This window comes from Papaver somniferum, unplaced genomic scaffold, assembly GCF_003573695.1.
Source record: "Papaver somniferum cultivar HN1 unplaced genomic scaffold, ASM357369v1 unplaced-scaffold_150, whole genome shotgun sequence".
NCBI classification, from domain to species: domain Eukaryota; kingdom Viridiplantae; phylum Streptophyta; class Magnoliopsida; order Ranunculales; family Papaveraceae; genus Papaver; species Papaver somniferum.
In genome coordinates this window covers 5,793,036-5,920,509 of record NW_020624377.1, presented here as the reverse complement: position 1 = coordinate 5,920,509, position 127,474 = coordinate 5,793,036, and the positions used below count along the sequence as shown (strand labels likewise).

The window sequence follows — 127,474 nt, the reverse complement described above, 5'->3', positions numbered from 1 at the left end:
ATGATATTTTTGGACCCTATCTCAGGAAGTTCATTTTAGTTTTTTTCGATGACATCCTAGTGTATAGTCCTTATATGGATTCACATTGTGAACATCTCCATCTAGCCCTCTTTATTCTGCACCCACCAAGTGTTCTTTTGGCCAACCCCAGATAGAATATTTAGGTCATATAATTATCAAGCATGGTGTCGCAGCTGACCCTGCCAAGATAGATTGTATGATAAAATGGTCTCGACCTACTACTTTTAAGGGTTTACGTGGCTTCCTTGCGCTGACAAGATATTGTCGCAAGTTTGTTTATGGCCATGGATTTATTTGTCAACCACTCACTCAACTACTCAAGAAAGGAAGTTTTTCTTAGAATGCTGCTGCTGAATCATCTTTTGAGCAACTCAAAAAGGTGGTTACATCTACTCTTATTCTTGTTTTTAAAGACTTCACTAAGACCTTTGAGGTAGAAATAGATACTAGTGATTGTGTTATTGGCTTAGTCTGGATGAAGGATGGTAGACCTATTGCCTTCTTTAGCAAAGGGTTTGACATCCAATACAAAGCTATGTCTACATATGAGAAAGAGTTGTTAGGCATTGTGGCTGTCAACAAGTGGAGATCTTACTTACCCGGGTCTCATTTCAAGATTTTGACGGACCATCAATGTCTTAAATACTTTATGAAACAGAAACTCCACACCATTCTTCAACAGAAATGACTAACCAAGTTGCTAGGTTATGATTATACCATGTATTATAAGAAAGGATCTGAGAACCGTGTGGATGATGCTTTGTCTCGTGTTACCTTCTCATCATTGTCAGCAGCTCAACCCAAATGGCTTGAAGAAGTGATAGTCAGCTATGAAGCTGACCCAATTGCCTCAACTTGGATTCCTAAACTTATTGTTTCCCCTACAAATCCTGATGGTTATACTTACGCTAATTGACTTCTCAATTTGCGGGGAAGAATCTATATTGGCAAGACTGGTACTGCTCGACAGAACATTCTTACAGCTGTTCGTTCTTCCTCCATTGGTGACCACTCAGGGATGCAGGCTAGTTACCAGAGGGCCAAATCCTATTTCCAGTGGCCAGGCCTCAAGAAAGATTTAGTTCAGTTTACTCAGCACTGACATATGTCAATAACACAAAGTGGACCACCAACTGCCTGCTGGGCTGTTCCAGCCTTTACCTGTACCTGCCCAGGCTTGGAAACATCTGAGTATGGACTTTATAACATGGCTACCAAAGTCCGAAGGCAGGGAGGTGGTATTAGTTATAGTTGATCGCTTTACGAAAGATTCTCATTTTATGACACTGAATCATCCTTATTCTGCTCAGTTAGTGGTCAAAGTCTTCATCAACATTATTCTCAAGTTACATGGTCTGCGTGCAACCATTATGTCTGGCCGAGGTGATGTTTTCTTGAGTGGGTTTTGGCAAGCATTATTCAAGGTTGTGGGTACTTCACTACATCTGAGCACGACATATCACCCCACAGACGGATGGTCAGACGGAACGTGTGAATGCTTGTTTGGAGTCTTATCTACGTTGTATGTGTAGCTACATGCCTGTTAAGTGGGTTTCTTGGTTGTCCCTTGCTAAATGGTGGTTTAATATCTTTTACCACACCAGCCTTAAGCTTACCCCTTTTCAAGCTCTCTACGGCTACTCCCAACCACAGTTTGGATTACACCCTGCAGGTACAATGATACATTAAGATTCCAGCAGCCTGGGTTCATTGAGGCTGGTGTTTGTTGCAGTACAACTCGCAGCATATGCATGGAACTTGGCCATGTGACTCCGGGACGCTCAAGCATTTTTTTCTTCCGATTATAACATACAAAACAAATTTTTATTAAATGGATTTAACTTCCGAGTCTATGGAAAAGATAAGACCCAAAATATAAGTTTGGACCATCACCTAAATTGAAACGATTCAGGATCACATGTCCTTTATTTTCCCCGTCTCTTCCTGTCCTAACCAATCGGATTACGCGAAATCATACCCAAATGTTAATGTCAAAGTTTAAATCATAAATGAAATTTGAATAAAATACCAGAAATTAAGTCATGAGTACAATAAGTACTAACCTTTTGATGAAAATAATAAATTCAAACAGATAATTAAAATTAACTTAATAATTAACTTGATAAATTAAAATTTAGGTTTTGCAAATTTAGTTGGAACAAAAAACCACTAATATTATTTTAAAAAGGTTAATGAAAATCAAAGTTTAATTTAAAAACATTATATTGTACATAAATAATTCTTGTTTCTTTGAATCGTTAGAATGGGAAATCGTGAATAACTATGTGTATTTCACTGCCGCATCATATGGTTGTTAAAGTACCGGAATTTATTGTCTTCAAAGATAAGATCCAAAACGTAAGTTATCATAACTAATCAGAAACTAATGTGAAATCTTATTATCCCGTTAGTTTCTAGTTCAAATGAATGTAATAAATGAAATTTACCGATACTACCAGTGAATTAATTGGGAATCTAATATCCTATATGTCATGAAAATAATAATATTTTCCTTCTCCATCAGAGATACTCTAATGAATACGAAGATAGCATGACCAATTCTTGCTGGTGAGGTGAAAATAAATTCATGAGAAAAATAAACTTATACATTGCTATGTCTTGAGCCAAGAAGAGAAGGTAATTCCGATATCAAGGATCCGGAGCCAAGACAATAATGCATTGAAATTTAAGCAGCCAAGGCTCATTTAGATTGGCGTTTGTCGCAGTACAACTCATACCATATGCAAAGAACCTAATAGACGGAGCGGCCTCCATGTCACTTTTCAGATGCTCAAGCATTTTTCTTACGATTATAAAAACGAAATAAATTTTCATTAGATGGTCTTAACCTCTGAGTTCTATGGAAAAGATAAGTTTAAATCATTGATATGGACCATCACCTATTTCGAAATTGCCAAATCATGCCCTAACGTCAATGTTAAAGATTAAATCATTAATTGAAATTTGCCTAAAATACCAATTAGTAAATGAGTATGATAAACACTAAGTTACTAACCTTTTGACGAAAATATTGCCAAATCATTCCCTAACGTTAATGTTAAAGTTTAAATCATTAATTGAAATTTGCCTAAAATACTAATTAGTAAATGTAATGAGTATGATAAACACTAAGTTACTAACCTTTTGACGAAAATAATAAATTCAAAGAGGTAATATTCATGAAACCCCATCAGGCGAACAAAAAATGGCAAAATTTATCTAGAATATATAAAGATTGTTTTGTGAAATATACAAAAAATGTGATGTATTGTGCCATGTTTTTAGTGTTTTATTCATGTTTTCTTAACATGTTGTGTTGTGCTACATGTTTATCTATTATGTGTGTTGTGTTGCGGCATTGTACCGATTAGTCCGGTCCAGCACAACACATGAAGAACATGCAATGTGTCGTGCTGGGTTAAGTCACGTGCTGGACCGAACTATGCTCAAATTTTAGTTTGCAGTGTTGGGTTGTGCTCGTGGTAGCATGATCCACTTGGCAGAACTAAAAATTTAACTTGGGAAGGGCTTTAGGGCTTGATCATCTGTGGACACCTCATACGCTTATAATTTAAGTTTTTTTTGGTGTGGCTCAAGCTAGGTCAGGCCAGGCTATAGCTCCAACCCTTCCATTTTCCACCTCTTGAATGGAAAATTAGGAAAAATGTGATATTTGGATAGTCAAGAAGAACTCCCGGTTAAGAATTACTTTTCAGGTAGCTCCTTTTATCTCATGAAGACTTTTGAGTTCAGTGAAGCAGATTATTCAACAAAATAATCACCCTATCCACCAAGAAAATAAGTTGGGAAAAAGGTAATAACAAAGGATTAGATCATTTTACGTTTTGATCTAACAATTGTTAATGGTCTTTTCTTCTCTTCTCAACCGTTTTGGTTTTACCTAACACTTGTATAATTAAGATAAGTTATTAATTGTAGGTAGGATAGATTTCTTAATTTCCATTATATAGTATGCATGATGACTGAGTGATGACTCTTGTTTTGTACTACTACACGAATGCAGGGCTTTTAAAGTCCGCAATGACTGACCATTGATAATCAGTCTTCTCCCTGCTTCACTATTGTACCAACTTTCCTTCTTCTTATTTTAACACGCACGGCATGATTAAGAGAGTTGGTGGGACTTTTAGATGGTGGGTGGCGGCTCCAACTCGATCCTCCTCCTCCTTCTTACACCTTTCTCATTTTGTTTTTCAATCCTTTTCTAGTTTACTTTCATAAAATTATCATATTCGTTCATCTTTAGTGAATATGCATACAGATACAATATGTTTGTTACTTTTACTGTTTATAATTTCGCACCGGAAGAGTTGTTATGGTCATTTTTGGTGGTTGTTGTAACACAAAACCAAATCAAAATACGAAATGGAGGAACCAATGCCAGATTGGTATGAACTCAGCTTTGCATGATGCACAAGTACAAAGAAGGCTACGCACGGCTACTAGCTAACTTGCAAGTCCAAATTAATTAGTGCACATATTAGAAAAAGAAATTCCAGAGCGCACGAGGTATATCACATTATTATTTACACGAGATGCAAACGTCCATTTGAGAGAGGAACATTTTCTCATATTTTACGATGTGACAAACACATAGTATTTGTAAGGCGGGGAGTGGGAAAAGAAGAGGAAATTATAGACATCGTTTTCAGATTATTTTCTTTTTGTAAAAAGATAATAAACCTGGCTAAATTGCGCCTATGCCCATTAATTTGGGACTATGACTACAGGACAAAAAGAATATAAAACTACCAATTTATCCTTTATCAAATATTACTACTACTAATTTGTCCCCATCAAATATTAATACTACTAATTTGTCCCCATAAAATTAAAAACTAAAATCAAAATCATAAAACTAAAATTATAAAACTAAAAACTAAAATCAAAATCAAAATTGTAAAATTAAAAACTAAAATTAAAATCAAAATCAAATTCATTTCCATCTCCACTTCAACTGATTCTTCTTCCTTATTCTCAACCCAATCCTATAAACTAGGTTTTAGTAACATAAAATCGCTCAAAAATTGAAAATTTTGAAATCAAAATTTTCCTGGTTTATCAGAATCGGTTAACGTTAATGTATATGTGATCCGATTGCACATAGAAACGGTTTATGTTCATGCTCACAAACACCGATTGTCCTTGATATGTTTTCTGGTTCGAGAAATTTGAAACAGAATCGGATTACATTAGCACTTATAAAAACCGATTGTTGATGTATAATGCTAGAATCGGATTTAGATGTGTGTCGAGTAAACCGATTGTTGTAAGAAAAAATTCTCAATTTTTCTGTATCTTATTTTTTTGTTATAATCGGATTACATGAGCACTTTTATAAACTGATTCTGCTTATACACGAATTAAAAATGAGTATTAGCATGATTTTACACAATTTCAAAACGAGTATGATTTCATACTCGATCTCAAAATGAGTATGAAATTTATACTCGACTGAAATCGAGTATGAAATCATACTCATTTTCAGATCGAGTATGATTTAAATTATGTTTGATTTTTTTTCTTTCTCATAATCGGTTTTTTGTGTATATTTGTAAAAACCGATTCTGGTTTTTTTTGTGAATTGAAAAAATCAACCCAGAATCAGTCTATGAGAGCACGAACGTATACCGATTCTGGTTTGATTTTCTTCAAAAGAAAAAAAAAACAAAAAATCACGTTTTGATGAAGAATCAAGACTAGTTATTTTTAGTTTAATTTGATTAAACATCAATTAATCACTCGATTAATACTAATTAATCAAGGATAAATTAGCCATTTTTTAAAATAATTGGATAAGGGGTGGGTTTTTTTACTTTTCAATGACCTTTTTTTGTCATGTAGGCGTACGCCCAAATTAGTTGGTATAGGCCCAATTTAGCCAGGATAATAAAACTAGTATATAGAAGTCCAAACTCACATAAACGTGCTAATTGTGTAACATTTAACTATTGAGCTGCCAATGTTGTTTGGAGGTCTACATAATTGAGTTCAAAACCAAATTCGCATAAACTTTCTTTTGATACCAACCAACAAACAATAATTCATCTCGCTGTTATTATTTTGGTCAACAAAATACTATGGGTACACGAGTTTGAGTGGGTTCTTCTTGTCTACGAGCTATAATTTTTATTTGTTTTTAAGCAAGTTGCTGTTTCTTCATCTTCATCTTCTTCAGCCTTTTTAAGGATATCCACATTCACAAGAATAACGAGGGGCACAGTATATGTCACTGAACGAATCATGCCCCCCATATAATTGAACGTTATTCTTCTCCACCTTTTTGACCTATAAAAGATGCCAATTCTTCTGTCTCCTTTGTTTTTTTATTTAGTTCAACCATCCGAAAGTGATTCGATGTTACTACCCTTGGATCAGAGTAGAACTCATCAATAGACCTGTTTAGATGCCACTCTAATAGTTAGTTTTATTTCTGGAAGCAGAAAAGTTAGAAATTAATTTTAGATATATAATTTCGGAATGATTCTAAAAATAATTTGTTTCCGACTTCTACTTATAGAAAAGCATAAGCTTCTGTTTCTGGTTTCCAAACATGTTATAAATGTCCATTTGTTAGTATTAATAATACGATACATTTGATAACATTGCCAGTTACAGTATCATTGCATTTGCATAAACAATACGTGCCTTGGTTATTGGTAAGGCATTAAAGTACGTGTTATGTCGTGATGTGTTGTGCTAGCACACTTATTTTATGTTTTTCAAAATGAATATTTTTGAGATATTTTAATTAGTACATGTATTATTACAGAAATAAATTAGCATAACGAAAACAAAATGTCGGCTAAAACAATGATTCTTTTGTGAAATATACATCAAATGTGATGTACTGTGTAGTATTTTACGCATGACGTGGCGTGCTTTCCTCGCTTGTCGTGCTGTGTTGTGTCGCGTGCTAACACGTGTTGCATGATGTGCCGTGTTGATGTGTCGTTTTGTCTGGCACATCACAACACATTAAACAAACGTGTTGTATCCGTGCTGGGTCGGCCACATGTTGTATCGTGCTATGCTCGAATATTAACGTGATGTGCCATAAACGTGCTGGCCCGTCCCAATTTACACCTCTACCTGCCTGCACCACCATTCCGTGCCTAAAATTTTAATAGGAAATCCTAATATTCAAATAAAGAGTATTCAATTAACTAGTTGGAAGTCTAACAAGCTAAGCTCCAACAACATACTACTACATTAGTTGAATAGGTTGCCGTGCTAGCCTACCAACTAGCCTCATGGGTAACCTAGCCAAGGGAGCCGAAGCGGATGGGGATGAGATTGTGTCACAAGGGGGGCAAGCTAACTCTACTTTCCATGTTAATTCCTGCAATATTACGCCATTGGGGACTCGAACCTAGGGTTGCACATGGGACGGGAGGGTATTGGTTTTTGCCTAGCTCAGTACCTGTACCTCACTATGGCCGGTACATGTACCTGTGCAGTACGGGACGTGACAGTACTTGTACCTGTTTAACTCGGTATGGGACGGGACGATGCCGGTTCTTTACCCGTAGCGTATGTAAAATTATAAAAAATAAAATAAAGCAAAAAATCTTCTAAGTTCTAAGTTCAAATGAAGTTATGAACCACACCAAAAATTCCAAAACCCTAAAATCAAAAACCAAAAAATAACAATCAGTTTCAAATCTAAAGAAATCAACAAAAACTAAATAGAAATGAACAAAAGCTAATTAATTTTCAAAAACCCTAACTATTATTAGACGTTATTACTTGTTGCTCGGTACTGCGGGACGGGACGGGAATAGCCTAAAACCGTTACTTGTACCTATTCTAGGCACGGTACCAATTTTCGGTACTTGTACCTGTCCCATCCGACCGCGGTTCCGGGACGGTACCGGTACGGTTCCTGTGCAGCCCTACTCAAACCTAAGACCTCCTGGAACGCATGAAACTTTGGAAAACGATCCCATTTTTAATTTAAATTAATTTAATTTAATTTATTTTGTTTTCTCAAGTAAAGAAAAAAGTCTTCCAAGAAACATGAAAACGTGCAGTCTCTCAATAATCAAGATATTTTATATTTTTCGTGTAAGTCTCCCAATTAAAATCATTTTTCATGCCGCCATCAATATTTTAATGCTTAGTGACGAGTGACTGTGTCTAAACTTAAAATGGGTTGTCATGTGCTGCTGCACCATATAAAATTAGAAGAAAAAAAAGGCCCGAACACATGTTAGAGTCAGATGGCTTGGCAGCAGCCCCTAATTTGTTGTTACAGATACAGGTTGCCGCACCCATTATTTTCTGGTTCCAAACCCACAAATTAAGTTTTCTATTTATGCTGAGATTTCTCTAAGCAGAAAAAATCATAGATATACTCATCAATCAATCATCTATTGTAATATTTTGATTACATGATTTGATTTGCTTAGCATAATTGCACTTTGCACATGCTCAGTTTTCCCTTTTAAATGGGATTATGACAAAAAAACAAACTGCTGGAAACATCTGCTCGCCGCTTCTGTTTCCGAGATCTTGTCGATGAAAGAAATATCATATCTTAATATCTTTTTTTAAATAAAAATTGTTTTTTCTTTTGTAATTCCAATCCTAATAAGATTTCATACGAAAGAATCACGTTGATGCACAAGTATATTCCTGTTCTTCTCTTGTTACCTTTGTAGAATACACGAAGAGATGAAGATGCTTGATCTATAGCAAATGGAACTGTAACACGGTGCATTTAGATAGTACCTGTACCAATTTAATTATCAACAAGATCGCAGTATCCACCAATCCATGGTACGAAATCTACTACCATTAATCACGTACCTATCCATAAAATGGTACGTTTTGACTTTGAGATTCGACTACTCGTTTATCACGCACTTCTTCTTAAAGCATCCTGGGCTACATTGGATTGAACATGGAAGCAATAATGCAAACTCTGGTTGCACCATAAATACATGCATGATACCAGGGATACACTGTTAATTGGGAAAGTCATAGGACCCTGAAAGTAGCAAGAAGAAATTGTCCGTGAGCTTCTTTCAAGGTCTAATGACCTTTCCTATTCCGTAGTGCTTTTCACAGTTATAATCTGTGTTGTCCCTGTAATGAATATTCATTTTTTTTAGCTAGTTTTGCAGCAAGCAATCTCTGCCATTGTCCCTATGTTTAATATTGGGCCTCATATTAAATCACAATACTATTAGTAGGCCCATTTCTTTACCTGCTATCCGCCTTATGAAAAACTATCACCATTCATCACTGAGCTGAGCTGAGAAGATGGATCAACAACCGAGCCGAGAAAATAGATGTAATATAAATGTAATATAGAGAGTGCTGTACAACAGGTGATGAACGACAACAATACTAGTTTTAGGCTCGGAGAATGGCTCATTTATCCAAATATTTTTAAAACATGGTTCAAATGGACGAGTAAAAATAATTATTGGTGAAATGGACACCAAAAAAATAGTAAGGATGAAACTGAATTCATCTTGACTTAAACTTAGAAAATAGCAAGGATGAAACTGGATGCTTCCTGATGTAAATTAAAAATAAGAAAAAATATTTGAAAATGGGGAGGGGAAAACTGTTTACACCCTAGCTATTTTTACATTTTTGCCTATTTAAACAGTATCAAATTCTAAATGTCATTTTCACCCAGAAATTGTTGATTTTGATCTTTTTAACCAATTTTGTATTTTAGGCTTGAGTTCAAGTATAGAGGGTTGAGTCCATTATATAGCAACTAGGTTGCAAGACTATCAACATTAAAATTCGCTCCCTCAACTACCACTTTTACAATCTATCAAATGAACGAATGTACGTAGTACTAGGGCCGTGCAAAAAAACCGGAACCGCGGATTTCACCCGTATTCGTCCGTAAAATTACGGGTGAAACCCAATCTGCAAGAGCTACGGATCGGACACGGGTGGAATTTTCAAATCCGCACGTTTACACGGTTTGGTTGCGGTTAGGCTTTGCAATCCGCGAATTTATCTGCACCGTAGCTCTTTTGTTGTTTTGATAAACCCTACTCTAAGGCCAAACAACACAGTTGCACGCTATCGTCTGTAGTCAGTAATTAAACCCAGACCAGAAAATCTCCTTAATTTGGTTATATGAAAGAAAGAGATAGTTAGAATTTGTTCAAAATTAGAAAAGTTCTGTAATTAAACGAAAGGAAATGGAGAGGTCAAGGGATTGATCTGTTTAATGTACCGTTTTTTTTTTTTTTTTTTTTTGCAGTAAGCCCATAAATCATCTGTAGTCATTAGTTCATGAATCATTGTCTATTTTGTCAAAACGTGTATGCTAATTGTAATTTGCTATGGACTCTTATACCTTTACGCACTTGAACTTGTACACCACAACTTATCTGTATCTTCCATGGGTACCATTCACATATGAACTGACTCTTGCCATTCAACATAGCTTTACAAATTACAACTTCTTGTGTTTTTACCCTTCGTAGTTTAAGCTGTATACATTACCTATGGTACTCAATTGTTTGAACTTTTCATCAAAGGAGATGGAAAAATAACAATGGAGGCAATGAAAATGGACCGAGCGCCCATGGTTCCTGATAATTGGGGAAGAGAAGGAAAGGCTGGTTCTGAAGGCAATACCCCCGTTTTCATGAATTTTTTTTATATATATATATGTCTAGATCCACGGTTAATCCGTATCCGGACCGTATTATCCGTTGATCCGCGGGTGATTGGGCCGGACACGGTTGGATTTTTCAAATCCGCAATTTTGACGGCTTGGATGCGGGTCACCCCTAATCCGCATCCGTCCGTCCGTTGATCCCTAATCCGCATCCGTCCGTCCGTTGCACACTCTTACGTAGTAGGTAGTTCATGCCTTCATGGAGGTAATGTTTTGGGCCTTTTGGTACTAGACCAGACCTTCGGGAAAGGCCCAAAATGGTACATTAATTAAACGAAAAAATCCAGATGCTTGATCTAAACTGTTTCGCCAATGGAACAAGAACACCTTGCATTTAGGTTAGTACTTATACTAACAACCAGTTCTCAGTATCCACCAATCATCCATGATATGAATCTACCTATTAAGATTTCAGACAGCGGGGAAAGTATCGTATAGCATGCAGTTTTTACTAAAGAATAATCTTGGCCCAGCTACATTGAAGAAATAACATAATAACAAGACCGAAATGTTGCTCCCATTTGATACACTTTTCGGAATCAATTATAAATATCCCAAGAATTATTACTCTCTCGGTCCCTAAACAGATGACCAATTTATTTTTTAGTTAATTACTGTTTGGGTTGGATTTGGTACCCTTTAGTGTTTGGGGTCGTTGATCCCGTTAATCAATTAAGTCAACTAATGTTTTTTGGTCAAAGTCTACGTTTTTCATCAAAAATCAACGATCAATTACCTGTCATCACCTGTATGGATATAAGGAGGTTCATATTATAACGGTTTCTGACACAAGTCTGGAAGTATCCGGTAAAAGAAAAATGGTAATAATAAGTGATATAAATCTCCAGTCTGAAATATTACAAAAAAAATAATCTATAGTGATTAGAGTATTTGGCCTACAAAAGAAAATTATATCAGTGGAAGAATGTAAATCAGAATGCAGAAAATCTATGTTTATGCAAGAGTGCCATACATCTAGGAAAATGGTGAACCATTTTAAGCTAATATTACCATCAGTAGATTTCACTGCCACATCATACTACTAACAAAGTACTTGTATTTACCGTTTTAAAAGATAAGATCTAAAACTTAATTTACCATTACTAATCTGAAACTGTTAAATCTTACCCTGACTTTAGTATTGAGTTCAAATGAATGTATTAAACGAAATTTTCCAAAAATATTAGTGAATTAATTGGGGATTTAAAATTCTACATATCATGAAAAAGTAATATTTTCATCCAATATTGGAGATGCTCTAATGAATATGAAAATACCACGAAAACTTTTCACGGGTGAGGTGAAAATAAATTCTTGAAAAATGGTGGTTTATTTTAATTGGTTGGATCAAGAAGAGACATGCAATTTTGGTATGAGGATACGGAGCCAAGACAATAATGCATGAGCTTCCCGGAGTCACATGGAGGCCGCTCCATCTATTTTTGGTCGAGTTCCTTGCATATGGTGCGAGTCGTATTGCCAAAAACACCAGTCTGATTGAGCCGTGGCTGCTTAAATTTCAATACATTTTTTCTTCCGATTATAAAAATGGAATACATTTAATGAAAATGGTTTTAACCTCTGAGTTCCAAGGAAAAGATAAGATCCAAAACATAAGTTTGGACCACCACCTAATTTGAAATTGCCAAATCATGCCGTGACGTTAATGTCAAAGTTTAAATCATTAAGTGAAATTTTCCTAAAATACCAGTGAGTAAATGAGTACAATAAATACTAACCTTTTGACAAAAATAATATATATAAAAGGATAATCAACTTAATGAGTTAAAATTTAACTTATGCAAGTTCAGTCGGACAAATTTTTATATTTTGTAGAGAGATTGATGACGAATCGAATATTAATTCAAAAAAATCATATGGTTTATAGATAGTTCATGCTGCTCTAAATTATAATGAGGTGTAAAACGTGTCAGATCAGTATATATAGTTATGCCCACGAAATCACGTGCTTCACATGTTATTAGTCGTGAAACGACAAGGTAGAGAATGATCGAAGTTTTCTTATTATTGAAAAGATTGAGATACAAAGCGTGAATCCCGTTGACTAAATAGGAGATTACCAAAAACATATTTGATTAGCTAATTACATTAAATAGTATCTTTCCTAACTAACCTAAAACATAACCATAAATACAAAATATACAAATATATGCATACCCCCACCCCATCCCATCCCACCCACCCTCAAGTTGGAGCATGGAGATCACGAATGCGCAACTTGCGAAGAAGCAACTCAAACTAAGGACGTCCAATAGCTTTGGTGAAAATGTCTGCAAGCTGAGAAGTTATGCGAACATGAGAAGTAATAACAGCACCAGACTAAATGACAATCAGTCTCAATATGTTTGATGCGCTCATAAAATATAGGACTAGCATCAATATGAAGAACGGATTGACTATCACAGAAAAGACGCATAAGTTGATAATGAAACACACCTAGAGATTTCGATAACGCTTTTAGCCACGTGAGCTCATTACATGTATGAGTCGTGGAACGGTACTCGGCCTCCGCAGAAGAACGAGATACTGTGTGTTGCTTCTTTGTTTTCCAAGATATAGGTGAGCTTCCCAAAAAAAAAAAGTAACTGGTAAGCGAACGACGACTAAGTGGAAAGGATGCCCAATTAGAGTCACAATAAGCAGTAATTTGGAGAGCACTATCCTTTCGTAAAATAATCCCTTGACCCGGATGACCCTTTAGATAACGAAGAACTCAAATAGCAGCTTCCCAATGAGACACCCGAGGAGACCGCATAAATTGAGCTAACACATGCACCGAATAACATAATTCAAGACGCGTGATAGTCAAATAAATAAAACGTCCAACAAGATGATGATATTGGGATGAATCAGAATACATAGCTCCATCATCTAGAGCTTAACGATGATGTTGATCAATGGATGAAGAAGCTGGTTTGGCTCCAAGAAGTCCAGTCTCAGACAAAATGTCCAAAGTGTATTTCCCTTGGATAAAAAAAGACCATCAGCTCCTCAAGACATTTCAATCCCAAGAAAATACTTGACATTTCCCAAATCTTTCATATGAAAACAACGGCTTAGATATGCTTTCAAAGCAATATTAGCAGTGAATTATTCCCAGCAATAATTAAATCATCCACATAGACAAGTACATTAATGGAATTCTCACATCATCGTAGGGTAAAAAAAGAATAATCAACATAAGACTGCACAAATCCAAAAGTCTTAAGAGAACCTCCAAGCTTAACAAACCAATTACGAGGAGCTTGACGAAGACTTTACGTAATATAAGAGTATATAAGTTTACAAAGTTCGGTTCTTTCGCAAACTTGAACCTAACAGTTAACCAACCGAACTCTGAGTTCGGTTTCTGCGATAAAATTGTGAAGTTACCGAACTTAACAAACAAAAAAAATGTGAAGTTTCAGCGTCTATTGGCTAAGTTCGGTTACTTTGTAGTTTTAAAAGTTTTTGCGAACAAAACGAACTCTATTGTCTAAGTTCGGTTATTTTGGAACTCAACATAGTGGCCACAACAACATAGTTCGGTTAGACTGGATTTGTTTTTTTCGGTTCTAAGGGTGGAGTTCGGTTACTTTGTAGTTTTAAAATTTTTTGCGAAACAACCGAACAGAGAGTTCGGTGACTTAGTTTTAAATCCAATAGAACCGAACTGTTCTTCGTGTTCTTCATTTTCAAGAAGTTCGGTTAGTAAACTAGGGTTTTTTGGAAAATCGGCCTAACCGAACATGGCTCTCTAACTCCTATTAAAACCTTATTTTGATGATTTCTATTCGATTGAAGCAATCAAAATCAAATTAAAGTGAAGGGTTTGTTGGAAAATACCTCCGGAGTGGTCCCATGGCAGAATCAGGTTACGGCTGGCGTCTTTTATACTCGATAAAATTATTATGTAACCGAACTTAATTGTGATTGCATTGATGTTGTTACATTTCTTAAATAGGCGGTGGCGGTGGTGGTGGGAGGAGGTGGTGGTGGTAATCGGTGGTTGGTGGTGGTGATAGTCGGAGGTGGTGGTGGTGGTAATCGACGGTGGTGGTGGTAATCGGTGGTTGGTGGTGGTGATAGTCGGAGGTGGTGGTGGTGGTAATCGACGGTGGTGGGCGGTGGTGGTGGTGGTGGTAATCGGTGGTTAGTGGTGGTGGTAATCGGCGGTGGTGGTTATATATAGATGGTTATTAGGTTGGTTTTAAATTAAATTAGATTAAAGATAGGTTAGTCATTTCAACGTTTTAGGACACCTCTTATCACTATAGGGAAGGTGACCTAATAAAATCATGATCTCCTCAAAAAAAAAAATCATCGACCCTAAAAAAATCATTCCTCTTCGGAAAGGTCGAAAAATTGTTCGAAATGAAGCCCACACTAATCCCAGCAGTGGCGGACCGCTGGGGTCCCTTTTTACAAACAGTCGAACACCACAACTAAAAGCCGCACTCATAGAGCATAATACTAGCCACACGTAATCCTACCACCATAGCAGCACAAGAATGAGAGCCATCCTCAGGATGTAAAGGGATCAGGGGCCACCGGGACAGTAAACCCCATGCAAGTGACTGTTACGCATGATCACAAGTCTACAGACAGACACACAGTTGTATAGAAACAGGAAATGATTACTGATTTAGCTGGAAATTTATGTTAACAAAGAGCTGGAATAATGAACTAGGAAAAAGTATGTCCTCGTGCCAACACTGTAGCGCCAACTCTCTGATCAATTTATAAAGTCTGGCTACTTACGTTCAGAATTTATACACTCTACGGCACTTAGCTCTTGGTAAGAGCAGCTGACCTGAACTCATTGATCATTCAACAACAACAAAAAAAAAATGGTAAAAAAGATGGCTTCGGGCAGCAAAATGAAAAGGTTAAGCACTTTCTATCATTTCGGTTAATGGAACTCATTATGCACAAGGAACCGGTTCTCCCCTAAACAGGTGCAATCTTCAGTTGGGAATTGTTCGAGGTCGAAATCCAAAGGCAGCTTAGGTAATCTTCCTTCTGCGAAAGCAGACTTTCCACCCATGGAATCTGCAAATGCTGCTAATGCACTTCTTTGCTCTTGCACTGCTTCTGTATTCGAAAATCCAAAAGTAAAAAACTATTCAGGCTTTATAACAGAAGCAGGGTCCTTTTTACTTTTGATTGCATACAATCCAATAATAACTCATTAAAAAAAAAAAAAAAAAAAAAAAAAAAAAAACTGTTTTAATTGCACAAACCTCGAAGTCCATCACTGGTTGTTATCAGATCGAGTTCAAGAAGATTAAGAAGACGACCAAGATCAACTCCACTAGTCCAATTCTCAGGAGGTTGGCCAACTTTCAGCTTCATTTGCCCATGATTTCCTGTTCCACCCCATATGATCCCAATGGGCCTTGGCTTCTCATCTTCCTCTCCTGTTAAAAGGATGAGACTCCCACTATCCCCTTCAAGATGAAAGGCTTGTTGGTTATCACCCACAACAAGAAAATCAGTGAAGAAGCAGATACCCCTCTTATCATCGTAATCATGTGCATAGGCGATTATCGTCCCAGTAGTCAAGCCGGAGCTTCTTCCAACCTTCACCACTTGCTTCCCAACGAGGCTGTTGATTGGAGATCGCAAATCTATAGTTTTAACATCCCCAATCTCGCCTACACCCTTCACAGTCGTAGTCACATTGGAGATATCTAAACTATCAGCAAAAGCAACGAAGGCCCCATCAGCTTGAACAAATGTCTCTGCAAATCGAAATGGACAAAATTGGGGGGGGGGGGGGGGGGGGGGGGGGGGGTGGGGGGGGGGGGGTCAAACAATCGTTAGTAAATGGCAATCTCAATGCCATACCAAAGATCGTCGAAACTACATTACCTGGGTTTGTTCCAACAAAGGTGCCATACCAAAGATCGTCTCTAACGAAAGATGTTTCCCTTTCCACTTCTCCCAGATACACCCCAGGTCCAAGGCTAGGAGGCAATGGATGAAACATCTTCTGATTTGGGTAGTCAAGATCAACCGCTACATGCATATTTGTCAAGAATCCAACTCCACGGTTGCCTGTACGGCTCCTTACTATCGCACCCAATGTTCCAAATGACTCTTGACTTGCAACCTAAAGCTTCGATGGAAGAAAAGTTATTGGATATTTTTTCCAGAAGAATAAAGTCGAAAAGTAAATAGTCCAAAAGAGTAAACAAGACGGTAACTAGCTACATCGCCCTGGAAGATGGCTAGTTCTTTCAAACAATTTGTGAAAATATATATTCAATCAGGAAACCTATGAATGATACGTGTGTTAGGAAAGTGGAACAGATAGTGTGTTAGGAAACCTATGAATGGTCATCATCTCGATTAAAGTGGTTGCTCGTTTCCCCGTTGGCAAGCGACCATGTGTTTCAGGCAGTAGTACCCTTTTCTGAAGATTCTCGAAATAGTTTGCCCGAGCTTCATTCATTCGACTGGAATTGGGCCATGAGAAGTAGGCAGCATTGCTTCCAGAGGACTCACAAGCTGATGGTAGGTTCAGATGAGAATAATTTAGTTGCATGTCTAGAGACGATTCCTCTGATAATGTGAAACCAGAGTGTCGCGCCTCCCTTAGTTGATAAGACCGCCGGCTTTTCCTCTTATCCATTTGGCCTAAATGAAAATTAAACAGTTAGAACCCAAAATGAAAAACAGGGGAAGAAGATGATAAAAATGTAAAAGTTATGACAAAGAATTAAAGCTCACCAAAAGAACAATCTGGGAACAAGAACAGGTCGTTGAGAATTATGATGACGCCCTAATATCATAACTGCTGCTGATGGTATTATTAATAGTAGCAAATTGACTTCCTCTCCATGTGTGAGTGAGATCGGAGAGGGAATTACTTCTTCAACAACAACAACAAGAATTGGCAGCTTTAATTAAGAACAACCAGTATCCAACCGAACCATAGTCCAGGAACTAATCGTACCTATATCATTATTGATTTCAGACTTCAGAGAAAGTACGTACTATGTGGCATGCGTTCTTACTACTTACGTAAGCAGATCTACCGTATTGTGGTCCCCTTAGTTGAACAACCTACCGTATTGAACAAAGATAAGATTTAATAGTAGCAAATGAAGGAGGAGGAGAATTTATAGTCCGAAATTGACCTCCGTTTGAAATTACTTCTTCAACAACAACAACAACAACAACAACAAGAAGAATTGCAATCTTTCGTGCATCTTTGCACGTCAGAAATTTTAACAACCAGATATCAGGATCCAACCCGAACCATCAATCCATGGTACGAGTCTGACTATGAATTATTTCAGAGAACAGAGAAAGTACAGTAGCATTCACAGATCTAAAAAAGGTAAGAATATAATCTTTCTTCGGGATCCTAGTTAGCAATTCGTATTTCGGGCATACGTATGGAACGCCAAACGTACGAGTATTATTGGGATTTGTAAAGATTAAATTTGTTCAAAAATCTGGTCAACGATTCGTAATTCGTCAGTATATCGGAACGGCATGCGGTATAATTCGTTTCAGAGGTATGGAATCGGCCGACAAAATTCGGCATGTATTTTCTAGGTTAGAATATAAAAAAAAATAGCTTTCATAAAATACGATGTTGTGGTCTAATATATATTTAATATAAATTAGGAGCAGACAACAAAAACACCATGGCCTGGTGGTTAAGCACAATGTCAATATCCCTGTGCTCACGGGCTCCACTCCCATTTCCACATTTTTTAAACTGGTCGGTTGGGTTGAAGTGTGAACTTTGTCCCATTTAGTTCGCTGAGTTGAAAAACTGGTCGGTTGAGTTGAAATGTGTTCCAAGCGTGTCAATATATGCCACGGATTAGTTGGGCGAACTATTCGCGATTACGAATAATTCGCGAATTATGCGGGAACCCATATAGTGGGCGTATTGAGTGCGGAGTTGCAGATATTCGCGATTGGTACGTAAAAATTCGCAAATGATAGCGAAACATTCACGGATTTACTAACTAGGTAATCGGGATCCTCTGTACCCGGATTCCCTGTGCCCCGTGTGCCACCCATAAAAGAGCAAATTAACACCGTTATCTTGAAAAACAATCCGTTATGTTCTAAACAGTCTGTGTTGATATCAGACGGTGGCAATGATCGGATACGCAATCTGAAGATACGAGGCTGTAGTCCAATTTCTAATGGCTGGCTATGTGGAGATCCAAATCCCAACGCACAATGCATGCAAAATAATGTTTTCCAAAGACATTTGTGGCCAGACTCTGGTTGATTCCCAGTTTATAAACGTATGGAAAAAAACAAGGATAACAGGTGTAGTTCCATAGAACAGAAACTTGATTGTTAAATACCAAGCACGCATTAAAGTGGAAATATGCAACAAAAGACGGGTCGTCAACTATCTACGCAAAACAAAATATACGCAAGTCGCAATAATTGATAAAAATTTCTAAAAAAATACACAACAGTTCCGGTAGGTTTACACAGAAGCAAAAGAACAAGGTACCTAAAGTAGGTGAAGTCAAGAACTCCGAACTACTTACACTGTTCTGCCTCCAAAGCCACGTGGCTAATCCTTTGATATCCAGTTCAAAGAGTTAAAGATCGATCAAGAGAGAGAGAAGAGCATAAACGCAGAAGTATAAAACGTCTACATTGATAATAATTCTGTATATTAATTCTCATGGCTTAACAGTCTATTTATATTATTCACAAACTTGAAGATCACTCAAAGTACTAACCTAATAAAATCAAACTCTAAATAAAGACGCTTTCCTAACATAACACAAACTCTAAAGGGAAACCGTATGCTATGTGTCACACAGTTTATATGCCTTAACACCCTCCCTCAATCTCATGGGGATTGGAAAAACCGCATGAGATTGGCCATGAAAGTTGTTGATGAATTGCGGTGCCAATAAACGCCCGAGAAGTATAAGAAGAAGCGCGTTTGTGCGTGAGTTGTAAGGCTGAGACAATGCTGGGCCGAGAAGAGAAGATTGGAAGCAGCTGGACGAGCTGGGATTGACAGGGAGGAAAATTGTTGGGCTAAAGATGGACTGGACCGAGTAGGAGGACGTGAAAAATTGGAAGCAGCTGGACGAGAGAAGCTGGAAGCAGATGGACGATTTGGGCTTGGTGGTCTTGGTGGGTAATGGGCTTAGACTAATGGTGATGAAGAGAGATAAGTGGGCTTAGGAAACAAAGATGAGAAGAAGCTCGATGACGAGATGGGAAGAACAGGGACGAGTTTATGGAAAGTGGAACAGAGAGATAAGGATGACGTCCAAATTAAAGATTGATCATGTGGTAAGTTGATTATGACAGAGATGGAGGACTGTGATGGAGTTGTCGAATGAGAACAGAGAACGGAAAGCTAAGCAATGGTGAGAGACGAACAAGACCGCAGAGAGAATGAGTTTACTGGTAGGAGGGACGTGGCGAAGCCATTATTGATCATTGAGCCTGGAAGGGATAATGATGTTGCTGCTTTGGATTGACGGAGAATAATTCGAGAACATAACAGAGAAGTTAAGAAGAAGAGATGGGACGATGGAACTTGGAAACTAAAGAGAACGCGAGAGGCATATGTTTGCTGTGAACTGATGGAGACCAGAAGAATAATATTTGCACGATAGGACAAGCTGTCGAGGAGATGAGAAAAGAGAACCAAAAGTCAAGGAGGAGTTCGAGTAGAGTTGAGTGCATGGAGATATCGAAGATAAAGATCGATGAAGATTGGTTGTGGATTTAATGGGCTGGTGGGCTTAAAATGTTGTTGACGACTAATGAAGAGAATGAAGGTTTGTTGCTAATCAAAATATGGTGATGGACTTGAGCTCAAGTTGGACAGCAAAGGGACAATGGAGCTGACTGTTGTTCACGATGACAAGAACACGAGAAGGCAGGAATGGGAGGAGATGGAACCTTATCGAGATGGAGGATTCTAGTGATTATTGACGTTTTTTTTTTTTTTTGAAGAACGAGAAGGAAGTGTCACTGTTGAAAATAAAACGAGGTTGAGAAAAAATGGAGGAAAGAATAGAGGATGTAGAGATAGCGGAAAACATGAGGATCAACTGCTCTGATACCAAGTTAAAGATCGATCAAGAGAGAGAGAGAAGAGCATAAACGCAGGAGCATAAAACGTCTACATTGATAATAATTCTGTATATTAATTCTCATGGCTTAACAGCCTATTTATATTGTTCACAAACTTGAAGATCACTCAAAGTACTAACCTAATAAAATCAAACTCTAAATAAAGACACTTACCTAACATAACACAAACTCTAAAGCGAAACCGTGTGCTATGTGTCACACAGTTTGTATGCCTTAACACAAAGATCCAAGTGTAGCGAGGTTATCCTTTTATTTACCAGGTGAACAACAGTCAAATTTCGCGACAACAAAGATGTAATTATGGTATTGAATCGAATGGATCCTAGAGATGCAAAGTTCATACAGGGGAAGAAGGCAAATAGAAGATATGAAGATGCAACGGAGTTAACTCATCCAAAATTTCCAACAAAACGGGATAACAATACCAAAAAAAGTGGGCTAGAATAAAGGAGGGTACATCAAAAACCATAATAGCATCCAATAATTTGTTCAAGGTTTGGAACGAATTACATTGAAGTTTATCATACAATTTCTTTTAGTTATATTTCGTACCCCAAACTCAACAAGAATGGTGAAGCATTTCAAATTACCACCGCATTGGTGCCTGAAATCTCAGGAGAAGAGGGGGGGAAAAGTTTGGGATTTTTTAGTTCCGAAATATGAACTGAAGGAATTTTTGGTTTTTCATTTTCCTATCCTTTCGTATGATTTCGGCTGTAACATTTTCACCGTCAGAAACGTGGGGTTAACATTGGTTGAGTGGTGGAGCTAAAGATTTATTTTTTTATAAGCTTAAGGGGTAAGGAAGGGCATTGCTTCCTCCACAGAAGAGTATGTAACTATTTACCATATGAATGGATATGCCCATATGTTGATAGCATGTAAGTTACTCTCTCCGTTCCTTTTTAATAGGCTGGTTTTGTTTTTAGAGAAATTTAAGAAAATTAAGAGAACGAATCATTGAAAGTGGTCCTCATGACATTTGTCAATAAAAGAAGTGAAGTGAAATGGTCTCATCACACTTGTCAACAAAAGAAGTAAAGTAAAATGGTTCACATGACACTTGTCATCAAAAGAAGTTAGAGAAAAATGGTCCCAGAAAATTAAAGTAACATTTGACTTTCTCAATTAAGAAACCAGCTTATTTTTTTTAAAACATTTATTTATAGAAACCAGCCTATTAAAAAGGAACGGAGGGAATATTTAAATACAATTTTAACCACCGACGATATGGACATTCCCGGAAATCTTGGTGCGTATGCTCCGCCCGCGTAAGGTGCTTATAACAATAATATGGAACAATCAAACAGATTAGTCAGTTACTTCATCTATGAAAAGTTTAATGCATTTATTGGTATGCGGATAAAAAACCGCACTCCTCCTACACTCCTCTACCCATGTATTATTGCTAAACTACAAGTAATACGATATTTTGTTTTGTTTGACCAGTTGAAATTACGGAAATTGGGTCATTTGTCCAAATATTTTTAAATCACGGTGAACGAGTAAAAAATAGTTTGGGTGAAATGGCCAAAAAAAAATAGTAATCCTAGCTTAAATTTAAAAAATAGTAAGGATGAAACTGGATACATCCTGTGTAAATTAAAAATAAGAAAAAATATTTGAAAATGAGCACGATGAAACTGGTTACATCCTGCCTATTTTTACATTTTTGTCCATTTAACAGTATCAAAATCTAACAGTCCATTTCACCCAGAAATTGTTGATTTTGATCTTTTTAACCAATTTTGTGTTGAAATTACTTAACTGTTTAGCTTTTTCTTTTCCTTTTTTTTTATCAAAAATACACGTACAGTGGAAGAGTAAATTACATCATGAGTCAGGTGAGGGATAAGACAAGAGGGTGGTACATGCCACCAGACTCCCGTATTACCTGACCCACAAACAGACTTAGCTAGACAATCTACTGCTTTGTTACGTACGTACGTTAGGTATATAAGTGCACCTCCAATCCTAGTTAGCAATTCGGGGTAGAAAACGTTCGGAATGGGATATCTATGAATATTATATGGATTCGTAAAAGTCAAATTTGACCAAAAATTTGGTCAACGGTTCGTGATTCGACAATAATACGTAATGTAAGTATATAATTCGTTTTAAAGATATGAATTCGGCATATATATATAAACCTGTTAAAAAATCATTTTTAATATTATCTTTTCTTAGATATTATAATTTAATAAATGACATGAACTATATACATATGATATGTGCATTACAATCAGTAAATAACATCTACGTTGATAATATGGGAATCAAATTGGTATATGTAAAATTTCAAAAGTCAAAAATATAATTAAAAAATGATTATTTAGTGATGATGTGGAAATTCGCAAATCTAAGTCAAGATTCCATTTATACGGCCGATACGGACGGATTCGCGAATCATACGAATATAATTCGCGAACTTAGAGGCCACCAATCATGTTGCTTTGTTGCATCCCTTAGGTATATAAGTACACCTTCATTAGAGCCTAACTTAGAGCCTGACTATAAGTATATAGTCAGGCTCCTAGTTAGTAATTCGAGATTCGCCGGTATTATTTGGATCTGTAAAGGTCAAAATCCGGTCAACGTAGACTGTTAATAATGGATTCGCCGGTATTATTTTCCTTCAATAACCTGCACAACAACCTTTGAATCCTCTTGTGATAAATCACGCACAGAACGGAATCTGTTAATAATGGATTATCACAAGATGTCTTTAGATCCGAAGATGGTTCTAAAGATCCCGTAGCTACTTTGATCTAGTTTAAGTGAGCCTTATATAAGAAGAGAATGTTAGAAAGAATAAACAAACTAGGTGCAATCAAAGTTACAACAACCGTTAGTCAATCGAATCAATAATCGAAAACTAATAACACTACAATCATCTAGTTTCCTACCAACAGTACTCGTGGAGCTTCTTGATCCCAGAAAAGTCTTTAAACGAGCGGTCGTAAGAGATTTCGCCTAATTAGGGTACTTTCTTCTCTAAATAGACGGCTCTACTAGAAACTACAAGAAATGAAGTTTTCCTGGCTCTTAGGATAGTTTGCAAGAAATTCAAACTCAAGTATTTGTAGACCAAGGTTGTTTGGACAACAAGCTATATTAACTAATAATATTTTCCACAAGATATGCTTTAATTGCCGGTAACTAAAACATATATGATGAAGATCATAATTAAATGTTTTTCACTTTTTCGAACCAGGGATCACCTAGAGTATCAAGGAATATATTTGAACAATAAATGATAAGAGTTATGTACATGTTCAAATATGTCGACATCTGGAAGCTTCTCATCTTGACAAACCCAAAACCCTAATTCTCATGCACCATGAAGAAATATGTGAACCATGGTTATTGGTTTTGTACAAGTAACCTATTAAACCATCACTCCAAAATATGGTGTGACCGGTTATAACATGATTCCCAATACAGGCTGTAATAAGTTACACCTTGCTCCATAAAGTAGCTTGTGACCGGTTACACCTTGCTTCCCGAAGTAGCTTGTGATCGGTTACACCTTGCTTCCCAAAGGTAGTTTGTGATCGATTACAACTAACTCCCAATTCATCTTGTGACCGGTTATACCTTGGTTCCCAAAGTAACTTGTGACTGGTTACAACTTGCATTCCTATATAGCTTGTGATCGATTACACCTTGATTTCCAATGTAGCTCATAACCGATTACAATAAGCTATATTATATATGCTATGGTCGGTTATACCTCAAGTCTCAACAAAGTTAAGATAGGTTCTACCATAGTCATCTTCCATTGATTATCCAAAAGATATTCAATGAATTGCAGGACCAATCATGATTTCCCTTTCGATTATGAAAACAAGTTCATACATCTACTTCCTTAAACTAATGTAAAGATACATAGTTTTCTAAGATGAAATCATACCTATATAATGCACACATAATCAAATAACTATATACAATAGATTATGTCGATGTCGTATTTACGAAGTTCCAAAAGATAAGCATTTATACTTCATAATATGTTTTTCCTTCATACTTTGATCATACTATTATGACCAAGTCTCGCCACTAGAATATTATATAAAATATATAAAGATTCACATGTTATGCTTTCAATATAGAACGACTTGAAAGATATGTTAGGAATGGAAACAAGATCAAGTCAATATTATTAACCTCAAGTGGAAGGATGATGTCGTCATTGTAGTCGTTACTTCTTCTCATTCTTAAGGTCTTCGGAGTAATACTTGTGTGTGTCAACATTCCTAAACTTTCTAGTCTAACCTAAACGAAGTTGACTCTAGTATTTAATCAAGCGAATCTAGATGAATTTTGATACTAAGATATGATAACCAAACTTGACATACCAACACTTGATAGGTTCAACCGAGCTATGCTCTAATAATCCCCACCTTTGTCAATTTTAGTGACAAAAATCTTATTACATATGGACCTAAACGAATTACAAAATAACTCATTCTTCATACACTTGATTCCAAGTTTCAACAGCACAATAACCTGCATATCAGTTCTTCTTTATATAAAGGAGAATGTTTTCGCTGACGTGGCAAAACCACAACAATCCTATATTTACTCCAATAAAAGTAAGCCACCTGTAAGATGCAAAAACATTAGTTGCTTCTCCGAAAAGGTATGATTTCTGCAAGCAAATTCTGGTGTCTTTTTATGAAAAGACACTAAATCGTTGTGGTTGTGTTGATGATTGGAAAGACACTACTGCTGGTAATATTGTGTATAGAAAGATTGCGAAAAGGCACTCCTCTTGGTCAATTTCTGTAAAGAAGATTGCCTTTAACAGATATCCAAAGTTACAATACAAGAGCAACAATCGAGATATAATTATCTTCCTCTAAAGTTTGTTCATCGTTTGCAAAGACGCCTCATTTTGTAGGATAAAGTTTCATCGATAATGGTAGCAATTTGTTACTATCATCATGAAACACAGTTAACAGTCTCATCAATCTTTGGGTTAAATTCTAATTTATCACTTCAGTTGAAGATCAAGGCATTCTTTCGCAGAGATAAATAAAGAAGGTAGATTTTCATCTTTCCCCGTTGAAGATATCATGAGTTAACAATTATATTTGCAGGTTTTCGATTGATCAAGTAGAAAATACGTTTGGTTCTCTCTGATCCGACAGAGCACGGGTATATTAACAACTGCACCTCTTGAAAGCACTTTCCCGTTTGAAATAATTTACATAAAATGATCCACAAAATAGTGAATTTTACATTCTTTTGATGAGTCGCGATTTGTAGGAGTTTAATCTTTACATTGTTTCATTCTAGACTAACAGGTTTTGGAAGAAAGAAAAAGAAGGAAAAAAACGGTGCACATAGATGACAAAGTCTAAATCAATCTCGTGGAACCTAGATTGTTTACCAAATTTTTTCTATGCTACGTTCTTTAACCGTGGCATACTTGAGAAACAACGTTTTGCCAAGATATTATGTTAATGGTTTCAATTAGTTTGGGATTCAATTTCAAAACGACAATGGCAATAGCATGGCACACTAATGGAGGAAGAAACACTTTGAAGGTAACCTAAAATCTTTTGGAAACTACTCGATCGTTTCTTGCTCTTTGAATGCATATGTAGTATGAAGGTTTAATTCCATCTCAGTGAAAATATGTAAAATTGTATATGCAGTTTTGTCGTTAAGACGGTCCTTGGTTGTAGAACATAATTACAAAAACTCATTGAAGATCTATCTGTGTCCGACCGACGTATCGAGTACAATTGGAAGAAGAAAGCGATCAATAGACACCCAAACAAAAGTATAGGTGACCGATGATTCGTGACAAAATGATACTGGCATCTACAAACAAGAGAAAGAGACCAACTAATGTCCAAAAAAAAAATATCTGTGGTAATCAGAAGCATACACCCCCTTCCTAAATGAGAGGGGAAAAATGTCTTCATTGATTTTTACGATTGAGAGTACAAGGGAGAGATGATTTAGGCAAATCATTAATGCAACTGGCTACGTCTTTAAAAGTTAAACTTACCGAAGGATGAAATATGGCGGAAGAAAGTGAAAAGGTATTTTCTTGGACTGAAAAGAAATTATTTACATATCGCACAAATATGTCGCAAACTGATGCGAGATACCATTAACCCATGGTTATAGTGTATGATTTAGCTGACTTTAACTGTAAGTAGCATTAACCCATGGTTATAGTGTATGATTTAGCTGACTTGAACGACGTCTTTCTGGAACACAAATAAATAAGACGTATGCTAACAGGGTGTTTGGATACATATATACTGATACATGATGAAGGTATTTTCGTCCCATTATCCATTCACATCTACGATCCTTCACATCTATTATGGCAAAAAACAGTTAAAGTTTTCATATTTCCTAGAGAGAGAAAACAAAGTGCTACAACAATTCAGTGAAGTGGTTTTTGTAATAGTTCCCTTTTCGTTTCTAAATTGTAAATTTGTTACTTTTTCTTTGTTTTGATTTTGGTTGTGATATTTTGCACATTAATTTACCACCTTAATTTGTTTTGTCTATGTCATCGGCATAATATTTGATTTGTGTTGTTAGGCAGTGTTGGACAACAATTTTTTGTCTATCAATAAGAATGACAAGGTGATACTTCTAAATGTAATCCAGAGAGGTAAATAGAAGGCAATGATTTGGTGAACCGTAACAATAAACTAGCCCCATGATAAGAAATTGACCCGTGCAATTGCGCGGGTTTACTGAACTTGTATTCAATAAATAAATATCGTTGTTGACATTTAAATAACAAAAGCTTTCACTCCCTCTAAAGGTAAGCTAGGTAAATATTCAATCTGAACATCTTTGTTATTCCCCTTTTGTAGTCTGAAATACTACACCGCATGATGATATGTTTCTCCCCCTTAGTCTATGCTTTACTCTTTCGTTAGATATAACGTTTAAGCACAATTGTCCTCTCCTAGTGATTAAAAATTACTTTTTTACTCCACATATTTCTCTCCTTTTTTGTCACAAAAATGAGAAAGGTTCGAGAAAACAAAGTATAAACCGAAAAGATCTTACAGATCTATAACACTTGTACAACCTATAAGAGTTAAGAACGAAGGTTTCACATACCATTTTAGATAACCGATATTAAAACCGAAACTACAAAAGTAATCTAGTTTCAATATGTTATCAAAGAAACAATTGCCCGAACCAATTTTCCCTATAGTTCAAAAAATCGACTAAGATACTTAATTCTATTGTTGAACCGATTCCGTGTGTACAATCGCTTGTTTCGACAAGACCAAAATAAAGATCATAATTAACTTTATTTCTCTCATCAGACTCTAATTATTCAAGAAAATAACTTAGACCTTTCCCTTTAAACAAGACAAACACTAGGCTAGTTAACTAGTTTTCTTGTCAAGGCATTCGATTAGACTTGAATATACGAATCCTCTAATTGATAAGTGTAAATAAGATCAGAATTAACTTAGTTTCTCTTATCCGGAATCAAATGGACTAAACAAATGACCCCGTAATTTTGATAAGCCAAAAACAATAAATACAAACCAAAATAAATTGACTTGCAATTATTTTTCTTTACCGGAAGCAATTGAAACAAATATAAACATTACGGCACCGCAATAACACCGAATTTCGTTAAGAAAAAAACACTTGATACCCAACAATAAAGAAGATACTAAATCATAAGCCAACAGATTGATACAGTTTTTCTTAACCGGAAACAATTGGATCATATAAATAAATCCATACACAATAATGGAATATATCAATTGTACCGAAATTTTGTTAAGAAAAAGCAAAATATATGCAATATAATCAGGCTTTTCTTAAACAGGAAAAACGATTAACTAACAAATAAAATCGTTTGTGGCCACTTCTCCCCAGAAATATATATCATTAAACGCAAGTTCAAATAAGAAATCTCCCCTTGTGTGTTGACATCCTCTCGCAAAAACAAAAGAAAAACAACAAAACAACCTTTACCAGAAAAAGGTTGAATCGGTTTTAACTAATGCGTGCCAATAGCAAAATTCGAAACCCGATACACATATGTTATGCTAAATATAACTTATGTAAACATAAATTGATTATCAACATATTGTAATTTTTCACATATGAGTTTCAATCGGAACACCTTATGATCCTTTGATAAAGCCTACCAACATGGGCTAGAACTTAATCCCGCTAAATCAAAAGGTCACACAAATCATAAGGCCTTCACCATATGAGATCGAATATTTAGGTTAATAGGAACCATAATCAAACCTCTCATTAAACCGAAATCACATAATAAAAATATAAACATTCATGCACAGGCTATGTAATCGGAAACTATCAAATAATGAAACACAAATTATAAAATAATAATTTTATTCATAATAAATATTGATAGTTTTATTCGAAATAGACCTTATACAAAATATCGAAATAAATCTACACGTTGATGTCTATTTTCTCTAAATAAGAATCTAATCTTATTTTTATTGTCTTCTACTTTTTTCCATGCAAGAGTCCTTTTAATCCATCTTGCAACAATTCCGTTTAAGAAGAAATCTCGTCGAGTATAGACTGAAACTTCATCAAAACATTCTTATGATGATTAAGAATGTTAGTAAGATGTTTGATATCACTTGAATACTTCTCATAAGCTGTACTCAACAGTTTTTCGTAAGAACTTAGACGTTTCCATTCAACATCAACTCTTTCAGTAAGAACACTCTTCTTTCGATTAGGTCTAATACGCCATCGAGTAGACTAGATGCATGCACCCTTGAAGAAGATGAGAGTCGAATCGGATGATGACATGTTTCGTTGCATAGAGTTAGGCTTTCAGTCTCTAAGGAGTCAAGATATTTCTCAATCTTGTAGAGACAATGGTCACTGACAAATTCCCCGCAGATTATTACATTCACCTCATAGAGAATGTGATAACACTTTCCCTTAAACATGTGAGCCGGTTTGTTGGTGAGAACCATAGTTGTCAGTTTTCTTATTAGGTCTTCATTCGGTACCATCTTTGATAACATGCTTGTAACAATATCAAGATGAATATTTTGAGAAATCAGAATATTTATCTTATTCGAAAATATTTCAAAAACTTGCAGAGGAAACCAAGTTTTTATGTTTATTTCCGATATTGGAAATTCATCCCTTCTTAAGGAATCAGTATATTTTCAGAAATAAGAACTTCCGTTTTCTAAGAAGATACCGACCCACACATGGGCTTTTAGGAACCGATTCGGTCCGTAGAACTAGAAACTGAACCCTGAGTTACATATAGTTATGTTTGAGGGAAAATTTTAAACATATGGTAACTCAAATCTTTAAGGTTACAAATTCCTTTTAGCCTGTCACTGGTTTCAAAGAAACCATTATGTGGAGAGTGCGTGTTTCTACTTCCCATAGAGAAATTGAGGAAATACTTCCTTCTCATAATCTTATAAGATTGAAGTATTTTTTTTTAACTCGAACTATATTGTAATAAGATTTTATCATAATACCGTCTTTTAATATAGCAAGAATTCCTACTTTATTAGTAACATGTCGAGTCATTAGCGAAAAAAGATTTTGATTCTCTGTTTGAAAATAACTTTCCCTCTAGTTACTTCTAAAATCTAACCCATTAGGATTGTCTGTGAAAATTGGTAATACAGGACCAGAATCTAGATTCACAAAACACAAAATTTTATAATGATAATTTCTTTTAGTGATGTAAGAACATACACAGTGAGAAAAAGAAGCAATTGAGGAGACATTATATACATAAACCTTTCAAATCAACATTATATTTTGTTGAATTTAATCGATTCCCTTGTTTAAACAATCTAGCACTAGTACGTAAATCAGTGGGTTGTCTCTTAGATCTAAGATATATCGATTCCCTTGATACCACAAGTTTCTGACCAGCTTTCAAACGGTTCCTGGAATGAGAGTTTCACAATCTTCATTCGTGTCTTCCACCACGGGACTTTGAAGATATACAATCTTTTCAATATGTTAATTGAATCATCCATTAGATTTAAATCTTATAGGTTGGATCGCACCAAACATAGATTGTTAGATCTTTTCGTGTTTTCCTGCTCTAATACCAATGAAAAGACAAGGGTACCCAAATACACCACAATCTTTTATTAATCAACATATATGTCCTTTACCGAATGTGATCGTCTATGGACACAGTCGAGACAATACAACTAATTCGGTTCACACTTCGTGTGATCGTCTATGGATATAAGATCGGGACAATACAACAACAAGGTCATTTGTGTGATTGATTATGGATACAAGATCAAGACGATACGACAACAAAGTGTGCACTCGGCAATAATCAAAACTCTATGGGATCAATATCAAGTGTTACGGAAATAACGTACAAGTGCAATTTACTTTAAATTATATAAATCATATATAATTGCGGAATAGTAAAGTAAATGGCACAACAAGATTTTGTTAACGAGGAAACCGCAAATGCAGAAAAACCCCGGGACCTAGTCCAGTTTTGAATACTCTTAGAATTAAGTCGCTATACAAAATTTAATACCAACTTTGTATAGTTGAGACCAAGCAGACTACCCCTAGCTACTTAGTTTCGTCAGTATCCCTGCGCCTTCGATTTCTAGAGCCACGCACGTGAATAGCAAGTCCTTTGGATCGTATTCCAAACAACAAAGAAAGAATTTGTTTGGTAACCACTCTAACCAATCTTGCTAGAAGATATGTGAGTTGTTGACAAAGGCTCTTCTGTTTAATCTAATAAACTCCTTTGTCTGGTTAGATCAATCTAAATGTTGATTACCGAAATAATAAAATTCTAAATTTGCAATGAATCAATATGAAAACGCCTGGGGTACCAAAATACACCACCAACTTTTTCTTAGACAATCTGTATGGATATGCTCATCAATCATCTTTTTCTTAGGCAATTTGTATGGATATGCTCATCAACTTTTTTCTCGGCAGCAGCCCCCTAATACATGTTGTTGCAACCATTATTTTCTGGTTCTTAACTCGCAATTAAGTTTTCTATTTTTGATGAGATTTCCTAAGCAGAGAAAACCATTGATATGCTCATCAATCATCTATTGTAATCTTTGCTTGGCATGATTGCACATGCTCAGTTTTCCATTTAAAAGAGAACATGACAAAGAACTGCTGGAAGTCAATTCGGGGCTTCTCCTTACGAGATCTTGTCTATAAAAGAAATATCATTTCTTAATTTTTTAGTAATCAATATTTATTTGCTTTTTTTAAGGGATATTTTGACTCACCAAGGTATTTTAATTAGAGTTTGGGTCACAGGACTGTTGACCGTTTTGACCGTTACCTAAATAATCTTTTTTTTAATTAATATAAATTTATTTAACACCGTTACTGCCATCTCAGACAATGACTATGACTATCATGGCTATAGTTACTTCAAACAACAACTCAGACAACAACGGATGGTAGAGGTGTCATCGGTTTTCCATCTGCCAGTAAGAAAATTGATGATATTCGTACACCAATGATGAGAAACAATCCACAAGAACCTATCGTGTGGAACTATTGTGGAATGAGAATCGGTTGTCAAAATTGAAGTAAATAGGTTTTATCTTACAGAGTTGAAAATTAAAAACTGGAGTTGGAATCGACAACGTTGGGGTAAAAAACGCTGGGATCAAAAACCTTGGAATTATCTGTTTGACGAGGATGAGGACCGTTGGAATCAGTTGCATCTCTTGTCAATTGCATTCACTCCAACTTTTTTTTCTGATGGTGATGATACAGAAGTGCCTAATTAATGCAAGACTTCAAGACACCCAATTATGTTATGCAGATTACTTTGCTCACGAGGTTTCGATTGTTGATGGTGGGATTGGGCAAAATGATAACCTAAAACAATTCTAGGCTGCCGACTAAAAGTTTTGTTTAATTTTTTGACTCAATATTTTTAACTAACTAATATTTATTTTATTTAAAAAAAAAAAGAAAAAAAAATCCTTGTCCTCTGATGGTGATGGTAATGATGCCCATTCAACTAAAATACGGTTCACCAAGGAGGAGTAGAAATATGTCCATTCAACAAAAATTTGTTTATTAAAATGGCTCATGTTGTTATTCATCAGGTGATCGGTGGACATTGGAGATGAAGATCCGTTTGGTTTAGCTAGTAAAATTAGGAGATTGTTGAGGCTATTTTAGTCATTTATGAGTTTCCTAACGGTCAACAATGGTCATGTGATCCAAACTCTAATTAAAAAATTTTGGTGACCCAAACGCAACTTTGGTCATTTTTTTGTGACCCAAAATCAAAATATCCTTTCTTTTTTTTTAGATAATATGTTTAGTTTGCAAAAACTTATACAAAGCCTTTAGTTGGTAACCTAGCAACAAGCTGGGCTCCAACACCTCTTTGAATAGCAATGCCTAATCAATGAAAAATAAAATTACCAAAACCACTACTAGCATCGTTATTAACAATACAATTCTTCAGGCGTTTGAAAAAACACAAAGTATCTTCACCAAGTTCCCCAAAAGTAGAAAACGCTAAGACACCCAAACCATATCCAAGTGAAGCACACTTTTCCAAATATATAGCTTGCTTACGTGAAACCGCCTTAGAAATAGCTTTACCTGGGACAAAAGAACGAATGCCTTCACCAGTGAAGGACGAGACACCTGTGACATCCATGCAAACATCTTGACCATTCTCCCAGTTGAGAACAAGGATATCGGCAGGCTTCAAGTCCTTGCCATCATCTGACACCATACCAAGAGAGACTTCCTTGCGCGCAGGCACGTTAGCTTTGTAACAAATATCAACTACAACATCTCGAACAAGATCATGTCGAAACTTACTTCCAACATCTTTAGCACAATGAAGCGCATGGTCCCCAAAAATGTCCATAGATTTGTTACAACTAGAGCATAAGCCATTCTCAACAAAAAGTGGGATGCCAAGGCGATAGCAAAGTACATCTTTGAACTGTCTAGACCCGAGGCACTGATTAAGCCCACTAATGGGGACAGCCACTAGATAATCATGAGCATGCTTAACACGGTTACACTGCCACAAAATGGAATCTCTTGCAGACATAGAAAATTGGTTTGGAATTTTCTTCTTGACTGCATCAAAATAAGTGACTGCCAAGGAGTGCATGGAAGGGGGGCAGTATCATCGACACAATAAGAAGGAGGTAATCCACATACCTGGATAAAATTTTGAAGAGCCAACTGATAAGCAGAACCTTTGCCTGTTGAGAATAAATCCCCCAGAATTATTTTTTGTACCGAAGCATACAACAACAAAAAGAATCAGATCTGATTCAACAGAATCACGTATTGATGCACAAGTATTCTCCCGTTTCTCTTTGTACATAATTAGTAGGTAGTAGATTAATTATGTACCGTACTAATTTAACAACCAGATGTCCAGATCGCAGTATCCGGCAATCCATGGTACGAAATCTACCACCATTATGAATTTGGACAGCAGAGATGGTACCTATCGATAAAATGGTACGTTTTGACTTTGAGATTCGACTACTCGTTTATCACGCACTTCTTCTTAAAGCATCCTGGGCTACATTGGATTGAACATGGAAGCAATAATGCAAACTCTGGTTGCACCATAAATACATGCATGATACCAGGGATACACTGTTAATTGGGAAAGTCATAGGACCCTGAAAGTAGCAAGAAGAAATTGTCCGTGAGCTTCTTTCAAGGTCTAATGACCTTTCCTATTCCGTAGTACTTTTCACAGTTATAATCTGTGTTGTCCCTGTAATGAATATTCATTTTTTCTAGCTAGTTTTGCAGCAAGCAATCTCTGCCATTGTCCCTATGTTTAAATATTGGGCCTCATATTAAATCACAAAACTATTAGTAGGCCCATTTCTTTACCTGCTATCCGCCTTATGAAAACTATCACCATTCATCACTGAGCTGAGAAGATGGATCAACAACCGAGCCGAGAAAATAGATGTAATATAAATGCTCAAGAACATCAACTAGGAACTCGAGGATTAACAATGGGAAAGAGAAGAGATATAGAGAGTGATGAACAACAAAAATACTAGTTGTGAATCACTGTGTTAGAATTTAAGGCTTGAGTTCAAGAATAGAGAGAGTTGAGACCATTATATAGCAATTAGGTTACAAGACTATCAAAACATTAGAGTTCGCTCTCTCAACTACCACTCCTAAAAACTAACAAATGAATGTAGTAGGTAGGTATTTCACACCTTCATGGAGGTAATGGTTTGGGCCTTTTGGCACTAGACCAAACCTTCAGGAGAGGCCCAACATGGTACATTAAACGAAGAAATTAAGATGCTTGGATCTCTAAAGAACCTGTTGTGTTGTTTCTCAAATGGAACCGTAACCTATAGTGTGGTAACAACAAGTTCTCAGTATCCATCAATCATCCATGGTACGAATCTACCATTAAAATCCGTGTTTGAAGACATGGTATCTAATTTTTGGGTTGGCAAAACTGAAAGTGGTGTGTACACAAGGGCTCATCCAAAATCTCTTTATCGTAGTACAAAACAAAACTCCTGTTTGCACCCAACTCCTGATAAAGAAATAGACAGCGCATGAGCGACTCATCCATTTCTTGTGTGTCGATTTCATCTGTGGTTCAGAGGCAAATCCAAACCGGTCCAGCGAAACCATCAGAGAAGCTACTAAAATGGGCTGTGAATGTGGATATCATGCTCAAATTTACCTTGTATGTACATAAAAACCTAATGAAAATGCTAATGGTATAACCACATATCTGGCATATAAGATAGACGGTCCAAAACTCAATGATGAAGGTTTTGAGTCCATAAGTGCAGCCAACAGCTGGGCAAACTCGATATATGTCAGACAACACAATGTAGCTAATTGTACAACCCTTAATGTTGTCAAGACTAGGCAAAGTTCTCTGCTCTATATCAGATGAGAAAAATAAACCCAATTCCTGGAATGATGTCAAAGCCTTGACCTAGCGCAAGTACCTCCAGATAAAAGTGATGATGATCGAAACTACTGTTTAAACTGGACCAAAAGCTTCTTCACTTTAATTTTTAAGAACTTTTCTCCTATTGCAGGTAGGCATATAGTTGAATATCACAAGACCAGCAGTGAAAATGGGAGTTTACCTGTTAAACAGTAGCACAAGAAATTGAAACCTGAGAGGTCTCTCATCTTTACAAATCACAGCTTTTTCAAGATTTAACCATCCTCGAGATGTAAAGGGATCAGGCCAGATTATGTCCCATGCACCATTTCCTGCAAGTCATCGTTAAGTATGACCTACAAGTCTCCACACCGAGTTGTAAAGAAGGAAAAAGATAAAACTAGGAAACAGCATCCCCTGGTGCAACACTGTCCAGCCCCTCTATTTATAAAATCTGGCTACTTATATTCAGAATTCATACTCTCCAAGGCACAGGCAGTCTGCTCTTGGAAAGAGAAGCTCATTTGAACTCATTGATTATTCAACAAAATAATGTAGAAAAGATGGCTTTGGATAACAAAATGAGAAGGCTCAAATTTCCTGCAACTGTAAGCACTTTATATTATTTTGCTTCTTCGATAATGATGGAAGACTTTGAACGCCTTGTCTTGGTTCACTATCTCCAAAGTGCAATGCAGAACTGAGGTCTTCATCCGAGCCATTCCTTGGTGCTGATAGATTATTTGATTCAGGGGTATTCTCTTGAATCTTTTTTGTGCATAGGGGCCATTGATGAGGTTGGGAATGAACTGATGTTCTTCTATATTGGCCGGTGCCGTCTCGACCACGTCTCATTATGCACAAAGGGGTGGTTCACCCCTAAACAGGTTCATCTTCTTTGAGGATTTGTTGCAGGTTGAAACCCAAAGGCTCATATATATCTTCCTTTATACCCTTAGGTAATGTTCCTTCTGCAAGATCAGCAACTGCTGCTAATGCATTTATTAGCTCTTGCACTACTTCTGTATTCAAACAACCAAAAGTAAACGAACAATCAGGCTTTATAGTAGAAGGAGGGTCCTTTTAACTTCTAATTGTCATACAATCTTTTGAGGCATATGTGGACATATCCTGTTGTAATTGTTTATAATTCATCTACCCATCGGAAAAAACAAACTAGATGGCTCTAAAACTTTAACCCCCATCAAAAAATTTGTTGAGGTTCTTAACATAGTAATTCTGATGAACCATCAGCTTTTAAGTGAAATTCCACGAACTTCTGATGAGATTAAGTCATGTCAGAGTAGATACATCCCCAATAAAAGAAAATCACTTGTTTTAAGAGCACAAACCTTGAAGTCCTTCACTGGTTGTTATCAGAACATTAAGAAGACCACCAAGATCAACTCCACTTGTCCAATTCTCAGGAGGTTGGCCAACTTTCAGCTTCAACTGCCCATGATTTGCTGTTTCACCACATATGATCTCAATAGGCCTTGGCTTCTCATCTTTCTGGCCAGTCAATAGGGTGAATATCCCACTATTCCCTTCAAGGTGAATGGTTTGTTGGTTTTCACCCGCAACAAGAAAATAATCTCGCCTGCACCCTTCACAGTCGCAGTCACATTGATTCTGCTCGTTCCCCGTCCTTCGCTTCAGGGCCTGTCCCTGTGGATGGAGAAATCAGATGATAAATAGGTAACATGCTTAACATTTTACAGCCTCCCAACTAGTCTTAGTCTGTAATGGCAAATCTAGACTTCGGAAGTATACACAGGAGAGAAGTATGAGAACATATCAACATACACAGATGACCAATCACACTTTCAAGATTGGACGCGATGCTATGTTAGACAATTGGTCATCTGAAAGTTATCAGAAATTTCGTTCATCCACCATGTTATCTACTTCCCTAATGAGTTGCAATCAGATAACGTATTTTCTACAGCTTGGAATGTAAAAACAACTGATGATGCAGAAGAGAATAAAGCAGCTTAGGATGGAGTTCAACAAAACTATATGGCAGCTGAATTGCCTTCAGGATTTTGATTACTTGAAAAAAACTTTAAAACATGTCTAGACGCAAAAAAAAAAAAAAAAAAAAAAAAAAAAACTAACAACAGGTGCATTTGTTTGATATTTTTTAGGAGCTTTCTTTCTTGTGGAACAGCTCCAAGGAGTACAAGGAAGAAATTAATCTTCTGATGCGAAAAGTATGGAATTGAGAAAACAAAGGAGAGAGTCGAAGAAATAATTGGATTTACATAATAGTGTAATCTAATAGAATGACCACAACTACTTACACAGGCCAGACTAATAACCACAATAAGAAAATAAGATGGGATGGAAACAGATAAACGACAACATAATTGTTAACATGGCTCCTTCAAAGTGACAAACTCACACCCGTTCGGAATGCCCTAGGAACAAAAGACAGCTAAAACCCTACAGCGAAAGCAAACATCCCTCAAGAACAGGATGGTAATAGATGCACAGTAAAGGTAACTAGCTCAACACACAGTCCATTAGATGCCAATATCCACTACAAAGCTGGTAAAAAAATTAAAAGCATTTCTGGCCACCTTAAATTACAGATACAGTAACAGTTTACTCAATTATCTTCAAAGTGTATTTACAAAATGAAGCAGGTAATGAATTCCTTTATTAATCAATTAAACACGATCTCTGTTGATACACATACATCTAAAGGGCTAGACGGCTAAATCTTTCAAACAATTTGTGAAAATATATTCAATCAGGAAACCCTGTGAATGATTCGTTTGTCGAGAAAGTAGAACAGGTAGTGAATGAAGCTCTTGAGGGTTAAGCGAGGATAACCTGGGAACCTGAACCAACACACAGATCGCTTCCTCGTAACCCGAACAAGCTCAGTGTATACTAGTTCTTTAGAAGCACCAAATTATGAGAGGTCAACGACGTCTACATCACACCATACGCCTCCTGGTCCCTGCACATTGACTTCAAATCATTTCCAACTTCCAAAAGAAATTGAGATGAAAATGAGAAGAGGGAAACAAGTAAATGTAGTAAATGTATGCTCACCAGCATACATAATGAAATGCAAAGAAAAAGTATAATACCAATACATACTGCTCTTACCTCGAGGGAAGATGGTAAAGACTGGATGTGGTTGAGTCACCACTTACGAGCTTTACGGGCAACAAAAACAAGAATAGCAGGTATATCTGTCAATGCACCCTTGCAGACTCGAAACCCAATTGCAGTGCCGGGACTATCACAGAGCAAGATCTGGCTATGACATGCCACAGTTGTTATCAGCTCGATTAAACTGGTTGCTTGCTTCCCCGTATGTTCAGAAGATCCATTCAATCGTCTGGAGGTGGGCCATGAGAAGTAGGAAGCATTGCTTTGAGAGTGCTCACAAGACACAAGCTGATGGTATGTTTGGATGACAACAATAGTTTTGTTCCATGTCGACAGCGGATTCCTCTGATACTGTGGAACTCGCGTGTCGCGCCCTGTTAGTTCATAAGATCCTCTTCCCCATTATGGCACTATCCATTTAGCCTAAATGAAAATAAAATTTCAAAAATAAATCAATTAGCATACCGAAACTATCAATAGAAAAACTCCACCCAATTGACACTCATAACTCTGCTAGTAGTTCCTATGCATCTCTCTTATTCCTTCTTATAAGTTTGCAGTGCAAACAAGAATGTTCATAACAGATGAGAAACATTGTCCAAACGTGCCGCATTCAGGTAACGTGATTAAACATGCCAAGATTATGTTGCAAATGAAATGCAATCATATGACTAAGCTCAAATGGTGCTAAAAGATCCAAATTCAAATAAAATGAAATCTAGTAAGCTTAATTAGTATGTACTGTATACCCCCCTTGATGCAAAACTAAAATGGAAGCCCAAAACATTAGTACTGACAGCACAAGCTTCAAACTGAAATCAAGCATCACACACCACTATATTATGTAGCAAACACAAAAAAATTGAAAAATCCAAGTAGAAAAATATAGATCATCAAAAACAATTAGAAGCCATAATGAAAAAGGGGAAGAAAATGGGGCAAAATTTATGACTTATGTGAAAGAGAGGAAAAGAGCTCACCAAAAGAACAATTGGGGAAAGTAGAGTAACAAGAACAGGTGTTGAGAATTATAATCTTGCCCTAATTTCACTACTGCTGATGATGATGATAGTATAAACAGTAGAAAATGAAGGAAAGGAGAATATGTATTTCAAAATTGCCCTCCATTTGTGAAATCGGAGGGGAATTACTTCTTCACAAGAAAACACCAACGACAAGAAATTGAGAGCTTGCATCAATTGCAGAAGGGTTTTTGTTGTTAATCAATCAGACACTTTAACAAATTTACACATCGCAGTATCCATCAATCCATGGTACGAATCTACCACACCCATTATGAATGATTTCAGACAGCAAAGAGAAATTGCATACCTGCATTAACAGATCTAAACTTATCCCAAAAGCGAAGACGATGATATCAACGACGCCCTCAGCAATAGGGTGCGCTGCAGTGCTTCTCATTTTCTTTTTAATTCTTTTCTGTTAGGATATTGTCCAGAAATGAATTTTGACTTGGGAAAGTCCGAAAGTTAACTTTGGTGTCAGTTGAGGAAGGATATGATTTTCATTTTTTTTTTCTGCCAAACCTAACCGGTAATGAATTTAAAGTTAAAAATAAAAGTCAAAATTTAATTTGGATATTGATTTGTGTTCACGGTAACAATTAAAAAGTCAAAGTTAGATATTTAGATGTAAAATGACTTTCAGAACAATAATGAGGCGAATGTTGTAGGGCATGTGGTTGATAGATGTGCGGCCCAACTAGATACCTAGGGTTTATCTTTACATGTATATAAAGAATATGACATCCATGTAACCTAGGCCTGTCAATATCTGTCAGATATCCGAAATCCGTTTCCGAATATTCGAGATCTTATACTATTTATCTGTTTTATCAGATGTCGGATATCGAATCGGATATTCTACCGGATATGATTAGTATTAGGAATTAATTAGTTTGATTAATGTGGTAAGTGTATTTAGATTAAAATTTGATTTTAGGAAAAAAAAATATGAAAAATGTGTTTTATGTGTTGAGAAGAAGAGGAGGAGTTTTGAGAGGAAAACCTAGGGTTTTTACAAATGTGTGATTCAAGTGGAGGGAATGAGATTGGTGAAGCTTCAAATAACAACAATGATTGTGTTGATGGTAAGATTGTCTCCACTAATGATATGGGTTGGATGTTTGATGAGGAGATGTTGATAGGGAAAGGCATGAACAATGGTTGGAATGAAGATCCCATTGCTCAAGATGAAGGAACCAACACTCAAAATGAGGAACCCCGAGGCCAAAACAATCAGGTAAACTTCTTATACTCTTCAAATTGTCGGAATGGTGCTCCAAGTGGTCGAATCATCCACACTATGGAACAACTCAGAGAAAAGGTCGTCATAGTCGGGGGGTGTATACCCAAACGACTCTCTAAGGTCGTCAGTATATTGACACTACCAATAACGACTCAAACCTGCAACTTTTCCAGGTTATGAAAAATCGTTAGGATAGTGTGCTAAACATTGACGACCCTTTTTAACTAGGTCACTTAGAGTCGTTTTGTTGTTTTGTTTACACATTGACGACTCTAAAACCAAAACTCTCTGTAAAAAGTAATACTTAGGGTCGTCATACATGTAGTCATATGAAATGACGATCCTAGCTATCAATTACTAATTTCTTTTAGAGTCGTTAGTTTGATTAGTTATATAAAATAACGACCCTTGCACTAGATTCTCATAATTTTTGATTTCATAGAATCATTTCATTGAATCGTAAAAGGCATACATCTCGCATAGCGTTGCATTGAAGGAAATGAAATACAATAGATAATAAAGGTGCACTTATACACTTAATCATATATGGCGTAGTTATATCTAGTGCCTTCCAAGATAAAGTAGCAATCGTGGAGCTCAAACTTTTCCCCACGAATCTCCTCATAATAGCGATACGCCTTCCCCAACTGAAAATGTGAATATACTTAGTTAGTATCGATCAAAGATTTTTATAAGTTTTACCTCTTGTTCAAATACTTACTCTTCACTACAAAAAAAACTGACCAAGGGCTACTAAAATTTTGCAACAGCAGAGAAAATTTAGTTGCTTAACAGTTTAAGCCACTAGGGAAGGCAACTGGGGGTGTGTATTGATTTAAGCCACTAAACGGTAAGCAACTACAGTTTCTAAAACCCATTAGAAATAAGTATGCGCCAACTAAACGAATGCACTAGTAGCTTGAGACATTCAACCACTTGGAAAAAAACAACGGCGACATATTAGTTGCCTAACCTTCTATTCAGCCACTAAAGTAGCACAACTACCAGTAAACCTAGTTGATTAAACCTTTGGGAATTAACCATGCCAACTACAGTAGGCATATACATTGAGCTAATTTTGGGAACCAACTTAAGCATCTTAGTAGCTTCACTTAAGGGGACTAATTAATTTAATGAGGGAGTGATCTATTCAAGTGAATGCGATACATAATTCAATGAAAATTGAAATATGTATAATTATACAATTTTCGGGCCGAATCCTTAGTGCGATGTAAGAAGACTCGAGATAGCTAGTTAAAGTAGTAGGCTTGTGCACATGAATTCTGATTGAAAACTCTATTGTCATTCGTCTAGTCTAAAGGCAATTTTTTGCGTGATGGAGGTTACATAATTATATTTAAGTTTTTGTTGCCAAATAAATTTTATTCAAGGGTTAAGAATGGTTAAGTTGGAGCATCAAGTACTTAGCAGGCTATTTTGGCTATTAAGAAATGATCTGAAAAGGGGTTGTTTATGGCTAATAGTGGAGCTCTGAGATTGAACACTGACTGCAAATGCTATTATTTCTTTTTGAAATTGAAAAGTTACATTGAAAGAAAAGGCCAAGCCAAATACAAGGTTACATCATAAACAAAATCCAGTCTCAACAGACAAGAACTGGGACAAGGAATGAGACTGCAAAATAAAAACAAGTTCTGCGGGTGAAAGCACTACGCTGCCGACCAACACAGATTTGATATACATCAAAACCTCGTTCTAAGAATGTGATCACAGCGACTGCATACCAAATACATGTAAACTGCAGCAGTTTGCAGTGGGCGAACATGCCTACATCAATCTGGAAATCGCTGCACAGATAGAAAACTCATTGTAGATGTTCAGAATCGCTATGCAGACGCCAAGATCAGTATCACCTGGACTACAGATCACCAACAGATAGAGACTACAGTAGTTTACAACGCATGAAGTGACTGCATAACCAAGCAACCACTGCAGGATTAAAGACATTTCCAGTAGTGCAATTCTAAACCTACTTCATTGCCAAGAGAAAAACAATGACTAAAAGACATGAATGAGCCACTGTAATATAGCTGGACATACCAAAAATATAGTTCAAAAGTTCCATACAACCAAAACAAGACACAAAAAGGTTGAATTCTTCGTAAACAAAAATAAAAACTTGACTACTATATACACGTGAACAGCGCGCATAAACTTTACCTTCCCCAAATGCAGACTATTAGAATCCCATATCGCCTAGTTCAAAGTCATCGTCTTCGTCAGTGGTGCAAACTGCGTCACTATGCAGGCACCATCTCATTTATAATCCTCATCCCCAATCACAGTACCAGTAGACGTATAGTCCTCCTCTTCACCCTCCCCATGGTATATCCAATGGGCATATCCTTGCAGAAACCCTTTCCACATTATATGTCCCTCCACTACACTTGGTTTAAGTAAGTTTTTGTTATTGCACATTATACACGGACACCTTATGTCCTCCCCTGGTTCTAAGTCGCGACATGAAAATTTCAAGAACTTTTTGACACCCGATAGTCGGGATGGTTTCTTGGCAGTTTCAACCAACTTTTGTCGATAGTTTCATCTTCTAGGAAATCCATACTGAACGCCAGGGTAATCTCTTTAAATCCAACTAATCTGGGCAGCAGCTTACAAATACACTTTAGGAGGACCCCTGGAAAACAATAAAGTGATATTAGTAAAAAAAGTGCTTGTAAGAAATTCAAATTCAAATTCTCAATCAAGTCATTCCACTTCTCATACATATATAATTTTATTCATCGACATAGACAATGGAAGAGGCTAAGACTAACTATAGCAAGTATTTATATTCTACCATATATCCTTTTACTACTCTTTGCATCCTTATCAAACAAGAAAATATATTTGAAACTCAAGTACCAACAATAATAGAGGTGATATTACAAACATGTTATATGCATAAATACATTCTCCAGTGGTGCACAGTAAGCCTTAATTCAAACAAAACCCCAATATTACTAACCATTCAAACTGACTACCTAACACGATTCGATTTGATAAACACAAAGTCGACATACAACGCAGGTATCACATGCTTTATTATCACATAAATTGAAGTTTAATCATTCAAATTCTATAAAAGAATAAAATAATAATATTAATAAAAACATACCTGCTCAGTTTCCTCCTCTTCTTTTTGATGTTTGTTCTCAAGTCTCAACACTCAGCAAAATAATGAATTGGGGCAAATGAAGATCCTAAAAATAAAAAGGAAAACAATGGAGGGAAAACAAGGTGGAGAATTAGATGCAAATTCTTGAAAATTCATAGTGACACTTAGGTTATCTCTTTAACCTAAGACAAACAAATAATAAAACATTGATAAGAAATCTAGTCGAAATCAATAATCTGGTTAAACACAAAAGGAACGTGACCTATCTAAACCCAATTGCAGGTGAGTACATTAAAATTTTAAGCATAAGGAACAAGAATTCATCTAAACTGTCACCTAGCTAGTTCAGAAATGTAGGGATTAAAAATGGTCTTCACCAATACAAATCGAAAAACATATCATAACCAACATAAAAATGCACAGATCAAAATATGCACCAGATAACTTGTAACAACCAAACTCTACAAAACTAGATGACCACGGGAATACTCTCTTATGTACATTAAAAAGAAAAATTATAAGACATGTCCACCAACAACAAAAAGAACTACACAAGCACCAAAACCATTTGCAATTACTTGAGTCTACGTAGCACAACCAACATTAAGTTCATTGAACCAAAATCCTGCTACATATGCTAAATTCTTATAATGCCATGATGACAAGATTTACAGTTAATAATTTATTACTTGGTTATGCAACCAACCAATCCAAGTTCACTTTTCTTCTTTACATAAACAATTCCAAACATAATAATAAAATCAGAAGCTCCAACACAAAATTCATCTAGCCATTTTGTCAAACACCTGTCTAGCATCAACAATTGCACCACCCTTTCAGTACATGTGAATAATTGAATTTTGAAGGAACACATCTAATTGATAACCAATCCATGAACAATTCTCCTATTACGAAATCTAACATAAAATTGTTTTTTCGGTCCAAATAGACATGATTAAAAGATTTAACCAAATAATTGCAAACCGTAAATCGTTTATTTAGAAATAAATCGAACTAGTACATCCTTTAATCAGAGAAACTAGATGTTTTTAATAGAGAAAATTGAAACCCAAATGAGAATTGAATGTTCTTTTCTTTCTTTTTTTTGTTTTTTGAATGAAAACGATTATGAGATTGATTTTCTTTTCGCCAACAATAGTTACTTAAACAATTAGATCTAGCATGTTTTCCCAGCAACAATAAAACCAAAAATCCTAACTTACATAAATTGAATCAACAAAACCAAAACGAATTCCTAAAAAGGTTTGCAGAAACCTAACCTTAGCTATGAAGGCATATCTGAATGAATAACCAGAAAAGTTTGTTCTTGGGATGGTGAGAGGATGCGATGGATACAGAGAAAAGTTTAGAGATTTATGCAGCATTTCTTTAGGAGATTTTCAGATAAATTTTAGGGGATATCGAAAATTGGCGGGTTAATTTCGCGGGATATTTTGAGTGTGATTTTTAGAGATGATTTTGCTGAGTTTCTGTGCTGAAATTTTCTAGATATCTTTACAAAAATAGATCTAGGGAAGGAAAAAAAAAAGGAAAGTAAATGGAGACAAAAACACATGCGACTGATAACATCCTCCCACTGTTTCTTTGTATCGGTTCTTCTGCCCCGACCATGTGACAATTTTTTGTTGAAATCAAAATAAAAAGTACCCATCTTTTGTGAAATTATGATGAGTAAAAAGTAGAAAAATGTAACAAGGTGCTTTCACTAGTGAGATAACAAAGAAAATACAATGTCGGACGAGTGGAATAAAGTTAATGAAATTTTAGCATATGACAACGGTGAAATTTATTTTCACAACATGGTACTTTGATTATTACTGTAACATGTATAATAAAAAAATCGGCAATTCCTAGAATTAATCAGGGGACATTATATAATTTTGTCTCTACAAAAATCACATAAAATTTCTACAAGACTCATTTTCTTGTCCCTATAAATCTCATATTTTTTCTCTGCACAAGTCACAAAGACTCTATAGATTTTCAAAGAATCTCTAGGAGTCACTCAAATTAAAAATCTATGAAAGTTCATAGAAATCTCATTTGACTACCCACCCCCACCAATTAATATTTATGGGTGGTTGAGTCAAAAATGAGGTATCTATTAATCCAAGGTCACTGGTGAGATATCACGGAGTTATAAGAATAGCCTTGACTAAGAAATCTCTCAGATGACTTTTGAAGTTCCTCGGTGAATTCAATTTTTGAGTGTTTGTACTAAAATCAGATTAACTATCCTCATAAAATCAGGTTATTTAATTATCACTTATTTGTTGAACAAGGTATATTTCCTGGACCAATACCTAAATGATCATCAATTACAACGTGATCCAACATTTGATATTGGTATTGATCGGAAAACATAGTCGAAACTTAAAATCTCACTAACGGCTTTTGAAGTTCATCGGTGACTTTAATTTTCGAACGTTTGTACCAAAATCGGATTAACTATCCTCATATAGTCGGGTTATTTAATTGTTACTTATTTGTTGCACAAGGTGTATCTTCTGGACCAAGATCACCTAAATGATCATCTATCGCAATGGAGTCCAACATTTGATATTGGTATTGATCGGAAAACATGGTCGAAACTTAAAATCTCATAGACAACTTTTGAAGTTCCTCGGTGACTTCAGTTTCCGTACGTTTGAACCAAAATCAGATTAACTATCCTCATATAATCAGGTTATTTATTTATTACGTACTTATTTGTTCCAGAAGGTGTATATCTTGGACCAAGATCACCTAAATGACCATCTATCGCAGTGTAGTCCAATATTTGATATTGACATTGATCGGAAAACATAGTCGAAACTTAAAATCTCAAAGACGACTTTTGAAGTTCCTCGGTGACTTCAATTTTCGAACGTTTGTACCAAAATTGGATTAACTATCCTCATATGATGAGGTTATTTAACTATTTCTTATTTGTTGCACAAGGTGTATCTCCTGGGCCAAAATCACCTAAATGATCATGTATCGCAATGTAGTCCAACATTTGATATTGGTATTGATCGAAAAACACAGTCGAAACTTAAAATCTCACAGACGACTTTTGAAGTTACCTGATGACTTTAATTTCAGAGCACTTGCACCAAAATATGATTAACTATATAATCGGGATTTAATTTGTTGTATAATTGTATCGCATTGACTAAAACCACTTAAATAAACATCAGTTGCAACGTAATCCAACGTTTTCGAACCTAATCTCAAGTGAACATATCTTATTGATTTATCGATTTACAAAAGGATCCAAGAAGTAGCATTTTATTTTATCGAGAGTTATTGTTCTTGATCAAAAAAATGGATGGTCGATGTTCAAACTTTGTTATTTCCACATTACATTGAATTGGATGTACTTATCAAAGTTAATGGCGGATGATAGATATCATGAACTGATAGACACATTTTTGTGTCTAATTTGATCTCAATACTATATATTGTTGGCACTCGATTTTCTACTAATTTTGGTGTTTTATGTGTTTATAGGCATTTTTGGGAAATAAACATTTTTTGGAAAATTCAGCTCGAAAAGTTGATTTTGGCACCCTGAGGACACATGTTATTCGGACTCTCAGTTTTGGTTAAGGGGCACCTCAATCACTATTTGCACCCCAGGGTGTCACCTGCTAAACGCACCCCCATCTCTGTTAGGGGGAGGTCATATTCTTCATTCAAATTCCAAGTTTTGGCGGGAAAGTTTTGCATTGGAAGAACGAAATTAGGGTTGGCAATTTGAGCTTGTTGCAGTGAGATTCAATGGCTAATTGTTGTTGGGTCGTCTCAATTCAGCTAAACAGGGATGGTATGGGGTTTGGAATCAGCAAAAATTGGCTGGATAAATCCATTCGGAGCAAGGCAGGAGAGTTTGGGGGGATGAGGAGAGCCAGAGAAGAAGAAATTCGAGTTTTCCCAAACTCGGTTTCTGCTGTTGCTGTTGAAAAACACGAAGAACGGACCTGCAGAGACAATCGTTTTTCAACAGTGTCACCGACACAGAGGCGAGGGTCGCAGCACAGTGTTTACAGCACTTTCTGTCTGTCGTTTTCTGTAACAGCTGGTTTGTAACACTTATAACTGTTACAAACCCGGTTTTATTGTATTTCTCATATTCTCATCATTTGTAAACCATTTTTGAGCATCAATGAAATTCTTTGAGAGGTTTTCCAACATGATGAGCGGCTAATTCTCTCACAACCAAGGCAATGAGGAAGCTATTTACGCATGAATAATTGGTAATTATTTATTCTCTCTAATTTATAATTTATAATTCACTCAATCACTGCTTTTGCAGAGTTTTTAATTGTTTGCAAAAAATTTCTTCATTAGTTGTGATTCAATTAGATAGGTTATGCTTTGTTTAGATAATCTATGCTTAGGGATACAATTAATTTTTGAGAATTTTTCATATTATTTGTGAATTAAGAAATAAGAGTCTTAAAAGATAATTAGAGTTTTGAAATATGTATCATTCAATTTTGCATCATAGTGGAATCTAGTGTCTTGGTTACCTCTCGCCCACTTTGTTAATATTTTTGTATATAATTTTATTAAATCTTTAAATTTAATCTTCACAAGTCCGAGAGTTTGAACCTCATTACTACAACATCATTCAAAAAGAATATCATGAACCCCACCAATGGTTAGACGAATAGAAGCAAATTCAAAAACCTCTTATCTTACTCTCTCTGAGTGTAATAACGTTTTCCTTTATTTTGCCTCTCCAACCTAAAACATAACAAAGATTTTTCTTTGTATATACTAGATCCTGGCGAATGCGCGATGCCATTATCATCAATAACCTCAAATATATTGTGTTTATGACTCAACATATATACTCCCTCTGTTTTAAAAAAAATATGCCGATTTCACGTATAAATTACACATGAACCAAGATTATCTTTTTGAAACGAAAGAGTATAAAACATTACTTTATATTTGTGCATTATACAGGTGCTAAAAATAGAATTAAATGAGGGTAGAAAACTCAAGCTTCAAGCACTGTGGTTTGGGATATAGACGAACTCATGAATATATAAGTGGCAGCCTGGTAGGGAAGGGATTGTGGTCCATGATATTTAAATTAATTAAACTAAAGTATATCCTCAATTTTATTTATAAAACAATTCATTATACCATTTTCCAGGGGCAATACGTGAAAGCCTAATTCGCAGCTCCCCGAACTGTTTATCTGCCTAATTCTCTTAATATTAGCATGCAAATCCTAAGTGGACTAACGGACTAATAAAAATAAGGCACGTGCTAACAAAGATTTGGACATGTCCATCTCATGAAATTAAAAACGTTAAACTTTTTTGTTCCTCGTTTACACCTAGCCTGTCATACAGGTGACAAAATTTCGTGTTCATCTCCGCAAACAAAGTTACAGAGCAGCAGAGAGAAACGGAGATAACGAAGGGATAAAATTTCGTGGGATATTTTGGCTGAAAATTAGGAAAATTTCCAGAATTCGTTAGAGAAATAGGGAAATTATGTTTCTTGATTTTTGGAAAGAAGATATCGAAGAACAAAATTCAATTTTTTTCTCAGTTAACCCTAAATTGTTTTGAGCGCGATGAAACTCAAATAGAAAATCTTTTAGGCGGGATTATTCCCGCTTGATGTGAATCTGTTGGCTATATAAAGAGTCATAAAATCATGAAGAGTGCCATCCAATTTCAGCTTCATCTTACGAAGGTGTATTTTCTTTTCAATTTTCTCTTCAAACCCTATGCTTGATTTTTTGTATCAAAACCTAATTGATTTTTTCTGTTTTTTTTTTCTTCGACAGGGCACTTATCTGATTTGGGTTGTTGTGTTCTTACTGGTATATTTCTTCTGAATATTAATCTGGGAAGGAATATATTATAGGTGTTTTTTTTCCTCATGTTTTGAGTTAATAGTTCTAGGTCTTGTTTTGATACTTTGGGTTTTGCGCTTCAGTGTTGTAACTTATTCCTCTCATGAATTTAGTTTTGTGAAAGGGTAGGTATTAAAACGTAACTGGTATAATCGATTTCAATCTGATGTTTTTTTGGTGGTTAAATTGATTTTGTCAACATTTTGAGGCTTTATCTTACTAGTCAAATGGTTGTTGAATCATGTGCTTGATGTTTAGTTTAGGCTTAGTTTTCATTAAATGTATATATATGTGGATTTGTTGTGCTCACAGATTAAGTTTAGGTTGCAGGAGGCATTTAGTTGTTTATATGTTTATTTACTGAAGAATTCAGATCGAACTTAATAATCTTAGGTGTTTTGATTTCATCAGATATGGCTCGAGACGCCTGCCTATTCTTTGGGGATGAAGCTTTACGTCGAAAATACGGTAAATTAAGAATAAACTTTATGATTTAATGAAGGCATTAACTTTCTGTTTGTGCCGTTTGTCGATTATCATGCATGGTTGTTTTCCAGAATCGACTTCGAAAAACCAAAAAGTACAGAAGCGAGGAGCTAAAGCGCCCTCAGCTGCACTTGTGAATCCCATATTCACACGACAGGGAGGAAATTCGAGAAGTGTGAAGCAATCTCAATTTATTGATAACCAATAACCTTTTTTTTGGTATCTAAATCTCATTTTCTTAATAACATTTTCAATTTTGAACATACATATGTTGCTTTGGTATTGAACTGAGTTAGAATTTTACATGCCATTTTCTGCATAATTTTCAATCACAAGTAATAGTACACAATGTAGTTGTTTGCTGATTGATGCCCAATACAGTGCTGGGAATTTTTCAAACGTCTCTTGAATGCTGCCTTATAGGACCAATAACTGATGTTGTGTATTTTCAGGCAATTTTAACAATTAATATGTATGCCTTACTTAAATGTCATATTGCAGGAGACAAAAACAGGGAAGGACAAGTACACCAAATGAATGATCTTAGCAGTCGCCTGCAAGCAGCTCAGTCAACGGTGCATGACGGAAGTGGAGTTTAAAGAACAGGTCGGGTGCTGCCAAACCATGCACCAATCAAGTCACCAGTGCATAAGGGAAGGGAAGGTGGAAGAACACGTCCTGTGCTTCCAAGTCGTTCACCAATTGTTTTTTTTTTTCTGGCTAGCTAATAATTTTCCTGTATGCTATCTTTGGTTTCTTACACAGGTCTACCACAACGCACCACAAGAAAGAAAACGATTAATCTTGTGGTTGCCAAGAGGGGGAAGGAGAAAGTAACCGTGCCAGTTTTTCAAGAAAAATTTTGTGGTTATTATAGACATGAGCTTATAAACTCTATTGGGTCGTGGGTAAGGCAAAGGGACAATTGCCCAGTAACATATGATAAATTTGATGATATGCCTGAGTAGAAGATTGCCGGAGTGATCCAAAATGTCCGGGTATATAAAATTTAATGTTACTTCTTTTATTCTTAGTTTGGAATTGCCGTTGGTTTTAGTTGCTATCTCTAATAAGTTGTTTTCGGCCATATATGACCACTTTATCCTCGATCCTGATGATGATGTGGTTGTGAAAGTGATCAAAGACGTGATGAGGAATGCCTATAAGGCATATAGGCACAAACTTCATCTAGCATACAAAAAAGCTGGGGGTGATGGGTTCGCTGACTCAGATGGCCACCTGGAGGCTTTGGCACACCCTCCCGTAGATTTCCCCAACAAACGTGATTGGGCTCACATGTGTGCGCACTTCACCACCGATGATTTCAAGGTATATCTATTTGCTTACTGTTTACATATGATGTTTTTTTTAAAGTCATGGAAGTGGACATTTAGGTATTGATATGTGGAACTGAAAAACACTACACAAGTTATCTTATCTTTTTCTTTTTTAATTTGTTTTCTTGTTTGTCTTAAAATTGCACTCATTATTGCTTTGAAAACAAGAATGCCCTGCCAAGTGCATTCTTGGCACAGTTGAACTCATTTTTTTGCAGACCCTTGCTATCATTTCTTATTGTCTTTTGCGTTCAGTAGCTTACATCATATACAAGAGTATGGTTTTGGTTATGGCATATTTTCCATAAGGTTATATATATATATATATATGTATATGTATATGTATATATAGAGATAGATTGAACTGGAAGATTTGGGGTGGGTGATTTCTGATTAACATGTAGTCTTATATATGTCTGCATTCTTATACTTAACTGCATATTAACTTGCATTTTACCTCATGCGATAGAAAAATTCTGAAAGAGGAAGATGATGATGAAGATGCTGATATGCACGGGAGTCAAATTCATGAACATCTAGATGCCTTTGAAGGTAGTGATATGGAAGCTAAACAGGAGGATGTAGAGGCCTTTGCAGATGATCAAGAAGAATGTGACGAGGAGAATCCAGACAGGGAACTCGAAGAGGATGATGAAGAAGAATAGGTTGAGGTTTAGATGCATTTACCATTTCTGTTATTTAGAGTCTCTTTTTAGAACGATCTAGCTTAGCTCTTAAAAGAACATTTTTTTTTTTGGGTCTTGTGGTCCTGATATCTCGGGTGGGATTATGATATTCTTGATTTTTTGTTTGGAAACATTTTTGTTTTAACGAATGTTATTAAATAAAAATTTATTTTTGGTATATCTTTTTTTTAATATTTATTATTGCTTATGAAAATTCAATTAACGTACTTAGCATTAAATTTGGGAAGTTATTTACGGATGGACTTTTTTCCAGGCCCGGGCCCGTAGTACTGGTCAAGCCCGGATCAGCCTTCACACCGGTCAATCTGAGATGTTAGTAGCATTACCTATTTAAATACTAGAGAACTAGTGACTCTTTAAGTTTAGGCACTCCGAAGTTGGTTTTATATATGATTTGGCTACTGCTGTTGCTGGGATGGTAGCAACTTTTAGCCATTTGGCTATTAAAACTTAGTTGCATATATATTTGCAAATGCGTGAAATAATTTATCCATAACCTATTGAACAACTAGACAAGAACTAGTGTCTTAAAGGATTAGGCATATGAAACAACTACTACAAAAGCCAGTGGTTTTATGTTGTTGGCCACTAAATGAATCTCTAAATGCAAAATCTATTAAACAATTAAAAGATAATTGTTGACTTATTGTTTTTGCTAATAACCTGACGACTACACAAATTAGTGGTACCTATTAGGTGACAATTGTTTGTCAACTAGCCAAACTAGTAGCTTTAGAACATGGCGACCAACTAATCATTGCGAACTTGTTGCTTTAAACATAAAACAACATCCACTTACGCCATTACGGCTGGGAAACTAACATTGATTGCATAAACTGATAGGCAACTAAAGATTTGAATAGGCCACTACCATTGGTCAAGTAGCCTTTGGTCGGTATCCGGAAAGGCTTCCCTAACAGCCTTAAGTTCTCTTTTCAAAACATCACACTCGAATTGTACCTTCTGGAACCGTTCCTTGACTTGTTTCAAAGACCTTGAGTTGCAATTTCCGTCCAACACCACAAAAACGATGAATACGCGGTTCCACCAAGCATCCGATGTTTCATCAATGTCTTTGTCTAGACTTTCAAAGTGGTTAGTGATTGTTTTCCAAACTCTTGTAATGACACAATTCTCTTCATTAGTGAATGGAGTCATGATGTTTCTCTTTTTTTTTGCTCTTAAATGGTAATTAAATGAGAAAGAGAAGAGGAGGTTGATAATTAGGGTTTTGACATGGAATAGGTGAGATATGGGCCTCTATATATAGAATGGAGCGACCAAACTACCTCAACCACATTTGGTTGAGTTAAATTCAAAAATAAATGCAACCACTAACATGAATCGTTAATCCGTAAAGATTAAAACCAAACAGGAGTGTCTGATTCTGACGAATCAGACAACTCGTTACCTTTGTCTCTTGGTTCGGTGATAGAAAATGATACCTCACTCGGCCTTCTTCCGCGCAATGGACCGGCAAGTAAGTATTTATCGTTGTGGGGAGGTTTCGAATGAGGAGTTATCGTGATTTCAACCTTGTCTTTCGTTTTCTTGTCACTACATTCCAAACACGATTTTTTTTTATATAAGACATCAACTTTATCTCTATCAGTTAAAGAGTCGTCAATGATATGCTCTAACAAAATAACGACTCTTCATCAAAAAGTAACGACTGGAATTTATAAGGTAACGACTCTTTGCAAAAATTGGACAGTGAGGATGATTTTGGTCCTTAAAGGGTCGTTAAAGATTAAACTTGGGTCGTCAAACAAGTAACTGCTGACCCTTTAAAAGAGATGACGATTGTAGGGATTATAGATTACTATCGACTCTAGTCTAGGGATTATATACTACTGACGACTTTATCGTTTTCTCCAACATAAGGCAGTTCAAGTTCAACCCAGATTCGTTACGCACTAATTTGGGGTCGTCAAACTACAGTCGTCATCTTCAACCTAATATGGCGACGACTCTATTCTAGGGCACAAAAGGTCGAAGTAGCAGAACAAGGGTCGTCATATTTACACTAACAGGTTAACGATTTTTCGTAGAAAAAGCATGCAATGCAAGAGTCGTTAGGGTATTATTTCTTCGATGCTAACGACTCTCACTCTGTAACTTCTATTTTTCAGTTACCAATCTCGATTACACAATCAAAAAACAACCAAAACATCGAATAGAAGGTGGGTTTAAGTTCACGTACCCTCTAATTAGAGCCATTCCCTTTTTGGGTTTCGATTTGCTTGCTTCAGGAGCTCTTCGCACGTACACCTTTGCATTCACCGTATCTACAAGGTTAGGAATTTGAAGTGCTTTGCGAGCGGTTTGCTTTGTTTTAGCCATATTTGAGAAGAAGTTAATCGTCGATTAAAGTTTTATCATCGACGATTACGCGATGAATCGGTTCGAAGAATTTTCCTCGGTGGAGGTGGAGTCGTTAATGGTGGAGGTGGAGAAGAGAAAGGGAGGAGAGGAAGATGAAGATAAAAGAGAAACTGATTTTCTCTTTGATTTAATTAGGGTATATAGATTAGGGACCTTAATTAGGGTAGTTAATTAGTGAAACTGATTTTCAATTAGTGAAGGGTAAAATAGTATATTCATATTGCGATATTTACACCCCTGAAAATTTTTGGGGGCAAACAAAATTCCATGGCCCCCAATTAAACTAGGTTTTTTAATCGTTCGAGAACTGTGATGGATTACTTCTTGAAGATGCGTGGTTCTGATTTTATGGTTATAATATTATGGATGCGTTATCAGGTATTTCTTTTTAACAAAAGAATTTCGTTTTCATAGTATTTTCTAGGGTTCCATGAAGATATGATTGTCAAACATAGAGATTTCACCGTTAGATTTTCAAGAAATTTGAATATGTTCAACCCAATTAAGTATCACATGCTCTTTACAAATTTCACTAAAATCGGAATATGATGCAATTTCCAAAAAACGATTTTAATGAAATTGTTTATGTTAAGAAAAACCCTAGTTTGTAACAGCGTAGCAAACCTTGATGTTTTTAGAATTCCAACCGTTGGATTATTTTGTATTCTTTGCATGTTCTACATAGTGTTTCTTCCTGAAACATTGTAAAAATTGCATAAAGATCCAATCATGGAAAGTATTCAAAAGTATGTGATATTTCCATCTATGTCCACCGAAACGTGAATTAGAACAGTTATACGGCGTCACATAGATTTGTTTTCTTTAGGCGTTGGATTACCTTGAAATTTTGTTATGTTTAGAGAAAATTTTTGTTGAATCTTCTGTAAAAAATTTCATTATCATCAGATATGTCTAAAATTGGTTTCTAATCACCACAGTTGGATGATGAAATTTTCAATTTTAGGATTAACAATATATTTGGGCTTCTATGATAATAGTTTCAAGTTTATTATCAATAGGCCTGAGTAATTCATATATAATAAACCATATATGTGCACTTTTGTTAACCATGACCTAGTCGACACAATGGACCAAGCCTTGACTAAACCAACTCGATTAGAATTTGACCTTTTGGAGTCAGAAGTACTTGAGCACCATTAGGAACCTCTGCTACAGAAATCGTTTGTTTCTACAAGGGCTTTACAAAAGGTGACATGAATCAAAAAAATCTTTTCATTTTTATCTTTTCAACTTCATCCATTATACTAAATTAACAGTAGATGCCGAAGTATGTTAACAAGAGATTCACGGTCTTTAGTAAGCTATTCAACCCAATGTAAGTAGTTGGGAGGTTGTGATATTCTCTTAAACAAAAATATTTACATTGGGATAAAAAAAAATCTCCACTTGAGGTAACTGTGCCAAGTATAAATATGGAAAGAACCTCGAAGAACAGGGAGTTAGACGTGCCAAATGATATCAATATTGGTATCTAGAACATGTGAAAGAGTTGGAAATGAATTTTGTAGTAGGTATTGGTACAAGCAATATAATACGGGTATCGTAGCAGCAACCAATTGCCACCTATGTAGGGAGTTTTAAAGAACCACAAACTCACTGTATGTTAGAGGAAGGTCATATTGTAGACATCAACTTTAATGGCAAGAAGAACTTTGCCTTTCCATTAGACTTACCCAAATTTGATTATTTCATTCAATTGAACCAGATCCACTTTCTTTACTTATGGAATGAAAGGTATATCATTTCCACGAGACATAAACACTCTAAAGCACTTGAGGTATAAGGATCATCATGTGAAAATCATCCACATGAATCGTAACACTCTAAAGTATTTGAGTTGAACCTTACTTTTGTTACGTAATAAGTCTACACCACTTATTAAGTCTCACAAAGCTCGATGTCTAACAGATAGTGGTTTCCCTCCCACTAGCTTAAGGAATATAACTAGTTTTGTTGTTGAACTAGTTTTTTATAGTGTGAATACGATGATTGGATCATCGAGATAAGCACTGCTCAAATTTTGTTTCCAAGAGGAAACAAAGATTAAAAGTCACAAAAAGCTCTGTATGTACCGAGAGATAATCACACCTTTTTAATTTCCAAAGAAACCCATGCAAGTGGATATCATATGGAAACTCACAGTGATGCAAATTTTATTGATTGCATCTTGTATTGTCTTTAATGGATACGAAAGAAAGCATATTCTTAGAGAAATTTTATGAGTCAATTTGGTGAAATATAAATCACTAGTATTTGGATTACTGAATCCATATTGACCCCGACAATGAAATATTGGGTATTGACTCACAAAGGCTTTGGCATAACCATAAAGCCATTTTGGTTGTAACATGATGATCGTTTTGAAAGGACTTATACGTACATCACTTTATTTGAGCGAACGAGACAACAGGAAAAAGATTGACAGAACGTGAAATAACGAAGTATCTCAATAAGTGTTTTCTAAAGTACTAGATGCACAAGCCCCCTTTCCGTTGTGATTTTAAGTAAGAAAGTGTATCACTCATTTAACAAAGTCTTCAGTAAAACAGGATCAAAACCATCCTAAGATGCAAAAGGTAAACAATCCATATTACAAAGAAAAAACGAGGTGATATTTAGAAAAATATCCGTGCAGAATGCGGACCATTAAAGTGACTTATGGCTCTCGTGGATGTTTTTACATTTTGAACTAGTTATAGTTCCCAAGTAATGTTACGTTCGGAAAACTACTAGCACATATTATACATGTAAGGACTCACCATCCCTTGTAAATGCTAGAGAGTATACATCAGAAGGACTTGATGGTTATTACATGTTTAATGGGATCAACATAGAGCATCTTATACCTCATGGTCTCACAAAGTCTATCATTAAAGATTACAGATGGTGCCTAAGGCATAGGTTATGAGTACCAACCTACCTTTATTGCTTTGGGGATATGCAATATTGCACACATCTTTACTTAATTCGTTTTAGAACCCAATATTAGTCAACCTTTTCTGTGTACCAGTTGGTAACTGGATTTAAGCCTGACATTCGTGTTCTTACGCATTTTTAGTTCCACTATTGTTGATGGTGGTTTTTAGCTTAGGGTTAAAATCGTAAAAATGTACATCCGACATGATGTCACTATGACCATTAGCACATTTATTGAATCAACCAGCATGCCTACGTAAGAATTACCAGGGTACCTTTTTTTTTACATGGGTCATGTTCCACGGCAAAACCCTTAATATTGACTAACATCATCCATGCCAAACTCTAATTCTCATACTACCGCGCCAAGGCATGCCAACCATGCCAGCCGCACCACTGTGCCAATGGCAAACCATGTCAGCCACATCTTCGCGCCAAGGCATGCCAGTCGCACATCTTCGCGCCAAGGAATTGATGTCGAACATTGTTTTGTTCATGTTGTTGTCTCATTTGTCGATCTTTTTAATTTTTTATGGTTTCCGAATGTTGTCTAGCTTAATCATTTTGTTTAGTTATCCATCATGTTCAATTGCTTAGTTACTAGCACAATGTTAACTCATCATCTGGTACGTGTGTCACTTGACACACGACACCCTGTTGGTCACGGAAATTGTATTTTAGGAAGCATTATTAACAGGAAAGTGTTGTGGAGTTGAAAAACGTAGATAATCCAACCGAAGACGATGGTTGTAATCAATGTGGCATCTATCATCCTCGACTCACAAACAAAGGCAAAAAAGAATTACAGCATGGAAAATGCAAGATCATCTTTCTGATGCAAAGAGCAAAATCTCAAGTAGTTTGTAAGTTGTTAGTTTTTTTTCAGAGTTCTGTTACTAATTTGTTTCTCACACCATCAAATTAAAAATGTTAATTTAGAATTTGAGTAGAAGTTTATAAAATGTTCATCTTTCTTTTCGTTTGATGGGTTCGTAATTAGTATAGTGGTTAGTTAGTGGCCCAAAAATACTACCATATAGAAATTACAAGGCCCAAGAATCCAAGGGAGAGAGCATGAAAACCATCCTGCATCCTATACTACATTTATATTTTAATGTACAGAGATTTTACATAACTTAGCATCAGAAATAAACCATCCTGTAAAGATGTTGATGAACGATGACAGCCTAACCGACTTGATTAATTACATAATGTATTGCCAAGGATTGAGGAGTTTCGACGGCGCTTGTAATTTAAAGGCCATCAAAGTAACCTCCAAAGGTAATATGAGCTCTTGTGAGAGGAACACCTCTAGCTGCTGAAATTGCATTGTTCAGTTTAGTTGCATGGTGAACCACTTGCTTAATCCTCTGCAAAACCACAACGTATTCCTTGAATTGTTAGAAAAATAGTTGGGTGTTTCTCTAATTCTATAAATTTAAAGATCTGAAACTAATTAATCAAGAAGTCTTGTGGAGATTAGCTTATAAGCTGAAATGATAAACATGTAAAAAGAAGGGAATTTGCAGACCTCGTTGTCTTCTGCATAAATCTGGAATCTGAATTTTTGATTCTGCTGATGATGTTTTTTTCTGTTTCCTATAATGAAAATACAGATAGTAGCTGCAGTGATTCCTATAGAACAGAGAGCTCCAATTCCAGTTATCCTCCACTTCCAGATATGCAAACCACCACCATTGTTCCTTTCTTGTAAGTTTCTTTGATCTTTTTTCATACCCGAATCCAAACAATTCTTTTTCACCGCCTCTTGATCACCATCAATTTTCTTATTCTCTGTTTCTTGTTTATCCTCAAATTGAATTGATCCTCCTGGTTCAATTGTTGGTGTGGGGGAGTCTAATTTCATTTCCACGAATTCGTTCTCCTTGATTTTCTTAAACAAGACTTGTGAAATTGTATCGTGATCTTCTCCAACTAGTACCAATTTCGGATTTTTGATCTCAACAACAGGAACTTTAATCATCTCTTTTACTACTATAATTCGTTCCTCCTCTGTTTTTTTCTCCTCCTTTTTGACAAGAACTGATTTCTTTGGTGGTGATGGACATATGAAGTAATCCTCAAACCCGGAAGCAATTGTTAACACCTTCTTGTTATGATTCTGATGATGTAAATCGAAAAACCCATCATCAGAAAGGACTTCCCATTCATCTAAATCCATTCGGTTTGAATGTTTCTCCATGATCTGATCAGACTAAGAAGAAGAAGAAGAAGAGAAATGAAAAGGGTTTTGAGAAGTAATTCAGAAAATGAGCAGCAGCATGAAGAAGTAGTAATAGTAATCAGACTGTTGAATTTATTGAATATCTAAGGAAGATTTTTATTGTGATTTTTTGATATTTTTGGTTTCGTAAAGAGAAGAGCAGACTGAGTGTGTGTCTTGTTGCTGAGAAGAAGTGGAGTATGAAGTTATCCAGTTTATTTTCTTGATATTAATATTTTCTTGTTTACTTTATTTTTACTTTGATATCTTCGTTCTTTAATTTTGAGATACAAGTTCTTGGAAAATAATGTACGTTCAGAATATCAATGATATGTATTAACGATTTTTCTGTTTTTTACATTGAGCATGAGTCATGAACAGTGACACAATTTCTTGACGGTGAGGATGATTCTGAATGGAGTTTTTGGATTGTGACCGGAACAAAATTCAAACCTTCTTTTGATACGATTTCCATGTGGGCGCACAATCACGTGGAAGTGTAAATGGGTAATCTAAGCTAGAGAGATTCTGTGAATCTAAAAATAATGGGGAAGTGAAAGCAAAGGTGGGGAAGTGTCGGTTGCTTGCTAGCGTGGGATGCTAGGTATCAAGCATGAAATGGTGGACTAGATTCAGGGAGAGGGTTTAAAAGTTTGAAGGGAAAACTCGAAAGGGAAAGCTAAATTTGGGGGTATCTTTACTAATGAAAAGCGTCGCATTTTTAGGGGCGACTTTTTTATTCCCAACCTATACGCTATATTAAGGGATGTTCAAAAACGCGGAGAATACGTTAATGCCCTTACATAATCGGAAGCTACACTGTAGCCGGTTGTAAATACCTAATCGGAAGGTTATTAACTAGATTACACTACCGATTAAGTTCGTTTATGTGCCAAACTCGTATCTGGCTTCTATAACAATCGGGAGTAACAAGTTCCTCGAGAGACTACCGATTGTTAAAGTATAGAAATTAGAAATCTTTAAATTTTTGCAATGGTGAAATTTGGGGCTCCTATATAATCGGACGAATTAAAACCTGTCTAAGCTAACGATTTGGGGCTTCCCATAATCGGAAAGCTACGAGTAACAATACCTCCCGATTATGGTAGATTTCAAATTCATTAAATGAAGGATTTTAGAAGAAAACTTATTTTGGGGCAACCTATAATCGGAAGTTTATGTAATCCATATACCTTCTGATTATTACTACATCCAAAACACGAACCAAATGGTTATGGCCGGCTCTGTACCCTCGAAACCTATGGAATTTGGCAGTGGTTCGATTTGGGGCTTCCAATAATCGGTAGGTATATAAGTAACAAACCCTACCGATTTTTGGCTACTCAACAATCGGTAGCTTATGATGTGGTAATGCCTACCGATTATTAACCGTTTGACAGATAAAACCAAAGTCAACCTAAATTCATTTCATTTCATTTCTATTCAACTTTAACTTCAACTTCAACTCCTCTTCTCCTCTTTCCTTCTGATTGCAGAGAGGAAAACTCTCCCCCTCTCCTCGCTATACATCGTTAATCGTCGAATCGAATCATCGTCGATTATTCTCTATAAAGATGAAAGAAAAGGAACCCCAGAAAGCTAAAACCAAAAACGTTTGTCGCGGTAAGGATCCAAACATTGGATTGCATGCTCGTAATAAAGAGGTTTTAACTCACGAACGCGAAGAAGATGCGTCCCCTGATGTAGGAGATACTCAAAGCCAAACTCTCCAGCAACTTGAAATGGCGCCTATTAGGTAAGATTCTACCATTAATTTGCTTTATATTGTTTTAATTCGTCGAATCCATGATTTTTTTTTAGGGTTTTCGGTTATTACCCATATTCGGTAGGTTAGTAATTGTTTTAAACTCCCGATTGTTGTCGATTTCTTCATTTCACAAGAACATTCGTTATATTCGGGTGCTAAATATTTAGGTTGCCTACCGATTATTGAACATTTTTCATTACTGGGGCCTAAATCGATCATAATCGGAATGTAATTGTGTTTCCGAATATACTAGGGAAGAACAAGTATTAGAGACGTATTAAGCGGTTGATATGTTGTGTAATTTGCTTCCGATTGTTTAGGCTGAACCATATTAGTAGTTTCTGGACACAAAGTGATGAATATTCGGTAGACATTAGTTTTGTGAGACTTCCGATTGAGATTTATTCGGAAAGTTATACTTTTTATTGCTTTCGATTATTCCTATTCGGAAGGTTGTGTTGAAATTTAGTTTTCGATTATTTGGTGTAGATAAACATATTCGAACACCAAAAATTTCTTTTGTTTTCGATTATTTGTATTCGGTAGGGTTTAGTGAACTGGGGATTTCGATTGTTCGTAATCGAAAGCTAGTGGTTTACTCAACCAATCGAATATGGATATTCGGGAACGGTGTATTTAGATTAACTTCCGATTATATAGTTTACAAACCTGTTGTACTTTCTTCGCGTTGTTTAGAGATAGGCGAGGTAGAAAAGTCGAAGATGCAATTGTCTCAGATAGTGCAAGGAAGCAAAGGCGTCAGAACTTGACATCTAGTGCAAGAAGAGCTAGGACTGCTAAAGCCGCTTCAAGTGCTCAAGATGAAACTCAACAAGCAAGTCAAGAAGGTGTTAAACCAAGTGCCCCTCAATCAAAACCAGTTCAAGAAGGTGTTCAAACATGTGCCTCTCAATCACAAGCAGTTCAAGAAGGTGTTCAACCAAGTGCTCCACAATCACAAGCATAAATTCAACTAGAAGCACCCGAAGATAGAGTACCAAAAGTAGGACAACCTAGTGGTGCGCAAGAAGAAGGAGAAGCCGAAAAGAAAAATCCTCCTCGAAAGAAAGCGAAACACCTTGTCCCAAATGAACTGAAGGTGAAGGATATTCCAGAAGGTGTAATCCTTGGGCTTCCGGAGGATGGAGGACAATTGTTATTTGGATACAAAGACTCCTGGGCCAAAGAAATATATGAAACCGAAGTAATGACCGTATCCATTTTATTTAACTATTATGTTTTTCTTCGTAATACTTTATGTTATTCTAATTTTTTTTGTAACTTGTCATATGTTTAATAGTATCATTCCGATGCGGTTCGGTTTCTCAAACCGACCGCCACACCAACTAAAATGTTGGATTGGCCTTTTAAGGATGAATGTGAAAAGTTCAAGACCATTATTGCAAATTCAGGGTTGGCTGATGCTGCGGAGAACTCAATGTTGGAACATGACCGGGTGGCTATATCGGCGTTTGTTGAGAGACTTTATCCTGAGACCGACACCTTCCATCTGTCGTTTGAGGAGATGACGATTACCCCAGATGATGTTGTGCAGATTGTTAGACTCCCTGTCCATGACAAAGGTGTTAGGGCTGAGTTCACAAAGCAGTTGGAATGGACCAAACTTTATGATCTAACTAAAAAGTATTTGGGTTGGGATGAAGAAACATCTACAACTGAGTTCAAGAGATGCATGAAGTATAGAACTAGACAGTTCAACATTAGTACTCTGATGGATATGTTCAAGGGAACCAACGAAAAAGAAGAGAAAGGAACTTTAACCGATGAGCAAGTCAACCACGCGGCCACCGCATATCTCCTATGTGTATTGGGATGTGTCATTTTCCCCAATACCAGTGGAAATCGGGTAGACACCAACCTTTTACAACTTCTGGATCCTCTCGATAAAGTGCATGAGCACTCTTGGGGCACGGCATGCCATGCGTGGTTGATGGAAGAGTTGAGAAAGGCGTCGAGGGTTGGAATTAGCCAAGTGGTCGGGAACGTGAGTCTACTACAGTATTGTTTATTAACTCTACATAGTTGTTTTTTTTTTTGGTTTTACTACCATTGAAGATTCAATTGCCTAATACTTGTAAAAACGACAATATAGGCATGGATCTACGACCACTTCCCTATCTTGAAATTGGCCATTGAAAACCCGGCGTGGAAGAAAGGCGATCCTAGAGGAACAAAGTACGTCTTCGATGAAAACCATTATAGGATGAAGGAGCAGCAGCTTATTCGTTTGAGGGAGGTTTTGAATTCACTGACAGCCCAAGACGTATGCTTTGATCCGTACAAGGAAGACCGAGCTGATGGACATATCGCGGGTCGATCCGATTTGTGCCCTTATTTTGGACCGTTGTGGCAGCCCACGGGATATGTGATGTACAATTCCTCAAGGGTGATGCGACAACACGGTTTTGTACAAGGTATACCAAAAGGAGGAAATCCATGGAAATTTCTCTTTGATCCTGGAGGAGTGCACGTCTGATAAGGATTCTATCACGGTCGTTCACAATAATAAACCATCCTATAAATTGCATTGGGATAGAAGGGCGCATTACTTGATCAACCTAGGAAGGCCATCCAACAAAGGTTTTGAAAATGCTCCCAACTATATGGAATGGTACCTGAGTGTTTCTCACATTCGTGTAATCCGTGATCTTAAACCAAAGCCAGCTTCGTACAAGAGTATCCTCAAAGAAAAACCTGTGGGTTATGAAAGATTGGTACGTATTTTTTTTCTTAGTTTAGTTTAATATTATGGGTCAAAATAGAGTAATAACCGTTTGATGGTATGCTATGTTTTAAAACAGAAGGGCAGGTTCAAGAGTTTGTCCAAATGGTGCACTAATTGCATAAAAGCCGGAGAGCCTGTGCCACTTGATAAGATAAGAAAGCACCAAAAGTTGATTGATAACATTGACAATGAAGATTATGCATCTCAGTTTGGGGAAAAATCCAAGCAACCTAAAAAGATTGTGAAAAAAAAAGAACTCGGGCGTCATCGAGCACTCAAGTTGATGAAACCAATGATAATGTTGGTCCAATTCGTCGCAAAGTCAAAAGAAAGAAATAGTAAACTCTCGATGTTTTTGTTCACTTATGGATAACTTTGTTTATGTCGGATTGTGTCGTTTTCAAACAATGTGTCGGATTATGTCGTTTTCAAACAATGTGTCGGATTTTTAGTTGTTACGCATGTTTACGGATTGTGAATGGTTCCTTGTATGGATTATGAATGATTATGTTGCTATGTTTATGCATTTAACGATGACTCGCAAGCAAATCACATGAAGAGACATGAACCTGTTGAATTTTGGAACACAACCGGAAGCTAAGTTTATATGTTAACCTACCGATTCTGGGGATTTTGCATTTTTTGGTCAGAATCGGAAGCTTTATATATTATTAACCTACCGATTCTGGGGATTTTTCAAAATATTTTGTCAGAATCGGAGTTTTTTAATATACTTTGCCTTCCGATTTTTCAGTGTAAAAAAACTTTGTTTCCTGGAACCAAACAACACCATAATCGGGAGGTATATGTGCACCTTGACTTCCGAATAATAATAATCGGTAGGTTTAGTTTTTATTACCCTATCGATTATTATATGTAAAAAAACTTTGTTTCATGGAACCAAACAACACCACAATCGGAATGCAAATGTGCACCTTGACTTCCGAATAATAATAATCGGCAGGTTTAGTTTTTATTACCCTCTCGATTATTCTATGTAAAAAAACAGTTTCCTGGAACCAAACAACACCATAATCGGAAAGAAAGTTGACTCATAACATAACCGAATATTACAATCGGTCGGTTGTTTAACAAAATAATCTACCGATTTCGTATAATCGGCTAGTTTTTATATTAATAATACTCCGATTACATCCATTATATAAAGTTCAAACGACCTTAACCTTACAATTTCGTCAAAAGCACCTAAATCCATACTCCTAATTGACCATAAAAGTATTAAAACAGATCATAACTTCCAGTGATCATAGAAATTGTCCCTCTTGATTTTGTAGCATCCTTCATGTTCAAATCGTTTCCCGTAGAGGTCCACGTACCGGCGATCCGCAAGATTTCTCTGAAATTACGAATGAGTAACAAGTTAGTACTAACTTTTGTTAATGTGAGTTGGAGTTACAGAGATACTTACTCGTTTTTCATACGTCCACCAAGGAAAAGCGTTCCTAACAAACCGTTCCTCATCTTCAAGTTTGTAAATCTCCTTATCGAGCGCATTCTTTCTCATCTTAATGTCATTGGATGATCTTCGAATTCGATTACCATCTAAGGCCTCAAATACCATTAAGATACGATTCCATATCTTCTCTTCGGATTCCGATTTGTGGAGCTTGTGAACACGATCATGAGCAGTTACCAGAACCCACGCTCTATAAATAGCACAATCTTCTTCTTCGGCAAAAGCAATATCCATTTTTTTTGTTATGAAAATTAAAACTGAAGAGAGGAAAGAGTTTGGTGCAATTGGGGTGATAGATATGAGTTTCTTTATACAGGTTTAGGGTCCAACGGCTCTTTCTGTTTTTCCCCAAAACTCCAACGGCTAATTTGACGAAAGTTGAATGTGGAGAAACCAATAATCGATAGGTATTGTATTTAGCATATCTACCGATTATGGTAGCTTTCAAAATTTGAATTTGGGGCAACTTATAATCGGTAGGTTTTGTAATATATTTAACTCCCGATTAACGCTGCATCCAAAATACGAACCAAGTGGTTATGGCTGGCTGTGTACACTCAAAACCTATGGAATATGGCAGGGGTTGGATATGTGGCTCCTTATAATCGGTAGGTTTTGTAATATATTTAACTCCCGATTAACGCTGCATCCAAAACACGAACCAAGTGGTTATGGCTGGCTGTGTACACTCAAAACCTATGAAATATGGTAAGGGTTCGATCTGTGGCTCCTTATAATCGGTAGGTTGTTAAGTTGTATTCCCTTCCGACTATAGAAGGTTTCAAAATTCAATACATAAAGGATTTTAGAAAAAACTCATTTTGGGGCAACTTATAATCGGTAGGTTTTGTAATATATTTAACTCCCGATTAACGCTGCATCCAAAACACGAACCAAGTGGTTATGGATGGCTGTATACACTCAAAACCTATGGAATATGGCAAGGGTTCGATCTGGGACTCCTTATAATCGGTAGGTTGTTAAGTTATATTCCCTTCCGATTATAGCAGGTTTCAAAATTCAATACATGAAGGATTTTAGAAAAAAACTCATTTTAGGGCAATTTATAATCGGTAGTCATATATGTTGGATAGCCTACCGATTATAAAAGAGATTATTATCCGAAGTATCTACACTATAAACGGTAGGTACAGTTTCAATTTAAGCTACCGATTCACCTCTAACCTACTGATTATGGTGTAGGCTCCCGATTATATAAGGGCATATTGGCCATTTCGAAAAATCAGATATAAGGGATAGCTTAGAATTACGTTTGGGTGACCTTTTTGTCTTTTAGTGTCGCCCCTAATTCCTTTTGGGTTGCCCCTAAAAATGCCAGAATAAAAAGCCCTTCAAGGGTTCAAATTCAAACACAAATTTAGATTTTTCCAGTTTTACTTCTACTGCTCTACATATGAACCTGAGCTGTTTCCTAGATACAAACGCAAAATGTAATGTGGACGGATGTTTGTGATGTATGCATGATAATAGTGTCGCCCTTTTTAGGATGGATACATTATTATGGAGCTAAAATTCTTAACTTTTTTTTTCTCTCCTAGTGTGTAATTTTCCTTTATCGATTAAAAATTTGGTCAATGTGTTTATATGAAGCCAACATGCTTTTAATGTTTTTCTCTCTCTTGTCTATTTTTTTTTCGGCAGTGCTATACACCTCCCTACTCTCCTCCCTGATGAGGTGTTTTTCCATGTGGCACCTAACAAATAAAATCTTAAAAACACGTCACATAAAATTTAACCCGTCTTTCATCTCCTTCGTTCTTTGTTGGGCAGAAACTCAAAAAAAATTCTAAACAGAAATGCAAAACTCTAAATCATTGAAATCATGATCTTGTTGTAGATCGAAGACTCCAAATCATCTACTATGGGGAAACAAGAGCCTTCAAAGCTCTACTTCATCTCATCAAAAAGAAAAAGTAGATCTAAACATCTAAAATCAAGTTTGATACAAAATCATGATGATGAAAATCTAAAATCGAGATCCGGAATGGGTTTAAGGTAAAAATTCGGTTCATTTGTCCATCATGAAATTACTTTTAAGCAAATGGGTCATATATGAAATTTGATTAATAATCTGATTTTTGATTGTGGCGGAGGTGATGTAAATGGTAATGGTGGTAATGTAAGTGACCAGTGAGATTCTCACAAGTAGTAAGGAGTTTTTAATTTTTGATTGATAACTGAATCAATAGTGCTTAAGGAGATCAGAGAGGGAATAGATCTGGTGTGGTGGTTGATGTTTGTCATGGATTGATGGTGTTATTTCAATGGGAATTTGGGTTTAGTGATGCCATGATTTGAAGAAGATGCAAATGTTGTTGTAGTGGTGTTCATAGCCGGAAATTATAAAGAAGAACTGTTGCTGTTGTTAATTTTGTGATTCATGGCCGTCATCGATGAAAGTTCTGTGGTTGTTCAGGTCTTGAATCAGCTGAATGAGTGTGCTAGAATAGTTTGAGAAGTTAATAGAAATGATGGGTTTGTAACTGTGAATGATTGCAACAGTAACTGAAACATTTGCTATCAGAGATTAAGGGGAAAAAAACGATCAGAGATTAAGGAAAAGAAAACAAAAAGAAGAAAAGAAGAGGAGAAGAAGCAGTCCACTCAGCTCACACGTAGAGAGAGAAAGTTGTTATTTTTTTGTCCACTGAGCTTGCCACATCAGACAGGGAACAGAATAGGAAGGAGTACGGGGAGGAGAATAGCATTTTGGATTTTTTTTATAAATAAAAAAATTGGTCAATGAAGGTAGAGAGTATCACTTTTTTTATCCGTGTCTTCCACCAAGACCTCTGAAATCGGGGTGCACATTCCGGCTCTCCGTATTAGATAGTTTTGTCTTCACAAAACATGTGTTGTTTTTTATTACTTCTTTTAAAACAAGAAAAATATATTCTATTCTAATTAAAATACAAGTTCCATGTAAACGAAAAACAACTTTTCTCTTTCGTTTTTTAATCTTTGTTTCGTATTTTATATATCTAACCTTTAAAAGCCTAAAAATGGAGATTCCAAATGCTACTACAACAAATGGGTTTTTTAATTCACACTTGAATGAGTTTTACAATCACACTTGATATCTTCGTCAAAATCTATTTTTTGAAAGTGGTTGTCCTCAAGTTCAAAATCCAAACTGTACAGAGTTTGATTCAACCCTCAAATTCATCTTGTATTGTTTGTTCTTAACATCATTTTCAATCGCACTTAAACTTAGTCCTAATTATAGATGTAGTCTTTATTGCAACAGACATGGTGAACACAACTATATATTGATTGATGCAGGTACTTCAGTGGTTAACTCACCATAAGATTCCTCATGTTGATTCTATCATTTGGACCCATGAACGCGATGATGCAGTATTTGGGTGAATTTAAAATCTTGATTCTTTCAAATATTAGTATTTCAGATCTAAATTATTTTAAATCAAAAGGTTTTGGATTTCAATTGAATCTTTTGGATTGAATATGTTTTCTCTCATTCAAGGACTGTAAATTCTTCACTTTCAATAATAATGGTGGCTCAAGGTATAAAGTAATGATATTACGTCAATAAACGAAATCTAAGAAATTGATTGCAATTTGCAAATCTCCTTGCCGCTTCTGATGGTGCAAAACTTTTCTGATGATGATCAAGCTGCTGATAATCAACTAGTTACTAGTTGAAATATTCTGGTGCACCCGGTCGAGTCTTTAGGATATTGTTTAAAAGAAGGAATTAAAAAAAAGTAATTGTAACCAAAAAGAGAAGGTGGTTTCCAAGGTGGTTTCAGAAGTTCCCTAAACTAATTAGGAGAGACGGAATGTGCACCCCGGTCTTAGAGGGGTGCACAAAGTTGGACTCGTTCACTGAATCATCCACTAGATTTATATCTTGTACGCTACAATATTTTAGTTTCAACCTATAACCGATATCTTGTGTGATCGTCTGTCGAGACAATACAACACCAAGATACTGACTTGATAATAGTTATGGTAAAAGACCGATTTACTATATGATCAATATCAAGTGATTAGGATTAATGTCCAAGTCTACTTACTTTTAGTTATAATAAAATAATTATAATTGTGGAATGTAAAAGTAAATCACGCAACAAGATTTTGTTAACGAGAAAACTGCAAATGCAGAATAACCTCGGAACATAGTCCAATTTTGAATACTCTCAGAATTAATACAATACACAAACAACAAATCCAACTTCGTAAAGTTGAGACCAAGTAATCTACCCCTAGTTACTTAGTTCCCTCATTATACCTGCGGTTACAAACGTCTGGCCCACACACCTGAATTCCAAGACAGAAATCACTATCTTGAGTTGCTTTACCGATGTAAAGTCTTAAGCACTCGACTCTTTTTGGATGTCTTTAAAACAGTTTAAGAACAAAGTTGTTTGGTAACTACTCCAATAATATTTTTAGAAAATATATGTTAAGTTTTGACAAGGCTCTTCAGTTTAAACTAGTAAACTCCTTTGTCCGGTAAAATCAATCCAGGTCCGAAATAATCAGACCTAGATTCGCAACTATCATATTCGGATACTAAAAAATACCACCAAATGATAGTTGACGATCTATACACTATTTGATTAAATCTATCAAAGATAAATCATATATTAGTCGAGTCCCAGCCGATCAAGATGTGTGCACGAACCAATCAGAAAAATCTTCTTTTCTTCAAATCTCCAGTTTCCTTCAATTGTACATGCGCACAAAAACATGATTCCACTTATGATCGATCATACACAAAACGGAGTCTGTTAACAATGGATGATCACAAGTTGTCTTCAGATCTAAAAAAAGTTCTGAAGTTCCCGTCAATACTTTGATCTAGTTTGAGTGACCTTATATTAGAAGAGAATGCTCTCAAGAATAATCAAACTAGGTGCAATCAAAGTTTCAACAACCGTTAGTCAATCAAATAAATAATCAAAAATGAAAATAACACTGCAATTATCTAGTTTCCCACCAACGGTACTCGTAGAGCTTCTTGATCCCATAGAAGTCTTTAGACGAGCAAACGTAAGAGATTTCGCCTAGTTAGGCCAGGGTACTTTCCTCTCCGGATATTAGGCTCCACCAGAAATAATACAAATAAAGTTTGCCTAACTCTCAGGATAGTTTTCAAGAGATGTAAACTCAACTATTTATAGACCAAGGTTGTTTGGACAACAAGGAAATTCCAAAACCGAAAGATTCTCAAGATATGCTATATGCACCTTATTCTGTTTTCATATTTCCAACTAATATCCAACCAATAATTCTGAAATCTCTCTTTAGAAAATATATAATTCTGAAATCTCTCTTTCTCTTCCAAGAGATATGTTTTGATTGCTAGAAAATCAAAAAATTACAATTCGAAAATCTTAATTAACAATTTATTAGTTAATTCTTATAAAATAAGAAGTAGATTACTCCTTATTTTTGAACTATTCTTGACATTCATGATGTAGTCCTGGTCCTTGGTATCCTTCAATTCTCCAGAATTTGAGTCAATATCCAACATACCTTGTAGAGTTTTAGGATCTCTTCGACCAGCAAAGGATAATTGTTTCTGAATATAGTTTAATTTTTTTTACCAAGTCGTTGGGTGTAAAACATGAGATCCTTGTTTTCTTTGTCAGATATCTGATGAGAGCAAGCAACAATATGTCCTTCGTTTTGTGCTCCAATCATTTCGTTGATGGTTCCCTTAGAGACATCATCGTTTGTAGATCTTAAATCACCAAAAATCTTAGATATTACACAGTTCGGTGATGATACAGCGGATATCCAAGGTTTCTTTTAGATCCTAAAGAGGTAGGAAACTCAAAAATATTGATCATCTGATATTATCCCACAAAGATCAATTTGTTTATCGCCTTCCAAAAGAAAGTACACAAAATCTGCAGACTCTTTGTCCCAATATGACTTATCTCTTGTACTTGCAAAAAGAGTTACAACTGCAAGCTTTCTAAAAACCCTTAATTCAAAGGGTATATCTTTGGTCGGTAATCTTCCCTTTTCCCAGTCAATCCTTTTTCCAATGAGACAGGTTGAAATGGTATCATGATCAATTTAAACACTAGTAATCATATATATATATATATATATATACATTTTACGATGTACCTAATAATGCTTGAAATCATCTTTCGATTGACATAATTAAAAAGATTTCAACCAAAATATGTGACAAAAGTTAGCTTCTTATGATCAATATTGTGAATATTAGCATAAAAGACTCTTACCATATCAGGTAAGTAGTTCTCAAAATCAAAAAGTTTTCCCCAGTTTTGATCTTGTTCACATAGATATCACTATCATCCGAAACTTCTGAATCAAATCTTTTTTCTGCAGTAAATTCTATTCATTTGAGGGTTTGATATCTGTCAAAACATGACTATCAATAAAATAGGGATGACACTTGTCAATATCCAACTGTTTTATGGAATCACATTGTTCGTCTCTAAGAGAGTTTGAAAAATCAGAATCATCTACAGAATCCATAGAAACAATTTATTTTAAAATGGTGCAACGTTTATCAGTGATTTTACTCTCGTCCATATGATCATACTTCTTCAAACACATACTTGTTAGGTCTTAACGTGTTTTCCTGCTCTGATACGTATTGAAAATGTTGGGGTACCAAAATACACCACCACTCTTTTCTTAGGCAATTTGTATGGACAAACTTAATAAACTCCGAGAGTTAGACTCAATCAAGGAATAGTATTTAGAGTTATATATCTATCTCTTTCAATTAGAACGTTTACCGAAACAAGTTTGTGAACCTAATAACAAAGAGATACCTTGGACGGTACCAAAGACCAATGTCCAAGAATCAATCAAAATGTATCCAACAAACTAGTTCAGATTTATCTATTATGATTGATAAACGCACAACCTATGATATTTCAATTATAAAGATAAAAAATATAATGCGCAAAAAATAAATAACACAGACACCATAAGTTTTGTTAAGGAAGAAACCGCAAATGCAGAAAAACCACGGGACCTAGTCCAAATTGAACACCAAACTGTATTAAGCCGCTGCAGAAACTAGCCTATTATAACTTAACTTCGGACTAGAATGTAGTTGATCCCTAAAATGTATCCCACCGATTAAGGTACAGTCGCGCTCCTTGCGCCTCTTGAATCCCAGCAGGACTCCGCGCAATTGATTCATTTAGATGAGGTCACACCAACTAAGAGTTGCTTCAACTCAATTGAAGACTTTGAACCAATATTCCTCCCACAGATTAATCATATATATGATTTCCTTTTATAATAAAATAGTTTGATCAAAGGTGATGGAAATCGATAGCAGAGACAAAGTGTAGATAACCTCAAAATCTGGACATATGCAACCCGAAGTGCAACCTAGATTATTATTCACCTCACAAGTATAAAACTTGTGGAATCAACAAAGTTTGAAACGAAGAAAACTTTGACGATTTCTATTTATATTGATCGAGTAAGCAGCTCAACGATTGATCTAGATCAGGATACATGAGTTATCAAGGAAAGATAACTGGACCTGGCCTCACGAATCCCTATGAAGACTTTGTAGTTTCTAAACCCTAAAAGGGTTAGGAAGAGGACGACTCTAGATACAACTAGGACACACCAAAAAGTAGTGTTGGGATTCAAAGATCCCAGTTTCTTAAATTTCTCCTTTTATAGACATTCAAAGCATATGTTGCTTTAGGTTTAAGCTAAGATAGCTTTGGAACCAAGCAAACAATATCCACAGTTAGATGAATCTTTTAATATGATTTACATAAGCAAGATATCCACTCTGCAGGTTAGGTGAAACTGTAACCGTGCTGTGTACAAGGACTATGTTCCACGTGGTTAGCCGAAACTAGCCCATTTGAACTTAAAAGCTTAATATTCAATTTTCATGAACACTTAAGACATTAATGTTGAGTCACAATCATGTGATCAAATACGTCTAGCGTTTTAGAGAATTAATCAAATGTTAATTATCTCGTAGAAATAATTTCATCGCACTTGAAGATAGTCAACATGGTTAATAATTGCACAAAGTACAAATACATAGTTGTTCGTGTCTCAGGTCTATCAGAGTACGTGTACCGGTTTGTAAACTAACCTGGTTCCGTAACGATAGTTCCTAAATGGTTTGCATACGAGTATCCATACCGATCCGGTTCACGAGTTGAAAGAGTTTTCACATGATATACATAAGAATATGCGTACCCCAAATATGCAAGTCGATATATAGCTACTTCGCTACGTGTACGAATACATGTAATGCGGGTACAAACTTATAACAGTTTTCCCAGTTTGTAAGACTGTCTTGTATCCAAATCTATAATAGTTCTATATTTTTATCTAAATCGATTCAAAACATTCCTGAATAACATCGATGACACATATCACTGTTCCATGCTATTTTGGAATGATAAAACTTGAATCATGATTTTGACTCCGAACAATAAATTGTCCTTAACCGAAATCCATCAAGTATGAACAAATGTTCATTAAGCTTAGTCATTATATTTCGAGAGTTAATTATCAAGATAAACTTGACTCGAAATTCTTGTCTTTGTACAATAATTTAATTAGTTATGCAACATCGTCTCAAAGATGGAAATATGAATATAACTTGAGATATAGGCGTGGTTCAGTCTTCACTTACCTTTTGTTGATAAAGTTCTCCAAAATCTTCGGTTGATCTTCACCTTCAAACGGTAGAACGCAATGATTACTGCTGTGATCCACTGTTTCTCAACTACATTTTATCCTAGTCCGAGACTTAACTAATTGTAGATTAGAAATCAAGATACAGTTTTGACAACTAAATTTGACAACAAGCTTGAGATAGCAACACTTGTGAGTTCGACCGAGTAATGCTCTAACAAAAAGGTATGGGGAGAAAGGCAGTTTTCTACTAACCATTTTTAGTATACCTTTGAGTTAATCCCTCGTGTTAAGCTGCATTTTATTTCATACTCAAATTGTTCGTTCAATGTTGGAGGAGTAACCAAAACTTCAAACAATGCTAGCATATCAGGAACTTCATTGGTTGTGAAATTTCTTCTCAGTTTCAGATTCCAAACTCCATTAGTAATCAAATCTTTCGCTGATGCATTTTTTTGTGTGGCTAACTTAAATATATTTAGAAATTGAACCTTCAAAATTTGTGTCATGGTCCATCTATCTCACCAAAAAGAAACTGCATTCCCACTATTGTTCTCTAAAGTTATTTGTTGTTCAGCTACATCTTTATGTTTTTGAATATTCTTCCAAAAACCACTTCCTTGAGCGTCAGTCATGTATTTTACCCATATTCGGGTTTTGTCTTCTCCATGATTATTTCTTTTCGTTTGATAACCTCCATGACCATTTAGCTAATAATGCTTTGTTAGTGAGTTTCAAGTTTCTAAACCCCAAACCACCAAGATTTTTTGGTTTGCATATTCTCTACCAAGCAACCCAACTAATCTTTTGTGTTTTCAGTTGTTGATCCCCGATCCCCACAAAAAGTTCCTTATCATATTATTTAGCTTCTTTTCAATACTTGCAGGGAGTTGAAAGATAAACATATAATATTGGAAACCTAGAGAGTGAGTTTTAATCAAAAATATTATTCCTGCTTTTGTGATGAAAGACTTTCTTTTCCATTGAGCTAGCTTCTTCTGGGATTTCTCCACTATTGAGTCCCAAATCGAGCTACTTCTTGAAGTTGAACCCACTGGCATGCTGAGATGTTTGAGAGGTAAACTTTCAATTTTGCATTTTAGAATCTATGCATTTTCTTCAATTTTGTTGTCTGCTTTAATATATATTACAACACTTTTAGTGAAGTTTACTATCAACCCGTGATGGCTTCAAAAATATGTTATATGGTGACTAAGTTTTCATCTTTTTCCTCTTTTACATCAAGAAAAACTAAAGTATCATCTACATATCGCAGGTGGGAAATCTGGATTATGTTTATTGAAAACCCTAAAATCATGTTTAGTTGCACAACATTCTTCATGAGTTTTGAGAATATTTCTGCAACTAAAATGAAAAGAAATGGTGACAGAGGGTCATATTTCCTTAATCCTTTTTAAGGCTTGAATTTTCTTGTTGAGCTTCCATATCAACAAGCAATGTTGTGCAGTTGAAACACACCACTCCATCCGGTTAATCCGTTTTTCACCAAAACCTGAACTCTTTCACACACCGCTGACTGTTTGGAAACTTACATTGTCAAAAGCTTTTTGGATATCTAGTTTTCATAGAATTCTGGCTTTTTTTTATTTAAACCTTGAGTCAATTAACTCTCCAACAATCAGAATGCCATCAAGAATTTGTTTGTCTGCTATGAAAGCTCCATGGGTTTATAATATCAGTTTAGCAAGTTTGAACTTTTGAGTGATAACGATATTACTTTGTAAACACTACCCACCAACCTGATTGACCTGAGGTCTTGTGAGTTCCCACCTGCTTAATTTTAGGTACCGTACAAAGCTAATGAAAGAACAATTTATCCTCCAATCTATGTTTCTATGAGGTTCAAATTCTTGAAATACTTTCATGAAATCATTTTTAATGACTTCCCCAACTACCTTGTAAAATTCTATGTTATATCCATCTGGACCCGGAGATTTGTTATTCTTGAATTGCTTGATTACCATCTAAACTTCTTCTTCGGTGATTGTTTTTTCCACCTCTAGGCTATCTTTTATAGAAATTTTTTTCATTCTTTAAAGTCTTGTGGGATGTTGATCTTTAAAAAGGACGAAGAAGTATCATACTCATATCAATAATCACCATTTGTCGTTGAGTTGAGAAGATACTTTACAAACTGATGCCCTGAGCCGAGAAATTAAAAATTTAATTTGCAAATGTGATTTTAGCAACTTGAGGGCCAACAATGAGAAGGAAAAGAGATATAACGAATATTGTGAAACATATATATATATATATATATTAAATAACAACAATAATTGTTGTGAATCATCGGATAGAAATTTAGGACGAATTTGAGTACAGGGAGCCGACAACATCATATTGTAAATAGGTTACAAGATCATCAAACACTATAATTTGTTGTTGGAATCGGTCGTCGGAAGCAGTCAGAATCTGGAATTGAATCATATAATGGTTGTATTAGATAGTTTAATAATTATGTAATGGAATCGGTTCTTTCCAGAAATCATAGGGTATTTTAGTTTAGGGAGTTACTTTAGATTAAATACTTTGTTTGTGATACAAAACTTTCGGAAGTGGTTGGATCTTCACTCGAAGATCCTAACACAACTGCTTTGTGTATTGTTGTTATTTTGTTGGGTTTTGTTTATGTCAAAACTCCCAGAACCATTTGAACCAGTCCTTGTACGTTGTTCTTGATTTATTGGGAAGACTAGTCTGTTTAGGGTTGAAATGCTAGAATAAATTAATCTGAAACAATGAAATTCTTGTAAAGTTGATGCAATTGTTATGATTTGTGTTGTTTGTGTAATAGAGGAACCATACAATGACGATCCAAGCTTGAATCAATACTACTAATATATCCAATATTTTTCGAAAAACGAAAAAAATTATAATTCGTTATCTCGCTCAAAATCATTATATTATCGTGGCAAAGTCATGGGGTGATCATAACCGATTAAGATTAACACCAAAATCTTTATCGATAAAAAAAAAAAAAAAATTGACAACCACTCCCACAAAGTAGGAAAGAAATGTTGTAGGTAGTTCATGCATGGGGATGTAATGTGTTGGCACTTGACAAAAACCTTCGGGAAAGGCTCAAACAATTGTTCAAAAAAGGAAGCCAGAGTAATCCCAGCAGTGGTGGACTGGTGGTCCATTATTCCAACCACCGCACACCCAACACCACCAACTAAAAACGCACTCATCGCGCATAATAGCCACACCTGCCACGTAATCCAACAAAGAAAACCAAATATCCACCCCACAAAAACATTACCAGTTCCACCACCACCGCCCCAACCACCACTCCACCACCACCATATAATTCCATCCCCATCTTCTCACAACAACCAAACCAAAACCCTAAACAAAAAAAAATCATGTCTCAACAACCTTCGGAGGAGAAAATACCTTCATCGTCAGAAACCACCAAACCACCACCGTCATCATCATCGACAGCAATCCCAACACCACCTAAAAAAATCCCCCCAATTCCATGGACACATCTAGAAACAGTAAACCTAATCGAAGTCTACCGCAACAAATGGTATTCATTAAAACGAGGTCAATTGAAGGCATCTCAATGGGAAGAAGTAGCTAATACGATCGCATCAAATTGTGGTTTCGATGAACCATCGAAATCATCAACACAGTGCAGGCATAAAATGGAGAAACTCCGCAAACGTTACCGATCTGAGAAACAAAGACCGGTGGCTTCTAATTGGATTTATTTTGATTTAATGGATCAGATGGAACGTGGGATTTTCCCATTAACTGTGAAACCGATTTCTTCAATCCCACCACCAGCTCCGGGTCAAAATCAGTCAACGGATGATGATGAAGAAGATGAGGTTGATGATGATAACGAAGATAATGATGGATTTAATAATGTAATACGGTCCAGAAGTATTAATCATATTTTGAGAAGGCCGCCGATTGTTTCTAGAGTTGTTGATAAGAGGAGGAGCAATTCATATTCGTTGCCGCCACAGCAGCAGCAACAGCCGCAGGTGACGCAGAATTGGAAGAGCTCGAGGAGGCCGTCGGAACGGAAGAGGAAGTCGTTTGAGATGGAAGAGGAAGAGGTTGAGGAAGAAGAGGAGGTGGAGGAGGAAAATGGTATTGGTGGTGGTGGTGATGGGGGATTGGGTGGGAGAGGTGGAGAGTTGTTAATGGAATTGGCATCGGTGATACGGAAATTTGGCGAAGGGTTTGTGAAAACTGAGAATATGAAGATGGAAATGATGAGGGAATTGGAGAGGAATCGTTTGGAAATGGAAGCAAAGAGGACTGAAATGATTATCAATTCGCAGAATCGTATTATTGATACGATTAATAAAGCGTTTGCGTCGCGGAAGAAGGCTAAGGAGGAGGCTTGATGAATTGCACTGAATGAAGTTCAGGTTCATTACTAATTATAGTAGATACTTGTGTTGTTTTTTTTTATTTCTCTTTTTTGTAGGTATTATTAGAATCGCTTTTGATTAATAAAGACTCTTTCGGAGTAATCTGATTGATTGTAGATGCTTTGAAAATCTTAGCTGGTTCATGTCGAGGTTCCTGGTATACGGTTCTAAGATAATTAGTTTAGTGTTATCTAAGTGAGAATCTAGGCAACTATAAACAGCATTCACAACACTTTATAGGTTAGGCTTTGTAAAAAAGGTGGAGGTTTTAACCCGTTGCAATTAATAATAACCTTTCTAGACGACTAAACAAGACCATGCTAAACTAAAAGAGAGTCTTTTGTTTCTTTCTTTACTTGTTTAGAGGGAATTGCTTGTATAAGTTTTCACTTAGGGAGTGGGCAAAAGTTTACATGTTTGGAATATTCATTTTTGAGGAAAGTCTATATTCCCAATTGTGATGTCCTCTTTGTTATTGTAAAAATATGTTTTCTAACTGGGAGAAGAAAAGTTGTCTCTGAGTTCTGTTGGATTGAAGGTGTGATATTTTGGGCTGAAACAACAAATAGGGCGCAGGTGTTTTTCTGGCATGATATGAATCTTGAATAAACCTACTCTGTTTAGGATTTTGATTTATATATCTACCAGTTTAGTTGTTGCTGGGTGGATTATTAGTTATGACTGCTTTTATCTTACCTAATTATGATAATTGAGTTGTACGTTCCAGCTTCGTGGTTTGGGGTATCGAATTAATCATTTTGTTGGAAGAGATGGTGGTGCTCAATGCAGAGGAATTGCAGATCAAAGTTTGTTTCATGTACTTCAAATGAACTTTGATGTGGCTCTAACCTTACCATCATCTACTCTTATTTCAGGGCTAGATATGGTTTATAGGTTTATTTAACTCTGCAGTAAGACCTACTGTCAACTAGGAAAAACCTTGTAACTCCGAACTACATTCACCAGTCAGTCCTACCTGAAGTTATCTTCACTGGCACAAAGGTTCTTCTTCTAGGTATACCATTGCTTTATGGTACATGAGGCTGTTCTAAGTTCTGTAGAGCAAGTATTGACACTCTAATATCAACGTGTAGAGGTTGCTTTTACTCTGAGGTTCTTCTTCTAGGTTGCTCATTACATTGCTTCAACTAGTCCCGCTGTTCCTCGAATGGATCTCTTAGTTGTTGAGAGGGTTACCCAGAAGGGGTATGAGGCTTACCTGGGAAAACTTACAAGTGAACCTGGCTATTAGTCGCATGTGAAGTAGCATGATCTAGAAAGCCTTCAACTAAAGTGGTCTGTTAGTCTAAGCGTAACCAGTGCAATAGACGTGTCTCAGGTAATGTAACTACTGTTAGGAAATCAGGTTTCTAATCTAATGTTAACCTGAACTGGTGTACAGTTCAAAAGTCCTGAGTCTCTCAGGAGCTTGAAATGCCCTGTTTTTGCGGTAAAGGTCTCGATGATGGTAATTATAGTAATACATCAGCTCTTCTCCATGAAAACTTGTATGCTTACTATCATGTGTTGCGAATTAGATTATGAATATGGGTATTATTACCAATCCTAGTTTGATATGAGTATTAGTAAGTCAGTATTTGATTAGTATTACTCAGACCACAGTATCAACTTTTCTTGGGGAGTTTTCCAGTAGACTCACATATGCCTGTTGTGGGGATCATTATTTGCTCTAGATTGACCTGCCAGACTCGTTTCTTCTACATTTTTTATTGTCATTGTTCAATGTCTGATTGCTCTTTTTTTGTTTTGTAATATGTCAGGTTTCTATTTGAATGTGAAAACGAGCTGATTTGTGATGTTACGAAGATATCTGGATTCTATGTAATTGTTTTCTGAATGCCCCAGCCCAAAGCTTTCAAAACGGCTTGATCATTATGCTGCACATTAATACCCAGAAAAAAGAGGTGATGGAAATCTATTTCTGGATCATTAAGGGCTGTGCAGTTGAAACTTTGTAGTGTGCCAGCTTCAACAAGATATACTCCTTCAAGATCAATTAGGCACGTAGGAAAATACCTAGAGGGAAGATAATTTCTGTTTCAGTTCCATTCAGAAATTCAAATGCTTTCCTGTACGCGCATCTTTTGATAGATGTTTTTTGTTATGTCTTGTTACCCAATAGCCATGCTAACTTTTGTAATGCTCTTCCATCCTGAAGTTCTTACTACGCTGGCCCCTCCATGTCTTCTCTGCTACTATTGTCATGTGAATCTTTATACGTCGTCTTCACGCTGCTTCCCATTAACATGCTTTCTCTGCACACCTTGTGACATCTTTACTCATTTTTCAGTAATGGACGGTTTAGAAAACAAGACAAACTAATGATATTTTGTAGATCAGTCTCTACATAAAGGGAGGAACCGCTCTCTGTTTGAAATGGATTCACTGCCCTACATTATAAGATATGAGCAAGACATTTGCAGAAAAGTCTCATCCGTAGGAATCATCATCCATTTGCATCCTTTTCATGGGCAGGGTTCGGCACCGACACCCAATGCCCGTAAGCATGATTACTAGTTCTGATTTTCGTATTTGCAATTTGCAAGAGGAAAGGTGATTGAAAATGAGCAAACAGATCCAATGAGATGTCACGGGAACAAGGCACAAGGGACAGATGTGGGTACTCTATCGCAATAACCCCACTCTTCAGTAAATATTCTTTTCCAGTAGAAAAGTTCTGAACATATTCAGTGCCACCACCAGAAAGATAATAACATATGAATGGTCCATGGAGAAGTGCATCATTCCTCATTAAGTTTTCTCACTTTTGTTTTTCACCATCCTCTTGTTTTTTCAGAATGTAAAACTGTTAGTTTGATGACCCGGTCACTGTTTTTGGACTCTGGTTACTGGATTCGGGTTATGGGTACTTAGCTTTAAGCCTTGTGTGAATCTGTAGCCCTAAATTTTGCACAGACGATCTGATTCATATAGTTAACGTCGTCTCCGGCCGGACTCCAGTTCTGGTGCATACTAAAAGAAAATGGCTTCTTTTACGTTTAGGGTTTTCTCTGGGATGTTTTCTACTACCAGGGCCATTGATGAAAACGTCCATCTTCGTTCAGAGTTGCAGCATGTTCCCAAACAAGTGAAAGATGTCTGTCGTAAACGGTTTAACAAACTCTCTATTGATCATCAAAGCTCTTCCAAGGTGAGAAGACTAGGAAGGACGGCCGCTGCTAAAGGATCATGTAGAACACATCCAGGCAGTGGTGGTGATCCTCAAACGTTTCCGCCAACCGACGTTATTGCTGCAGGTGATTGCGATCTCTATCATTTCAAACAAGTGTATTTAAATGCACCAGAGGGATCTGAAAAGAAAGCTAAAGCTTGGCAAAATTACCAAACTGTCATGCAACAGAGAAGTTATATTGATTCCTGTATGGTTCTCATTGGTGAGTTTATATTTGGAACAGCCGAGAAGGCTTTGGCTGTGATGAATGCTGCTGAAAGGCCTGCTGGACAACCTCTTATTGATGACTGGAGCTGTTACCATACAATGGTGAAAACACTGTCGAGAATATGTGGACCATTAACGCCATATGGACTGAAATATACGGTTAGCTTAGCTAACATGTGTTAAACCGGAGACCTTGGTAAGATGCCTCAACACCTCGAGGAACCGTAAAACTACTTCTTCCTTTGGAACACTGATATTTTCTTTTCTTAAGCTAATGTTATTGTTACATGGATAAATCAAGAATCTGGTTGTGATTCCGCGTCACTGTGTGATTTGTGCTTAGTAAGTTTACGTCCAAACTTTGCTACCCCAAAACCAAAACGAACCTCTCATTATAAAGTACCCCCTCTGATGGAGATAATTGGGTCCCACCAGTTACCCACTAAAGTAAAGGTGTTTTGCTTCTTCATCTCTTCCACTTCCACAGCAACACGTGAAAGCAAAACACATCCAATCACAGTTTTTCTTTCCCCATATTCACACAAACCCACCTCCTCCACCCAGAAAACCTCTTCCTTTGCAAGTAAACCAGACTTTTTCAGGGTTCATTTCACAACCCATGTCCATTCTTTTTCCAGTCTTGCTTGCTATTCTTCTGGAATGGAGCTGCACTCTGTAAAGCTTTTCCCCAAGTTTCTTCTGAATTTTTTTTTTTTACCCAATGGGTGTGTTGACATTATTTATTGACTGAGAGAGTACCGGGGGTTTCAGTTTCAGACTAGGTACTGTACTGGAGGACACCCCTTCATTGATTATTACCAGTACCACTGTACTGGAAGAGAGAATTCTACTGTTTTACTACTGTATTCCAGTTCCAACTTTATCCCTCCTTTCTTTAGTCACATTTTTACTGTTTTGCAAGTTTTTTTTTGCAGTGACACAGAATAATTCATTCCGTCAGCTTTTACTTTGAAAGTCTAAAAGTTTGATTATTATGCCAGGGAAACAGTTTTGCAAGAATCCAGTCTACACACTAGAGGGGCAGTGCCCAGTGGTTTAGGAGCATTGGAAGCTTGTCTTTTTCAAAAAAAGGGTTTTCTGATCCACAAAAGTTTCCTGCAGAAAATCTGTGCCACTACTAAATGCAAATTTGTGTGGTCAATAGACTTGTCAGGTGCTGCAGGTTTGAAGAACACCCTAAACCTCAAGATTCAAAAAGCAGCAACAAGGACAACAAGCACTAGAATGATGAACCTATATCAAATGCTGCCAAATGCCCATTGCTTTTTCTTATTGTCATACTTGATCTCAAGAGAACCCCCCTTTAAAGCTACAATATTAGGAGGAGGAAAAACAGGCATAACTGGTTGAGATAAGACTTGTATCAAAAACCACCACTACTTCTTGTAAAATCCAATTCAGAAACCTTAAAATGAAGAGTAAGAACTTCAATTGGACATAAACTGTGATAGGGGGATAGAGAACAACACAGCTTCATATAGATAAGATACTGAAACAAATACATCCTTTTAAGCAATATAAAAGTTCCAAGCAAATTAGAAGGAGAAGTTGCAAATTAACTCAGAATTACTAGTAAAATACCCAAGTAAACTAAGTAGTACTAGAAGCAGCAGCAATCATAAAGAAGCCGAGAACAACTTCCATACATTACCTTCACTAATGGCAGGACAGGATTAAAAGATAGAATGATCCCAGATGTCTTGGTTAACTCCTTCATAAAACCTCATTTCAAGTTCTTCGAGTCTCTGTTCATCATCCCAACCATCAGAACTCAAGTCGTCGTAATCTGCAATTCCACCAGCGACGAAATCCCAAGCCAAGTAATCAGAAGAATCTGAATAGTAAGAACAATCATCCATATCCCAGCAACTGCCTTCATCTACAACTGGTCCGACTACTTCCAATTTGGGGTGTCTCTCCTTTAGGACTTTCTCATCGAGCTTAACGTCCCAGCAACCTCTCAAGTCAATGTACTCCAAATCCTTACAGTTTGAGATGATCTCAAGGACAGCACCTGTGCTGAGAACTAAGTAGGCCATTTCGAGGTATTTCATTTTTGGCATGGTGGTTGCAATTGCATGAGCTTCGTCATCTTGGGAATCTTTGTCTACAACCTCAAGTGGACGCATGACCCGTCTAAGCCCTGAGAGGAATTTGCAGTTCTTGCCAATCACTTCCAATGCAGGACCACTGATTTTCTCACAGTGGCTCAAGTCCAAGAATGTAATGCTGGTTAGTTTCGCAGCAACTTGTTCCACTAATGGACTGCTTAGTTGACTCGAAGGTAGACGCAGAGTCTGAAGATTTCTAGCACTAACATAAAACAAACATCCCAATTAAGATAAACATGGATGAATCAAAAAATTTACTAAGAACACAATTGGTATCTACAGGTTCAGAAAAAAACATCCCCAACTAGAATACAACATGGATGAATTAAAAACTTACTATGAACAGAATTGGTATCCATAGATTTATCTTAGCTACAACAAGTGGATCAATTGAGCTCGGAAAATAGACTTGGAATATCGCAGTGATACAACATTACAACCTGAACCACATAGTATTTAGGATTCCCTACACTAGCTAAAACTCAAAAAGGACATTCTCATTCTAAGATATAAAAGTAACTGTTGCAATTAGTTTGTCGATCTTAACGTTTCTGGTTTGATAGTGTCGATCTAAATGTGCAGTTACTGTGATTGTTTATTGCGATTCATTCCTATCCTTAATTTCTCAATATTTCCAATTATGAAACAAAATCAAGGTTTCCATAAGAGATAATAAGTAGTACTACACTTACTGATTAGCAATGAAGGACAACATTCGCTCACTCGAGAGCCCTGTAACCCCAAGCTTACGAACAGAACCACAGCTTCTAGTAACAAGCATTTCAACCATCCGATTAATCTTGTCCTGCGACTGCAATCGGCTCCAATCCTCAATATTAATCTCTTGCCAACAGTAAGGGCCAGCAACAACATTCCCCCATGATTTGCAAACTCTAGGAATCACAGTCAGAATATCTTGAAGAGATAGTTTCTTAAAGATTAGCCCAAGTGCATCTGGTAATAGTTCATCCCAGCTTCTGAATTCACCTCCTTCCATCTCAACAATCCCTGCAAATACAAACAACCCATAAATCAGAAATCCATGAAAAACCCACTACAGAAATCAAAAAGAACTCACAGAGAACACAAATAGAAACCATTTTTAAGCAATTTTAAGAAAACACAGAACAGAAAACAAGAAGGAACCACCTTGGAAGAACACAGGAAGTTAAAAGATAAAGTCATAATAGATACTTACAAGAAAAGGGCTAAAAAGAGAAGGGAGGATAAACCCAGATCAGAAACCAAGGAAATGAAGAAAAGTAGAAAGATCTGAAAGAAAGAAAGAATGTAAAAAAAGACCTTGAAATCTATCTTCTCAGGAACTGAATTAATGGTCCTGTTTATAACAGTGGAAATGAAAAACTGAAGCTCCTTTAAAAAGAAACCCTTGTTTTTTTCTCATTAAAAAGCATTGAATTAGAGATATCTCCTCTCAATTAATTGAAACAATGAAGATCCATAAGATCAGGACCACCATCCATTACACACACAGTAGCCTACATACATACCCAGAGAGGAGAGATCATGTAACCATCACACACAGAGAGTAATAAATGTTGGTGTTGACAGAACCAAGAACAGATCAAATCAAAGAAAAAAAGCAATACACAGAAAAGAGAAGAGAAAATCTATTCACACAAGTTTACTGCATTTTACACGTTAAGTAAAAAACAAGAAATAAGAAAATGAAAAGAGATAAAAATGGTAATGTAAAATTACTTTTTTTTTTTGTTTTCTCGGATCCGTGCACCGATTAATCCGCCTAAGTTGATGGGGGAAGAAGATGATTGAAAGAAAAAAGAAAGAGTGAGAGGGACTAGACTAGACCAGACCTACTGTTGAGAGAAGAAGTTTTTGTTTGTAACAACCAGCAACAAGGAAGGAAGGAGGAGGAGAAGAAGAAAAGATAAAACAAGAACAAGAACCCAAAAACAAAAAGAAAAGAGAGAAAAGCTTATTTAATAAAATAAAGAAGATGAAGAAGGAGAAGGGGGATTGCCAAATGGGTATGAATGAATGTTATGTGTTTTGTCAATCCATGATTCTCTTCTATCTGCAATGACATGTGTTCTTGTCTTACTTTTTATTATACGTGGAGTGTGAGATTGAGAGAGTGGTGGTGAGTGACTAGAGGGGTTTTCAAGATCAGAACCAGTTCCATTTTACACACACATTGAGATTTGAAACTAACCACCATCACCCCCCACCAAAGTCATTGATTTCAGACAGACAAACAAACTAGTAGTAATGGCTCTCTGATTGGGTTTTACTGCCTACAAGTCTAAAATCATTATGGGGTTTGTTTGGATGAAGCTTAGGCTTCTTTCTTATATTTGCTTTGACTAGTACTAGTTTTTTTTTTTCCTGGACTATTTGGTCAACTAACATTCCTATCTTTGGCAAAGCCCCATCTTCCAAAATGATTTTCAGGGTTGGGGCATAGGTGGTGTATATTATGAGCACAAGTTTGGCAAACTATATTTATTTTCTCCAACAAATGTAGTTGGTGTTATTGAATTTTACATGACATCATCCTACAAATTTTTCAACTATATTGCTGAATTTTTTTGAGGATAATTATGCCTCTCATTTTACATTCATCCAAGCAAAATGGTACCCCCATTAGACATGTGAAACTTTGGTTTCGCAGGGAACTACATACCGTGCATTAAAACCTAATAATATAAGCATTAACGTCAATTAACTGAAAGTCGTTAGCCGTTGAGTCCCAATTATCAACTGAATGTCGTTAATCGTTGAGTCCCAGCTATCAACTTGGTAATAAATCCATATTAACTGTGTGCCTCGCGAGAATGATTGAACTAAAGTTGTCGGTGATTTAACTTAAATAACATGTTCATAAAGTATAAACAGAAGAACTTGTGCCCTTTAGAAACACATAATATAAAGTTTGCAGCAACAATCTTGATTGTCTGCTCTGATCCAATTTTATTTTGAACACCAGCATACGAAAGAAAATTAAAATAAATTACAATGCAGATCAAACATGGTTGGGCAGGTAGCCTGCATCCATCCAAGAATAAGGTGAATTTTGTTTAGTGCAATTTAAAGAACATACAACTACATTAATATATAGACTCACAAGCAATATTGCCTAAAGTAGAGAAGATATTGTTGCTGCCAAAAGCAAATGGTGGTAGACCAATCAAACCCAAAATGAAACAAAATCTCTCAAACTACCATTCTTGTCTTGCAATAGAGGATCTTGCAGCTACTTGTTTTTTTAGTTCCGGTTGGTTTGGCATTATGAAAGCATTAGCAATAAGCTAATAACATTGTGGACATGTCATGCATGCCTCCTTTGATTTTTCATTTGTTCACTCCAAATCATTTTTCTTCCAAGCATTTGTTTTTTTAATTAAGTAGTGATTCTCGTTGCACGGAGCACAAGGAATCTACTTAAATATTCATAAACTCTGTACTAAAAACTTGTATTTCCTGAAATGTAGTACTTTGTCATAAAAGGAAAACATTAATTAAAGAATTAGCCAAGTTAAAAGAAAATTAATGGTAATTGGAGGACAAATCTGATCACATGTTAGAACCGAGTAAAACCAAAAAGTAAATCAATGTAAAGTTGATTTTCCTGAATGAAATTATACTATAAAATAAATGATTTTCTCAGAAATTCATCTGAATTTTAATTTGAATCTTAAATAGAATCAATAAACCAACATTTTTAACATTCCTATGCTCGAATGATGCTCAAGATATTTTTTCATCTTTTTTGCATTATGAAGTGTGACTCGGTATCTCAAGACCCGAATGCATTATTCATTCATTTCTAATTATAAACAAGCAAACAGACTAGATCTGTTCACAAGCTTGTGCACAAGTATGAAAGTGAAGCTTCAAAGTCCTACCATATACGCATGCTATATTTTTAAACGGGTTTTTTCAAACAAAAACAAATGTTCGGTCCAAACCCATTTCTTTAAAACCACACTTACAATTTGAATAAGGTAGATTAATGAAGAATGGAGCGTCTTCATGAACATGGACTCTAGTCAAAAGGTACTTTAAGATGATCCCCTTCTTGATCTTAAATTAAGGGCTCTCTTTTAACTTATTTTTAAAGCTTAAAAACAACAAATTCATAATCTATTTTGTAGAGGAGTTTGGATTGTGACTGTGGTTTGGTTTAGACTTTAGAGTTTAGATGGAGTGATATATGCATACATACAAGTTAGCATCAGCATCAAAGTCTTTAATAAAACGGGTAGCAGGGTATCCCTATCATCTTCATAGTTAGTGACGCATTTGGTCCACCATAAATTCTTCCTAACCCTATTTTCTTGATAGGTGAACAGGGTAAATCAAAGATCATAAGGTCGTGTCTCACTTGGTATGTGAATCTCCGACTCAGATTTCAACACTTCTGAATCTCAGATTTAGCTGCTGGCGAAATGGTCCAACTCTCAGGTTCCAACAGAGACAGAGTGAGTAGGACTTTGGATTCATACACCACCTAAAACTCAGAATGTTGGTAACAAAACCAGGACTCATGCATGCTAACAAGATGCTTTCTCAGCTGCCAGTAAAAAACTCTGGTTTTACTGAAACGTGGTCCAATTGTGTCAGATGATACGACTCAGTCTACTGACTAGACTCCTACCTAGCCATATGTTACATTCGTCTTGGTGGTCACTGGCTCAAGAGTAAATATGTTGGTTTCTTGAGAAGACTGTGTCGAGTGATGATTCTGAGAAATGTAGATTCAAGATGACTCGGAAATGAGTAGATTACAGCCAGAGAAAAAAGAGGCCCATTACCTTGGCCTAATTTTTGAATTTAACTATGGGCTGAACAGACAAGTTTAAACACTGGAGATAGGACCACTACGGTGTGCAATCACTGCACCTGATTCCCCTGTTGTACCGACACAAGGCACAAATTTATTACACAGTAGGCTTCCTATTGCCTCTTTCATATGCCCAACCAAGAGATAAGTCTGATGTTGCTAAACATATTGTGAGTGGAAATACAATGAGAAGAAAATAAATGACATCTGATACGACTGGACCACTTGTGTGTTCTACCATGAGTCTTCTGCAGACGTACATATACACATTATCAGTCAAAGACTCGTTCAAATTCCTACGCTGATCAAGGCAATATGATTCCCATACACATTTCTCTCTTCTCTGAGTCTGATTATAGTAATTTTTGTCAGATTCTCAGGTTTAACCCCTCAAGTTCCATCCTTAACCTACTAATACCATAAGTCACCAGCATACGCTAATTAAGTTAAAAATATCCAGCTAAGCATAGCATATAACAATACAAAAATCACAGACATGGAACAAAGTTGGTTAACTAACCATGAAAATAAGATTATAAACAGCAATTCAATGGGTGTGTTCAATCAGCAATTTATTAGGAGAAAAGTTCTAGATGTGTTTACCAATAAAGTATCTAATAAAGACGCATGCTGCCTGCTGGTCATAATTTCCCAAAAGTCATACAATGTCTAGTCTGATGATACACCAACATGCTGACTGGCAAGACTTCTAAAGCCTAAGCTAACATTATTTGTCTTGAATGCTATATTTTCACCAAATTCTCAGGTTTGACCCCTCGAATACCTTTCTCAAATAGAAACTGAACTTTTGATACTGTAACAGAAAATGTACATGCTAATACAGGCATGGAAAACAACTAATAGGTCAACGGTGAAATTGATAATTTAACAACAATTTAATTAGGGGTGCAAACTAAGAGCAACATATTGTCTGCTAAACTTGACAAGATTTTCAAGTATGGCACTCTATTGGGACTTTCTCCAGCACATCCCCTATGAACTGGTTACGAAATGTCATACACAGATTACCAAGAGTCGAATCTAACGACGGAGCAACTTGCTTAAAGACAATATTCTCAAATCCTATAAGATACCATTGCCTGCAATGCTTTATTTTCACAGAATTATCAGGTTTGCCTGACCAAATTCCTTTTTTAGATACAGACAACCTACTAATACAGTACATGACAAGTTTATGCAAATTGATGTCAGAACTGAACAAAAACTAGCCAAGGCATATATCCAAATTCCTACAGTGATTATTAAGCTAGCTCAGCAGAGTAAGATTTTCATATACATATATTTCTTCTCTGGTTATAGTAATTCGTATTTATTATCACATTAAACTGGGCTCTATGGTTGTTGTCCATCCTAATGACAACAGTATCGAATTTAAACAACTGTGGTACTATTCTTCAAGTGTGGTCCATGAATAACTGCTCCAGTTAATCTCCAAAATGAATTAAGGACATGCACGGCTAAAACAAAAGAAGAACAGATGGAAATGCTAAAACAAACTCAACATAAATAAATCTTGTTTTTCTAATAGGGTAGTTACTACCTAACGTGTGTCAAAACCAAAAAAGAACTTACTAGCTAACGTAAGTTATGAATATATGTAAACGGCCCTCAGAGGTGTACTGTTAATCAGTGTGTCACAAATACAAAAGAGATTAAACTTACACGGTTATGTGTTACTAAAAGAAAAATTATCCCATAATTTTCGTAAGCTTTAGTAATTCCTGACTTGTCTTTGCTCCTGGGAAATGAATTCGCCGGCCCAATGTTCCACATCACCTATTAAAAAAACCAGGAAAAATGACTGTTATTCCAAACACAATGCCTAATGATAACATAACGCATATTATTCAAATGACTGAACTCCCACTGTAACAAGAATCTTAGAGTCCACAATCAAGTGAAGCATACGCATGGCGCATCTAATAACATATTTTTCATCATACAAACCATCCAAAACGCTAATCAACCAAGTTTAACTCAAACATGCTAGCAAAGTGAAAGCTCGACTTTCTATAAGGTTGCAAAAAAGTTCAAAACTACAGGTCCAGCTATGCTAAGTATACCACTGACCTCATCAAAGCACAGAAAGTTAAGTCAATTTGAAAACCCTTCTAAAGATATACGGCACATCTCTTGGTGGAAAGTTTTTCTCCGGGAAGTTTGTACATCTTCCCAACCCTTATCTAATTGATCTAATTATTTAATATTGATCCAATTGTTTTATTGCATTCGCCATAATCAATTGAGACTGGAATTTTGCATCTGGCTGAAGTTTTGACGCTGTGCAAGTGGCGTATGGCAAGGGTTACACCTACTATTCATAAAGTTGCACCTAGCATCTATAAAGTTGCAGGGAAATTCCTCAAAAAATTTCGAGAGAGACATGCTGGTCATAATTTCCCAAAAGATTATACAATGGTTACTAGATGTCTTAGCTAATATTGATCAGTAGCATATCTCATGTTTGCAAATCTTAACCTCTCATAAATCGTTCTTAACCTACTAATACTACATATATCCAAATGGTAAGAGAAGATCTAAACATCTTGCTAAGCAAAGCTTATACACAAATGCTAACAATACAAAAATCACAGGCATGGAGTTAATTATAGTTAAATAACAATAAAAACAACAAGATAAATAGATAATAAAAAACAATTTAATTGGGTGTGCTAGTTGCCTAATTTAAGTACTTATAGCAAAAACCTCTCAACTTGTTACCGTTAAAGAATCTAAAAAGACATATGTTGGTCATAACTTCCCGAAGGTTATGCGATAGTTACTAGATGTCTAATCTTATGGCGGAGCAACATATTGACTGACAAAATTTTCAGAACATAAGCTAACATTGTCCTGTAACAGATCTGCCTTGAATGCTTTATTTTCACCGAGTTCTCAGTTGGCCCCTTGATTATCTTTCTCATTGTACTGTTGGCGCTTATACTTATCAGTTACCGTCTTTATATGAGAAAGACTGTAACTGATAGGTATAAGCGCCAAGAGTACAAAAAAAATACAGGCACGGAGTAAAATTATAGTTCAGCAACTATAAAATTAATAATATTAACATCAACTCAATTGGGCGTGATAACTCAGATATTACTAAAACCAAAATATTCTCAATTTGTTACCTTTTAGGTAACTAACTAGTGTATTCATAAGAGTATCAAATATGATTAATTACCATCAGAAGCAATATTGGGAATTTCTCCAGCACCTCAACCTTATAAACTGGTTACTAAATGTTACACATGGAACCAAAATTCAAATTTTAATGATGGAGCAACATGCTTAATGACAATATTTGATTATTTTCATATCCTAAGCTATCATTGCCTTCAATGCTTAATTTCCTATGGATTCTCAGGTTTTCCCTATCATATTATTTTCTTAGGTACAAACTGACCTACTAATGATGTCAGAACTGAACTAAAGCAAATATCCATATGTTTACAAAACAAAAAATACAGGCATGAAATTAGAACCATGGATAACCAACTAGACAGACAAGGAAGATATTCACAACAAGTAACTCAGCTAATCTTTAGAGCAACAATTTGTGAACTCATCACAATTAAAATGAACAATAGGTGTAAGCTAAATTTAAGAATATTATCAAGTACAGTCAATTACCATTGGAGGAGTGAACCAAATAGAAAATGCTGCATAATTGGGACTTTCTCCAGTACCTCAGCCTTATACATTTTAAGCAATCCACCATTCACCTTATTCCAATTAGGCACACCACTAATATCATTCAACAAAGGAGAATGCTCATAAAACGGTCCCTTCTTCACTTTGTTCACAAACGCAATACACGAAATATAAAGATACTCCTCGGCAAAATTATCCACTATATCTTGATTATGGATTGATTTCGGTTTTATATACTTATGATCAATCAATTGCGATGAACCAAATATAAATGGTAGAAAATGATAATCATCAAGACCCCAAACTCCATGAGAACCAGCTGGTTCAAGAGAGTAAACAGTTTGCAATTTTCTCAACAGATTAAGATACTTGACAAAAACCCTGGAAACAACACCTTGATAATCCTCTTCCTTGACTAGTCCCATTCTAGCTAAACAGTACAACCAAGCAGCAAAATTGGTCTCATGACCAGTACCATAATCAATTCTACTTGAATTCCCAAATGAATCAGTGAAGTAAGGAACAAGCTCCACAGTTGAAGATCTAAGTTCTTCAGGTAAAAATTTCAACATCAAATCCTCAGAACTCGCAAGCAATCTAGCAGACCAATCCCTAAATGCATAGTTCCCATATCTAGCAGATTGTTGAACAGGAGGAATCTCATCAACCCAACACATAAGAGTATCCATTACAGAACAGATACAACCTAGGATTTCAGATTCATGACACGGCTCTGATAGTTTCTTCCCGCGAATCGATTCGCTCAGCGAAACGATGAAGCCGACGAAATTATTCGCTGAATCAGTTTCAACAAAGTGTCAAATATAATCTGGTGAATGAATCATCTTAGAAGGTGATTGAAATTCATGAGGAAGTGAAATGACTGAGACTTTTTGTGACTTGGGAACTGGGGTAAGGATGATAGCTTGTTGTGAATAGTTTGGAGGAAGGTTTACAGCTGGAGCACGAATTGGTCTGTAATTTGGTGGTGGTGACATTTCTGACCATACTGGCTGTGGCGGTGGGATTTCAGCTGGACCACCACAGCTACGGCATGTTGCTGTTGTGGTAGGAGTGGTGGAATGTGGAAGACAGTGATGAATTGTTGTTGTTGATGGTGGTGGGGTTTGCTTTGGTTCGTTTTCGTCGTCTGGTTTTTTAGTGGTAGAGGAAGGGGATTGTGGTGGTTCCATTTTTCGAAAGAAACTAGGCACTAATCAATTGGCAAATCTCACCAGAGAAACAAAACTAAGAACATTCATTTACTGCTGTCCCCTGCAATAACCCAAATTGGCAAAAATATAAGATTTCTGGAGCTTTAATCAATATCTATGATTTATAATCCAAATTCTACCATAATCAATATTCATAAAACTCATAAAAAATGAAGAAAACCCTAGATCCCACACACCATACATGATAATAATATTAGAGGACGGAGAGAACCAAAGTGAAGATGGGATTGTGGGTTTATATAATCAATGATGAAATCCACTAAACAACGACAAATCCAGTAAAATTTATAATCGAAATATAAGAAATTAGAGGCAACTTACCTAATTTGAGGCTTTTAAAACCGGATTTGAACTGCTAAAACCCAAATCGCTAACCAACTGGAGATCAATCTAATAGGTATTTAACTTCTTCTTCTTCTTCAGCTGTCGCTACATCATCATCAGCATCAACTCCGTTTACCCAGAATTCTTACTCGCTGTGTATTTTGCGCAGAGGAAAAGGGATATTACGGAAGTTATGTGTGAGCGGGACTGACACCATGTTTGTTCTGTTCGTCTTCCTCTATATCTGACTCGTCTGGATGACTCATTTAAATCCGACTGGAATAATCCCACGCTTCATCATTCCTTCATTTTATAATTATTTTCCTTCATCTCAAGAAGTTTCCTCAGTTTCAGCAAAACACTGATTTTGTCATATTTTCTCAAATGGTTGCTCAAACACACGCCAGAAAATACCAAAATTCTTAGGACTGAGATACATGCATTTTGACGACGTGAGCATGTTACCTTGACCGACCAAGGTTGGCTCTTTGGCTCGCACGGAGCCGGTCCCACATATTTTCATGAATTGACCTAATTTGCGCAATTGCACGTATTTGGTCCAAAACTCTTTCAAATAATTTTGGACTTTTCATAGAGCGATCGTCATTCGATACCGTGATCATCCAGGGCCGGTTTCATGACCCCTTGGTCGGTCCCTCATCTCTTCATAATTAATTAGGTTTTATCACCTAAGGCTCAGATGAGCATTTTTCTAATAAATGATTAAACCAGCATTTAATCATTCTTTCATCAACAAATCACCAACTCTTCAAGAGACCTTGGTATTTGATCACTCGAGCATATGGGTGCTACATGGACGATACATGATCCCATGTAGCCAGTCCCTCCTTCATTCCATGGTTAATTTTCAAATAAACCATCAATTGGTCATCAATTGATCGAATTAGGGTTTCTGAGTCCAAGGATCATAATTCCAGGTTCAAACACCAATGACTTTACGAAGATCTCATGATCATCATTTTATTATACTCGGTTCAACTACCAGCATTCTATTTAATGTTTTATTTTGGTCACGCTACCAATAATTCATCAGACGAGCAATACTTGCTCAGATGAGCAATATTTGCTCAAACCAATGAATATTGGTTCAACCCTCAATATTCAACAATTCATCGAATGAGCAATACTTGCTCACCTCAACTATCAACGTGAGAATTATACCTCTGTCTCAACAGACACGTTCAATTCATGAGTTTCAGAACATTTTGCAAGATAATGTTCAACTCTGCAAATACATGGACTCATTGTCCCATGAAGTCATGAAGTCAGCATGACTAACTAAATACACGTCTGCCTTGCAGACTCCACGAGACGTCAATCGTGTCACATGGGGGGATATTAACTAGGGTTTTGGTCTGGCGGTCTACGGCACGTGTGTTCATACACACGATGGAATGTGAGCAAGTCGTGCAATCAGTTGAAGGAGTTAACAAAGTAGTGGATGGAAAATCGACCAAGTCTCCGCACGATGAGCAACTGGTTTCCAACACGATTTCCATTTCCCCACTCTTTGATTCCATCAACAGTCACACTTCATGGGATCATGGTGTCTACAATTCCAGCAATATAAATAAGTTTATGAATCATGATTGAATAACAAGGATCTCACGTCAAACAGACAACTCGAGATTAACAACTCAACGTCTGAGTAATTACTCTCAACAGAGATTCAATCATTCAGAACTTATCTTATTCAGAATACAAAACACACCTACAATCTTTAATTAACATTGATTCCACATATTTCTCAGCTTCCCTCCTACAGATCGACCCATCCTCTCTTGTGACCGAATTTACTCTGGAACGACCATTGTCTTGGTTTAGGCCGGGGTACTATAGATTGATCTCTCGAATTCAAAAGCACTCCCTTCTTGCAGTGCATCTGTGTGAGGTTGAACATTTTGCTCAGTTAAAGGAGTCCCCTCCGTACGGTCGTCTCCTCAATTCCGTAAAACCAGCAAATCGTTTTGCCCCATCTACAGATTGGCGACCACAGTGGGAGATTAATCTCTCAGTTGCAATCTCGCAATTTCACAAGATGGCTGGTCTTAGGTCTGGGTTAGTTACAGGTTCTAATACAAATGACGCTAGCACTAGCAATAACAACAATGAGGATATCCCGGAAATAATTCCGGCCTCTAACACTGACGGTGGTGATTTTACTCATCCTCACGCTAACACGGAAGGTCATCCTCTGTTCGGCCGACACCCTGAGGAAGTCAGAGGAAACCACCACCTACCATGGCTGATCTCCTCAAAGTGCAATAAACTCTTGCAAATAATCAAACTGATATGGCTACAACACAGAAGGAGCTGTTTAATTATCTGAAGACTCTCACTGACAAGATGTCAGAGAAAACTCAAGAAAAAGGATAATTCCTCAGATGTTGATCCTCAGGTGGTTCCAATTCATACGGTGGATGACGACGAAGTCCGCAAAGCTGCAGACGATCCGTCAGCAAAGGAACCATCAAATTTCATTACTCGGGAAGATTTGGAGCGTCTTTTTGAGAACCGTGGAAAGGATAAGACATCACATTCCATAGTCACCAGCCTCCATATCCTGCCGCTACGCAAAGGATCCCTCTTCCGAAAGGTTATACTTCTCCGACCTTCACTCTGTATGATGGAACTGGCAATGCTCAAGAACATGTCTCTTGTTTCCTGAAAGCCTCGGGAGAACATGAACACAACCATGTTGCTCGCCTCAAGGAATTCTCAAAATCTTTGAAAGGCAGGATATACACCTGGTACAACAACATCGCACCAGGGACCATCAACAATTGGGGAGAAATGATTGACGCCTTCTACAGAAAGTATTTCTTTGTGTTAGAGCAAATTACTCTCTCTGGTCTTGGAAGAATGTTTCAGAGAAGCAATGAACATCCCAATGACTACGTGAAAAGATTCAGAGTCCAGGCTCTAGACTGTCATGATCCAAATGTCACAGAGAAACAACTGGTAGACTTGTGTATCAACGACATGATCACGGTATACAGAGCTTTGTTGGAAAACCTTCGTTTCCAGAACTTATCAGAGCTTCACGAAGCGGCGAAGAGATCGGCAACTACTGCACCCGCTTTACTGGAAAGAGCAAAAACTACAAAAGTTGAGGAGTCGCGAGAGACTCGAGGTAGCAGGCGTCTGATCAACTAGCAGTACAACCTCCATCCTTCCACAAATGTTATTGCAGAATGGAGCAAGTGGAAAGACGAGTAACAACGCAAGCATGCTTCTCCATCTCCTCTAGAAGCAGAGAGAAAAGATAATCAATCTTGAAATGCACAAACCTCAACCCTGCATCAACAAACGAGGAAATGATCATACATATTCTAAGCTCCCTCTTCTCATTTAACAAGTGATCGAGTTACTGGAAGTTTGGACTCAGGTTGGTGCAAGCAAATCGACATTCATCAGGAGGCAGCTGACTAAGAAGAAATGAAGAATCCCAGGTATTGTTGCCTTCATAAGTTCACCTATCATCTAACAGGTGACTGCAACATTTTGAAGAGACGGTTGAGCCACAATAGATTCAATTGGGGACTGAAGGAGTACATGGGTCCCTCTCCCAATCAAGACATCAATCTCTCCAAGCAGCCTCTCGACGAAGCACTTCAATCCTTGGTCGAATATATATATCTGAATTTCTCTATCTGTTGAAGGCACAAAGGAGAGACATACTCACAACACTGAATCACATCGTGTCAAGAAGTCCATTCTGAAGATACTTCTTGAGCCTCCATCCACATACCAAGAGATGTACGACTGGGGACTGCTTACCACAACCAATCTCAGAAGAAACGAATTTGGAAGAACGTCGATCAATGCTGACACCGCCATCAACAATATTCCACTGAAAACCATCAGATACACATGCATCACTCGAAAATAAGCTACTCATTCTCCCATATCAATCAGAGACCTTGAAGGAACGCTCGGAAATACTTATGGCTACATCACTCTCAAAGTGAACATAAGTTCAACCTGGATAGAAACCAAGTTTCACATAATCAGGAAGATCCAGGATATGACATGTCCTTCAGACAAGCGTGGATCCACGCTGAAAAGATGGGTACTTACAAAGAGTTTTTGGTTACACATCTCTCTAATGAAGAAAGTTCTGATCCAGAAGATTTGGCGATGTTCCATCATTAGAGCACTTGGAGGAATTTTGAACTTTTGACGAGGTTGAAACAATAACCTGCAAAAGATGCATAGACATTCATCAAAAGGTCCTGCATTCAGGAAAGTCTCATTCCTCCCATGTCTATGTCATTTATTTCCTCACATGCTATTCTAGCATGGGGTCTCAATTCTGCTAGCATCTCTGCTATTGCAAGACGCTATAAGTAATATGTATCAGCGATATTATACCAAGTGGTAGAATCTGACATTTCTTCGAATCGAGTATCTCACTGAGACATTCATTACTGAGATGATGTTCAAACACGACAAAGAACAATTTGGTCATTTCTCCATAGCCTTGCAGGAGTGTTCATGTGTGCCACAAAATCAGAAAGCTCTGATGTCTGCACAAGTGTTGAGTACCACTACCGCAACGAAAGGAATGCTGAATCACGGAGGATACCCGAGTCCGAGACGATCAAGCGTACGACATCGGACGCTTAAAGGGTGTGAAGACTCAACACTCAAGCATCTAAGAAAATCCTTACAACAACTGTCAATCACCTATTTCTCCAAGGCCAACTGAAAGTCAAAAACCTCTCATCTCTGAATGCTACATTCTTCAGAAGCCTTCAAACTTTACCCCCAATCAAAGAGTACACATCCGATAATAGCTCCTCTATCTTCAGCACAATATCTCTACGGTGACACACTGATTCAACACCGACACGATCAAAGTTCAATCGATAGGTCTTCATTATCCCGTGATAATACTTCTGGAGCAGATGCAACGTTAGCACAAACTCCTTCAACACACTCGGGACTTGATTTTATTTGAATAAAGTACGCTGCTGCTTTCCGCAACAACATAAATTCCCTGACAAATCCACTTCGTGGCTCACTGGATGGAGGAGCAACACTATGTTGATAATCATGGTTCTAGCCTTCTCGGTCTCTGGAGCAACTCCAACCATGGTATCGGCATCAACAAGGATATTTGGAGGAATTATGTCCATGGTTTCAGCATCAACAAGAATGTCCGGAGAAAATTCAATCGAGATCTCGGCAATAACAACAGTCTCAAGAGCAACATCCTCATGACAAAGCTCCATCAACTGTCCATTCTCTACAACCTAAGTCTGGAAATGTTACTTGATCGATCATACTTCTCCAAACACTAATGACCCATATCAAGACGTGTGGACGGTGGACATGAAAACATGTTAGCAGCAAAGTCATCCCAAAGCTTGCACGACGGACAGGCACAAGCGAAAGTATTCTACAAGATGTTCTCATCACCTCTACAAATGAGATACAACATACTTCAACACATGGGTTTACAAAAACGTACTAATGAGTGACGAATGAGACGATACTTCCTCAACAAAATATGTTCGTCTATGTCTCTTCTACAACATACCAAAAGGGCGCATCAATTGGACATACGAGCTGAAAGATATGGCCTTTACCGTCAGGTCTACGGAATCTGATTTTTTTTACGGGATTACAAATTACAAATGTTCACGCTTTGTTGGATGACCTCTACAACTCCAAATTGACTGATTCTTTTCTCATGTGATAACTCAGCCTCTTAGCTTCAAAAATTGGGGTCAATCATCAAAGTTCCAACCTCGTATGAGGTCCCTACAGCTTCCAGAGCGTAAAACATGCAAGCAGCAATTCTTAGACGGGATTCATGACTTCCACAGTCGATCGGTGTCCACCAGGTCTTTCCACAAAGTACTTCATCAAGTTACCTCCAACTTCGACCGCTTAGGTTTTTACATCAATTTTTCTACCTGGATCCTCTATCCAAGTCTTTCCAGAAGAAGAGAAAACGAAAAGGAGAGATTTAACAAAATACTGGGGACTGACGGTCCACTGATCATGACGATCAGTTTCACAGTCCAAGACTCATGGCACCAGACTCTCATATTCTGATCATTTATCATAAAATTAATGCTACCACCGGGACATGAAACCATGATCATTACATCATCCCCTCTCGAGAGCAACCTCAGCTATGGTCCCGTGACCAGGATTTCAGGAGTGATGTTTCTACGACTGACAGAAGCAAGATAGCACTGAAAGCACCATGCTCATGTATCAATCAAGGGGTCCTGATCTCAAACAAATCAATGACATTAAAATACTCCACCAACCGTTCAAGACACAAGCGAATGGTCTAAAGACACAACATGAGTGTTTTACAGCAAGCTCGTCTGAGATGATTTTACACTGTCTTTTACAAACCGAAGAGCTGGGAGCAATTGGTGAAGAATCTGTGGATGGGTCATATACCATTCTCTTCGTATGAATGTCCTCTAAAACATATCCAAAATTCAGAGAAATTGAAGAAACGAGCAAGGAGATGTGGCCGAAACATTGGGCAACATACAATCTGAAAAAGCTCTGAAAATCTCCTGGAAGTTTACTGTCTCGCCTCTTTCAGGCCATAAACATGCTCAAAACTCAAAACGCTTCTTTGATAAAGCTTGGAAATTTTCTGGGCACGAAGATACATATGCAGAATGAAAAAATCCGACTTCGGACGAAGACTCTACAACGTTTTTGTTAAAAGGCTGAAGTCTGAATTTTTCTGGTGACGCATTTCGACAAAATTACTCGTATACTCACATGGATTCTCATTCATTCGTTCACAAAATCAGCAATTTCATACTTCTATGAAGATATTGCGGGAGATATACTTATTGGAGTCTCTAAATCATTTGAAGGCTCGATAATGCCGGAATCTCCATTGACAACGCCGTTATCTCCATTCGGTTCGGGATTTTGGGAATTCCCATGCCCCAAAGAAGAGTGTGCCTCATCAACATGCTGCTTATCTATAGTGATTTATTCCTGGATTCATCAACAACAATTATTACTATTTCATTCAAGGATATGCCACAATCACTTGCACGAAAGAGATACTTACATCGACTTCTTCATCAGAGTTGGATTCCCGAATTGTTTCTCGGGAACAAGTTGAAGACCGTCAGTCGATGGAGCAAAAGTATGAAAAGAAATAACAAACCTTGGTCTCGTGATCCTAATTGCACGGCTAAATTCATGACACAAGGAGTGCTAACAACTCACCAAAGAAACAGATGGGGACTGCACGTCATTTGCTAACCTCCTGTAGTCCTTACTTCTAGGTTCTCTGCTCCCGTAGACTTTCTTCCATTTCCGTGGAGTCTACATTGATCCGGGATTTCACTATACAATCACCTTGTGGTAAAGCTAATGAAATAACTAGAAGTACAACTTAGTATGAAGGATCTCTCACCATCACTCAGAGGTCCCATGAGTACCAGTTCTTAAAGTTTCATCCGTAGAGATGTCATCTCTGGAAACACCATCTTTGGAAATATCATCATGGGAGTCAGTCATTCTTGCAAAGTGGCTATTTCAGCACATCGTTCATACAAACCACGGGATTCGACAAAACGATGAATCATGGAATAAAGGTGCTCACAACAACGTCTACAAAAATGGTAACCATCCAACTCTTACCTATTTACAATTTCACTAGTTGTAGTGATTATAATCTCGAGAATTTGTTCGCTCCTTCAAACCTGCAAAGACGAACAAAATTCATTATTCAAAATTATGACTTGATTTTCATAATACCGTGAACAACCCACGTGAATTTTAACATCCACTGGTTTTTCAAAAATTGGACCCATTCTACAATTGTGAAAACTCATAGACATTATTTCACCATGTATAATTGTCTACTTTCAACATTTGTTCAAAATCAAAACATGATTTTATAAAATATGTAAATATTTAACGTGAAACTCACGTAAATTTGAAAAATATATCTATATATTTTTGCTCCCTCGCGCGAGCATCTGTCTTTCAAGCGAGAGTATATTTTCAAAATTTTGTGAGCGCTCACATATTGAAAATAAAAAATTTCATGAAAGCTCATAGACAAAATTTTATTAGCAGACGCACGTCTTTTCAAAAAAAAAAAAAAAAACTTTTCTCTCGTACGAGCATTCACCTTTGGAACGAGAGTTTATTCAATTTTGTAAAATCTCACAAAGATAAAATTTTGGTTTTCGTGAAGGCTCATAGACAAAATTTTATATCATTAGACTCAGGTCTGTTTTGTTTGTTCCTTAGACTAACGAACAAACGAGCGTCTATTCCTAAAATAAGGATTTCCTTATTGGGCCCGGCCCGCGAATCCTAAACGACCAAGGTCTCGTCGTCCAAATCAGTGGTTCAACACCAATTTATGCTCATTAGACAATGCTCCATCATGCCACTAGGATCTCCATTCAGGTCATGGTTTTCTCGTACTATCAAAATCAGGTAACGTAACTTACGAATAAGTTCAATTACTTATATTGTTTATAACCGGAAAATCACCATTCAATGCTGACTGAGGAACAAGACTGTTCCTCACTAATCAGGGGACTTAATGTAGATGGTGGATTTTCGACAAAGGCTAAAATCGTAAACCGATAATTATACGAACTTCTGATCCAGTGGTGAGATTTTAAAAGAACCTACAACTTAGACCTGCAAGTATACAGGGTCAGTTGTAGAGAGTGAGGTAAGAAGGGGTTTGTCCTCAGGGACTTGGTGTGTGTAGTTGAATCTATGGTCTCACCACAACTGATTTCAGAACAAGAAGTAACACAAATAGGGGGTTTTGTTTGCCGATACGGCTATAAGAATGATTATACTACACAAACAATATTAGAATGCAATTAGAAAGCACTAGGGCAGTCGAATCCACTGCTTAACCTGCACTAGATAATTCAGTTATGGATATTACTCTTGTCCTTTTAATGAATAGCGGTGAGGATTCGTGTCTTCCGCTTATTCAAGGTGATCTGAAGATGGATGACTAATCACAACTAAAGTATTTATCCTAAGTAATAATTGTCTGATTGAAGCACAACTATTCAAAAGATAAATCAATTCATTTAAGCATGAGTTGCAGCACAACAACATAGAATTGTTCCAACTACCTAGGTTGCATGACAAACAAGGTGAAAGTAATATGTTGTAGCACAAAGATTAAATCTATCCTTAAGAAGTTAAGCACAGCAAGAACAAATTCATAACCAAAATTATCTGATATTAGATTAAGAGCTTCATCTAAGCCCTAGTTAGAAAATTAGAACATTATAAGAACTGAAAAATAAACCTAAATACTACAGCTTGGTGCACCGGCTAGCCCGGGCATACCCTCAACACAACACCCACAACCCATATTTATAGTTACAAGTACTTTCCCCAAAATACCTAATTTACAAAATTAGGGTTTTGTGTTCTTCCCCAAATTCAACAGTAAACTAGGGTTTCGAATTTACCTAATTAGATGGGACAATTGCTCTTCGACCCATGTTTCGTCTGCCTCTCCTGGTCCATCTCCATGCCCTAGCTTTTATCTCTTCCATCATTGATATCTTCCAACCAATTTCTTCAACTCACACGTCACTGATGAGATGTGACGTTGCTGAAATTAGTTGACATATATCATGGATAGTTGGTGGTAAAGATGGGTTGCGTTTGTAAGATGATTTGGCGGCGACAGGGAGTGGTGGTGATGATGGAGATCTCTGCAGAGAGCAGTGGAAGAGGAGAGGGAGAGAAGAAGGAGAAGAAGTCGATGGGAATTAGGGATTAGGTTCTGTTTTGGGTGAAATAGGTTTAGGTGCTATGGTGTTGGGCGGAGCAGCAGGGTTTGATGAACAGCGAGGATGAGTGTTGGATTATCACATCTGGATTGAATCGAACGACACGAGGGAAACAGGCGTGGAGCGACCGTTGGATGTGTGATACATCAAAACTGACGGCTCAGATTAGAGTTAGGTGTTGTAGTGTGAGTCCGACGTATCGAAATCTGATGCACATCGATGAAGCGACCGTTGGATGCATCTGTGGATCCAATCTGAAGGCTACATGAGAATGGGCTTTGGGTTTGAGATTTGGCTTGGGAGATAAGTTGGGCTTGGGATAATTCTGAGCCCATTTCTTCTTTAAGAACAATTTCTTCCTTGTTAAGCCCATTGCTACCCTTTGAGTCTTCCATACCACAATCTGCGCTATCTTTCTGCCGGATTCTTTGTCGTTCCTTTGCTCTTTTTGCTCCGAAACTCATCCAATCTTTATTTAGTACCTAAAAATACAAAATTAATTAATAAAAATATTTATTCTTGAAAACAATGAAAATACAGAATATGGGATAAAATGTAGAACTAATGCACAAAAGATGAGTTAAATGCCAATAAAAAGGGTGCAAATATATACAATATTTGGCACTCATAAAATACCCCCAAACCTGAATTTTACTTGTCCTCAAGTAAAACAAAACTAAGGAAATCCTACCTATACCACTGTCGCTGGTCTCTCGATTGCATTTAGCGAATGCAATAAGCCTTTTAAACCATTAAGTGTCCCTAGTGGACAAGTTGAAGTCTCGTGAAGGTTTGCTTAGAACGTACCTACAAAGTTCTAGGACAAAATATAAGCTCAGATTCCATGAAATGTGACATGTGCAAGACAGTAGAAGCTCACAACAAAATGGAGATGTCAATCTAGCTATCAAAGGAACAATCCTAGCACTGATAACAAATAAAAACATGTGATAAGAGTGTAAAGTGTATCTACACATGTGTAAAGAAAGATCGGACGTTATGACTACTAATCACCAAGAGATAGTTTCTCAGGCTAAGAACCGAGGTCGAAATCTAGCTAGCTGTCCGGACTTTACGAGAATTTTGAATGAGTTGGAGGTATTTCACAATTACTCGCGTTGTACATCAATGGCATACACCCTTCCTTGCTTATTACACAAAAACACAAAAGATGACTCTTTACATGACTCTTATTTACATTGACTACTCTCTTTTATTTTTGGAACAAGAAATGATGGAATTGATAAATACTTGATTATTTTTTTTTTTGATATTTTTCTGAATATATACATCATTTATTTTTTTATTATTTTTTTTTTCTTTTTTTTTTAACATGGTAACACTTTTGATACATAAGCAAAAAGAAACAAAAAATTACATGACACGTTGCAAGAGGTAGCCCTTTTTGATGCACCCAGTTAAATTCGATGGTTGCCTTTCTTAATGTAACCTCCACCTTCTATCCCAACCAACCAAAGAACAAGCTAGTCAAGTTTTATTCAGTATTCTAAAGTGATTGGCAATTAAAACTTCCGATAGAACACCTCAAGGATGAGGCTATACATGTATTGGTAGATCGTGCGCGTGCAAGTTTCTTATCACTATGTGAATTGTGCTAGAATCAGGGTGCCTAAATATCTAGACTAAGAATCCTTATGTTTACATACATGCACAAGAGTCAACATTTCAAGTTAATGAGCTCCATTTTTATGTTTTTTTTTTCAATTTGATTTTTTATTTTTCAAAAAGAGGGAGGAGTTTAGCATGATATCACGGTATCTACTTTTCACCCCTAAACCTAAACTAAACATTGTCCTCAATGTTTCTAATGATAAACAGATTTATAATTTTAACATAACAGAAGAACATGTTAAGTTTTGAGAGTAAGGAAAAAGATTTCCCGATTTGACGAAAGAAAAAACCGAACTCCATTATTCATGGTTAGAATCCAACATATTTCATCATGCACAAGGTCTAACTCGAAATGGACTTTGTTAGGGACGGGAAAACATGCATATTCCAACTGTGGCTCCTTAAAAGTATTGTATTTAGATGCAAAATAGTCCAAGAGGACTTGAGAGGCACACAGTTCCAATCCTAGGTTGGGAATTTTCAGAAAAGTTGGTTTAAAATTTTTGTTACAAACCAAATCTAGGTTGGGTGGAATAATCTCAATCTGTGACTTAGGCAAGAAGGTGACATCTAAGTTTCTCACATGCATGAGATCAAAAGTACCAATATTATCAGTCACATCAGCATTTTATAAGTCATAATCAAGTTGTGTAGCATGCTCATCATCACAAAACAATTTCACAAGTCCAAATTCAGAATCATGGTTATCCGAAATATCCAAATTAACATCAAAAGAAGCAATATATTGTGGCTTAGGTATGGAATCAGACACATCAACTATATTTTCATGCATAGGATCATTAGTGTCAACAGAAGATTCAACATTACCTAAGTCATGCTCTTCACAGGATAACTGCACAATATCTAAATCAGTAGCCTCATCACATGTATATGGAATACTAGAAGAAACATCATTCATGAAGGTCGGGGCAGAAAAGCCTAATGTATTTGAACCCAAAGGTTCCATAACATTTTCAGCATAGACATGTTCTTCTAATATAACATCATCATAATCATCATCATCACAAATACATGAAAATCCTACTTTGTCAAAACCATTAGTGTTTTTCGTCCATACATCGGCCTCTAAAATAGGTGAATATGGATTGACATTTTCAGCAATAGGGTATGAAACACTATATCCAGAATTAAGCTCATTGGGAAAATCAACATCTGACTTATGGTGATTACCCATATCATGTGCCATGGTCCTAGTTCCCCTATAGGTTTCCCACTGATGGTTTTTCTCTGCGACTTCAGCTAGAAATGACCATGCATCGTCCACAGTTTTATCAATGAATTCACCATTACACATAGATTCAACCAAGGCTCGAGACTTAAAGTCTAGTCCCTCATAAAGAATGGCGACCAGTCTCCACTTCTCAAGGCCATGGTGAGGACATTCAAACAACAAATCATTAAACCGTTCAAAATAATGAAAAAGTGTTTCTCCATCTAACTGGACAAAACAATTAATACTTCGACGAATAGAGATGGTCCTATGATGTGGAAAGAACTTTCCGACAAATTGATTTGTGAGTTGGTCCCAAGTAGTGATTGACTGCGGTCTCAGACTGTAAAACCATGTTTTAACCCTTTCCTTTAAAGAAAATGTAAACAAGCGCAATTTCAAAGAGTCTTCGGACATATGGTCAGGTTGTATAGCCCGGACAATTTGTTCAAACTCTCTTACATGATTATAGGGATTCTCAGAATCAAACCCTCGAAATATAGGAAGTATTTGTATCATGCTTGCGTTTGGTTCAAATGGACCATCAGTCTGGGGTAAGACGATACATGATAACTGACTTATTCTGTTAGGGTACATGTATTCATGGAGACTACGGGGTTTATTCACACACTCGCCCATTTTTCAAAAAAATTGGTTTTAATGGGTTTTGAAAATTTGATTTGAAAGGGTTTTGAAAAGAAAATTTGGTTTTGCTTGGGATAAAATTTTGGTTTTTAAAGAGGGAGAAAAAATTTGGTTTTAATTGGGAGATAAAAAGAAAACTTTGATTTTTTTTAAAAAAAAATTGGAAGCAAACCCACATTGGTGGGTATTTGTTTTTTTTTTCTTTTAAATTAGGAGCAAAATTTTTGGTTTTAGGATTGGGAGCAAGCCCACATTGGTGGAGCAAGAGTTATGCTGACAAGGCCCTAGCTGTTGGGTTTGGGAGTTGTTTTAAAACTTTGAATTTTGAAGGCCCACTGTTGGTGAAGCCCAAAATTTGTTTTTAAAACTTTGAATTTTTGGTAAGCCCACTGTTGGGTTTGGAAGTGAGTTTCAAAATGTTTTGTTCCAATGGGTTTTGAAACTTTTGGTTTCAAATTTGAAAGGGAAGCCCACTGTTTTTGTTTGGAGACTTTGGTTTTGAGGCCAGTTGGGCTTTTAAAAACTATTCAAAAGTTCAATTTTCAATTTAAAACAAGCCCACAGGCCCACAGTGCAGTTTTCAATTGCTAAGCCCACAGCAGTTATCAATTAAAACCACAAGCCCACATCAATGTAAAACTACAAGCCCACAAATAATTAAAATTACAAACCCAACAGAAAATGGAAGCCCACAATTTGGGTTCTCTTAATGGGTTTAGGCTTACCTTTTGGGAGGGAAGCCCAGTTAGGCTTTGGTCCCTTTGTGTTTGTTGCAAAAGCCCAGTTGGGCTTGGTTCTAACTTCAACTTTAGCAACAGCCCAACAACATGCTTTGGGTCAGGTCACACAACAACAGCCCAGTTCGCCTTGGGTTTCAGGCTTCAGTCAAGGCAACTCAGCAGGCCTAGCAGGCAAGGATGGCAGGGCAGCAGGAGCAATAGACCAGCAACAACTGCAACTCACAGCTTAGCTGCAAGAAGTTAGCAGATCAGGCCCAGCTCTTGGCAACAGGCCCAGCAGCACCAGCTGGATCAAGGCAGCAACACAGGCAAGGCAGGTTCAGCAAGGCTTTACAGCAGCAGCAATCAAGGCTCAGCAGCAGGAGCAGATCAGCAGGCTCAGCAGGTTCAGCACCAACAACTTGGTTCAACAGGACCTGGCAGCAACAGTACCAGGGCAACAACACCAGGCAGGCTGCAAGCCTAGCAGTTTCACCTCCAACAGCAGCAACAGCTGCAGCTGCACCTGCAAGTGAGAATGCCAAGAAAATGCAAGTAACAGCAAAGAGAATGCAATCCAATGAGAATGCAACTAACAGTAAGCAAGTGAGAAAAGCTAAGATGCAAACTAAGATATGCAAGATGCAAGATGGATGCAAGTTATGTAAGTTATGGAAGAACTAAATTCTAAGAGAGTTATGCAAAGAATATGTATGCAAAGATGAAGTGCAAGAACAGCTAAGAAAAACTAAGATACAAGCTAAGTTACACAGCTAAACTAAGTTACACAGCAAGAACTAGCTCAAAAAAGAAATGAAGATGAACAAGATAATATGAACATGTTAATGCAAAACAATATGCAGACAAGTTAGTATGCAGAAGAGAGAACTAAGTATGCAAGAACAACTAAGATGATGCAAGCTAAGAAGATATGCTATGCTGTGCAATATATACAAGAATGCAGGGATAATTAATGAGAGATACAAGTAACAGCAAGCTAACATGAGAATGAACAAACATCAAAGAACAATGAAAGAAAAACAAGGAAATATAACAACAGCGCCGCCACCGAGTCCCCGGCAGCGGTGCCAAAAACTTGGTGAGATTTTAAAAGAACCTACAACTTAGACCTGCAAGTATACAGGGTCAGTTGTAGAGAGTGAGGGAAGAAGGGGTTTGTCCTCAGGGACTTGGTGTGTGTAGTTGAATCTATGGTCTCACCACAACTGATTTCAGAACAAGAAGTAACACAAATAGGGGGTTTTGTTTGCCGATACGGCTATATGAATGATTATACTACACAAACAATATTAGAATGTAATTAGAAAGCACTAGGGCAGTCGAATCCACTGCTTAACCTGCACTAGATAATTCAGTTATGGATATTACTCTTGTCCTTTTAATGAATAGCGGTGAGGATTCGTGTCTTCCGCTTATTCAAGGTGATCTGAAGATGGATGACTAATCACAACTAAATTATTTATCCTAAGTAATAATTGTCTGATTAAAGCACAACTATTGAAAAGATAAATCAATTCATTTAAGCATGAGTTGCAGCACAACAACATAGAATTGTTCCAACTACCTAGGTTGCATGACAAACAAGGTGAAAGTAATATGTTGTAGCACAAAGATTAAATCTATCCTTAAGCAGTTAAGCACAACAAGAACAAATTCATAACCAAAATTATCTGATATTAGATTAAGATCTTCATCTAAGCCCTAGTTAGAAAATTAGAACATTATAAGAACTGAAAAATAAACCTAAATACTACAGCTTGGTGCACCGGCTAGCCCGGGCATACCCTCAACACAACACCCACAACCCATATTTATAGTTACAAGTACTTTCCCCAAAATACCTAATTTACAAAATTAGGGTTTTGTGTTCTTCCCCAAATTCAACAGTAAACTAGGGTTTCGAATTTACCTAATTAGATGGGACAATTGCTCTTCGACCCATGTTTCGTCTGCCTCTCCTGGTCCATCTCCATGCCCTAGCTTTTATCTCTTCCATCATTGATACCTTCCAACCAATTTCTTCAACTCACACGTCACTGATGAGATGTGACGTTGCTGAAATTAGTTGACATATATCATGGATAGTTGGTGGTAAAGATGGGTTGCGTTTGTAAGATGATTTGGTGGCGACAGGGAGTGGTGGTGATGATGGAGCTCTCTGCAGAGAGCAGTTGAAGAGGAGAGGGATAGAAGAAGGAGAAGAAGTCGATGGGAATTAGGGATTAGGTTCTGTTTTGGGTGAAATAGGTTTAGGTGCTATGGTGTTGGGAGGAGCAGCAGGGTTTGATGAACAGCGACGATGAGTGTTGGATTATCACATATGGATTGAATCGAACGACACGAGGGAAACAGGCATGGAGCGACCGTTGGATGTGTGATACATCAAAACTGACGGCTCAGATTAGAGTTAGGTGTTGTAGTGTGAGTCCGACGTATCGAAATCTGATGCACATCGATGAAGCGACCGTTGGATGCATTTGTGGATCCAATCTGAAGGCTACATGAGAATGGGCTTTGGGTTTGAGATTTGGCTTGGGAGATAAGTTGGGCTTGGGATAATTCTAAGCCCATTTCTTCTTTAAGAACAATTTCTTCCTTGTTAAGCCCATTACTACCCTTTGAGTCTTCCATACCACAATCTGCGCTATCTTTCTGCCGGATTCTTTGTCGTTCCTTTGCTCTTTTTGCTCCGCAACTCATCCAATCTTTATTTAGTACCTAAAAATAAAAAATTAATTAATAAAAATATTTATTCTTGAAAACAATGAAAATACAGAATATGGGATAAAATGTAGAACTAATGCACAAAAGATGAGTTAAATTCCAATAAAAAGGGTGCAAATATATACAATATTTGGCACTCATCATCCAGCAATCAGACGCGAGTATCGAGGCACATGTCTCTCATCGGATCTCTGACTGAGAATACTGTCTCTTAGAGTACATGCAGATATGTAGCCTCTCGGCTAGGCAACGACATATCTCATGAATACTGAACACTTCAGCATTTACTTTTATATAGAATCACGAGATTGGACGGCTCCTAGACAGCTTGCCTTCTAGTATAGAGCAATAACGTCTTCAGGATACAAACAACAGTTCCCTGACTATATAAAGGATATGACGCTTCAACTAGCTCATGTCGCTCAGAATAATTAATGCTCCTAGACGATCGTACTAGTATAGAGCCATCAATTAATTATTCCTAAATTCTTGGATTCATCAACTGAATTTCTGAAAATATTCAAATATTTTCGTAATATTTCGTTACTTCAATCTATGGTTTTTCCCAGCAAAATTCCATGGGTTAGTAATAAATATTCAACGTACGGGCGTCTGAGTTACCTTCGAGTAAGCCCCGGCTAAAAAGGTGCAAGTGTATTCGAAGATGATGCACTAACAATCACCTGAACGCACGACCGAGTATTTCAAAATACGACGAAACGAAGAACCTATGCAAAATAGGAAAGAAAATAATAAATAATAAAATATTGACCAAGGCGTTGGGGGACTGGGCTCTTTAGCCGGCCGGCCGTGCCGTGGCCAGTCCCACACCAGTTTTATATTTTATTATATTTTTGTTATTTTCCTTGATCTTATGAAAATCTTTTCATTTAAACAAATATCCTTCGTTTTGAGGAAACTCCTCAGTTTCATGGTGTTTCCTTTGCACCAAGGAAATAATATAAAATTTGGAAAAATGTCGTGGGGTGTGTTTATTGGCCAACCGGCCATGCCTTGATCCCGGGAGGCCCCACACCTCATGGTTTCTTATTATTTTATTAATATTTCCCTAATCTCATGAAAACTCCTTAATCTCATGGTATTTTCATAAAACCATGAAAAATATAATATAAAATTAGGGAAACTCGTGGGACCGGGCCCCAGCCCGCCGGCCATGCCCTACCCGGTCCCACACGTTACTTTATTTTATTATTATTATTTTAAGTTTCCTTGATCCCACGAAATTCTTTGATTTCATGGTATTTCTTTCAAATTATGAAAATTCCTTCAAATCATGGAAATAATACACAAAAATTACATAAAATTAGGGAAACGCACGGGACCGGGCCCCAGCCGGCCGACCATGCTCAAAGACGGTCCAACACGCCCTTATTTTATTATTTTAATATTATTTGTTTCCTTGATCCCATGGAAACTCCTTCACTTCAAGGAAACTCCTTAATTTCAACAAACTCCTTGATTTCATGATATTTTCATAAAATCATGAAAAATAATATAAAATTAGAAAAGGCACCATGGGACCGTGGTCACTGACCGGTCGGCCATGCCTTGGCCTCAGCGGTCCCACGCTTCATCATTCCTTCATTTTATAATTATTTTCCTTCATCTCATGAAGTTTCCTCAGTTTCAGCAAAACCCTGATTTTGTCATATTTTCTCAAATGGTTGCTCAAACGCACGCTAGAAAATACCAAAATTCTCAGGACTGAGATACGGACGTTTTGACGACGTGAGCATGTTACCTTGACCGACCAAGGTTGTGTCTTTGGCTCGCACGGAGCCGGTCCCACATATTTTCATGAATTAACCTAATTTGCGCAATTGCACGTATTAGGTCCAAAACTCTTCCAAATAATTTTGGAATTTTCATAGAGCGGTCGTCATTCGATCCCGTGACCATCCAGGGCCGGTTTCATGACCCCTTGGTCGGTCCCTCATCTCTTCATAATTAATTAGGTTTTATCACCTAAGTCTCAAACGAGCATTTTTCTAATAAATGATTAAACCAGCATTTAATCATTCTTTCATCAACAAATCACCAACTCTTCAAGAGACCTTGGTATTTGCTCACTCGAGCATATGGGATCTACATGGCCGATACATGATCCCATGTAGCCAGTCCCTCCTTCATTCCATGGTTAATTTTCAAATAAACCATCAATTGGTCATCAATTAATTGAATTAGGGTTTCTGAGTCCAAGGATCATAATTCCAGGTTCAAATACCAATGACTTTACGACGATCTCATGATCATCATTTTATTATACTCGGTTCAACTACCAGTATTCTATTTAATGTTTTATTTTGGTCACGCTACCAATAATTCATCAAACGAGCAATACTTGCTTAGGTGAACAATATTTGCTCAAACCAAGGAATATTGGTTCAACCCTCAATATTCAACAATTCATCGAATGAGCAATACTTGCTCACCTCAACTATCAATGTGAGAATTATACCTCTGTCTCAACAGACACGTTCAATTCATGAGTTTCAGAACATTTTGAAAGATCATGTTCAACTCAGCAAATACATGGACTCATTGTCCCATGAAATCATGAAGTCAGCATGACCAACTAAATACACGTCTGCCTTGCAGACTCCACGAGACGTCAATCGTGTCACATGGGGGGATATTAACTAGGGTTTTGGTCTGGCGGTCTACGACACATGTGTTCATACACACGATGGATTGTGAGAAAGTCGTGCAATCAGTTGAAGGAGTTAACAAAGTAGTGGATGGAAAATCGACCAAGTCTCTGCACGATGAGCAACTGGTTTCAAACACGATTTCCATTTCCCCACTCTTTGATTCCATCAACTGTCACACTTCATGGGATCATGGTGTCTACAATACCAACAATATAAATAAGTTTCTGAATCATGATTGAATAACAAGGATCTCACGTCAAAGAGACAACCCGAGATTAACAACTCAACATCTGAGTAATTACTCTCAACAGAGATTCAATCATTCAGAACTTATCTTATTCAGAATACACAACACACCTACAATCTTTGATTACCATTGATTCCACACATTTCTCAGCTTCTCTCCTACAGATCGACCATCCTCTCTTGTGACCGAATTTACTCTGGAATGGCCATTGTCTTGGTTTAGGCCGGAGTACTACAGATTGATCTCTCGAATTCAAAGCACTCCCTTCTTGCAGTGCATCTGTGTGAGGTTGAAAATTTTGCTCGGTTCAAGGAGTCCCTTCCGTACGGTCGTCTCCTCAATTCCGTAAAACCAGCAAATCGTTTTTCCCCATCTACACAACCCAATCCTCTAAATTAGATTTTAGCAACATGCAATCACTCAAATTCGATTTTTTCGAAATCAAAGTATTCTGGGTTTATTAGAATCGGTTCACGTCAATGTACTTATGAACCGATTTCTTTTAGAAATGGATTTTGTTCATGCTCACAAAGACCAATTATACTGAATGTGTATTCTGGTTGGAAATATTGAAACAGAATCGGTCTATGTTAATGTCCAAATAGCCTGAATCTGGTATGGAAGTATGTCCACATAATCCGATTGTAAAACCTTTGATTTCTTAACTGCTATGCCCACAATCAGATTATTTAAGGGTCCACATAAACCGATTGTTATTGATGTTCCCCAAAATCGGTAGATGTGGTACACCTACATAAACCAATTCTGGGTTGATGTACCATAATCGGTTTATGTTGATGCACACATCAACCGATTCTTACAATCGGTTATGTGAGCATGAACATCCACCGATTCTGGACGAGTTTTTTCATAAATTTTGTTTTTTTCACGTTTTGATGAAGAATCAAGATTGGTTAATTTCTAGTTTAATTTGATTAAACATCAATTAATCACCCGATTAATTAACGCTAATTAATCAAGAGGTACATTAGCCATTCTTAAAAATAATTGGATAAGGGATGTTCTTTTTTAGTTTTTAATGACCTCCTGTAGTGGAAGCCTAAATTAATTGGAGTAGGTCCCAATTTAACCTGATTTTTTATTCCATTACTTAGTTAAAATCGATATTTATAGGGATGGTGCGGAGCCTGTAGCCAAGACTTGGTGCTTTCGGCCAGCAAGGTCCGAAAAAAAGATACTCGTTTCTTCAAATATGTGTTACTCACTCCATTTATCGAAAAGAGTTGCTTGTTTTTTCAATTTGGCTTATTTTTAAGCTAACTTGAAAAAGTGATCTTACATCTTTTCTAAAAAGGGAGGTAGTATATATTAGGCTTGCATTTGATGCAAAATTTTCACTCTTGTGAATCCAGAACTTGTTTTTCAGCTGAGAATCACATCATGGGGAATAAAGTTAGGGATATTATTTTGATGTGCCTTATTAATGATAGAGTGGAATAGCTTCTCATACCCACTGGATATGATATCGACATTTACAGAATGTATTGATTCCCCACCTTGACCTTGACCTCATCCTACGTCTTAGCAAGCGTATAACAAGTGTTGCATCTTGTCCTATAAAATCATTATGAAATGCAGAGAAACAAACTACAACACCATCTTAGTCTTAGCAAGTGCATACATCAAACAGATATCATGGGCGGCAGAGCAAGTATCTCAGATACTGCCCATCAGCGTCCTGCTAGTTGTAAGCTAGCAGCACCTCTCCCTCACAACTACGAATGCATCATACAGGATGCAGACATGATGAACATAAACCAGTCAGAGCTTCACCATCACCTGAGCTCTGGGATCTTCTTGAATCAAAAGAAACAGGCAAGTTTTAATTATTAAATTCTACCCGAGATGAGTATTTATATTAAAAAAAAAAATCGTTATGTGAGTTTTGTAATTGGCATTTCGGTACTTATTAACGTTCGTATATCTATGTAACTTGTAAGCTGTTCAGAAGTACTGGATTGATAATTCAGGTTACAACTGCTTTATGTTGTTTCCCAGGGATCTTGCCATAACTTGGGCTGAAGACAAGCAGTACTGGCAGTGGTCTTCCATGAAAGAATCATCAACAAGGTGAGACAAATTGTATGACCTCTTGGAGGGCTGCACTTTTCTTTATACGGAAAATGGGTCATTTGTCCAAATATTTTTAAATCACGGTTTAAATGGACGAGTAAAAAATAATTTGGGTGAAATGGTCAAAAAAAAAAAAAGTAAGGATGAAACTGGTTTCATCCTAACTTAAATTTAAAAAATAGCAAGGATGAAACTGGATAAATCCCGTGTAAATTAAAAATAAGAAAAAATATTTGAAAATGGGCACGATGAAACTGGTTACATCCTGCCTATTTTTACATTTTTGTCCATTTAAAAAGTATCAAAATCTAACTGTCCATTTCACCCAGGAATTATTGGTTTTGGTCTTTTTAACCAATTTTGTGTTCTTTATATTGTACTAAATGGAAGATGCTCAATGGTCGTAACTTTTAATAACTAATCAAATTGCACCTAGTTTTGTTGACCTGCATGCAGTTGCGAGATGGCAATTGAAGTAGCTGAACTTTTGAATGTGTGTTGGCTGGAAGTAAATGGAAAACTCGACATATCAAAACTCAACCCGGGAGTAAAATACGAGGTTGTGTTCGTAGTAATGTTGAAAAATTCAGCTTACGGATGGGAAAAACCAGTTAACCTCAGACTTGTACACTCAGGCTCCCAAACACAACTACGCAAGGAAGATTTACAAAAAAAGCCAAAGTCACAGTGGATAGAAGTTCAGATTGGTGAATTTCAAACACCACCACAACCAGCTGATGACAAACAAGGAAAAGAAATTCAATTCTCTTTGTTTGAATGCGAAAATCAGAATTGGAAACGTGGACTTGTCATCAAAGGAGTCATTGTCGACCTAAGAAATAAATCAAAAGCTAGGTTGGATGACATGTTCTACTCGTATCAATAAGCCAGTATATTTTCACAAAGAAATACTTTACGTGAAAAGAACGGGCAATGGAATTATTATGTATATGTATAATAAGATTATATGAGATGATTAAAACTACCTGTCGACTACATATTCCAGTGGGGATATTCGGCGAAAGTTAATTCAAACGAAATGATTTGCATCGAGTTATCATTACTTTGACAGGCACTACTTATGATGGCGAGCAGTGATGTTGTGAAGGATTTTTTCAGGAAGAATACTCAGGGTTTAATTGGTCATTTGTTCTCTGTTATCAGTACTTTGATATCTTTCGGGAGCCAATTACACTACCTCCACCGGGAGTTTGGACCACACAATCCTTCTTAAACCAAATTTTGAACCCACCATACCTGAGATCCTAAATATGTCCATGCAAACATAAGTCTGTGGTGGAAAAATTGGTTCAAGAAATGATTTCTACTGGCATTATAGTCATAGCTCATTTGCTTTTTCAATATTACTGGTCAAGAAGAAGGACAACACTTGGAGATTTTGTGTTATAGAAGACTGAATAACCTCACTGTTAAAGGACAAGTTTCTTATTTCCATTTTGGAGAGAATTTTCAACCATTGTTATTGTAACTCCAGGAAATCCTATAGCACACCCAAATGATAAATTACACAAATTCTAAGACATTCTTACGAAATCAAAGTTCTTATTATTATGATATGATGATGATGATGATGATGATAATCAGGGGCGGAGCCAGCCCATTGCATGGGTGTGCAGTTGCACCCCCTGCCGAGCTAGCTCCAAAGCCTAACACGCATTACTGTTGGAGTTGGCAAGAAGTGCATTACAATCAGATATTTCTTCATTGGAATCTTCCTCCGGAATATCATCAAGAGTGGAGATATACGCCTTGTTGCACTTCTGATTTCTTCTGCTGGGACAATGTTTTTCCATATGTCCGAATCTACGGCACTTGAAGCATTGTACTTCATCATTACCCTTTTTATGGCAAAGCGAAAATGTATCACGAACATGTTTATCAAAAGATAAGATGTCCTTAATTCGTTATGCTAGAAGCACAATGGTTGAGTCAAGCTCTTTTTCAACAAGTACCTTGTCCTCTTGGCAACGTTTCTCAGTTTGATTCTTCAGCAGAAGTTCTCTATCAAAGACTTTTAAGTTTACTACAAGAGATCTTCGAGAAAGTATAGAAAGATCATTTCCTTCTATTATGACATGTTTCTTAGACTCGTATCTGGATGATAACGATCTGAGAATTTTGCATACTATTTCCTTTTCAGGTATAGCCTTTCCAAGACAAAAATATGCATTAATAATCTCATAAAGTTTAGAGTTAAATTTCTCGAAAGTATCGTTATCATCCATTTTGAGGTGTTCCCATTCAGATGAAAGGGAAAGAAGTCTAGCTTCTTTTTCAGAATCATCTCCCTCGAATACAGTCTCAAGGATATCCCATGCTTCTTTAGAAGTCCTACAAGTCAGCACATGATGTAAAAGATCTTCACTAATTGCATGTATAATGGCATTCAAACCATCAGAATTCTGCTCTGCAAGAGTCATTTCTTCATGAGTATAACACGCTAAACGTTTGAACTCAGTTTCCGAATAATCCATCGGTTGTTGATATCCTTCTTTGATTAATAGCCAAGTATTAAAATCTCGGGATTGAAGAAAAGCTTTCATAGCAGACTTCCATACTAGGTAATTCGTCCCATTAAATCTTAGAGGTACGTTAACTGAAGTCGATTCATGAGAACTCGAGTTCATTATTATAGGTTGGATCACACCAAACACAGATTGTTATATCTTTTTGTGTTTGCCTGCTCTGATACCAATTGAAAAGGCGAGGGTACCCAAATATACCTCAAGCTAAAAGTTTTCCTACTATAAGTCCTTTCTCCGAAAGTGATTGTCTATGGACTGAGTCGAGACAATGCAACTAATCGGTTCACACTACGTCTGATCGTCTATGGATACGAGATCGAGACAATACAACAACGAAGTATGTTTACTTGATAAAAAGGTTCGGACTTAACCAAACACAATAGGATTGCTTATCAAGTAAATAGGAACTAACGTTTGTGTAATTTACTTTAATTATAATAAAACAATTATAATGCGGAAATATAAAGTAAATGACACAGCAAGATTTTGTTAGCGAGGAAACCGCAAATGCAGAAAAACCCCGGGACCTTGTCCATGATTGAATACTCTCAGGATTAAGCCGCTACACAAAATTAAACCAATTTCGTATAGTTGAGACTAAGCAACTAAACCTATAGTTCACCTAGTTCCGTCTGTATTCCCACGCCTCCAACTTATGAATAAGTCCCGTACTTAAAACAATTTCTTTGGTTCGTATTCCAAACAGTAAAGGAACAACAAATCTGTTTGGTAGTAACTCTCTTCAACCAAGTGATGTGAGTTCGACAAAGGATCTTCTGTTTATCTCAATAAACTCCTTCGTCAGGTTCTTAGATCTATCTTATTCTCAACTACCGAAGTAATTGTTAAGATTTTGCAATCAATACTTTTAATCACAAAGAATTATATCAATGCCGATCTACGCAACTAATCAAATCTACGACAAGGATAACCCGATTATAATCGGATCTTCTATACCGAAACAAGTATTGTGCACACCAAAGATTATGAACCCCAAATCAGAAATCTTCAGTATCTTCTTTGTCTTCAAATCTTCTTAGATCTTCAATAAACGCCTGCACACAACAACTTGAATCTCTTGTGATCAATCACGCACAGAACAGAGTCTGTTAATAATGGATTATCACAAGATCGTCTTTAGCACTAACAACAGTCTAGAGATCCCTGTCGAAACTTCGATCTAGTTTGAGTGAATCTTTTATCAGAATTCTCAAGAATAAATAAACTAGGTGCAATCAAAGTTCAACCACCGTTAGTCAGTCAAATTAATCGAAAACACTAGATAAACCGCAATTATCTAGTTTCCCACCAACGGTACTAATAGAGCTTCTCAATCCCAAAGAAGACTTTAAACTGAGCGGCCGTAAGAGATTTCTCCTAATTAGGTTACTCTCCTCTCTGAATAGGCGTCTTCACTAGTAACAACACAACCGAGGAAGTTTGTTTTCACGAAGGATTAGTTTGCTAGAAATAACTGTGAACAACTAAAGAAATAAACATTCACAGCACATGTTCAAAGTATGTCGACATCCTTACTTTGTAAGTTCTGTTTCATACTTACAATCTTGAAACAGATTTTCCACACTTCCAAACAAGTTTAGAATTGGTTCATCTGACTTTCAAGAACTATGTGATTGATCAAACAAACATTCAATCACAATCATGGGTTTAACGGTTCTACCAAAACAAGTTTCGGTTCTACCTCCATGTGAGTACTGTGCATAGTCACACTAGCTTTCCAAAATTCGGTTGACTAGGTACTAGGATCGGTTTCCCACATATTTATGGTATCTAACTTATATGTGTTTCACATGTCCATAGGATCGGTTCCTCTTTTCCTAAAAACGTGTTGCACATGTTCATAGGATCGGTTCCCCTTTCTTTTATAAACCTTGCTGCACCTCATACAAGGATCGGTTCCCCTTTGTGATGTATTTCATCTCTTACTAGGATCGGTTCCCCTTTCCCAAATTTGGTCAGAAAAAACACAAACCCGATCATACCATCTCGGGTGATTACTTAAGATCGGTTTCACTAATAAAAGTCATACCAATACATAAGTCAGGCCTTTGTGAATAGTTTTACCAAGAACACAAACAAGTCATGAGCGGTTATACTAATCACACATATTGGTTGTTCACAAGATATGCAATGAATAATAATACCAATAACTCCTGGCGATTTCCTTTTCGATTCATAAACAAGTTTATGAACTTACTTCCTTAAAACACATGTAAAACATTGTTTCCTAGGATGAAATCCTCACCTCATACCCATAAAAAATCACAATAGCATTTAAACGATTATGTCGATGTCTTATCTACAAAGTTTAATGGTTAAGCAATAAACCTTGTATTGTATTCCTTAATACTATGTCTATCTAGAGTGTTCATGCTTCGCAGTTTTGTTTTCAATATGCACGACTTGAAATATATGTTAGGGAATGAAACAGTTCAAGTCAAATATCACTAACCTCAAGTGGAAGGATGATGTTGTCGTTGTAGCTTCTTACTTCTTCACTTCTTCAAGTCTTCGCAATACTTGTAATGTCTCATATCCTAATACTTTCAATCTAACCTATACGAAATTGACTCTAGTACATAATCAAGCGACTCTTAAATTGAGTTTTGATTCACTAAAATATGACAACCAAACTTGACATACCAACTCTTGGTGGGTTCAACCGAGCTATACTCCAACAAAATGTGATAAAATCTGGTGGTCCTTTTTAGCCTCCTCGTAAGGGTCGAACACAACCTCTTTGGTAGTCATGCCGTCCAGAGCCAATCTCATATCTGTCAGTCGACGATTGTTATCGGGCTTCGGAATATTGTTGAACTCGTATCTCTTAGCTCTATACTCCTCGAGTTCGGAAAGGTTTTTGATCTTCAAGAAGGGGTAGTCCTTGAACAATGTTGGGAAGTGTACATAAGCCCACACCTATACCAACGTGGAATGATACATACAAGAAGCAATAAATTTTGTTTCTAAGTTCATAATAGGGGTACATGTCAACAATATACATAAGAACATAAGTTTGAAAAAAATTGTTACCTGGAGTAGAGTGAAATTCCCGACAAATTGGTTTGTAACAGCCTTGGAGGCCCTTCTCATCTCCGCCATTAAATGTGTCATTACCACGGTTCCCCAAGAATAGTGATGGACCTCTTCCAACGGATCCAACTATTGAAGGTGGTTTGCACTAACCTTGTTGCCACTAGCGTCAGGGAATACCTTAGTGCCCAAGATGAATAACAAGTACGCAGCGGCTATATAACGAATTTTTGCAGGGTCCCATCCATCCTTCAAACTTCTTGCCTGCGTGTTTTCAAAGGTCTTCTTAAGCAGCGTCAGCTTGATGGTATTTGTCCTACTATTCTTAGATACATAGAAGCTTTCCACAGACGTTTTGTAGTCCAAACCCAACAACTTGTTAGTCAGAGCGTGCAACTTCGACCATTCTAGGTCCGGACAGTTATATCCTTCCGCAAATGATTTGCCGGTAACACTCAAGCCTAGAATGTTCTGAGCATCATCAGGGATCAAGGTCATCTCTCTAAATAGGAAGTCCATGGTATCAGTTTCACCATGATACCTTTCGACGAAGCAATTGACTGTCACAGAATCACACTTCACATAATTTTCAACCAAACAATATAGACCAGACTCCCTTACTAATGTTTGGACCTCATCACATTCCGTAGACAAATCCCAATGAGACGCGGCTTGGTTTTGGCAAACACGCACAACCTTCTTATGATTCTATAATTAAGAGATAATACGATTAAGAGATTTTACATAAATACGAAACAAAACATATGCACAAGATAAAAAATTCTTACATAGGTTTGATAGATAGTACGAGTCCACGTATCCTTGTAGACGAATAACATTATCGGATCGTCAGCTTCACCCAAAATTCTACCACGATCAAGGTCAGGTATCATGTCATCAATATGAGGAAGGTGCGAACCTTTAACTTTTACTTTTCTTTTGCCTTGTGTCAGTTTTTGACTTGAACTTAAAACTTGGCTTTGGGTTTCTAATTGATTTGGATCAACCTCATTATCTTCCTCCTCACTTTTCTCTTCATCTTGCTCATTGTGCTCAACTGCTCCAGTAGGTTCACGGATTACGAGTCGACTACAGTCACCACTCTCACATTTTCTCCCTCTTGTAGAGCCTTCCCCCAAACGCTTGTCGCGACCTAGTTCTCTCCCTCGAGGAGGAAGAGACTGGGGAGTACCAAGATCATTCTTCTTTCTTTTCTTAATGCCAGCATCCTTAGATTTTGTTTTCTTATCTTCCTTTGCTTTAGCCCTATATCAAAAGAAACACGAAATAAATATAAGACAACGCACTTTCATATTTGATGTCGGCATATATATACTGAAAAAAAACATAGAATCATAAGTATTGGTATTGATTCACAGAATATCTACAATATCGGGACCAATAAACGACATAGTAATTTAACAAACTAACTGTGCCGGGACAAGATGCCGACATTATTGAATAATTGTAAATAATGTCGGTAGTCTTAGGTAATTCCAAACAAGTTCCTGGATACCAAATGAGCACTTCCAGTACCTAGATAAGAATTCAAATCCATGTCGTAACACAGTACCTGCATCGTATTCAACCTAAATTCTATGCCGGTACTGATAACAAATTCCTAAGGTTTCATGTATACTAAAAGTGGACTGCTGGCATAATCGAATAAATTTATATCAATGTCGTGACAAACTACCGACATTGTATTCAACCAAAAATCAATGTCGGGACAAGACATTCAGTTTCAGGTGTTTCAGTAACTCCATACCGGCATAGTATTCATACTAAATTCAATGTCGTAACTATATACCGGCATTTCCTTCAACCTAAATTCAATGTCGGTATTCAATAACGACATTGTATTCATACAAATTTCAATGCCGGAACTCACTGAAAATCAACAGTTTGATTTAGGGTTCGCGATTCTAACCTAAACCCAATGCCTTAAATCGATTCAAACACTTATAAACTAATTCAAACTCACTTACCTTCTGACAGAAGCCATGTTTACGAGAGGTTGATTGTCCGAGTTCTCCTATTCTTCTTATTCTTGAGCAATCTGATTGATCCTTTCTTGTTGTTTTTGTTGAACAATCGATTTTGATTTTGATTGCGGGGGTTTCTTTCGTGGAGGCATATTTATAGATAGATTGGGTAATCGACGAAGATATTTTTGAATCGACGATTAATCAACGATGAAGAACGATGGTGTGAACGATGAAGAAGATGAAGAATTATTTTTTTCTTCAAAACCCTAACCTCCGAGTATGCCGGCACAAGTGAAGGAAATGGGGGATATGAATTCGGTTATTTGATTTTAAGTTTTAGATTTTAATTTAGGAGAAAGGGTATTACAGTCTTTTCATAATGTTTTTAATTAACCAAAGGGTATTTTAGTATTTTCACCCCCAAAAAACACCCTGATAGGCACCTAATATTGTATATATTCTTAACATTTTGTAGGTGTTTATGGTATCTTGTTGGCGCTGATTGCCTATATTTATGCCAAATTTTATGTTTTGTATCACTTGATCATTTGCGAGTAAAATTTGTGGTAATTGTCCCTGACTTTTTGTTTTCTAATGCTAGGAGAAAGAAAAGGATGATCTGAACATGTGCTATGAAGGAAGTGGAGCTACAAATCCTGTCAAGCTAAGATACCAAGTCGATGTTAGGCAGACAGGTATAGGACATAGATGAAGCTCTTAATTTACTGCTAGATTGTTCATGTTATCGACATTGTACTTGTTGTGTTTCATTGAGTAAAGGATGGTTTCAACCTAGAACTGCCATTTTTAACTTTCACTTAGTATGTCAGGCATCCTAAGTTGTTAGAATAATTATACATTATAGCTTCGACCTGTGTTTAAATGATCTATTCTAATCTGTGATTAGTTGTACTATCGAAAGACAACTAATGCTAGATATTGGTACTGCCAGTTGATGTTAAACCATACATATTATGACTGATTCCTTATTGAATAAGCGAGAGACTTGTACTAGTGAGGCTTTGAAACTCAACTTTGCACCAGCCTAGTCCCTGTGGGAACGATCCGTATTTGCCCTGTTTACATTGTTGACATCGTATACTTGCGGATAATATAATTGTAGGTTTCTAAGTCCTATCAATTTTTTACATATGTATCTAGTGGTGTCCTGTAGCTTTTATAACGTTGTCATTGCAACCTTGGTCTTTATAGTGTAACCTAGCTGTGTAAATCCATCTTTTATATATCACCTCTTATTCCATTTACTGCTTTCCTACATCTCATGGTATACTTTTTGGTTTGCTGTAAGTTAAAGCTTTTAAATTAGATTGTACCTTCTGATTTCCTGCTAGTTAGTAATATCTTCTTACGTAGTTAGTTCCGCCTGTAATATATTTCCTTCAGTTGGTTAGGAATCTGTAAATGTTTTGAAGTTTCTTTCTTTTCTTTTCTTAGTCTTATCTTAGCAGTAAAGTCATTTGTGTTCATAATCTGTTTTAATCTGTTTTCTCATATTCTTGCATCTTTTTAGTTTAGTTGCATTATGTTTTAGTGCATTATCATACCAGCATCATTGTAGTAGTTAATCACATTCTGTATCCATTCATCTGTTTGCATATGATCATTTTGGAATCTGTAAGTCTTCTTGAGTCATTTTAGCTGCTGCAAAACTGTTGGTTATGTGTAAAAATCTTCTTGTTGAACTGTGCTAGTTAGCTTAGCCCTGTAACATCTTAACTGTAGGTTTTGATTTTCAGTTTGCTTTGAGTAACTGCAACTTGTCAGTTTTGCACTTAAATTGATTCTGCAGGTATAAACATTTCAGCATGATTTAGACTCCGCTTAGGAAAAATCTGCAATCTGTGTTTGTGGTCTCAGCATCTGTGTCAGTGGATTTGTTCGTGTCATTACCCTGTAAAACATCAGTTCAAATAGTTGCTTCACATTTCATCTCTGTCTTTTTTTGAAATTTGTCTGTAACTCTTTGCATTCTGTAGAGTCATTTCTCAGTTATTCGCAATCAGTGTGTGTAATGTCTTGACTTTGCTTTACCGACTTATTTCTGGTTACTGAAATTCCTCTTGTGAGCTCAACAAGTACCTGGGATACTGCATTGTAAACCAAAGGTGAGGAGAAAAGATTGCGAGACAACCTGTTGGTTGTGCCTAAACCCGGTCTTATACCGGCGGTATCGTGCCTCAACTTTAATATTCTTGTCTTGAATGATATACCATCTTTGCATGCAAACTGAACTAGTTGCTAAGCATTGTCAAACCCCTGCCACTTATAACATCTTTGTGTATGATCCTGTGAAATTTTGGTAATTTACTTGCTAGCTGAACTGTTACTACACTGTGTTTATCTCAATCTCTGTTAAATCTTGTGTTTTGGTGCTTGCATAATCTTGATAATCATTCTATAACCCTGAGTTTTTGAATTGTGATTTGCCTGGTTAACTGGGTGTATAACATGTTGACTAGTATGCATGCTAGGCTATGATTGTAACCTTTAGAGACCAAACAAATCGACTAGTAATAGTTAACCTAGAGGACATCATTGAAATACCCATTTATGAGGAAGACAACCCTGCTCAATCTGAGACAATGGGTGACGAGGTAATCCAACCCTGCAGTCTCAAGGACTACATGTACCCCACGAGGACAAGCCAGCCCTCTTATATTGTTTTACCAGAAACTGCTGGTCAGTTTGAATTGAAAGCGAGCACGATACATATGCTCCCGGTGTTTCGAGGGGTTGATGCTGAAAACCCTTACTACCACGTGAGAGATTTTGAGGAAATCTGTGGGACTCTACGATTCAATCAGTTGACAGAAGAGTCCCTGAAATTGAGTTTATTTCCTTTCTCTTTGAACAAAAAAGCCAAATCTTGGCTATATGCTTTGCGGCCTCAGTCCATTAGAACTTGGGATGAACTTACAAAAGAATTTTTCAAGAAGTTCTTCCCAAATCACAAAACAACGACCATTCGTCAGGATATCAATAGTTTTGTTCAACTAGATGGTGAGACATTGTCCAAGTATCTAGAGCGTTTTAATGATTTGTTACTCCAATGTCCTCACCATGGTTTCGAACTGTGGAGACTCTCAACAATTTTGCATGAAGGGTTGGATTATTCCACTCGATCCATGGTTGAAGCAATGTGCAATGGTGAGTTCACAAATAAA

General features: G+C 36.7%; 7 protein-coding genes, 1 long non-coding RNA gene and 1 pseudogene across 13 annotated transcripts; 4 read left to right on the top strand and 5 right to left on the bottom strand.

Annotated features, from left to right (window-relative positions):
- Positions 1-15,363: 15,363 nt before the first annotated feature.
- LOC113335927 lies at positions 15,364-16,809 on the bottom strand. The gene is made up of 3 exons (XM_026581939.1): positions 16,577-16,809; positions 15,946-16,446; positions 15,364-15,796 (listed from the first exon to the last, which is right to left on the bottom strand). The coding sequence occupies exons 1-3, from the start codon at positions 16,731-16,733 to the stop codon at positions 15,615-15,617; spliced, it is 840 nt and encodes a 279-aa protein (XP_026437724.1). The 5' UTR covers positions 16,734-16,809; the 3' UTR covers positions 15,364-15,614.
- Positions 16,810-35,840: 19,031 nt separating this feature from the next.
- LOC113335928 lies at positions 35,841-40,330 on the bottom strand. Its single transcript, XR_003353538.1, has 5 exons — positions 40,200-40,330; positions 38,862-39,290; positions 38,580-38,709; positions 37,094-37,409; positions 35,841-36,763 (listed from the first exon to the last, which is right to left on the bottom strand). It is a non-coding gene; the product is annotated as an uncharacterized LOC113335928 (long non-coding RNA).
- An 18,736-nt stretch (positions 40,331-59,066) lies between these two features.
- On the bottom strand, positions 59,067-60,550 carry LOC113335961. Its single transcript, XM_026581962.1, has 2 exons — positions 59,539-60,550; positions 59,067-59,377 (listed from the first exon to the last, which is right to left on the bottom strand). Exons 1-2 carry the CDS (start codon positions 60,208-60,210, stop codon positions 59,261-59,263), a joined length of 789 nt encoding a protein of 262 aa, XP_026437747.1. The 5' UTR covers positions 60,211-60,550; the 3' UTR covers positions 59,067-59,260.
- A 2,800-nt stretch (positions 60,551-63,350) lies between these two features.
- On the top strand, positions 63,351-64,496 carry LOC113336074. Its single transcript, XM_026582065.1, has 2 exons — positions 63,351-63,866; positions 64,113-64,496. Exons 1-2 carry the CDS (start codon positions 63,351-63,353, stop codon positions 64,494-64,496), a joined length of 900 nt encoding a protein of 299 aa, XP_026437850.1.
- A 13,423-nt stretch (positions 64,497-77,919) lies between these two features.
- Positions 77,920-81,545, top strand: LOC113336114 (trihelix transcription factor ASIL2-like). The gene is made up of 2 exons (XM_026582110.1): positions 77,920-79,292; positions 81,077-81,545. The coding sequence occupies exon 1, from the start codon at positions 78,270-78,272 to the stop codon at positions 79,266-79,268; it is 999 nt and encodes a 332-aa protein (XP_026437895.1). The 5' UTR covers positions 77,920-78,269; the 3' UTR covers positions 79,269-79,292; positions 81,077-81,545.
- Positions 81,546-82,299: 754 nt separating this feature from the next.
- On the top strand, positions 82,300-82,899 carry LOC113336073 (vacuolar-processing enzyme-like). Its single transcript, XM_026582064.1, has one exon. It carries the CDS (start codon positions 82,300-82,302, stop codon positions 82,897-82,899), a length of 600 nt encoding a protein of 199 aa, XP_026437849.1.
- Positions 82,900-84,193: 1,294 nt separating this feature from the next.
- Positions 84,194-87,160, bottom strand: LOC113336102 (F-box protein FBW2-like). Of its 4 annotated transcripts, none has more exons than XM_026582097.1 (3): positions 86,571-87,160; positions 85,541-85,856; positions 84,194-85,050 (listed from the first exon to the last, which is right to left on the bottom strand). In XM_026582097.1, the coding sequence occupies exons 2-3, from the start codon at positions 85,843-85,845 to the stop codon at positions 84,411-84,413; spliced, it is 945 nt and encodes a 314-aa protein (XP_026437882.1). In that variant the 5' UTR covers positions 85,846-85,856; positions 86,571-87,160; the 3' UTR covers positions 84,194-84,410. The 4 variants fall into 4 exon arrangements, with proteins under 4 accessions (XP_026437882.1, XP_026437881.1, XP_026437883.1 ...); XM_026582096.1 differs by lacking the exon at positions 86,571-87,160 and adding an exon at positions 86,047-86,549; XM_026582098.1 differs by lacking the exon at positions 86,571-87,160 and adding an exon at positions 86,151-86,549.
- Positions 87,161-93,323: 6,163 nt separating this feature from the next.
- LOC113335842 lies at positions 93,324-95,151 on the bottom strand (annotated as a pseudogene).
- A 21,063-nt stretch (positions 95,152-116,214) lies between these two features.
- On the top strand, positions 116,215-118,242 carry LOC113335846 (protein PHLOEM PROTEIN 2-LIKE A1-like). Of its 3 annotated transcripts, XM_026581871.1 has the most exons (4): positions 116,215-116,443; positions 116,577-116,698; positions 117,158-117,512; positions 117,545-118,242. In XM_026581871.1, the coding sequence occupies exons 1-4, from the start codon at positions 116,264-116,266 to the stop codon at positions 117,554-117,556; spliced, it is 669 nt and encodes a 222-aa protein (XP_026437656.1). In that variant the 5' UTR covers positions 116,215-116,263; the 3' UTR covers positions 117,557-118,242. The 3 variants fall into 3 exon arrangements, with proteins under 3 accessions (XP_026437656.1, XP_026437655.1, XP_026437657.1); XM_026581870.1 differs by having other exon boundaries at positions 117,158-118,242; XM_026581872.1 differs by having other exon boundaries at positions 116,218-116,443; positions 116,569-116,698; positions 117,158-118,242.
- Positions 118,243-127,474: the final 9,232 nt, after the last annotated feature.

Bases quoted from the DNA above. Each gene is read 5' to 3' on its own strand.
- LOC113335927 (XM_026581939.1), bottom strand. From the start codon at position 16,733: ATGCATGTAGCGGTTGATCTTGACTACCCAAATCAGAAGATGTTTCAT. The intron at 16,447-16,576 runs GTAATGTAGTTT...TTCGATTTGCAG, and splicing joins CTTTGTTGGAACAAACCCAG to AGACATTTGTTCAAGCTGAT. The intron at 15,797-15,945 runs GTTTGTGCAATT...TTTCGAATACAG, and splicing joins AACCAGTGATGGACTTCGAG to AAGCAGTGCAAGAGCAAAGA.
- LOC113335961 (XM_026581962.1), bottom strand. From the start codon at position 60,210: ATGGAGAAACATTCAAACCGAATGGATTTAGATGAATGGGAAGTCCTT. The intron at 59,378-59,538 runs GTCTGCAAATTC...GTGGTTTTGCAG, and splicing joins TTTATGCAGAAGACAACGAG to AGGATTAAGCAAGTGGTTCA.
- LOC113336074 (XM_026582065.1), top strand. From the start codon at position 63,351: ATGTTGGATTGGCCTTTTAAGGATGAATGTGAAAAGTTCAAGACCATT. The intron at 63,867-64,112 runs GTAGACACCAAC...ACGACAATATAG, and splicing joins CCAATACCAGTGGAAATCGG to GCATGGATCTACGACCACTT.
- LOC113336114 (XM_026582110.1), top strand. From the start codon at position 78,270: ATGTCTCAACAACCTTCGGAGGAGAAAATACCTTCATCGTCAGAAACC.
- LOC113336073 (XM_026582064.1), top strand. From the start codon at position 82,300: ATGGCTTCTTTTACGTTTAGGGTTTTCTCTGGGATGTTTTCTACTACC.
- LOC113336102 (XM_026582097.1), bottom strand. From the start codon at position 85,845: ATGGAAGGAGGTGAATTCAGAAGCTGGGATGAACTATTACCAGATGCA. The intron at 85,051-85,540 runs GTAAGTGTAGTA...GTTTTATGTTAG, and splicing joins TTGTCCTTCATTGCTAATCA to TGCTAGAAATCTTCAGACTC.
- LOC113335846 (XM_026581870.1), top strand. From the start codon at position 116,264: ATGGGCGGCAGAGCAAGTATCTCAGATACTGCCCATCAGCGTCCTGCT. The intron at 116,444-116,576 runs GCAAGTTTTAAT...TAAGCTGTTCAG, and splicing joins TCTTGAATCAAAAGAAACAG to AAGTACTGGATTGATAATTC. The intron at 116,699-117,157 runs GTGAGACAAATT...ACCTGCATGCAG, and splicing joins ATGAAAGAATCATCAACAAG to TTGCGAGATGGCAATTGAAG.